The following is a 144179-nucleotide window of genomic DNA, read 5'->3' as shown; positions in this document are numbered from 1 at the left end:
AAAGCTTTCCACACTCTTCTCACTCCCATCACAAGTGGCCATGAGGCTATGTTGAGGGATTTTGGAGGTAAAATTCTCAAAGCAAAATTTATTTTCCTACCTGTACTTTCTACCCTGAGACTCACTCAGTTCACCAGTGAACCTGGGCGGGGCCCATCCTGGGACTTGTACATTTCTCAGCCTCCTGCCTCCCTTCACAGGGCTGCCCAGCAATGGTTAATCCACCAGCTCCCACCCACTTTCCCAGAGGGTAAGCTGGAAGCCCCACCAAAGTAATTCCAGCCATGTTTGCAGAACTGCTCTGACGTGAGCCATCTGCTTTGCAGACCCTGGTTGGGCTCAGCACTGAGTCAGTGAAGAAAAATCTGCCCATCTGCAGGAAGGGCTGGAGACCCAGGCTGAACCTCGGCCAGGCTGGCCCTACAGCTAAATATGGCTCTGGAGTTGCTGCTTTCAGCCTCTTCTTACAGGTGATGGCCATGGAGTGGCCCCAGGAGCCCAGGAGGTCCCAGAGCTGAGCTCCTCCTACCTTTGGTTTTCACTGGGCCACTGCTGGGCTTTAACCACTGCCCCCTCAGAGCCCCCCATGGGCCCCAGAGCCTTCAAAGCTCTCAGAGGAAGGTAGCTGCCCTGGCCAGGTGCCCCCATAGGCCCTCGGCTTCCTGGGGGAAGGCGCGAGGCTGCCAGCGCTGTCAGAGCTGTTGAAACCACACAGCCCCGTGTCTTTGTAACCTGGCCCCTCAGAGGTGGATCACCCTGCCTCTACCCCTAAAAGTCACGTGGGCCCCCAAACACTAGGAGATGCTTGGCTACGGGGTGCCCCTCCCCACAGCCCGGCTCAGCAGAGAGTGGGGAAGGGCAGGGCCAGTGGGAAAAGCGTGCAGGAAGGAGGTTTCCAGTTCCTGCTTCCTCCCCTGCTTGCTAGCCTGGGTGACTTTGGGCAGGTTACCCAAGCTCTCTGAGCTTCAGTTTCCTCTTCTATAAAATGGGAATAATGATAATACTCCTTTCCCAGGGCTGTGATGAAAAATGCGATTAATATAGGCAAACACATTGGCAAATTGTAGAGTCCTGAACAAATTCAACCTCTCCCTATTTTCCCATTTTTAAATACTGTAAATAACTTTTTAAATTATATATTTTTCTCAGTGTCTACAATCCATTTTATTTTAATATAATCTAAACACATACCATTTAGAAAATACCAAGAAAAATTTATGTACAAGAGTTGATGCGGTTGCATTGGGATAAAGCTGGCACGTTCTTGCTACTAGCATAGCCCAGTAAACACCACCGAGGAAACCTAATATATTGGAATAGACGTTGCGGTGTTTGGCCCACAGTGTGATAGCTCTCAGGGTTAACCTGAAGTTGTCAGTGTTTGGTACTAGATGTACAATTTCATCGGTTACCCTGCAACCATTAAGACTTCTTACGCATCTTATATTTAAATTTTTAAGCAGGCTGTCATCTCTTAAGCCCAAGTCTCCTGGAATAGTCTGCAGTGCTAATCGTGCAAACAAAATATCAATCTCTATCCCATCAGAACACAGTCTGATAACTGGTACAAATGCTTCTTCAACAGCTCTTCAATCTTTTACTTCTTCCTGTAATTTCAACTTATCATAGAATGAGGTGAAAAAATCACTTCGATCAACGTGTCTTCGTGCAACACACACAACACACAACGCATTAATATCGGCACCTTTTGTATGTACTCCTGATCTCTAAGATCCAAATGTAAAACTTTTTCCACCACCATTTTCAATTACAGATTGTGGAAGATTGTTGCTTTCACTGATTTCTCATATCCACTCTTTTATCAGGTTATTTAATTTTCCCCAAATTAAAAAATCCTGCGCTGCAGTTCCCCTTCCTCTTCAAAAACGCCAAAGGGCTTCAGAGTCTCAATTAGTTTCTGTGTAAGCAGGCAGTCAGTCTCCTTGGGGGCTGCTAAGCTGATGGGAGAGGTAATGCCATAGTGCTTCTGCGGCAGCTGTGTTTGCTGTGATCCCTGCGTTGTAACTGGAAACCACATGGTCTCCTGCGCGGACACTGCCCAGTCATCTGCCTCCCCCGCTGCCGCCCTGGGCATGACCCACTGAGACGGGGGTGAGGGGTGCCTGCCTCAGCCCTGGATCCAACCCCCTTAAATTATAATTTTTAAAAGCCATTTTAATAGGTGCCTTTTAAACATTTTAATAGACTTTGTTAGAACAGTTTTAGGTTTACAGAAAAATTGAGATGATAGTACAGAGAATTCCAAACACACCAGCCCAGTTTCCCCTACTGTAACTTCTTACATTATTAAGTGTGGGACATTTGCTACAGTTAATGAACCAGTATTGATACATTATCGTTAACTAAAGTCCATACTTTAGCTTTCTTTAGTTTTTACTTAAGGTCCTTTTTCTGTCCCAGGATCCCATCCAGGACCCCACATTACATTTAGTTGTCATGTCTCCTAAGGCTCTTCTTGGCTGTGACAGTTTCTCAGCCTGTTTTGGTTGACCTTGTCACTTTTCAGGAGTACTGGTCCGGGATTTTGTAGGCTGCCCCTCTATTGGAATTTGTAGGTGCCTTTTTAAAAAAAGAGTGCTTGTAGTTAAAAAAAAAAAAAAAAAAGAACTAGAAAATAAGTGTTGGCTGGTTTGGTGGGGAAAATAAATATATTTTTTCCTGTTTCTTAAAACAATGGCTTCACCGCCAGCCCCAGCACTGCCCTCAGCGTCCCCGACCCCAGTGGCTTCCCCCAGCTCCTGGGGCAGATGTGTGCGGTCCGTGAGTCCTCCTGTCCTCTCCCCGGCAGCTCTTCTGGTTACAAATGCTTTTTCACAGCTTTTCTCCCCTGTGGCTGCTGCCTGGGCTCCCAGCTTCCTTTCCTGCTGCACCTGAGACAGGCCCATAAACGCGCCAGGGATGAATCTCCCGGCGGCCCCGTCCAGCCCTGGCTGCCCCAGCCTTGGCAGTCACACAGCGGGGTTCCTGCCTCATCCGAGGCCTAAAGTTGGGCACATCTCTCCTTGGCTGTCCCTGACCTCCTCTCCCCAGGGAGGAGAGGCAGTGGGAATCCTCCCCAAAGAATCCCCCCTCCCATTGTCATGTACATGTTCCTCCGAAGCCAGAGGAAACTTGCAAAGAGTTAACACGGTTCCTTGGCTCCCCGTGGACCTGTGGGTCAGAGTGTGACTTTGCGCTTGTTCAGGTGCTGCCTGAGCCAGGAGCCAGGCCGCATCCCCGTGTGGACTCTGCTCCATTTCTGAGTTGAGGGGATTGGATCCTAGTTCCGTAAGGTCTCACTACTTCTGACGTTCTGTGACTTCCACTGGCAGTCCCCACTCTCCACCACACCCCGCCGGCACCAGGCTGCAGATCGTGTTTGTTGAGCAGTAACATCTCCACCCCAGGGCCTGAGACCCTTGCTCAGATCATCCCCCACGGCATCAGCCACAGAGAGGCCCCCATCCAGGGGATTTCAGAAACGAAGGGCCATGTGTTCTGTGAGGCCTAGTGGGGTCCTGGGCAGCAACTGTGGGGCGAGGAAGCCCCAGGAGGAGGGCAGTCTGCTCTGGCTGGGCCAGCGTTGGGTGACCTGTGTGCAGGGGGGCAGACTCTAGACCAGCACTGTCCACCAGCACTTTGAGCCGTGCTGCGAACGTTCTACACTATCAATATGGTAGCTGCAAGCCACATGTGGAGCATTTGAAGTGTGACTAATGCAACCAAGGGACTGAATTTTTAATTTTCTTCAGTTTGGACATGAAAAGCCACGTGTGCGTTATGGCCACTGCAGCGTTGGGATCCGGCCTCCCATCCTTGACCTTCCGGGGTGGGATGGTCTCCACACAGAGACCAGCAAGCCACGTACATCAGTAAGCATCTGTAAATGGCAAGGTCCAGAGTGAGGACTTGGGTGTCCGTCAGTTAGAGGCTGGCCTCTTGGTTCTGCCGCTTCCTGGCTCTATCACATGGGGTAAATCACCGTCCTCGTTAAGCCTCGGTTTCGTCATCCATAACATGGGGATGATAGTAGTATCTACCTCAGAGGGCTCTGAGGATGAAATTAAATAATGCATGGAAAGCTCAGAGTGCCAGAGGCTGACACTTAGAAGGGTTTAATCACTGCAAATTGCAAGTTACCTTTGGGGAGAGTGTGGCTTGAGGGGAGTACGGAAATGAGGCTGGGGAGGGGAGATGGAGCATGCCCTGCTGTGTCTTGAACAACCAATGGGGTCCGTCTCTAGCACTTGGCATTAGGAGGTGACCAAGGCGCTGATGTTTGGAGAAAAGTTCAAGAGACTCGGTGAAGTCTCCTGCTCCAACTTTCAGGGCTCGTGCAATGGCCATTGCTCCCTGATGTTTCCCAAAAGGCCAGGAGGCTCCTCACTGCCACCACACTTGGGCTCTCTCCTCTCCCAGCACTCGCTTTGCCTGTAGCGCGCCTGCTATTTTCAGTCTCAAGCCTCTACTTACCCACCTGTGAAATGGGAACAAGGTGACATGTCTGTCCTTTCCTTTTCCCATGAGGCGGAGAACCTTAAGGCTGTATGACTGATGGTTTCTCTCTCTCTGGGGATCAGGACCAGAGTGAGAAAACCTCTAACGTTCACTCTTACCGCAATCCCCGACGTGATCTCTCCCCTGTGTTTTGCTGCCCCAGCTGCACTGAGACTTTACCTTTCGTTCAACACTGTGAAGGCCCCCAGGAAACCAGGAAAGTGGATCCTCACCCTCTGGTTCCTCCGGGAGGTGAGGAAGGAATTCTGAGGAGTAGGAATCTCAGATGGGGTTGGCTCCACCTCCTTGCCTGCTGGGGCCTCTGCGCAGGGAGGGGTTGGGGAGGAAGGCGAGGTTGTGGATGTGGATGGCAGGAAGACACAGGGCTACGGTGAGCTGGCTGGTAACTCCGCCATCTGGTAGTGACCGCAGCGTCCACGGTCGCGGGGAGCTGGGGGGCAGAGTCGACACCTACAACCGGGAGGCTGTGTCCTCCCGGTCCAGGGCAGCCGAGGGCGGCACGGGGCAGGGCCTCCCTTCCGAGAGTCTGGTTCGTCCGTGCAAGTTCGGTGTGCGACAGTGTGACCCTGAGGCCTCGGCGTCCTCATCCGCCTGCATCCTCCCTTCTCCGTCTCCCTTTCAGGGCCCCGCTCCTCAGGAGCGGCAGGGGGAAGGGAGGGAGAGGGCACACATGTGGTTCGGATCATTTGTTCTGGCTGCAGTCACGCTTGCAGCTCACGGAAGGCGGCTGAAGCCCCGTGTTTACCAGGGCTGGGATGTGAGCAGAACGGAGCACCTCCACCTCCCCCCGACAGTGCCGATATAATGAGACGTGATTGTGTGTAGGGGGTCATTCCGCTTTGGGGGTGCCCTTCTCTGGGCTGCTCCAGACAGTGAAGCAGTCACGGAAGGGATGGCCCCGTGGGACTCATCGGCCGCCATGGCGCAGGGCCGGGCACTGGCAGGGTGTGCACTTCCTCTGGGGAGCACTAGCAGCCCCGGGGCTGGGGGAGCGCCTGTTGGCTCCCAAGGACTTCCTTCCAAAGCTGAGACGCCCCAGGCTGCCTGGGCCAGGAGACAGTTATTCTGCCAGCAGGGTCTCGGTCTGCTGGAGACTGCTAAATACCAGTGTCTCGAGAAGTAGCCTCAATATCTTGGTCCCTTTATCATTTATCTAGCTGTCACCATGGAAAAGCAAAGGCACAGAGCCCTGCAGGGATGAAACACAGGACAAGCAGGACTTGAGAGGGAGAAGGGTTTCCCCGACCTCGGCCCTGCTGGTGGTTGCGGCCGGCTCATTCTCCATCATGGGGGTGTCCCGAGGGCTGCGGCACGCGGGGCAGCGTTCCCAGCCTCTGCCCATTAGATGCACTGGCAGCCCTCCCCAAGCATGACAACCCAAGATGTCTCCACACAGAGCCAAAAATCCCTTGGGGGTAAGGGGAGCAAAAACGGTCCTGGGGGGCAACCCGTGGTAGATCCGGGGAGAGAAGGAGGCTATGGACACAGTAAGTACCACGGGGCAGGCGGAGGGCAGTCATTGGGCACCCAGGGTGTGATGCCTGTTCTGGCAGCTGGTGAAGACCAGCCCCACACACGTCCAGAATCACCCCCCCCTAAGCCAGCCACAGTTGGGAGTAAGCGTCGTCCTGGGGAAGGAGGAAACATGGAGCTGCAGTCAGGGCGGCATGGCTGGGATGTTTGACCCCATGGAGAGGAGCTGCTGCAGCAGAGGAGGAGATCGGCCCACTCCACGTCTCGGGACGCTCCCCTTGGCGGGCCGTCTGTCTCATCAGCTTCCCGGAGCAGGCATGTGCGGTGCATCTCAGGTCCTGGGGTGCCCCGGGGACCGCAGAGTGATTGGGTGTCTGGGCAGGCACGTCCCCCCCCCCAGGGGCAGACTCTGTCAGCTGGCAGGGGCCTCTTACTGCCCCTGGCCAGGCACAGATTTCAGGAAGGTCCTGGTCTCCTTGCACCTGTATCTACTGCGTGGCAATCTGCCCCACCATCAAAGGCTTGAAACAACAGCAATCATTTTCTCATTCTCTCCTGTGGTTCTGAAGTATAGATAGCTGGGCTTAGCAGGGGGGACTCTCTCAGGGTCCCTCGTGGGGTTGCAGTCAGATGGGGACGGGCTCAGGTCACCCGAAGGCCCCCCACTCATGTGTTTGGTGCCTGGGCTGGAGGCTCGTCAGCTGAATCTCTGGGGTCTTCCTGCATCCTGTGTGGTCTCTTCCATGGAGGCTTTAAGGGAGCTCCACTTCTTACACAGAAGTTACAGAGAGAGAGCCTCAGAAGTCACAGAGCATCACTTCTGCCATATCTATTCACTGAGACAGACAGAGGCCCCACCAGGTTCAAGGGGAGGGATGCAGATTCCACCCCCTGGTGGGGAAGGGCAAGGTCCTAGAAGAACAGGTGAAACCGGAAATATCGTGGCTGCCGTTTTGGGAAGATGCCACAGTTCCTCCCCTTTGAATAATGGTCACCAGTGGTGACCCAAGGCTGCTCGGACACTAGCCCATCGTGGTTGGGGCAGGTGAGTCCTCTGTTCTCTGGGACTTCCCAGTACGCAGGGCGGAGGGGCACTCAGCGGGCTGGGCTGGTGGTGCCGAGCTTTCCTGAGACACCCTGCGGGCCCCGAGGCCCTTTCTGCTTCCACTCGGCCATTGGGTGCCTGTGACCGAAAGGGCAGTGGGCTGCGACTTTAGGCAGAAGACAGAAAACACCACGGCCCTTTCTCTGCACCAGACTCGTCTTGTCTCCAGCTCCTTCTCCCACATCCATCTGGTCCTCCCTGTTCTGGGTCCTTAATCCCTCGTCACGCCTCTCCCAGCCTCTCTACCTACCAAGCCCCCATTACTCCAGGTGGGCCCTAGTTCTCACCTGGATTCCTGCTCTGGGTACCTGCCTGTCACCGGTCCATTCTGACGTTACTGCCAGAGGCCCTGTCATCAGGGAAGTGACGGCCAGTGGGGGAAACTGTTAAACGGACAAATTAAATATAAATTCTGATCATGCTATAGTAGGGGTCAGCTGGGATGCAGTGTGAGGACACAGGAGGGGAACGGCAAGGGATGGGACAGTCCCCAAGGACGACTAAGGAGAGAGGTGGAGGGAAGGTGTGGGACAGAGGAAGCAGAGCAAAGTGTGTGCTTCCCCAGCAGGAAGAAGCCCATTCTGGAAAGTGCAAGTGGTATTTTCTTGTGCCTGGAAGGTCTGTGCACAAGAAGAAAGGGTGAAAGGGAACCTTCGTTTAAATTCCCTCGGGGTCAGTTCAGACTCTGCAGAAGTGTAACCCATCTCCAGACTCTGCCCTCCCTAGACCCCCAGGGTCCTCGCACCCCCTCTGCCCTGCTCCCCACCCTCCTGGACGGTGCCACGCCACCCCCCATACCTTCGGGTGCCTGCACTTGACCTTCTCTCTCCCTGCAAGCGCTTCCCACCCCACCTCCACCTCGCTCTCAGGACCAGTCCAAGCTGCCCTCTTCGAACCCCATGGCCCTACAGTCTGTGTGACCCGTTTGGACTTGAGTCCTGGGGCTCACCCCCCGTCTTCTCTGATGGTGTTTCCACATTGTTCCCCATGCCAGCTGGTGAGCCCAAGCGTGAGAAGCATCCTTCTCTAGACCTGGCTCAGGAGGGACGTCTGAGACCAGGTGGGAGGCAGAAGAAGCACGTAGGCCAGTCAGGTGCTCAGAGGCTCTCGGGGCGGCTGGTGTGCCCCAGGAGCCACGGGAAGCAGCAGCGAGGGGTGCAGAGCCCTGCAAGGCTGGCCCTGGGCTTCATGTTCTGTCCACTCTTTCTCCTCCGAGATGAAGAGCTTCCTCGGCCTGTGTTGCTTCATGGAGCACGTGCTCCGCGTTGGCAGCGTCCCTGCCCTCACAGAGCTTGCCTCCTCCTGGGACTGTCAGCAGGCACCATGCCCTAGAGTGATGGAGCTGCAGCGGGACAGGTGGGCCGGCAGCCAGCATCTCCCGGGTCCTCTGCTCCGCTTCCCGGTGGGTGGAGGAAAGACAGTGATGGTGGGAGGGAAAGGAGCAGAACACACACAACGAATATCACGCTCCCCTCTTGGGAAAACTTCCAGCAGCCACCAGTGTAATCCTCATCACCATTCCAGCCCCATTCCACCCCTCCCCAGTACAATGGGCCCCAGGCGTCCTCGGCCTGTGCTCAGCGCTGACCCTCGGGACTGGACACAGAGGCCCGGGGAGCACAGCTCTGGAAATGTATCGACGTGACTCTGCATGAATTTATCTTTTTAGAGGAGGGCTCCGGAGCTTAAAGGAGCTATTCATGAGGTCTGCCCGTGGGTGCTGTGTGCTCAGAGGGTGGGGATCTGGGCGTGCCGAGTGTGTGCAGTGGAGGGAAGCCTGTGTGTACATGGTCACGGTCACAGCGAGGCTGCAGAGGAGCCGGACAAGGGCAGCCCAGCTGGGGACAGTTAAACTTTTATCCAGGTAGCCTGGGTGCCCGAGTCCAGGAGGGTGAGGCAGCTGTGCTTAACGAACAAACCAAGATCCTACTCAAGCCTCCTTTTCCCAAGCAGATTAGAAGGGGAGGGGGAGGTCTGAACTACGAGGGGGTTCCCTGAGGTCCCTTGAGAAAAGTGGCTTAAGTGATCTCAGCAGGTGCCCAAGCGTGGGCCAGAGAGAACGACACTACATAGGCATTGAACAAGTGAATAAATTCAGAATTAATGCATGAACACTCTCTGCCGTAGGCACAAAATACAGTAAAGTTGTGTGTGAAAACCCACAGGAAAGGCATGCGGGGAGAGAAAGTGAGTATCAGACTGCAGAGACGGGGGAGGCAGTTTGCTTGTTAAAGGAGCCTCTTGCCTTGTCTTCTGTGAGGGGACAGAGCAGAGTCCGCGAAGCCAGCCTCAGCCCAGGGGGCGGGTATCGGGGCCCCTGGTCCTGCGCTGGAGTGGGGGTGGGCGTAGGGGGCAAAGGCCACAGTCCCGGGTGAGGCACGGGCAGGGGTGAAGGTGAGGGGCTCCGTCACTGCAGGGGCCCTTCTTGGGTTTTGGGTAAATGCGTTTGCGTCTACATCCTCATCACTGCGCATCCTTTACCTTTATTTACCGTCCCCCCACCCCCCTGCTTGCTTCTGAAGATTCGGCAGGGGCTCAAGATGACGAGACGGGCCCCCAAAGCACTCAGCAGGTCAGAGTCCTCCCCGGTCTCACTCCCTCCTCCTTCCCACCTACGTGCACCCCCATCCTGAGCTGTCTCCCTTTCCGAAACAGGGCGTAACTCATCCTCAGTCGAGACGTCACCTCTTCTGGGCCTCAGTTTTCTCCCTTATAAACTTAGAAGATAAAAAGAGCAGACCCTCAGAGACAGTGTTCTAAATGCTTGACTTTTTTCCTCCCATTTAATTCTCAACTCCGTGAGGCCACTTCCTATCATGAAACCCATTGTACGTATGAGGAAATGAGCACAAAGAGAGTAGTTTGCCCTGAGTCAGAGCCGGAATTTGAACTCCATGTTCTGGCTCTGTTGTTTCTTAATTTTGGGGGTGTGAGGGGGAAGGAAACCTGACTCCTCCCTAGAAAATGCATATGTTTGCATACATACAAAAGGTGCACACAGTGTTTTCGGGTTCCAGATCTCTGAAGCCCATCCAGGACCCCCAGTTTCCCTTTTTCATCTGATCCTAACAGCCCTTTGAGGATATGTGTGTATTATCCCCCTTCCACAGCTGAGAGAACATGGGCTCAGAGAAATTAAGAAATGTGTCCAAGATTACACAATCTTAAGCGGCGGGGTCAGGATTCAAATCCGGGTCAGTCCTCCTAGCTCTATCCAGGGGATCTTTCCTTTCTGGTTGGGGGGTCACCTGGAGGCCCCGCGGGGCTGTGGGTGCCTGTGCAGCCCCTGCCCTGTGCCTGGGATCCGGGAAGGCCAGCCAAGGCGCACCTCCCCCTCTCACCTCCGTGGCGGGTCAGCACATCAGCCCAGCCGCAGCCTTCCTTGGGACCCGTTGGCACCCAGGCTGACGGCACCCAGGTTCTCATCCAGCGGGCCAGCGCTCCCGGTGGGCAGGCACCCTGCAGCGGGCTTGTGGACCTCCCTCTAGCTCAGTGCTGGCAGCGAGAGCCCCAGGACAACGTGGACTGGACTCGTAGAGGGTGTTGTGCAGGAAGGGTGATCCCTAGGGCCTGGGCTGGAAGGACAAACTCGGCCAAAGGGGACTGACAGGGCGGCCGAGAGCCAGCCTCTGAGGAACCCAGAGAGCGTGGAGTTGGTGCAGGGGCCTCCTGGTGCCAGGAGGCAGCAAGGTGCATGGAAAGGTGAGAGAATGGGTGCGAAGCAAGATGAGAAGGGCAGTTCTTTAAGGGAACGGGCAGGAACACAGCCTCCAGCGGGATACGCCTTTTATAGGGATCCAGAAGTCCCCACTGGGGAGGGCAGGGAACCTCTGCGCCCACCCAAGTCCAAGTTCAAGGGGCAGGTCTGGCATGAGGTCCTGGACCGCCCCCGCCCCGGCCTCGGCTGGTTTCCTTTCTCTCGTGCTTTTTATTTGCTCCACCCCTACCCCGGCTCCAGACTCCCAGAACCCTACCTCTCCCTTTTCCCCACTAAGCTGCTCTCGGTCATTTTCATGTTAGGGCATGCAAATGCACGGGTCCCTTTCCCTCGGTACTTGCGTTTGAGGTCCCACCTCAGTGCAGGGTGAGGACTGTTCTGTCTGGGGAGTTTCGTCTGCACGTGGTGCAGATGTGCAGAGGAAGGGGGCTGTGGGCTCCTGTAGGGAGGGGCACCCAGGTGGGCTTCTAGGATAGGCAGCAGGGCAGAAGGTCCCCAGCCTCACAGGCCTGTACTGGCCGAGTGTCTCCCAGGACAGAAAGGAGGGGCAGAAGCTTAGCTGGGTGTCGGGGGAGCCCAGATGTGGGAGCGGTCAGCCTGTCGAGCCTGCTGGCAGGCCTTCAGGGTGGTTCAGGAACCTCTGGGCAGGGCCCTGTGTGCTGCCTCAGTGATGGACGGGGCCAGCAGCCACCTGCTGAAGGGAAATGTCGCAGGGAGCCAGGGTGGTCAAGGACCTCTAGTGACCCAGCTCTGACATTTGTCCCTGCTTGTGTGCAGGGCTCTGGAGGTATCAGGCTCCCAGAATGAGAAAGGCAGATGACAGGTGGTGAGTCAGAAGGTGTTAAGTGTTTAGATATGCCTCGCCTCATTCCTCAGAAATTGTTTTGGCCTAAACGCCCCCCCAAGAAAAGGCATACAATGAAACCATATATTACAAAGAAAAATAATCAGTTCTATAGACAGGACTTCCCTGGTGGCACAGTGGTTAAGAATCCGCCTGCCAATGCAGGGGACATGGGTTCAAGCCCTGGTCCGGGAGGATCCCACATGCCGCAGAGCAGCTAAGCCTGTGTGCCACAATTACTGAGCCTGAGCTCTAGAGCCCATGCGCCACAAATACTGAGCCTGTACTCTAGAGCCTGTGAGCCACAACTACTGAAGCCTGCATGCCACAACTACTGAGCCTGAGCTCTAGAGCCCATGCGCCACAAATACTGAGCCTGTACTCTAGAGCCCGCGAGCCACAACTACTGAAGCCTGCGTGCCACAACTACTGAGCCTGCGCTCTAGAGCCCGCGAGCCACAACTACTGAGCCTGCATGCCACAACTACTGAGCCTGCGCTCTAGAGCCCGCGAGCCACAACTACTGAAGCCCGCGTGCCTAGAGCCCATGCTCCGCAACAAGAGAAGCCACCGCAATGAGAAGCCCGCGCACTGCAACGAAGAGTAGCCCCCGCTCACCGCAACTAGAGAAAGCCCACGCGCAGCAAGGAAGACCCAAAGCCTTTAGCCAAAAATAAATTAAATTAATTTAAATTAATAAAGTATAGACAATCCAGAAAGAAGAGGATGTCAAAACCTGCAGAGAGGAAAAAGCACATGGGTGCTGTCAGAAGGACCTCAGCCACTAGAGGTGGGCCCTGCAGCTAGTGTTGATGCCTGACAGCCGCTCACTGGGCCCCCAGGGAAGATCTGGTTCTGAGCAGCCCAGCTCCTGGAGCACCTCCCAGGGTGAGCCAGCGGCTCCTGTGCCCTCACAAGGTAAGCCAGCATCTCCAGTGAGCTCCATGGTCCCTGCCTGTGTGAGATGTCAACAGCAAGGGTTCCAGGGTCAAATAAATTTGGGTAACATTCATATTATACCCCACTCCCCTTACCCCTGGGAAGGTCACAGTGTGTAATTATTGAAAGGCTCTGAGATGTCTCCACACTTGACCTGGTTAGCTTTGCATTTCCCAAACTTACTTGACCACAGAACCCATTTCTCAGGGAGCATCTGTTAACCCCAAGGAACTAGTTTCTACACAACACACTTTAGGGGACACAGGAATAAGTGACTTGATTGGTTGTTTGTTCTTACTGACTAGAGACCAATTATTATGGAAGACTTTACCAAAAGATAATCATTTTCATTTAGAAGACCTGATATTAAGCTTTTTTTTTTTTGCTGCAAATACTGACATAACCAGTTATCTATTGAAGGCAATAAACTAGAGTTTCTGGTAATAAAACTACGATTTAAGCACATAGGACACATGTTCTATATAATAAATCATCCAAAAATAACTTCAGTTTGTGAAGATATGAATTACAGAAGGGGAGCCAATACTATGTTCGCCCAGTTTTTCTTTTTCCCCCTTTTTGTTGTTGCTGTTCTGTACCTTGCTTTGTTTCACTTAACACATCTTGGAGATTATTCCGTATCAACAGAAACCATCTTCGTTTCTTTTCAGGGCTGCACAGAATATTGTCGTAGAGGGAGCAGAGTTTGTTTCACCTGTTCTCTGTGGATGAACATTTACCTTTAGTCTTTTATGTTGCAACCAATGCTGCAATAAATAACCTTACACATACATTATTTTCACACATGAGTATGTCTGTAGAAAGATTACTACATGTGGAATTGCTGGAGTATATTGACGATATCCTCAAATTGCCTTTGTCGGGATTGAGCATGTACATTCCCCCACAGCCTCTCCAAATGATCATGCTTTGACCTTTGCAATCCGAAAGGTGAAAAATGGTATCTTAGTATAGTTTTACTTTATGTTTCTTTTATGATGAGTGAGGATAAATGCCTTTTACTATGTGTAAGAGACATTAATTTTTCCTTTTTCCATTAACCCTGTTTATATCTTTGCCCATTTTTCTATTGAACTTTCATTTTTTTCCTTTTAAATACTAGGAAGATTTATATATCACTTGTGGTCTGGGAGCTGAATAACAGATATTTTTCCCTATTAATTTTTAGTTTGACCTTGCTTATTGTGATTTTTTTTTACCATGCAAATTTTCTTTACTTTAATGTAAAGTTTATCATTTAAAATTTTTATGGCTTCTAGGTTACAATTTGATAGCCTATCACCACTCTAAGATTATAATAGAATTCTCCCATTGTCTCTTCTAGGATATATAGATTTATAAATATATTTATAATGTGAACATATTAAAATATAATATATAAATACATAAGCAATAAATATGTAAATAATACAAATGGCTAGATTTATATATAACATATAAATAATATAAAGTACATTGTTAAGATATATAATGTTATATTTATGTAAATCTTATTCCAATTAGAATTTATCCCCATGACAAGATGAGCTATAACTTGATTTTTTTCTAGATGGCTACTCAGTTGTTCCAGTTCCAGTTGTGAATAATTTATCTTTACTAAATTCCTATGTTTGGAACTATTTCTGGACTTTCTATTTTGTGCCATTTATGTATCTCTGTATACTCTTGCACAAATTCTGTCCTATTTTAAATATGTTAGCTCTATATGTGTTTTAATAGCTAATAGAGCTAGACTCCGCTCCCTTTAGATTTTTTTCTGGCTAGCCTTTATGTTTACTTTTTCCTTGTAAATTTTAGGATCTGCTAAGTTCCAATTTTTAAAAAATCCTCTTGCTATTTTTATTGGGATTGCATTCAACTTATAGACTGACTTAAGAGGAAGCGCCAATTTTATGATGAATCTTTCTAGCCAAGAATGCGGGCCGCCCTTTAAATGGAGTAAATGACTGTCTACGCCTCTCCAGGCAGGATGGTGTCCTGGATGGATGACTAACTAACTCCAGGATGGAGTTAGCTATAAGGGTGAACAGCCGGTGGAGGACAGACCACAGTAGCCAGAGAAGTCTTGAACACTGTTGGATATAAACGGCGTGGCTGGAAGCCTCTGTAATCAAATGAGGAAGCATAACCATCCCTCCCAGAAGAGAGCCCTGATGTGAGTCGGAGGCAGTTGTCAGGATTCTAGAACTGGGTCGTGTACAGATGCCACCTTGAAGGAACAGTGCCTGCAGCCAAGGGACATAGCTCGAGCTGAGCTCACAAAGAAGGAGCCAGGGAAGAAATACACTAATCTCACTTTCCTCCCTCCCTCTGGTCTTTAGGGCTCCCTGCTGGCCAAACCCTCCCAGCAGCCAGAGGTCCCGGGAGCCCAGTTTCATCCACTGAGGTCAGCTCTGGGGCAGAGGGCAGGATGGAAAAGGGTGTAGGCTGGATGTGGGGAGGCAACCGGAAGGTACCCATCCTCACCTCCAGCTCACACAGTCCGGCACTCAGGCCCCCAAGACAGTTGTTTCTGCTCTGAGATAAATGGAGTAAATAAAGATCAGAAGGGGCTTCCCTGGTGGCACAGTGGTTGAGAGTCCGCCTGCCGATGTAGGGGACAGGGGTTCGTGCCCCGGCCCGGGAAGATCCCACATGCCGCGGAGCGGCTGGGCCCGTGAGCCATGGCCGCTGAGCCTGCGCGTCCGGAGCCTGTGCTCCACAACGGGAGGGGTCGCAACAGTGAGAGACCTGTGTACCGCAAAAAAAAAAGAAAGATCAGAAGGTTATCACCTCCTTCTGCTCCTTCTAAAAGGACTTTGTACCTGGGCAGGAAGGCTCAGATCATGTAACAACTGGAAAACCCACCAGGAAGGGAAGGCAGGAGTTTCGTGGTGCACTGTTCAGTGACACATCCCCTGAGCGGTCTGGGCGGCCACCCTCACCCCTGCCAAAATATCTTCTTGTGTGACTGGAGAGCAGAGCCCAACAGACAAACAAGTGAGCACGAGGAAGAAATATTTGCTGAAGTCCAGAGTCTCTTATAGATATATAATTTAAACACCCGTAGAAAACTACACACCGGATCTTTCTTTTTCAAGCCCCAACCACGTGGCAACATTCCAGGAGAGGCCTTGGTCACTGGCAGGCACCCTCTCAAACCAGTTTGCGCCACAAGTGGTCTGGAGCCTCGGAGGTCAACGGGTTGCCTTGACCGGCCCGTACCAGCTGGCCTGGTTTTTATCCAGACCAGGATGTGACTGACCCAAACAGGCTGTGCCAGGAGGAGACTCCAGTGACTTCTCCAACCAGGTCACCTCTACAGAAGCAGATCACCATGGGATTACCCGGAGGAGACGGCTTTTCATAAATCATTCTCAGCCCGGAGGAGTGGCACTGTGTGAGGCTACAGCTAATGAGGGTGTAGAACAGGTTTCCACGTGGGGAGAAAACCCTCAGGCGGACGTGGCCATCCAGGCGGAGCGAGCAGGAAGCTAGAGAGAGAACACTGCAGCCAAACACTGAAACATAGTGGAGTCACCTCTCAAGGACAAAAGCCCCCAAGACCGTGTTTTGTGAACTGGGTGAATTAGAAACTGACACCTACTTGTAAAGGAGACTGTTCAGATTATACATTAAAAGCATGTGCTTTGCTCAGGCACATCTGACAGCCACTCATTAGCTGGGATCTTGGGGTGAGCCACCCAATCTCCTTACAGAGGGTGGTAATAGTACCCATCTACCCCAGATTGTTTTGTGGCGAGGAAATGAGATAACTTCATGATACTTCCGACTGAAAAAAACGCACAACCTAAAAGTTGCGAGTTACGTTTTATTCGGGGACCTATCTGGGGACTGTAGCCTGGGAGACAGCCTCCCTGGTAGCTCTGAGGGACTGTTACAAAGAGGTAAGGGAGGAGCAAGGTATATAGGAGTTTTTACTGAAAAAAATCACATAGTGGACATCAAAAGATTACTGCTAATCACAAAAAAACAGACATCTCAAGTTAATGACTTTAGTGTTCTTCTATGTATGGGAGGATCCAGGAGTCTGGACTCATTGAAATTATTCCCTAGATATCATATGTGTCTTAACTATCTAGGACCAGTTTTTCTCCGTCCTGAATCCCCTCAGGGTGCACTGTTTGGGTGGCTGCCATGGCTGATGGCTTGATGGCAGCAACATTGTTGTTTCCTGGAATGAGAGGCAATATTTTGTTGTTGTTTGCAACGCATGTAAAGCATTTTAGCACAGGGCCTGGCACACAGTAAGTCAAGTCTCCGTGAGTGTAAACTGCGATAACCGTTGTCTTCAGATCTTGTAACTGAGAAAGCTTATATGAGCAGATATTAAATAAACTTTAAAAATGGGCTCTACATAAGGGAGCTTCCCAACTTAGTTAAAAATATTTTGCTGCGTGGGGTGAGGGAGAAAGTTAAGAAATCAGAATAATACAATAGGATTTCAAATGCTTTCACCTTATTAGAAATCAAGATGTTCTTCTGAGTGGCTCTAAGTCTCCCTCAACTCCAGAATTTGGAGACCTGATAAAAAAACTTTGAACCTTTGACTGTAAAATGCATCTAACTCTTGTTTCTTCTTGCTTGTGCTGTGATCTTAGTGCCAGGGTCTTGGCTGTGCAGTGACAGGCCATCCTCCTGTTGCTGTAAGGAATTGCATTGCATTGAATGGGTGATACGTTTGTTTGTTTGTTTTTTGTTTTTGTTTTGTTTTTTCCTTTTTTGCGGTACGCAGGCCTCTCACTGCCGCGGCCCCTCCCGCTGCGGAGCACAGGCTCCGGACGCACAGGCCCAGCGGCCATGGCTCACGGGACCAGCCGCTTCGCGGCATGTGGGATCCTCCCGGACTGGGGCACGAAGCCGCGTCCCCTGTATCGGCAGGCGGACTCCCAACCACTGCGCCACCAGGGAAGCCCGGGTGATATGTTTTAATATTTCTGAGCCAAGGATATTGGGGTATTAAGATACAATATAGGATTTCAGGAAGCTGCCAACTTGTTACCCCTTAGTTTTAAATTTGAATTGCAGTTGGATTTTCCTAGTTAGAAGTGGGGTCTTTCCCTAGTTAGAAGAATCAGATACTCTTAACCATAGGAAATCTTCAGCAAGGTATGGTTTTTAAACAAAACCCAGGATTTGTATTCAGAGGATTTACATGTTAAGACCTGCTAACTGTGTAGAACACAGACTCCTGAGCTTCGTCCAAAAAAGGTGATAATAATTAGGATAATCATAAGATTTCTGTAAGGATCAAATAAGATGTGGACCATGTTCTTTGTAAATTGCAGAGTATTATACACAATGTTAACTACTTGTTATTTCTTTCATTCCTTCTGGCGGAAGGAGCACAGACCAGAAGTTAAGAGTCTAGATTCCTGTCCCTGCACAGGTCCCCCTTTCCAGGACCTGTGACCTCAAGAAAGTAACTTAATCTCTCTCTCTTTTTTTTTCGTTTGGCCACACTGTACAGCTCGAGGGATCTTAATTCTCTGACCAGGGACTGAACCTGGGCCCCAGCAGTGAAAGCGCAGAGTCCTAACCACTGGACCACCAGGGAATTCCCTTTTTTTTTTTATAACTTAATCTCTAAAAGGTACAGTTTTGTGGTCTAGGAGACATTCTAGGATTATGAATCCTTTCAGAGGAAACATGTTAGATTGGAATAGGAAGGGATGAAGAAAGCAATCCTCTCTGAAGGGCAGGGGGAGATGAGGCCTTGCTCCTCTCAGGATGACCAGGAAAAATACTTCTGGGACACGAAGGAAAAAAACAGGGAGCCGTGAAACTCTCCCGTGAAACAGGGAGCCGTGGCCACTGATTTCTGGGATGTCGCAAGAACGCCCAGGTCTGGTGGTGAGCGGTAATCTGAGACACATGTACGGTCAGCACTGACCTAGATGTATGACCCACAAGAAGAAAAAAAAAAAGGAAAAGGCATCACTACCTGAATTCAGTCACTGTCCCACAAATAGCACAGTCAGCCGTGACCTCCAACGCTAAAAAGCAACCGACAGGTCCTGCAGACACACACTCGTGTGTTGCCTACACACATGCACAAGGTAAAGGCATCGACTCTTGGTACCAAGGGAAAGAGAACCAGGAGGGCGTTAGAATGGCCCTCCCAGAGTCAGACAGAGTGGGCAGCTCTTCCGAGGATTTGACAGAAGAGCTACAGGAACCATGGGAATAACTGGTTTCAGGACAAATGTCGTTGAAGTTCCTACACTTGGGCCCACTTTATCCACACGCCTGTCTGCCTCCATGTATTGACAGACCCAAGTCATTTTCCAAGATTCCTAGAAAATCTCAAATAACCTCAAGGAAAATAAGAATCACAGTCGTCTCCAGGTTCTCAAAGAAGGACTAAAGTCAGGAGAAGATCTGAAGTTGGAGGAAGGGGAATAGATTGAAAAGGAGGATCTCATGACTCGAAGAGCAGCTGTCACTTGGTGTAGTCATCCTCCAGGGAAGACAGCATGATAAGGTCTAAGTGAGAGGGAGGTGGGTGCTCAGAAAAGGCCTGAATGTCATCTGTTTCAATGACAGTCTGGTTCCTACAAGGCAGCGTACGGAATCAAGCCGGGAAGAGCTCCTCTACATAGATTTCCATCCTCACCAACCGGGGGCTCCTTCCACAGGGCCAGTGCTTAAAACCCTCACTGTCAAGTTTCTCTGCAAGCTCCTATTCTCACTGTGTCAAAGAGTGTGTCTCTAGTTTGGTTTATATAAAGATCTAGTTGACCCAGAAGGTTGTCTCTGAGATCTGACAAACACCACACCTTTTAAACTCTTCCTTGCAGTGTTTTACTGTTGGCAGTGCACTTAACCTCCTAAGCCTTGTCATTCTCAGCTTTTAACATGGAGATGGTCATAGCACCATCCTCATAGAGCTGTTGTGAGAAATAAATGAGATGATGAACCTGCAGCTCCTAGAACACTGGCTGGCACATAGGAAGGCCTCATCAGTCATGGCTATTGCCCAAGCTCCCCTAGCCGTCAGGAGGCAGGAACTGGTAGCCCTGGCTAATGGGTCAGGAAATAGGGACTTGACCAGTTCTTGGAACTGAGAAGTCCAAGCAGGTGAGGCTTCAGGTACAGCTTGATACAGGGACTCAAGTGATGACACCAGGACATGGTTTCTCTCTCTCCAGCTCTCAGCCCCTCTCCCTCTGAGTTGGCTGCAAGACGGCTTCAGCAGTAGGCCGCCCCTCATTGTAGAGCCAGTGCAGTAGAAGAAGGCACCTGTCCACTCTCTCTGAAGCCCCAGGAGTGGTCTCCTCACACCTCCCTGGCTCTGGCTGGATGGCAGAACCTTCCCCAAGTGAACCACTGAAGCCAGAGAACATGCAGCCCAGCTTGCTGAAGATCCATCTCTGGAACTGGGGGCAGGGCCAGCGCTACCCAAACCTCTCAGGCAGGGAGACTTGCTTCCCAGAGGGTCACTGGTGGTGCCAGGAGGGAAGAGATGGCCGCTGAGTGGAAAACTGCGGTGAACCCACAGCAGCCGCCCAACCTAAGGAGCAAAGGGATTTAACTTCCTTTGGCTACTGACTGGCTGGTTAGGGAGAGGTGTGCTTCCACTTCCCACAGGGCCAGCTTGAGCACCTAGAGGCCTCAGAGCTGTTCCCCCGTCATTGCTAAGTGTTAGCAGGTCAGTCGGTTCAGCAACTCTCAGGACACCAACTAGTCCACAGAATTCAAAGATTGCGGTGAATTTCAGTAACACTCTTTAAAAAGAGTTGACATTTAAAAAAATATTTTTTAACTTATTTTCATTTATTTATTTTCGGCTGCGTTGGGTCTCCGTTGCTGCGCACGGGCTTTCTCTAGTTGCGGCGAGCGGGGGCTACTCTTCGTTGCGTTGCGTGGGCTTCTCATTGCAGTGGCTTCTCTTGTTGCGGAGCATGGGCTCCAGTAGTTGTGGCTTATAGGCTCAGTAGTTGTGGCTCGCAGGCTTCAGAGCACAGGCTCGGTAGTTGTGGCGCATGGGTTTAGTTGCTCCGCGGCATGTGGGATCTTCCCAGACCGGGGCTCAAACCTGTGTCCCCTGCATTGGCAGGCGGATTCTTAACCACTGTGCCACCAGGGAAGTCCTTCAGTAACACTTTTAATAGACCCGCCAATTAATAAAAATAAACCCAGCCATGGAGATCAAACTCATCTGAGGCTATTTCCTATTCTTGTCATGGGAAATTGTAGGAAAGTGCACATTCCTTAAGAATGGAGTAAACTGGGCTTCCCTGGTGGCGCAGTGGTTGAGAGTCTGCCTGCTGATGCAGGGGACACGGGTTCGTGCCCCAGTCCGGGAAGATCCCACGTGCCGCGGAGCGGCTGGGCCCGTGAGCCATGGCCACTGAGCCTGCGTGTCTGGAGCCTGTGCTCCGCAACAGGAGAGGCCACAGCAGTGAGAGGCCACATACCAAAAAAAAAAAAAAAAAAAAAAAGAATGGAGTAAACTTCCTCATCCTCGTCCCAGAACGCCCCCATCAGTCGGGCCTTTTATCTCGTGGCAAACATGACCCCTCCCCACCACCAGCTTGCTTCTGACCCCCTGAAATGGGTGTGTGCTTTACACACATGCTCTCGTCACACCTCCCAGTTACTCAACGTGTCGCAGAGGAGGGCACCGAGGCTAAGGGGAGGCCAGGCTGCCAGACAGCTGACCATCTGACTGTCCCCATCTTTGACTCCCACGTGTGGTACCCACACACCCGCCCAGAGGTGTTCCTCGCCCGTCCTCAGGGAGATAGCCCAGGGTGCCTCCTCAGATTCTGGCTCTTGCATTTGCGTCCATGGGGCTGCCTGCCGGTGTCTTCTTCCTCTCCCTCAAACTCGCCCACTTTTAAACCCTGTGTTGTCAGAAGCCTCTGCTGCTGAGTTGGAGTCCTCACTCCACACATGATGGCTGCCATGCACCTTCGGTGGCCCAGGCCCAGAGCCGGCTGTGAGGACACAGTCCAGCCATCACCGGGTTCTGGGTTCTTCAGGGAATGAATTCTCCCATCTGAACTATCACAGCAAAAACATTTCTCCCTCAGCATTCCCTCAAAGCATCACCCCAGCCCTCCTCCATAGCCCTCATGTGAGGACCGGGGGGGAACATCTGTGCCAGGCTCACCTTAGGCCTCAAGTGCCAGAGGTGGGCACAAGAGGTTTAGCATCCTCCCGGCACTGAACCTGTCTGATGAGAGCTCCTTACACCGTGTTCACAGGTGACTGCTGGCTACTGGCAGCCATTGCCTCCCTCACCTTGAATGAAGAAGTCCTGGCCCGAGTCGTCCCCTTGGACCAGAGCTTCCAGGAGAACTACGCGGGGATCTTCCACTTCCAGGTAACTTAAGAGTTGGCTCGAGCTTCTCCTGAGCAGGTCCTGAGGGCTAGGAGCAGGTGCTGGGGGCCAGGCAAGGACACTGAGAGACAGCAGGAAGCTGCCTGGCCTGTCGTCGCCCTGGGACCCTGTAAGGACAGCAATGCGGAGGAGGGCGGTAGGGCAGGGCACTCAGGAAGTAATTCCCACATTTCTTTAAGAAAGTTGACCATTTGGGGTCTGAGACAAAATGTTAAGGTACCGCTCGCTGTTCTCCTTTTATGCCGGTAAAGGAGAAATAGCATTTTGAAAAGCATAAGCCTGGAGGGGCAGGTGTGGCCTGGGAGGGAAGGGCAGGTGCCTCTGCGCTCATTTCTCAGCGAGGCTGTACCTGCAGGAGGAGGGCTAGAGGGGAGCATCTCCTCGGGGATGCGATGGGCTTGGGGAACCGGTGCCCAGGGGCCGGGCAGGGAGGAGCCAGCTGCGGCTGAGGCTCTCAACCCCCCGCACACTGCCGCCACCTCCCCCTCCTGCAGTTCTGGCAGTACGGCGAATGGGTGGAGGTGGTGGTGGACGACAGGCTGCCCACCAAGGACGGGGAGCTGCTCTTCGTGCACTCGGTAGAGGGCAGTGAGTTCTGGAGCGCGCTGCTGGAGAAGGCCTACGCCAAGTAAGTGCCTGCCGTGCCCGTCCCCCCGCAGCCTGCCCCCAGCTGCCCTGCATTCTGGGAAGCAACACGGGACTTAGGCGAGGGCTGTCCCGAAGAGAAGTCCTCTGGTACAGAAGGACTACTTTGGACAAGATTGGGCTCTCAATTCTAGGAGATAACGCACCCAGCTCTTGCCGTTTTTAACCAAATGCACAGGAACGAGTCATGGTACTGATCGTGCCTTGAGAAGGGCCTCTGCTTCCTTGGCAGGTCATGTTACATTTTTGTCAGCTAAATACAGCAAAGAGTTGCTGCCCGTGGGCAAAACTATCCACTGCAGAGGTATGAAAATGATGCAGACTTGCCCACAGTACATAATACGCTGAGTAAAACTGGTTTCCCCAGCCGGGCCCCCGCCCCCCCCCCCAGGCTGCCCGGAGTCGAGCCTGTCCAGCGCTCAGCACTGCCCGTTCTCAGCGGGACGCCCACGTCGGCCCCCCTCCAGAGTGGCCGGGTCCTGGCCCTGCTGTCTGGGCTCCCTCTGGGAAAATGACCGGCTCTCAGGCATCAGGAGGATTTCTGTTCCTTCCAGCCCCTGCCAGGGAGGAGGGCCAGGAGTCACACACCCAGCTGTGAGAATCTGGGGCCTGAGATGCTACTAAGTCTTATGCTTTAACAGTAGAGTTAGGGAAGCCACAGGGCGCCAACATCGCCATGGGGAGAGACCAGCCCCTCCTAACACAGCACACGGAAGCTGCTTTCATTACTGAACTGTTTTCTTTTAAGCTATAAATGCCAAACAGCCAAGTTAGCAGACCTCCCCTTTCCTGCCAGGATGTAGAAAGAATCAATACAGGAGGTTGGGCCAGATAAACACCGAGGTCCTTCCTAACTCTTAAGGTTCTGTGAGATTTTTCCAAAACCTTCACCAAGTACCAGGCAGTGGTAGCTTTGGCGACAGTCACTGGCCCTCGTGGGCACCCGGAGGTGGAGACAAACCAAGGAAAGACCGAGCAGGGGGTCCCTGCAGCATCCTACAAAAGAGGCGTGGGGGGAGGGGCACTCTGAGAAGCAGAAGTGTCCGCACCAGGTGGCAGCGGCATCTGTCCCCTCCCTGCAGGATCAATGGGTGTTACGAAGCACTCTCCGGGGGTGCCACCACTGAGGGCTTCGAGGACTTCACTGGAGGCATCGCCGAGTGGTATGAGTTAAGGAAGGCCCCTCCCAACCTGTTCAGGATCATCCAGAAAGCTCTGCAGAAAGGCTCTCTCCTTGGCTGCTCTATCGATGTAAGTCCAGGCCTCCCTCCCTGGCCGCACCCCCATCTGCTCTAGCTGAAGGGAGCCTCCGCCAACAGTGACCAAAGAGACCCACTGCCCTCATTCCCCACACGGTTGGCGCATCCTGTGTCCACCATAGTGCACCTCACCCGGAGCCCAGGGGCGGCTAGGCAACCACCCGGCTGGCTGGGGTACAGCCGCTGGGGCGATGGTGACCCCAGCCTTTCCTTCTCCCACCTGCTTACAACCCTCAGCCTCCTCGGACTCACCACCCCGGACCACAGCTTCCCTGAGAGTCCCCTGCCCTCTGCTGGGCCCAAGGCAGGACCATTCTAGACACCTTCTGCCCCACCTGCGGGGCCTATGACCGCAGGGAGCCCAGCAGCCTTCCCTCCACTGCTGCAGGGTTAAGGGGCCCGTGGCAAGACTTCAGAAGGCACAGGAAGGAACCATTCCCACGTGCCACCCTTGCTGGTGAACGTCACCAGAGGAAGGGAGGTGGGCACAACCCCTGTCCCCAAGGAGCCTCCAGGCTTTGCCTGTGCCCGGCACCGGAGCCCTGTCCTAGCTCTGGTCCCTGTGGGGACAGGGGTAAGAAGTGTGGCTCTGGGGGCCCAAGTCTCTGTCTGACTCTAGGCAGGGATTCTCAGACTTTCTCTGCAAACCATGTTTGCATGGCAGAGACCCTTTCTACTCCGACACAGCCCTTCTCATTGACCCAGACAAAAATAACAACCTCCATCAGAACAGATGGGGAAGGAATGACTGGGGAAGTTCTAGTAGAACAGAAGCCAATTCTGAAGTCAGGCAGAAACGAACGGCTGTCCTAGTGTAAACCCTGCAGTGGGTGGGGCAGCCCTCGCAGTTTCAGGGGACTCAGTGCACCTGGGCCGCCGATGCCGTCCAGGTGTGTGTCCTGAGTCCCCTCCACGGTGTGCCCTTTCCTGCGGGAATTTGTGACCGCGCCGGGCACACACGAGTGCAAGCGCTGCTCTCCCAGAGGGCTGCCCTCGGCCTCTTCTCTGGTTGTGAATAGCCGGGCAGCGCCTCAAAGAAGTAGTAGGTGGGCCTCCAGGCGGGAGCGAGAGCCCTCCACCCGGGCCAAGGCCCTGCTGAGCCCTGAGCGACAGAGGGAGGGAGGGAGGGAGGGAGGCGGCCGGCCTGGGACTGATTCTCCCACATTTCCAGATCACCAGTGCTGCAGACTCGGAGGCCATCACCTTCCAGAAGCTGGTGAAAGGGCACGCGTACTCGGTCACTGGCGCCGAGGAGGTAACGCCTGGCAGGCATTTTCGGGGGTCTTTCTCTTGTTCGCCCAATGGCGAAAGCCATTTTTGCTGCTTGCTGAGGGTGGGGCCCGTGTTCCCCAATTCTCGCTGCAATTCAGGGCCAAGGGGATGGGCCGGCCCTCTCCAGCCCCTGCCGGCCACATGCTGCCCTCTGCTGGCCACAGGTCGGTCCAGGCCCTCTGTGCCACTGAGTTCCAGAATTGTCTCGCTCTTCTGGACCAGGTAAGATAATATAACAACACTGCATCTGTGTAGTGTTCCGTCCTCTTCAAAGTGCTTTCATGAGACTTCCGGGAAGATGGCGGAAGAGTAAGACGCGGAGATCACCTTCCTCCCCACAGATACACCAGAAATACATCTACACGTGGAACAACTCCTACAGAACACCTAATGAACGCTGGCAGAAGACCTCAGACCTCCCCAAAGGCAAGAAACCCCCCACGTACCTGGGTAGGGCAAAAGAAAAAAGAATAAACAGAGACAAAAGGATAGGGACAGGTCCTGCACAAGCGGGAGGGAGCTGTGAAGGAGGAAAAGTGTCCACACACTAGGAAGCCCCTTCGTGGGCAGAGACTGCGGGTGGCGGAGGGGGAAGCTTCGGAGCCGCGGAGGAGAGCACAGCAGCAGGGGTGTGGAGGGCAAAGCAGGGAGATTCCTGCACAGAGGATTGGTGCCGACCGGCACTCACCAGCCGAGAGGCTTGTCTGCTCACCCGCCGGGGCGGGCGGGGCTGGGAGCTGAGGCTCGGGCTTCAGTCGGAGCGTAGGGAGAGGACTGGGGTTGGCGGTGTGAACACAGCCTGCAGGGCGTTAGTGTGCCACGGCTAGCCGGGAGGTAGTCCGGGGAAAAGTCTGGAGCTGCCGAAGAGGCAAGAGACTTTTTCTTCCCTCTTTGTTTCCTGGTGCGCGAGGAGATGGGATTAAGAGCACTGCTTAAAGGAGCTCCAGAGACGGGCGCGAGCCGCGGCTAACAGCACGGACCCCAGAGGCGGGCATGAGACGCTAAGGCCGCTGCTGCCGCCACCAAGAAGCCTGTGTGCGAACACAGGTCACTATCCACAACCCCTTCTGGGAGCCTGAGCAGCCCGCCACTGTCAGGGTCCCGGGATCCAGGGACAACTTCCCCGGGAGAACGCACGGCGCGCCTCAGGCTGGTGCAACGTCACGCTGGCCTCTGCCGCTGCAGGCTCGCCCCGCACTCCGTGCCCCTCCCTTCCCCCCGGCCTGAGTGGGCCAGAGCCTCCGAATCAGCGGCTCCTTTAACCCCGTCCTGTCTGAGCAAAGAACAGACGCTCTCCGGCAACCTACACGCACAGGCGGGTCCAAATCCAAAGCTGAGCCCCTGGGAGCTGTGCGAACAAAGAAGAGAAAGGGAAATCTCTCCCAGCAGCCTCAGAAGCAGCGGATTAAAGCTCCACAATCAACTTGATGTACCCTGCATCTGTGGAATACCTGAATAGACAATGAATCATCCCAAATTAAGGAGGTGGTCTTTGAGAGCAAGATTTATTATTCTTTCCCCTTTTCCTTTTTTTTTGTGTATGTGTATGCTTCTGTGTGAGATTTTGTCTGTATAGCTTTGCTTCCACCATTTGTCTGAGGCTTCTATCCGTCCTGTTTTTTTTTCTTAATAATTACTTTTTATTTTAATAACCTTATTTTATTTTACTTTATCTTCGTTTTCTTTCCTTCCTTCCCTCCTTTAGACAACGAATCATCCCAAATTAAGGAGGTCGACTTTGAGAGCAAGATTTATGACTTTTTCCTCTTTTCCTCTTTTTCTGAGTGTGTATGTGTATGCTTCTGTGTGAGATTTTGTCTGTATAGCTTTGCTTCCACCATTTGTTCCGGGTTCTATCCATCCGTTTTTTTCCTCTTAATAATTATTTCTTTATTTTAATAACTTCATTATATTTTATCTTTATTTTATTTTACTTCGTCTTCTTTCTTTTTTTCCTTCCTTCCCTCCTTCCTTTCTTGCTCCCTCCTTCCCTCCTTTCTTTCTTTCTACTTCTACTAATTCTTTCTTTCTACTTTTTCTCCCTTTTCTTCTGAGCCGTGTGGATGAAAGGCTCTTGGCGCTGCAGCCAGGAGTTAGTGCTGTGCCTCTGAGGTGGGAGAGCCAACTTCAGGACACTGGTCCACAAGAGGCCTCCCAGCTGCACATAATATCAAACGGCGAAAATCTCCCAGAGATCTCCATCTCAACGCTAGCACCCAGCTTCACTCAACGACCAGCAAGCTACAGTGCTGGACATCCTATGCCAAACAACTAGCAAGACAGGAACACAACCCCACCCATTAGCAGAGAGGCTGCCCAAAATCATAATAAGTCTACAGACACCCCAAAACACACCACCAGACGTGGACCTGCCCACCAGAAAGACAAGATCCAGCCTCATCCACCAGAACACAGGCACTAGTCCCCTCCACCAGGAAGCCTACACAACCCACTGAACCAACCTTAGCCACTGGGGACAGACACCAAAAACAACAGTAACTACGAACCTTCAGCCTGGAAAAAGGAGACCCCAAACACAGTAAGATAAGCAAAATGAAAAGACAGAAAAACACACAGCAGATGAAGGAGCAAGATAAAAACCCACCAGACCTAACAAATGAAGAGGAAATAGGCAGTCTACCTGAAAAAGAATTCAGAATAATGATAGTAAAGATGATCAAAAATCTTGGAAATAGAATAGACAAAATGCAAGAAACAGTTAACAAGGACCTAGAAGAACTAAAGATGAAACAAACAATGATGAACAACACAATAAATGAAATGAAAAATACTCTAGATGGGATCAATAGCAGAAGGCAGAAGAACGGATAAGTGACCTGGAAGATAAAATAGTGGAAATAACTACTGCAGAGCAGAATAAAGAAAAAAGAATGAAAAGAACTGAGGACAGTCTCAGAGACCTCTGGGACAACATTAAACGCACCAACATTCGAATTATAGGGGTTCCAGAAGAAGAAGAGAAAAAGAAAGGGACTGAGAAAATATTTGAAGAGATTATAGTTGAAAACTTCCCTAATATGGGAAAGGAAATAGTTAATCAAGTCCAGGAAGCACAGAGAGTCCCATACAGGATAAATCCAAGGAGAAATACGCCAAGACACATATTAATCAAACTGTCAAAAATTAAATACAAAGAAAACATATTAAAAGCAGCAAGGGAAAAACAACAAATAACACACAAGGGAATCCCCATATGGTTAACAGCTGATCTTTCAGCAGAAACTCCGCAAGCCAGAAGGGAGTGGCAGGACATATTGAAAGTGATGAAGGAGAAAAACCTGCAACCAAGATTACTCTACCCAGCAAGGATCTCATTCAGATTTGATGGAGAAATTAAAAGCTTTACAGACAAGCAAAAGCTGAGAGAGTTCAGCACCACCAAACCAGCTCTACAACAACTGCTAAAGGAACTTCTCTAGGCAAGAAACACAAGAGAAGGAAAAGACCTACAATAACGAACCCAAAACAATTAAGAAAATGGGAATAGGAACATACATATCGATAATTACCTTAAATGTAAATGGACTGAATGCTCCCACCAAAAGACACAGATTGGCTGAATGGATACAAAAACAAGACGCATATATTTGCTGTCTAGAAGAGACCCACTTCAGACCTAGAGATACATACAGACTGAAAGGGGATGGAAAAAGGTATTTCATGCAAATGGAAACCAAAAGAAAGCTGGAGTAGCAATTCTCGTATCAGACAAAATAGACTTTAAAATACAGGCTATTAGAAGAGACAAAGAAGGACACTACATAATGATCAAGGGATCGATCCAAGAAGAAGATATAACAATTGTAAATATTTATGCACCCAACATAGGAGCACCTCAATACATAAGGCAAATACTAACAGCCATAAAAGGGGAAATCGACAGTCACACATTCATAGTAGGGGACTTTAACACCCCACTTTCACCAATGGACAGATCATCCAAAATGAAAATAAATAAGGAAACACAAGCTTTAAATGATACATTAAACAAGATGGACTTAATTGATATTTATAGGACATTCCATCCAAAAACAACAGAATACACATTTTTCTCAAGTGCTCATGGAACATTCTCCAGGATAGATCATATCTTGGGTCACAAATCAAGCCTTGGTAAATTTAAGAAAACTGAAATTGTATCAAGTATCTTTTCTGACCACAATGCTATGAGACTAGATATCAATTACAGGAAAAGATCTGTAAAAAATACAAACACATGGAGGCTAAACAATACACTACTTAATAACGAAGTGATCACAGAAGAAATCAAAGAGGAAATCAAAAAATACCAGAAACAAATGACAATGGAGACACGACGACTCAAAATCTATGGGATGCAGCAAACCAGTTCTAAGAGGGAAGTTTATAGCAATACAATCCTACTTAAGAAACAGGAAACATCTCGAATAAACAACCTAACCTTGCACCTAAAGCAATTAGAGAAAGAAGAACAAAAAAAACCCCAAAGTTAGCAGAAGGAAAGAAATCATAAAGATCACATCAGAAATAAATGAAAAAGAAATGAAAGAAACGATAGCAAAGATCAATAAAACTGAAAGCTGGTTCTTTGAAAGGATAAACAAAATTGATAAACCATTAGCCAGACTCATCAAGAAAAAAAGGGAGAAGACTCAAATCAATAGAATTAGAAATGAAAAAGGAGAAGTAACAACTGACACTGCAGAAATACAAAAGATCATGAGAGATTACTACAAGCAACTCTATGCCAATAAAATGGACAACCTGGAAGAAATGGACAAGTTCTTAGAAAGGCACAACCTGCCAAGACTGAATCAGGAAGAAATAGAAAATATGAACAGACCAATCACAAGCACTGAAATTGAAACTGTGATTAAAAATGTTCCAGCAAACAAAAGCCCAGGACCAGATGGCTTCACAGGCGAATTCTATCAAACATTTATAGAAGAGCTATCACCTATCCTTCTCAAACTCATCCAAAATATAGCAGAGGGAGGAACACTCCCCAACTCATTCTACGAGGCCACCATCACCCTGATACCAAAACCAGACAAGGATGTCACAAAGAAAGAAAACTACAGGCCAATATCACTGATGAACACAGATGCAAAAATCCTCAACAAAATACTACCAAACAGAATCCAACAGCACATTAAACGGATCATACACCATGATCAAGTGGGGTTTATTCCAGGAATGCAAGGGTTCTTCAATATACGCAAATCAATCAACGTGATACACCATATTAACAAATTGAAGGAGAAAAACCATATGATCATCTCAATAGATGCAGAGAAAGCTTTTGACAAAATTCAGCACCCATTTATGATAAAAACCCTGCAGAAAGTAGGCATAGAGGGAACTTTCCTCAACATAATAAAGGCCATATATGACAAACCCACAGCCAACATCGTCCTCAATGGTGAAAAACTGAAAGCATTTCCACTAAGATCAGGAACAAGACAAGGTTGCCCACTCTCACCACTCTTATTCAACATAGTTTTGGAAGTTTTAGCCACAGCAATCAGAGAAGAAAAGGAAATAAAAGGAATCCAAATTGGAAAAGAAGAAGTAAAGCTGTCACTATTTGCAGATGACATGATACTATACATAGAGAATCCTAAAGATGCTACCAGAAAACTACTAGAGCTAATCAATGAATTTGGTAAAGTAGCAGAATTCAAAATTAATGCACAGAAATCTCTGGCATTCCTATACACTAATGATGAAAAATCTGAAAGAGAAATTAAAGAAACACTCCTGTTTACCACTGCAACAAAAAGAATAAAATAGCTAGGAATAAACCTACCTAAGGAGACAAAAGACCTGTATGCAGAAAACTATAAGACACTGATGAATGAAATTAAAGATGATACAAACAGATGGACAGATATACCATGTTCTTGGATTGGAAGAATCCATATTGTGAAAATGACTCTACTACCCAAAGCAATCTACAGATTCAATGCAATCCCTATCAAACTACCACTAGCATTTTTCACAGAACTAGAACAAAAAATTTCACAATTTGTATGGAAACACAAAAGACCCCGAATAGCAAAAGCAATCTTGAGAACGAAAAACGGAGCTGGAAGAATCAGGCTTCCTGACTTCAGACTATACTACAAAGCTACAGTAATCAAGACAGTATTGTACTGGCACAAAAACAGAAATATAGATCACTGGAACAGGATAGAAAGCCCAGAGATAAACCCACGCACATATGGTCACCATATCTATGATAAAGGAGGCAGGAATGTACAGTGGAGAAAGGACAGCCTCTTCAATAAGTGGTGCTGGGAAAACTGGACAGCTACATGTAAAAGTATGAGATTGTATCACTCCCTAACACCCTGCACAAAGATAAGCTCAAGGTGGATTAAAGACCTAAATGTAAGGCCAGAAACTATCAAACTCTTAGAGGAAAACATAGGCAGGACACTCTATGACATAAATCACAGCAAGGTCCTTTTTGACCCACCTCCTAGAGAAATGGAAATAAAAACAAAAATAAACAAATGGGACCTAATGAAACTTAAAAGCTTTTGCGCAGCAAAGGAAACCATAAACAAGACCAAAAGACAACCCTCAGAATGGGAGAAAATATTTGCAAATGAAGCAACTGACAAAGGATTAATCTCCAAAATTTATAAGCAGCTCATGCAGCTCAATAAGAAAAAAACAAACAACCCAATCCAAAAATGGGCAGAAGACCTAAATAGACATTTCTCCAAAGAAGATATACAGACTGCCAACAAACACATGAAAGAATGCTCAACATCACTAATCATTAGAGAAATGCAAATCAAAACTACAATGAGGTATCATCTCACACCAGTCAGAATGGCCATCATCAAAAAATCTAGAAACAATAAATGCTGGAGAGGGTGTGGAGAAAAGGGAACCCTCTTACACTGTTGGTGGGAATGTAAATTGATACAGCCACTGTGGAGAACAGTGTGGAGGTTCCTTTAAAAACTACAAATAGAACTACCATATGACCCAGCAATCCCACTACTGGGCATATACCCTGAGAAAACCATAATTCAAAAAGAGTCATGTACAAAAATGTTCATTGCAGCTCTATTTACAATAGCCCGGAGATGGAAACAACCTAAATGTCCATCATCGGATGAATGGATAAAGAAGACGTGGCACATATATACAATGGAATATTACTCAGCCATAAAAAGAGACGAAATTGAGCTATTTGTAATGAGGTGGATGGACCTAGAGTCTGTCATACAGAGTGAAGTACATCAGAAGGAGAGAGACAAATACCGTATGCTAACACATATATATATGGAATTTAAGGGAAAAAAATGTCATGAAGAACCTAGGGGTGAAACAGGAATAAAGACACAGACTTACTAGAGAATGGACTTGAGGATATGGGGAGGGGGAAGGGTAAACTGACTAAGCGAGAGAGAGGCATGGACACATATACACTACCAAACGTAAGGTAGATAGCTAGTGGGAAGCAGTCGCATAGCACAGGGAGATCAGCTCGGTGCTTTGTGACCGCCTGGAGGGGTGGGATAGGGAGGGTGGGAGGGAGGGAGACGCAAGTGGGAAGAGATATGGGAACATATGTGTATATATATAACTGATTCATTTTGTTGTGAAGCTGAAACTAACATTAAAAAAAAAAAAAAAGTGCTTTCACATTTGATCTCACAGAAGCATTGGTGCCCCAATTACTGTAGTGGTCAAATCTGACTCTGCTTGCCAGCTGTGTGGCCTTGGGCAGTTATTTAAGCTCTCTTCTGCCCCCTAGTTTCCTCAGATTTAAATTAGAAACAGTAATAATAATATCCATTGTAGGGACTTCCCTGGTGGTGCAGTGGTTAAGAATCCGCCTGCCAGTGCAGGGAACACAGGTTCGAGATCTGGTCCGGGAAGATGCCATATGCTGTGGAGCAACTAAGCCCGTGCGCCACAACTACTGAGCCTGCGCTCTAGAGCCCGTGAGACACAACTACTGAGCCCACGTGCCACAACTACTGAAGCCTGTACGCCTAGAGCCCATGCTCCACAACAAGAGAAGCCACTGCAATGAGAAGCCCACGCACTGCAACAAAGAGTAGCCCCCGCTCGCCGCAACTAGAGAGCGCCCACGCACAGCAACGAAGACCCAACGCAGCCAAAAATTGATTAATTAATTAATTAAAAAAAATAACATCCATTGCAGGTTGTTGAGGTGATTCAAACAAGTTAATATATGTAAAGCACTCAGACTGCACCTGACACATTGTGTGCAAGCAGGTCGCTGTCCTGGATTTTGCTGGCGGTTTTTGTTTGTTTGTTTTTATACTATAAATACTGTTAGGTAGCCACCATCCACTGTTAATTACAAAACCCGGACTAGATCCCAGGTCTTCTGACATGTGCAGTGCCCTCTCTCTCTCTCTCTTTTTTTTAACACCACCGCATATATCTTTTTATTTTGAAAAATTTCAAGTCTACAGAAAAGTTGACAGAATAGTATAATAAACATCCAAATGCTATTTTTCCAGATTCAACAGTGGTTGAAATTTTCCACATCTGTTTTGTCTCTATGTATGTGTACTTCCTTTCTGAACCATTTGGAAGTAAATTGCAGATGTCACAACAGACGCTTCACTCCTGAATACTTCAGCATTTATCTCCTACCCATAAGGACACTCTCTTACATAATCCCAGTACTGTTTTCATGCTGAAGAAATAAACATTAATTCAATAGCATGATCTAATATATAGTCCATGTAAACATTTTCCCAGTTGCCCCAAAATGTCCTTTAGAGTACCCTCGATGCCCCCAGTCCAGGGTTTAATCAAGATTCATGCACTGCATTTGCTTGTCATCACCAGTGTTCATTTGATGGAGCTCCCGTGACAAAAGTACATGCTCTTATAGTTAGTTAAACTAAGGTTCAGAGGTGACGTGCCAATTCAGCATCTAGAACAAGCACATTTGTGCCTCAGACTCAGGATAGAGGTTAAAGAGCCCTGGTCCTTGCGGCTTCCCTGGTGGCGCGGTGGTTGGGAGTCCACCTGCCGATGCAGAGGACACGGGTTCGTGCCCCGGGCCGGGAAGATCCCACATGCCGCGGAGTGGCTGGGCCCGTGAGCCATGGCTGCTGAGCCTGCGTGTCCGGAGCCTGTGCTCCGCAACGGGAGAGGCCACAGCAGCGAGAGGCCCGCGTGCCGCAAAAAAAAAAAGAGCCCTGGTCCTCCAAGGGCCAGTCCCTGCAGCAAGGGTCTGGGAGTCAAGGCCCTCTCCCTTTTGCGATCCCCCTTATTACATGGACTTGACGCCTCCTGCCCCTGGCTCATGGAGAAAAAGGGGCTTTGGGCCGGAGAACCTCCAGGCCTGGCTTGAACTCAACATCTCTCTCCTCTCCTTCCCCCACCCCTCCTGCAGGTGGAAAGCAGAGGAAGCCTGCAGAAGCTGATCCGCATCCGGAATCCCTGGGGAGAGGTGGAGTGGACCGGGCAGTGGAACGACAAGTGAGTAGGGCAGGTTCGGGAGCCGGCGTGGGGGCACTCTTTCCAGGGGTCTCTGGGGAGCTGAGGGGGGGGGGCATGGTAGCCGTGCTGAGAATAAATCCCCGAGAGCACAGGCCACCCCGAGTGGGACCCCGGGGGCTGGTGGCCCTCTAGGCTCTTAAGCAGTGCACTCCAGCCGTCTGGGTGCCTTTACAAGGGCTCCTGGGATGCTCATCCTTTCATCACCTCATGGTTCCTCCCTTCCCTAGCTCGGCGTCACCTTGCTATTGGATCTTCAGGGAAAAAATACACCCTTCCTCCCCTAAGCACTCGTTCTATCCCAAGGATGTAAACGTTGTGCCTGTGACCAGAGAGAAGTCCTTCTGTTGATGTCCAGGGTTCCTGGTAGGCCTGTTAGACCTTCGACTCTCTGGGGTGAACTCTGTGAGCCCCTCTCATGGTCTTCCTCAGCTCCCGTCTCCCCGTGCCCCTCCACAGCCCAGCACCCACGGTTCTTCACCTTTTCCCTGGCAGCCTCTGCCATGGCATAGAGACGCCTGCCCGGGACTGTAGGCCAGGCACAGAGGCCAAGATGAGTGCCCCTCCCCTACATCGAATTTCCAATCGCCCCTTAAAAGAGCTGACAGGCCCATCTCAGTTTGGGCCACTGATGCTACTTCATGTCTCTCTGATGGGCTGTGTTCATCTTCTGGAATCTTCCTTGCCACCATCTTCCAGGATAATGTATCCTCTCACCTTGCTGCCCTGTACCTCTCAGCCACCTGTGTGTTACTTCCCTCCCTTACTGGGGTCTGAGCCCTCAGGTGGGAGAGCATGTCCCCGGTCCTCAACTTTGGGGCATGTTGGGGAGAAGTCATCGTCCCACACTAGTTTCTAATGCCTCTCCATTGCTTGGTTTTCCAGCTGCCCAAACTGGACCACTATTGACCCAGAGGAGAGGGAAAGGCTGACCAGACGGCAGGAAGATGGGGAATTCTGGTAAGATTCTTAGGCGTTAGGGAAAGAGGTGTCTGATCTTTACTAGAAAATGAGTGAGATTATCGTGTTGAGGGAGCAGGGGCGTGGGATCCTGGTTTTGTTGTTGTTTTAAATTCACTATAAGACCTTGAACAAAACAATTCTTGAACCTCTTCAGTTTGTCCATCTCAGCAGTAGGGTTTCAAAGCTGAGCAGCTCAGCAGAGAAGGCTAAGAATCCCTGCAGGCATGTTCAGGTCCCAAGAGAAAAGAGGGGGAAGATGGGCCTTTCTCCCAACCAGTTCCTAGAGATTCATCCCGAGGCCTCAAGAAATGGGTCCCTTGGAGAGTAGCAGTGGGGCCCACGCGGCTGTGTCTGTGCTACTCTGGGACCACCTACGTCTGCACAGTACTGGCGTTTTACCAAATGAGCAGCCGTATTTTGTCTCATTTGATGCACGTGGCCCCCATTTTTACAGATGAGAGTTCTGAGTTTCACAGAGGCTTAAGTAACTTGCTGAAGGTCACCTGGCTAGAAGGGGGTAGCACCAGGACTAGAATTGGCGCCTTCCAGTGGCGGACCTGGTGGCCATGTGGCCCCGAGGTGCTGTCTCCTAGCAGCTCTGCCTGGCCCTGACTGGGTCCTAGTCTGGCCTTGGGCGGAAAGGTCCAGGCTTATCAGTGTGTCCTCCGGCAACCTGGGTGCTGCGTCCCTGCTTTTGCAGGATGTCTTTCAACGACTTCCTGAGGCACTATTCCCGCCTGGAGATCTGCAACCTGACCCCTGACACGCTGACCAGTGACACCTACAAGAAGTGGAAACTCACCAAGATGGATGGGAACTGGAGGCGGGGCTCCACCGCGGGCGGCTGCAGGAACTACCCGAGTGAGCACCCTGCCACCGCCCCACCCTGGTGTGCTGCACCCCATCCTGGCCGCTCCTACCCTCCAGGACCCTCTGCCTCTTCTCCCTGAGTCTCCACCTCAACACCCTTCTTGTCCCCTCAGCCCCTTGCCTTCTGCACTCACTTGTCTCCCTGCCCACGCAGAACCCAAGACGTGCTGTTTCTGTGATTCCTCTCTGGGCCCTAGATTCCCTGATGCCACGGCCTCGCCCACTAGGCAGCGTTAGTCCCACTTCATACCCATGGGCTACTTTTTTTGTTTGTTTTTTTTTGCGGTACGCGGGCCTCTCACTGTTGTGGCCACTCCCGTTGCGGAGCACAGGCTCCGGACGCGCAGGCTCAGCGGCCATGGCTCACGGGCCCAGCCGCTCCGCGGCATGTGGGATCTTCCCGGACCGGGGCACGAACCCGTGTCCCCTGCATCGGCAGGCGGACTCTCAACCAGTGCGCCACCAGGGAAACCCCCATGGGCTGCTTTATCCACACGAAGCCCACGCGGCCTAGCCCAGCAGGGGGACCTCACCCACTGGACCTCTGCACATCCAGACCCTGGTTGTTGCCTGGCAATCCTCTTGTGCCCAATTCACTCAGCAGGTGTTGATGGGGTCCTGCTCAGATGGGGGCAAGGACTCCTCCTCTGGTTTATCGTTTGTTTATTCCCCTGACCCTTCTGCCTCGATGGCCCAGTCCTCCCCTGGCCTCTCCCACTCAGAAATTGTCCCATCATGATGACATTTGCCAATTATGAAACATACATTGGGTGCTAGGAACTGTGCTAAGTGATTTATTAATATATTACTCCATTGAATCCTCACAACAGCCTTCTGAGGCAGGCACTTTATTATCATCTCCATCTTTAAGATGAGGGGACTGAGGCTTGGAGAGGTTAAGTGACTTGCCCAAGGCCTCACAGCCTTCACTGTGCCCGGGATTTGAACCCGGGCAGTCTGACTGTGGAGTCAGTCTTTAAGTACTGCAATGGCAATTCATGGTCATATATTGATTCTCTTGTTACAGATGAGGAAACCAAGGCTCTCAGTGGCATACCTGGGCCACAGAGCAAGTAGTCAGACTGGGACTAGCAGATTGGTGCCTCTAGCTCTGGTGCTTTTTTTTTTTTTTTTTTTTTTTTGGCGGCATTGGGTCTTTGTTGCTGTGTGCAGGCTTTCTCTAGTCGTGGCGAGCGGGGGCTACTCTTCATTGCGGTGCGCAGGCTTCTCATTGCGGTGGCTTCTCTTGTTGCGGAGCATGGGCTCTAGGCACGCGGGCTTCAGTAGTTGTGGCACGCGGGCTTCAGTAATTGTGGCTCTAGAGCACAGGCTCAGTAGTTGTGGCGCACGGGCTTAGTTGCTCTGTGGCATGTGGGATCTTCCTGGACCAGGGATCGAACCTGGGTCCCCTGCATTGGCAGGCAGATTCTTATCCATTGCGCCACCAGGGAAGCCCAGCTCTGGTGCTTTTAATCCTTCATCTCATGTATGCAGCCACCAAGCAAGTTCCAGAGGTGCTGGGATGGTCCTCTGCCTCAGATAAGACTATGTCTCCTACCCACTAGATCAGGGGTTGGCAGACTCTCTCTTAAGGGCCAGATAGTTGACCCTTTTGGCTCTGTGGGCCATCTAGTCTCTATGGCAACTATTCAACTGTTGCTGTAGCCCGAAGGCAGCCATACTTAAATGAACAGATATGATGACTGTGTTCTAATAAAACTTTACTTGTAAAAACAGGCAGCCAGCAGCCCATAGAGCCATAGTTGGCCAAACCCTACACTAGATACCTTTATCTCCACAAGTAGAATGTTAGTAGGTAAAGGAAGGAGATCACATTAATTATCCTTAAAATGAATGAATCTCAGCTCCTTCCTGCAAGTTGGTTTTGAAAGTTGGGAGGGCAGAGACACCATGGGAGTGGGCAAGGGGACAGGCCCAGGAGGACGGGGACACAGAACAAGAGGCCGAGATGGGGCACAGGATGTTCCTGGCCCCTGGGTTCATTGAGGGGGGTGCAGACCTAGTCCCCAATTCCCCCCAGCCAGGCCAGCTGGGCCATCTCTGACCCCCGAGTTAGAGCCTGGTGAGAAGATACCACGGGGAGATATCACAGCTGAGCCAAAGGAGATCTGGGCCTCAGCTCTGACCACCCTGTGCCAGGATGCCTCCCAAGCCCGGCCAGCCTGAGGGCGAGCGAGAGAGAACTGCAAAGGGGAGTTTCTAATTTAGGTTCCCGTGAGGTTCAGACAAACCCCCAGCCCTCCACTGCTCATGGCCTGTTGCCACCGGACGGGCTGCCAGCCAGCCCTGATCTCTGGTTCCTCTGCCCTGCCATACCCCCACCCACCCATCCTCACCCCTCTCCCAGCAGCCTCCAACCCCTGCGACCAGTGCGGCCTCGTCCCCTCGTCCCCCCATGCACACCTGTTCACGCTGGGCTCCTGCGGTCTGAGTGACTGACCCCCGCCCCTTCTGGCTACAGATACCTTCTGGATGAACCCTCAGTACCTGATCAAGTTGGAGGAGGAGGACGAAGACCAGGAGGACGGGGAGAACGGCTGCACCTTCCTGGTGGGTCTCATCCAGAAGCACCGGCGGCGGCAGAGGAAGATGGGCGAGGACATGCACACCATTGGCTTCGGCATCTATGAGGTATGGGAGGGGCGTCCACAGGGCTGGGGCTCCTCCTTCCCTTCCACCTTGGCTCGTGTCAGCCCCTGCGACGAAGGCCAACCCCAGAGGCAGACCTGGAGATGGGACCCCAGGCCGGGAGCTTGGCCAAGGAAAAGCAAAGCCATGGGCCGGGCCAGTCCTGAGAGACTCATGCAGGGAGGTCCCTGCAATTGGTCTGGGTCACCAGGAGCCCCCGCCCCCCTTCCCCTGCAGCCAGCTTCCGGGGAGTCCCGCTCTTTCAAGTGGCCTCCGTGGCCCTTCTCACTTCCCCCAGGCCTGGCACTCTGGCTGGCCACCAATCTCCAAAGGACAGAACAGATGTAAGGCGAGGACAGAGTGTGCTGGACCATGTCCGGAGCCACTGTGAGGGCAGGAACTGAGCCAGCAGGTCCCGTCCCGCTGGGCAGAGCCCATGCTCGGGGCAGGGGAACGGTTGGTCCTCTGCTCCCACCAGGGCTCAGCCGGCTAGAGCCCCGCGCCTACCACAGGCGCTCTCACTGCCCCCATGTCCTTTCATTCCGAACCAACTGACCCAACACGCTGGGTCCGGTTCCTTCCCCTCTCCCTTCTCCCACACAGAGAAGAGCTGCTCCTGGCCTGGGGTGAGCAGTGGGAGAAGCGGGGTGCAAGGAAGACTTCAGAGCCGCTCAAGTGGGGTGCACTTTGGTGTGATGGGCGGGCCACAGTGATGTGCTGGAACCGGCCCACTCTTCCCAGCCCGACATTCAGTGAGGTCACGTGGGCAGCCTGAAGACAGCCACGGCAGGGAGGGGGCAGTATGTACAGCATGGAAATTAGCAAATACTACACATCAGGTCTCCCACCGAACCCTGAGAGCCGGGCTCCCAGCACGGCGCGTAGGAGTCAGACACAGTGTCAGGGAGAAGGCTGTCTGCTCACTTCACCCAGCAGGGAAACGCGGCTGCCACCCGTGGGGCGACGATCTGCCTGCTCACCCACCAACAGGTGGAGCTGGGCAAGCACCATCATTTCTAAAAATGCACATAAGGGCTTCCCTGGTGGCGCAGTGGTTGAGAGTCCGTCTGCCGATGCAGGGGACACGGGTTCTTGCCCTGGTCCGGGAAGATCCCACATGCCACGGAGCGGCTGGGCCTGTGAGCCATTCTGCTGAGCCTGCGCGTCCGGAGCCTGTGCTCCGCAACGGGAGAGGCCAAAACTGAGAGGCCTGTGTACCGCAAAAAAAAAAAAAAAAATGCACATAATTCCAAGCTTCTCAGTCTCTGAAGTAGGAGCTGAGGACTTCAGCTCTAGGACAGAATAGCTGCAAGAAAAATGCAGACTGAATTGTGACACACAGCCCAGACTTGGAAATCCAGCCATGGGCTTTCAGAGCCAAGAAGCACCTGTCCCATTTTAGAGATAAGGAAACTGAGGCCAGAGAAGGGAAGCGACTTGCTTGAGGAAATACAGATGGATGTGGCCGGCAGCAGCTTCGAACCAGCACCTGCTGGCCCCCAGCCCCGGGGGACAGCTGTGTCCCTGTGCTGCTTCCTCCAGCCCTGCTTTCCCTGGCGGCGAGGGTGGGGTGTGGGCTTTGCTACAGGCAGCTGGGTGACCTCAGCCAGGTCAGCCAGGTCACTTCACAGCTCCAGGCCTCGGTTTCTTGCTCTATAAGTTAAGAACGGTGCTAAGGGCTCATGTACATTATCGCCGGCTCATAAGATTTTTTTTTAAATGTGGGAATACGTTGTGTTCCTTGGGAAATAATTACTGGGTTGACTTAGTTCCTATTGGTAAAGCTACAGAGAAAGCGGGGTAGCAAAGGAGACCATCTCAGTGGTGACATTTCTTTCTGGAGCTTTTCCAGAGTCTGAATTCAGCGTGTTCTCCTTTATTTGCAGATTCCAGAGGAGGTACGTCTGGCTCACGTCAGCCGCTGTCCCTGCGGGCTCAGGTTCACCAACAAGGAAGAGGCTTAGACTGCTGGCTCGGGGGTCTTGTGAAGCCTGGGCAAGGGCTGGTGGCGATGAAGGATGAGTCCCCAGCCCCTCTGGGCTGCAGTGAGGTTGCTCAGGTCCTAGATCCCAGGGTCTAAGCACAGGGTAAGGCAGCTGGGGCAGTTGCCACGGGGCGTGCTGTCTCCCCAGACCTGGCAAAGCCGCTGCACACATTTAGTCCCGGGTGGAGGGTCTGTGGTCCAGGGGCTGCAGGAGACTCTTCCTGGAGTCCTGTAGTGCTCTTAAAACAGGCCTAAAGGGAAATGATGAGCCCTGCGGTGGTATTATAAGATGGAGGAGCACAGAAAGAGGCCTGGACCCCATTCCCAGCTCTGCCATTTGCAAGCTGAGTGACCTTGAGCAATTAACCTGTCCTCTCTGGACTTCAGTTTCTTCGTCAGTAAAACTGGTCAACCATCCACCTTGCCAGACTATTGGGATGTGCGGTGATACATGAGAGCATTTAGTAGGCCCACAGTTAGGCTTAACCGAGCTGGTGAGACACACAGTCGCAGTGTGTGTTTTTAAAGGCCACAGTTATTCAAGTCGACACACAGGACAGGGCAGTTGGTGGCATGCTGGGCCTTTGTGGATGCCGTGGTCAGACTGACACACCACATTTGAGAGCTGGGCCCCCTCCTCGCCGCGGTCCTGGCTGCTTGCGTCAGTGTGTCTATACCACACAGAACTGAGTGGATCCCGGCCGAGGGCACTTTAATGCCCCTGAGTCGTAAGGGGAAGGCTGAGGACCTCTGTCCTCCGAGTGGAGAGATGGGGCATCTGAAGACGGGGTGAATGTGGGTCTCCTGCTGTGTGTGCCTCTGAGCTCGTGTTTGGGGTAGAAAGTTAGCTTTTCTTCTAAGATGATGCAGAGTTGTCGCCGTGAGCTTCTTGTCTCGATGAGTGGAGAGGACGGTGCTTGGAGCCCTTTCCACCCTCCACTCCGTCTTGCTCCTGTTTCTTCACCAGTTGACAGGACAGAACAACGTCCACCTCAGCAAGAGCTTCTTCCTGACTCACCGAGCGAGGGAGCGGTCGGACACCTTCATCAACCTGCGGGAGGTGCTCAACCGCTTCAAGCTGCCCCCGGGGGAGTACATCCTGGTGCCGTCCACCTTCGAGCCCAACAAGGACGGGGACTTCTGCATCCGGGTCTTTTCCGAGAAGAAAGCTGACTACCAGTAGGTCGTTCAGCCCTCCTCGTCCCCACGCCTTGTTCCTGCCCCGCCTGGACCCCCGCGTCAGCTTCTTTTTCTGTAGTACCCGCCCGCTTCGAAGGCTTAGCGTGAGGACTTGAGGTATCGAAGAACGTTAGTGCTGTCCTCGGGTCAGCAAAGAAAATAGACACTCGGGATCTTTCTGATGAGAAAGGGATGGTTGTAGAGCAAATTGCAAATGCCTGTCATTTGGGGCAGTGCTGGTAGAATCCCTGCGTCCCCAGCCCACCAGCCTGGCAGAGCCGAGGGTCTAAGTGCCAATCCCAGCGGTCCCTCAGATGTCTCCAGGCGCTCCCCCGTCCTCACTGGAGCCCCGCCGTTCAGGGACCATTTTTGGCTCAATTCACAATGGCTGCTGGCTTAACCGTGTCTGTTCAGCTGGGCCCTTGACTGCGTGAGATGTAATCAGCCTTGGGCAACTTAAGCACAAGATTTACTGGAAGGCCCTGGAGACCCTCTAGAACTGATAGGAGGCTGGACGCCAGAGGACCAGGGTGTGGGAAGAGGGGGTGTGGCAGCTGCCATGTCCCCCTCTGACCTTGGGCCACATGCTCAGATCCATGTGGGATGGAGGGGGGCGGGCAGTGGGCGGGAGGGGCAGGGATCGCCGGGCTCCAAGACCATGCACAGCAGAGAAGGAATTTCCCTCTCTGTGGAGCAGAAGGACCCAGCCCTGCACACAGGACCGTGTGTGGGATAAACTAGCCAGGGCCTGAGCTTCAGCTGAAATCTCACCCAGGCCTCCCTGCCTTCTCCCACCCTCTGCAGAGCAAGTAGGCAGCAGGGTACACTGCAGGATTCTCAGTGTGAAGATTTATGACGGCAAAGGGCGTTTCAGAGGGAGCCTAAAAGCTGTCCCTCCAGGCCAGAGCGCCAGCACCGTAGAGCCTGGGAAGCCTGTGCTCTTCGATGAAGACTGAAAACTAGCAAACAAAACAGTTCTGACTCTCAAGTTGTTTTAGCCAGGACACTTCCTTGGATCATCTCTAACTGTAATTTCTGCTGTAGGGGATGTGTTGTCACAGAAACTTGGGATGCAGAAAAAACCCCTGTGCCCACCCCATGCTGGGTTTAACGGCGCAGTTTCATTTTAGCCGGGATTTCTGCAACGCTCCCTTTTCAGTGACACGTAGTTTCCTTCTGTTTCCAGAGTTGTCGACGACGAAATCGAGGCCAACCTTGAAGAGGTACCGTACTGTTTGAGCTTCACCCGCTCTGTCCTGAACAACCCAGGAGCGGTGGAGCAGAAAATAACCCCAAGGGTTCAGGAGGCCCCTAGGATTTCACGAGCAGAGCTTGAAACTAGGGTGCAGCCCTGGCCTGGGAGTCCGAGAACGCCTCCTGCAGCAGCTGTGGCCGCTGCGTGGGGCTGGACGGTCCCCTGGATGTAGCCCACACGCACGGGGTGCCTGGAGGATGGGACACCAGGCTGCTCTGAGCAGTGGGCGGTCTTGTCACTCCCCTTTCTGGCCCTCAGTTTTCTCATCAACAAAATGGAAACGTTGCATGACAAGATTTCTCAGGTTCCCTAGAGTTCTGGGAGTTGTGATTCAGTGGTAAATCCTGAGGGCTTTGAGGACTGCAACTCAGGAATTCCAGACCCAACCTAAGCGTCCAGAGTTGAGGAAGGATAGCACACAGATGGGAAGGAGCGCTCTTCCCCCTGTCCTGGTGCCCGCAGCGGCCTGATGATGGTTATTCCTCAGCTGCTGAAGCTCCGTGTACTCAGTGAGACATGGAGCCATTTCCAAGGGCCTCACGGCTGTGCTCTCGCCACGTTCAGAGTCGTTCGAGACCCCGCCAGCTCGTCTTTACACTTCTGAGTCCCCATTACTTAGATCATAAAAGGCCGTTTTGGTGGAATGTTGGAGAAGACGCCTATGTGAGAAATTAGAGTGTAACTCCTTCCCACATAGTTTATAGTCCCTCTTATGTGTTTTAACTGGAAAAAAAACTCCTTCCTCACACTGTCCTTTGTCTCAATCCCGGTAACCTTAGAATTCAGGCCTGAGCGAGGGAGAGAGGGTAACTGAGGTGGCGGGGGAGGCCACCTCGGAAGGGAGAGCAGGCGCCCGCTGGTCACTGCGTCTCACTTCTGTGCCTCACCTTCCAGATTGATGTCAGCGAGGACGACATCGATGATGGATTCAGGAGGCTGTTTGCCCAGTTGGCAGGAGAGGTAAGTGCTCCCCAAACCTCTGTGCTGTGCGCCCTGCTTGACGCAAAGGAAGAGACCATCTTTGCCCTCAAGGAGACTTCAGTCTAAGGGGGGGAAAGGAAACAAACTGAACAAAAAGCAAAGAGGAATTACAAACATAACTGGGATTTCCGCTCAGATTCCTTACCCAAGGCCTCCCCAGGGCCTCTGCACGTCAGTCGCCAGGGGCTTCTGCTGTCGGGGGTCGGCTCTGGCTGTGATCCTCCTGCCTGAGGACTCTGGGCCTCTCCTTGTGGCTGTTTTGTTTGCTCTGTGCCACTGCAGCTGAGACGTGGAACTCAACCCCTTCTCTTTGATTGCCACGAAAATATTTGGGGACTTGGAGGGTTTTCAGTCTCAAGGATGCAAGCAACAGAGAGAGTGTCAGCCTTCCCTGTCCTTAAAAAAGAAATCCCTCAGGCATCTAGGCTTCCGTCCGCTACAAAGTTAGCAGGCCTCTTCCTCCAACGACTCCAAACAAAGTCATTCTCCTCCATATATGGAGCACACTAGCTCTCTCGAGTGTCCACCATCGGCTTACCTGGGCCTCCTCATCAGAGTTGAAGCAGGTGCCACCTGCCCCATGCCTCCGCCCGCCTGTCTGCCTCCCTCCCTCCCTCCTGGTTTCTAAGGGAAGGGGCATCGTAGAGACATACTTCCCCACTGATTGAAACACACACGCACACCCCCCCCCCCAAGAACGCACAATGTCAGTCTTGGTCTTAAATAATGGGGCTTGTCCCCCAGTTACACAATATGTGTAAGTGAACAGAGGTACCCGCACCACTTCTGAGGAGCTGTGACATCAAGGGCCACAGAAAAAGTGCTGGGCCAATTCTTGGAGACAGCCGGTCCCAGCCAGCTTTGCAGGAAGCCAGATCTGGGTTTTAAAGGGAGAGGAAGGCATGCTGGGTGCGAGGAAGGGTATAGAGAACTGAGTCAAAAGACCACAAACATGGGTAGAATGGAGAATTTATTCTTCATATTCTCTACAGCAGAGCAATGGCGAACGAACTCTGCCTGGAGCACGCTGTGCATTAAAACACTATCAGAAACTTGGGCTGTGGCTGTGCTCCTTGTGCGGCCTGGGGGGTGGTGGCAGCAGCGTATCCCGGGGACTTGTTAGAAATGCACGCCCACAGACCCCTCCCCGCCCCAGCTCTAATGCACCTCACGGGCTCAGCCAGAGTGGACACCCGTTACACGTCCGCTGCTCCGCGCTTCACGCAGCCGCAAGGGAGCCAATAATGACGCTCTGGTTGCATCTCCGCAGGATGCAGAGATCTCTGCCTTTGAGTTGCAGACAATCCTGAGAAGAGTTCTGGCAAGGCGTAAGTACCCACCCCTTGCACATCCCTCATCCTGCTTCTGCAACGTGAGGGGACACGGTGACCCTTCCCCTTCCCCGGCTCAGCAGCTGTGGCTGAACCGTCACCCCCACTCCTGCTTAAACGCCACCGTCACCACCAAGGAGCCGGATGAAGGAGGTTCTCCCCGATGTGATAAAAAAGGGCGGAGGTTTCTGGAGTCTAGAGGTCAATGATCACATCCGGGTTTCCACCACTTACTAGCTCTGTTAGATAATCTCCCTGACTCTTGCTTCCTTATCTGCAAAATAGGCATATTATTACTTAACCTCTTCAGAGTGGTTGAATGTCTTAAGTGAGATGATGTGTAGGAACAAAGCCTGGGCTCCGTATATACGGTGACTCTTATGATGATTAATTGCTAAGAAAAAGCGTGATGGGAGCCAGAAAGCATCCCCTCCCTGGATTCCTGGCCGTATTTAGTGGGGAACCACTGACAGAGTGACGACAGCTCACTGATGAGCCAGAATGGAAAAATAAGGGGTCCGTCTTCCACTCCAGCTAAGGGGGTGGCATTAAAAAGGCTCATCTCCCAAATGTGTGTTTAAGGGAGCCTGGTCGAGCCAGTTCTTGATGGGAGAAATGTCACTTCCGTTGAGCCAGTGGGCCAGGCAAGTGGCTTCAAGGCTCCAGAAGTGACGGCCCTCAGCCCAGGCCAATGGGCGTCTATACGGAACGGACAGAACTGGGTGGAGACTTGAGAAGGAGCTGGAGAGCCATGGTCCTCACGCACCTTTTCAGGTGAAACTGTTTCTTAAGCAAAAAATATCAAAGGATGGACCGTCCACCTCCCCAGTGTTGATCACCGCTGCAGGGGGTGGGGAGAAAGCACCCCCACACACTGCTCTTCTCCCCCTCGAGTTAGCACCAGAACTGTGCTGCTGTGATAAGACAGCAGTCCACTGAGCAGGGGTCTGTACGGTATCAGGAGTTCTCAGCCTGGATCCGAAACCAGAGCGTATGTTGTCAGGGCTGAGCGTCAGCCTGGGATCGTCTCCAGAAGTCCCGTGGACTTCACTCTGGCCCAACCCCAAGAGATAAAAATCCTCCTCTTGAAGCCAAAGAAGGATCCAGGCCAGTGGGGTCTTCCATCACAGTGCACGTGAACAACACGCATGTGGTCCCTCACAGGAACCACGTGTGACCGATCCATGCCCGGGGGCCTCCAAACAAAAGGCTGCCTTTGAGCTTCTTCGCAGAGCTGCAGCCAGGGGGTCCAGCGGCCAGGGTGGGGCTTTCCCAAGGCGGACCCTGGTCCTCGGCGCCCCTCCTCCAATCTGGGGGTGATGAGAAGATGGTGTTTACCCTCGAGGCCACCAGGCACGAGTGAGGTCACAGCCTGTTAAGCTGTGTGGTTGTCATGAACCCAGGGACACTGAGCCCCATTGTTTCTGCACAGATGCGGGGAGGGGGAGGGGAGGGATCGGGCCACGCTGGGATTCTGCTGCTGCTTGTTGGGGGCGCGGCAGTAGCCTCACCCAAGCCCCGGAGCTCGGTGCCCTTCCCCGCTCCACACCCAGTGACGACTCCTGCCCGAGGGCCCCAGGCACAGCCCACACCCACACCCCAGACGGGGTCAGAGCCCAGAACAGCAGCTCTGAGACAGGTTACGTCCTAACCTTCCACAAGGACATGATGAAAAGGGTGGGCTCCCCTGAAGGCTGTGGGAACAGACTCACATCTGTGACAAGGCTCTCACGCCACCTGTCGACCACCAACTAGACGGGACTCAACCAGTGAGTGACTCGCCTAGGAGAGCACAGGCTGCGGACAGGCTCTGGCCCTCTGGCTAACCCAGCTGGGGACACAGAGGTCCCCTGAATGCCTGCAGACAGGCAGTTAAGTAAACCTCTTCCTCTCTCAGGGCCCTGCCTAGAATAAACAGGCGGGGCCCCCGCTCTCTCCACAGGTGACTCTGCATCTTATGAACACTTCAAGGCCCAGACTCTTAGCATTCTCTTACTTATTTAAAAAGCACTTATTATAACTCCGTATGCCCATGGCCAATATACAGAGAAGTCAGGCAGATGTCACACAGCCTCTGCACTGTCCCAGTATGGTGGCCACCTGCCTCGTGCAGCTATTTAAAACAATTTAAGTGGCTCCCACATGGGAGGGTGCAGATACGGAATATTCTGCGATCGTAGAAGGTTGTATTGGACAGTACTGCTCTAGAAGATGTTCCTGTCACACTTATTTTTGTCTCCTAGGCCAAGATATCAAGTCAGACGGCTTCAGCATAGAGACCTGCAAAATCATGGTTGACATGCTCGATGTATCCTTTAATGGGCCCCGCAGGACAGAGGCTGGGAGAGTTTGAAACTTCACTCCGGGAAGATACAAACACAGGCCTCCTCCCCTGCACAGCGGCCAGCTGTCCCTACTGGCTGAGGCGTAGGACCGTTGTCAGCGCTGACCTCTCTTAGTAGGGAATTCGAGGGACTTCAGCTGAGGGAATGTGAGATGCCACAGGCGGAGGGGTTCCTGCAGGGAATTCCTGACAGCATGCCCGCTGTTCTCTGCCCAGCGCAGCTTGGATGTGTTACCTCTAGGGAAATAGTCCCTAAACCATGATACTTTTTTTTTTTTTTTTTTTTTGGCTGTGTTGGGTCTTCGTTGCTGCACGCGGGCTTTCTCTAGTTGCGGCGAGCAGGGGCTACTCTTCGTTGCGGTGCACGGGCTTCTCATTGCAATGGTTCTTCTGGGCTATAGGCGCGCGGGCTTCAGCAGTTGTGGCACGTGGGCTCAGTAGTTGTGGCTCGCGGGCTCTAGGCACACGGGCTCGGTAGTTGTGGCGCACAGGCTTAGTTGCTCTGCGGCATGTGGGATCTTCCCGGACCGGGGTTCGAACCCGTGTCCCCTGCATTGGCAGATGGATTCTTAACCACTGTGCCACCAGAGAAGTCCCTACCATGATACTTCCAATGTGAATGCTTTCCCCAGTCATGATTTTCTTCCTGATTCATAAGATAGGGGCCCACCCTCCAAGAGCACTCTCCTTCCTCTTGCTCTGGCTCCTTCCCAGGCCACCACCCGGCCCTGAGGCCGACTCATCATCCCTCTGCTGTCCCTGCTGCTTACTGAGAGGTGCTGGGCAAGGATGGCCTGGATGGCTTAAGCTTCTATGAAGTTTCGTCTGGTGGGCTCATGGCACCTGCTGTGTAGCTCCCCTCACAGAAGGCCTCTTAGAAATAATGATACTCCCTAAATGGGCAAGGGCGCAGCCATTAGAAGCCATCTGAAGCCTCTGCATATCCTCCAACAGCTCCTTCTTAGCAGGAACTGGGGCCAGCTGCATAGCACCCCCAGACCCATCAGCACACAGTGTCGGGGAACCAGCAGGTCTCTATTGGGCCCTTCCACCAGCCCTCAGATGGAGGTCTAGCCAGTGTGAAGAGCAGGAAAAGGGTCCTTCTGCGAGAGCTTCTCGTGATTGAACTGTGGTTACCAGATGCTCCAGGGGAGAGGACAAACCAGGTGCCACGGCCCACGTGAACCCAGACTCTGGGAGCTTTCCTTAACTGCAGGCAGTCGGATGGGAGTGGCAAGCTGGGTCTGAAGGAGTTCTACATTCTTTGGACCAAGATTCAGAAATACCAAGTGAGAGCCCAGGAGGGCCGGGCGGCAGGGGCGGTGGGTCTGTGTGGGCAACGCGCCATGCACATACTTTTGGACGCGGCAGCTCTTTAGGACGGTGGAGGAGCATCTCCAAGCAGAGGGGATTGTACTCATAACGGAGCTCAGAATGGGTGAAGACAGGGCTGGGCAAATGCAAACAGGAAAAACAAAGACTTCGCAAGTGACGTGGTTTACTCCCTGCCTTACTGACCGGAAACGGGGTCATCTAAAAGCCACCATCAAGTGTCCTGAAAAGGCCATGTAGCCGCTTGTAGTTGGGGTTTTTGACAGCTAAAGTACAAAAATTACAGAAGATAGTAACAGGTGATTTGATGGGCGTATTTATAAACTAGCTCATGGAGAGGCAAAGTACTCTTTAAGGCAGAAACATGGGTGATGCTTCCAAGGCCAAACTAGAGGCATGGAGCTGGAAGAACTTCAGCCCCGCTTAGCACACAGCACAGAGAGGTAACTTGCCACCTTCTGGGTCATGGTTTTCTAACTATTTTGCGTGTTTCAGAAAATTTACCGGGAGATCGACGTGGACAGGTCCGGAACCATGAACTCCTATGAGATGCGGAAAGCATTAGAAGAAGCAGGTAACACTTCCTAACTGTATTTTCTTTCTTTTATCTGTAGAATATGTGAAAACTTATTCTATACGATACAAAGTTTGGTAAGCTATGAAATAGAGTAGGTGCTGGTTCAGTACAAACACATCCTTTTCATTCGCCTTTTAAAGACTAATTGGTAAAATGAAATGGAGTCCAGGACGCTCTGCCCTCTAAGCCGTCTGGAATCTCAGTTTCCCTCCAAGGGCCCCAGTGGGTCGCAGGCAAAGCCAGTTTTCAGCAGACCCACACACCCTGCCCTCGTCCGTTCGGGTGCAGGGCTGGTCAGGCAGAAGTGTGATGTCCAGTTCCACCCTTGGGTGAGTCCTTAGCAGCACGTGATGTCAGTAAAAGGGACACCAGCTGTGGGAGACCAGCAGAGTGGGAGACTGGTGTGCTTAGGGGACAAATATGACAGTATGAGGTTGTCCATTCGTTGGGATGTAATGCTGCAGCAGAGACCCCAAATAAGTGGTTTAAACAAGATACACCTTCCTCTCACATAACGATTCAAGCTCAAGCCATCCAAGGCCAGACGGTGTCTCCTGCTGTCAGGGACCCAGGCTCCTTCTCTCATACTGTGTCACCAGCCCTTAGATCGTCACCCGTATCTGCAGGACGGGGACAGCTTGTCACCACAACCACGTTCTAGCAATGGGCTGACAGAAGGAGGGAAAGAGGGGCTCCTTGCCTTTAAGGGCACATGTCACTCTGTACACAAATCCCAGTGCCAGGACTTAGTCACAAGGCTTCAGAGGGCTGCCAGGGAAGCTGGGAAAGGCAGCCTTGATTCTAGGCAGCCATGGCCTGTTAAAAATTCTACAACTATGGAAAAAGGGAGAATTCATATTAGTTTAGCATGAACAGTTTCTGCCACATACATCCAGGAAGAATCTAGTCTCCAAGGCGATTCAGCGTAAGACAGACAGAAAAGGAGATAGGATCGATAGCATGAAATAGCCTGACCATGAAAGTAGGAACAGGCAAGGAAAGTCTTACATGTTAGTAAGGAGACGGGACTTCCTGATGGTCCAGTAGGTAAGACTCCACGCTCCCAATGCAGGGGGTCTGGGTTCAATCCCTGGTCGGGGAACCAGATCTCACACGCATGCTGCAACTAAGACCCGGAGCAGCCTAAATAAATAATATATAAATATTAAAATGCAAAAAAAAAAAAACCAAAAGAAAAGGAGAGAGGCAGGGTGGAGGTGAACAGTGTGGAAACAGAAGCAATGGCAGAAGGCACTGGCTTTGCAAAATAAAAAGTCTCACAGCAGAGCAGCCAGGGGACCAAAGCCATCATAACTCTCATCTTCCGGGTCCAGAGCCCATGAACAGAGCCCCAGGGTGCAGTCGAACACTTGGCAATTGGTCTGCATGTCCATTTAACTGCAGGTTTCAAGATGCCCTGTCAGCTCCACCAAGTCATCGTTGCTCGGTTCGCAGATGACCAGCTCGTCATCGATTTTGACAATTTTGTTAGGTGTTTGGTTCGACTGGAAACACTATTCAGTAAGTGCCCACTTGGGTAAAGGCCCATTTCAGTTGTCTCGGTACGAAAGCAGCCTGCCTTTCCCCACGGGTGAAACCATCCTCACGGGTGAGCCAGAGACGTGTCTGTCCAGTTGAGAATGAAAATCCTTCTTTAATTTGGGGACAGAGGGAAGGAATCGTAACCTGTGTCATTCAGTGAACTCAGCTGCCAGGCTGGGGAAAAGGATAATGTGACCTCTGTTGCAGCTCACTTATATGACATCCCGTTTCTGCCTCCACAGGGATATTTAAGCGGCTGGACCCCGAGGATACTGGTATGATCCAGCTTGACCTTATCTCTGTAAGTCAGCAGCTTCCCAGCCCCTACTCCTAGGGGACGGAGGGGAGAAGGGCTGCTACTTGGGCGACAGAGATCTGTGGCTTTTGGTCTGTCAGGGTCAGGCTGTAAATTGTTGTAAGATCCCACAGTGCACCTCTACTGGCAGTCATTTCCCAACTACCCATTGGTTCTCGAGTCCAAGAAAACACACCTGGTCCCTCCTCCCAGAAGCTTTGCCTTGAGAATAGCACAAGGTTAAAAGAAGAAGAGGGTGGCTGCAGAATCCCTCTTAGAAAAATGACCTGCTGATTAGCATGCACGGCAGAAGACGCTTATTATGCAAAGAAACGCTGTGGATGAAATGTAAGTGGGTCTTGGGAAGAGCTGTCATTCTTAGATCTACTTAAAATACTTTCTGCACAAATTACTCTTCTCTACTTCCTCCACCTTTAAAATAAAATAACAATAGTAGATAAGCTTACCATATATAATGATTGTGCTCATGTGTCTGGAACCCCAGCAATGGGCACCTCTGAAACGATCACTCGAAATTCAGTTGGCATGCCAATTCCACAGAAAGCAAAGCGCAAAAATGTTCTCTTGTCATCCGAAGACAGAAAGTTCTCTCACTTCAAAGAAGGAAGCCAGCTGGGCTTACTTTTCATCCTTGCCCGGCTCCAGCTTGCATTTCCTCTGTCCAAGGGGGAACTGAGCTTAGAGCAACACAGGCTACAGAGACTGGGGTTGGGTGGCCAGTGCTGGGTAGGAATGACCAAGTCCCAGGGACCAGAGAGGAGCAGAGTGGTAAGAAGGACGAGGGTGAGGGACTGGCGCCGCCTTCCATTGAATTTCGAACTCTGGAGGAAGCCAGCAACTAAATAGCTCTTTCACTCTGGTATCAATGCATTTTAAAGTAACGCGAGCCAACTGCAAAATACGTTTTAGCTGCTTCCAAAGAACACTAACTTGCTTTAAACTCTGTGTAGCTCAGGAAATAACCCTCCCCTGAGACTGCAGTCTAAGGTAGAGGCAATACAATTGGGACCTAAACATGCCACGTGTGAAGTTTGGGAAACTGCAGCCCCCTTTATCCTTCTGGCTGGAAATCTCATTCCTCCCACTATTTTATGCGGCCAGCCTACTCAGACCATCCTCCCATTTCCTCTGAGAAACATCTCACCCACCGGCTTTCCCTCCTTTCCTAAGCCTCGCCTTTCACAGGTCCCTGGAGTTCCCCACACTCAACTCTCTTTTCGCTGAGGCTGCGACAGAAGAAGACCTCTCCTTCAGTTTGCAGCGATTGTTAGCCTTGCCTGCAGCTTGCAGTCCTGGGGAGCTTCGCAGAAGTCCTGATGTCCAGGCCCATCCCAGACTAATTTCATTAGAGTCTGATTTAAAGTTCGCAGATTACTCCAGTAGAGAACCGAGGTTGAAAACCACTAGTTTAAGGGCTATCCAAACTAACCTCTGATGTGACACTGAGGCAGGGATACAGAAATGCTAATTCGTGTTTTCCACGTTTCACGTGTTTCAGTCAACCCTGTAATACGATTCATGACCACCTAATTCAGATTTACGACCCTGTAAAAAGCTAGACTCTAGAAATCAGGTAGAAAAAATGTGAGTTAATACTCTGATATCTTAACCCTTGATCAGCTTTTCTCGTACAACAGTCAATCTTCCAGAATAATCTGTAGGTACTCAGATAGCCTTTTAATTCTAAGAATGCTCACTGAACTGATTTGGTTTTTTTCCTTCCCCACAGTGGCTGTGTTTTTCAGTACTTTGAGGTTATAACTGATCTGCCTGAAGACTTCTCATGAAAGAATCAGCCACGGACTAAGCATCCACAGAGAAACTTTTTATCTGGATCTTGAACTTATGGGAACATTTACTTAAACTGATGATTAGAGCTGAAAATGATGATACTATCTGCTTGAGAAAGCAGAACTTTCAGATATCGAAGTAAAAGATTTGCATATAATCGTACTAAATGCAAGCGAGTCACTTAACCCTTGAAAAACTTAGAGAAAACCTTCAATCTGTACATAGGATACACTTTCCTTTTACACACTTTCCTGTTTATAACAATATTAAATCAGGAAAAAATGCAGGGAGGTATTTAACAGCTGAGCTTAATTTAACATTCAGTCAAACCTTAAAGGACATAAGGTCCTTGCCAGCAATATTTAAAGCAACTTTGAGTTTAAAAATACAGTTGTGACATGTACCAAAGAGCTGTCCAGGGGTTACCATTTCCCTTGAGTAAAATGGAAAAATATGCTGCATCACGAAGGCACCTGAAGAGGCCAGGTGAGAAGCACATCTCTCATTTGGGCTAAAAAAGAGACAGATTTTATATAAAACTGATTGGTTAACAGTGTGTCTGTCTCAAGTCCTCGCACACGTCTGGTCTTATAAACTGAGCGTTACGATACTGAAGGGACGCTCCTGTTGCTCAGCTGAAGTGATGACCCAAATGGGGGGTCCCGTCTGCAAGCCCACGGTGACGGAAGACAGCACAGCTGTTCGCCGCCTGCCTCGAACCTTCCCAGACTTCACCGCTAGCGTTCGTGCATGGATTGGGGGGGACGCCCGTGGAAACCACATGAACGTGTTTCCTGGCTTCACCTTGGGTAAATGCTAGCGACACTGTACAGATACTGCCTTGTTGCCTTATCTTCTTGCAAATGTACTGTTCAATAAAGAGTCGCTCAGGCAATCGCACGTGGGTGCCGCTCTTCCTGAGGGCCCAGCGGTGAGCACACCCAGTTACATCCCGTCCCACTCTAGCCAGGCGCGCTCCCTCCCTCCCTAAATGCCGGTATTGAGAGGAAAGGGCAGCTGGCCTCCATTTCAGTGTGGAACTATAGAGCTTTTAAAAAAATCCAATTCAGAAGCTTTGATAATGGACCAGAAAGTCAGCTCCAATTTCTACTGCTTCTTGGTCTCTGAAAGAGGTACCGGCAAGTCTGTGCTCCACCTGCCACCTGCCTGTCACTTTGGTGGAGGGGACAAGAGAGAGCCAGGAAGACATGCAGCTAAACCACAGGTCGGCTGCTGGGGAATCCTTGAGGAATCGCAGGAGGGAAAGATGTCAGACGACTAGAGAGAGGCAAATGGCAGCCTGCTATCTCATGAAACGATAGGAAGATGGATTTCCCAAATTCAACTCGCAGGAGTTTAAGTTTTCCTGCTTGCGGAGCATCTCAGGGCCCAGAGGAAGCGGGAACCAAGAACAGGCAGCACTTCCCCTGGTGCGGGGGTGGTGATTTTCTCCATTCAGTAGAACTGGGTTTGGGAGGGCTGGATGCTCCCAGTGACACGGGATTGCTATGGGAGGGGTGGGGTGGGGGGAGGGTAGGCTGACCACTGGAAGGGGAGAGGAGGGTGCTAAGACGGTTGAAATACAGGAGTGGTAGAAATTGGGAGGGGAAGGGCAGGCAGGCTCCCCCCAGTCCACCCAGGCTGCTCCAAACCTTTCCCACTGTTCCGGGTGCTCTGCCCCTCCCGGTGCACTTTGACCTGCCGTGCTGCCTGAAGCTGGAGTTCACAACTTCACTTTTAGTCACAGGATAAGAAATAATGCTTAAAAAAAAAAAAAAAGATACGTTATATGCTTATCGTAGCAAATTTAGAAAAGATTTAAAAGAGAAGGGGAGAGAAAGAACCAGATGATAAAGTAAATCCCCCCCAGACTTCTGCCCCGAGGAAGTCACCCTAATCTAATCCCCCATTGCTCCCTTCCCTCCAGTCCAAAAGAAAAGCCCTCCCCGTCTCTGCTCTGAACTGCAGTCTCAGCCTATCAGCTGGCCCCTCTCTTCACACTCTCTTTCAGGTGCCTTAGGCCTGCCACCTGGTAACACACAGACCACCCGCCTCCTCCCGGCCTCCCCTCCTTCCCCCAGAGCCAGGCCTCCCCAGCAGCTACGCCCCTGCATCTTTCTGCGCCTCCTTTACCTTCTGCGATCTGGCTAATGGCCCGACCACTCTCCTGAAACTGCTTTTGATGATCACCACTTACCTCCCAAAGCCAAAAGCTATGAACACGTATCTGTCATCACCCTCCCCGACTTTGTGCTGCCGTCCCTGCCGTTCCCTCTCCCTCTCAGACACCCCCGCTCGCCTGCCTCCCTGGCTGACTCCCGTACTCCCCTGGTTAAAACCCCTCGGTGGCTCCACTGCCTTTAGACTCCAAGCACAGCTAGAGTTTACACCCTACCCTCCTTAGCAAGGCCCGTTCTCCAGTTGCTTTATCCCCACTTATTTTTTCAACAATCTAAAAATTCTGCTCCCATAAAGATGTGAGCGCAGCATCGATGATAACACAAGCGAAAGGCAGCCACGCGTTCAACACAAACGACTGGATGAATGACGTGGTGGAATACTACACCGCCATTAAAAACCATGCATGTGATGCAACGTGAAACATAAAACAGGACAATACAGAACTGCTTTAACAGTATGCTCTCAACTACGTGAAGAGAAAATCACAAGCAAGAACAGAAAGAAACAGGCCCGAATGTTAGTTATGGTTGCCTCCATAGTGGTCTTTTCCCCCCTGGCTTCGTAACATTTTTCTATACTTTTAAGGAGCTTTTTTTTTTTTTTTTCCGGCTATGCCGCGTGGAGTCTTAATCACTGGACTGCCAGGGAATCCACTATAGGGAGCTTTAATATACGGATATTCTGATAATAAAACAAGCAAGTAAAAATACCCCCAAAGGGAGAATAAAAACAAATGATGCTCTAAGTTTCGGACTAAGGAAATAAAAGTGAGATGATCACGTTTTCCCAAATTTTCCCATCTTCCCTTTTCATACATTGGTGCAATTTGTTGCGGGTTTCCAGGTACCTTCACGTATAGTACTTAGTATGGTTTCCCTCGACCCCATCTCAGATTATACACACAAGGCTGAGTGTCCCGGGCAAGGTCACAGGATGGATGAGTTAAGTGCACCAGCCCAGGATGAGAATCCATTGGTTTTTTTGGCTCCTGTGCTGCTGTAACATGTTTGCCCAAACTTGGTGGCTTGAAGAACACCCACCATCTCCCAGTTCTGTAGGTTAAAGTCCAACACCTCTCTTATTGGGTGACGCATTCTTGCTGGAGACTGGAGGAGGATCTGTTTCCAGGCCCACTCAGGTTGGCAGAATTCAGGTCCATGTCGTTGTAAAACTGCGGTCCCCGTTTCCTTGCTGGCTGTCAGCCAGGGGTTTCCTCAGTTTCCACATTCCCTGGCTCATGACCCCTTCACCTTCAAAGCCAGCAATGGCAGGTCGAATCCCTTCACTTCAAATCTCGCTGACCTCCCCTTCGGCCTCATCTCTCCTGCTTGGAAGGGCTCAAGTTGGGCCCACCTGGGATGGGCCCAGGATAATCCCCCTATGGTCAGGTCAGTTGATGAGTAAATTTAATTTAAATCTGAAAAATCCTTCACGGCAGTACCTGGATTAGTGCTGGATTAAATAACCAGGTGTCTCAGTCCGCTCAAGCTGCTGTAACAAAATACCACAGGCTGTGTGGCTTAAATAACATTCTCGTGATTCTGGAAGCTGGGAAGTCCAGGATCAAGGTGCCAGCAGGTTCAGTGTCTGGTGAGAGTGGCAGCCTTCCTGGGGTGTCCTCACACAGTGCACCAGACTTCCTCTTATGAGAACACTAACCTCATTATGCAGACCCACCCTCAGGACCTCACCTAAACCTAATCACCTCCCAAGGGCCCCACCTCCAAATACTATCACACTGGGGGTTAGGGCATCAACATGAATTTTAGGGGGACACAGACAGTCAGTCCACAGCACCACAGGACAGGAATATGAGGGGCTGGAGGGGCATCTTTAGAATTCTGTCTACCACACAGGTCTTCTGATGTTTCAACCATGTTGTCACTACTTCTGCATGACTCTGAAAGGCATCATATGTTCTGTCATTCATCTATCTTCCTTTTTTGCTAGAAGTTAGCTACTCATAAAAATGTATAAGGAAAAGGGACCACTGGTTTTTCTCACCTGTATCTTCTATTAAATGAAACAGTTTCACTAAGCAAAATGAGTTCCCCCAAAATTCACAAACTTGGTAACATATTAATAAAACGACGTGCAGACTGTGTCCACCTAAGTTTTCATCCCGTAAATGTATATAACTCTAAGAAGAATCTGAAATAAAACGAGGACACTGAAACAGCCTATCAGAAGCTCTAGGTAAAGGTACAAGTTTCTAGCACCATGGGCTCTAGGATCTTTAAAAAGCGTCTTAATTCTATAACAAAGACCACCACGAAACTCACAAATTGCAAAACTGAGCAAAGAAATACTTACGTTTAATCACATGGCTGGTAAAAAAAAAAATTCTTATTATTTTTCAGCAGGGTACGATATTCCAATGGCTTAGGAACGTTAAACAAGGCTGTTAACGTGACATAAAAAACTAAAGCCGGTAAAAAGCTTAGAGTCAAAAAGTTTAACTTTATTACAATTGTTTTTAAAGTCAGCTATGATCTTGACAAATATCACGGGTAAGTCTATATAGCAAGTCTCTAATTTCCGAGATACGAAAGACAATAAATATAGATTCAAACTTCGGCCTAAAAACAAAAGTCTAAATCTAATTACCTGTAGTGTAGTGTGGTTTCAATATTTTGAATACATGACGCTACAAGAACTCATACCATAAAGTTATTGCTCACTGACAACCAACAAACAGTTCTTCACAGATGACACGCAAGTGTGCGGCACCTTCGAGCCTCCGTGTGAGTCCCCCATGGGCCTGCTGGTGCTGGGGGACAATCTGAGATGGCATCATGATGGCACTGCTCCTTCCGGTGGGAGGGCAGGGACAGGGGCAGGCAATGAAAAACGCCCATTTAAGCAGGCCCCGCAGCTGATCTCCCAGGAGCCCAATAAGTGGTCCCGTTTCTTGCAGAGAACAGGACGGTCACCGTGTATCTTTCGGAGTGTGACACGGAGTACCTGTATCCAGCGCAGAGTGGTCAGCTTCCTGCCAAGCTCCGTTCATTCCGTCGTGCTGAGTATCCTCCACCAACAGTGGCTCTGCTCCAAGCCTTCATTTGCTTCCAGAGCCCGATCTTCATTGCTTTCAAGTTAGTTTGTCATTAAAATAAGTCTTACAAAATTTTTGCCACAAACAATCATATTATTTCTTCTTATTGGTAACAGATTAATTCTTCATTAACTAAAAGTGTGCAAAGTTTCAAGCCAAGCTCCTTTGTCTTGGTTTAATTCTTGGGTATAGCTGTAAAAAAGAATTTTAAAAATATTTACATACCGCACAGACGTGGGAGTATAACACATTTTCAAGAAATATGGGGGGTAGGGACGGGTGCTGATGTCACAGGAAAGAAATTAAACCAAAGAAAGAACTCCCTGCCATGTGAAACACCCAGAGCTGCCCAAAGATTCATATTTACCAACTCTTGTACAAAGGACATTCAAAGGTCACAGGGGTTTCCTCAACAGGGACAACGCCATGGTGCAGTGATATAAAATCCAGGATGCGGGCTTCCCTGGCGGCGCAGTGGTTGACAGTCCGCCTGCCGATGCAGGGGGCACGGGTTCGTGCCCCGGTCCAGGAAGATCCCATATGCCGCGGAGCGGCTGGGCCCGTGAGCCGTGGCTGCTGAGCCTGCGCATCCGGAGCCTGTGCTCCGCGACGGGAGAGGCCACAACAGTGAGAGGCCCGCGTACCGCAAAAAAACAAAAACAAAAAAATCCAAGATGCTCTGAGCATTAACTCCATCTACACAGCCTACTGAACCGTAAATCAAGTCCAACAAGGACCACAAAGGACTAGAGGTGATTTGCAATACGCTATAAGCTCCAATGCTGGGAGCTTCCATTCCACGGGAAAAGATAAGAGGTTAAAAAGTCTCTATTTTAACTTTATTTCACAATGGACGTCACACAGACTTGAGGCTATCAGGAACCAAATGCCACAGACTAAAAGTCTACAGATTTGAGGAAGGATAAGTGGAGTTTTTTGTTTTAGGATTTGGTGGTTTTGTGTTTTCCATAACAAGAGCTGGCAAGGAGGGTGTTCAGGAAGCCAAGAGCAACTCAAACTAGTCATTCAACTGGCAAACAGAACAAAACCCTCCTCCCCCTCCCCTAGACAAAGGGAAAAAAGGGTTTACTGAAACAAAGTCAAGCCAGACTTCCAGCCCAAACTGCAAAATTAACTGAGGGATCAATGTTGTATCAAGGGTTGTTTTTCTGTGTGAGGAAAGATATTTTAGCCAATATAATTTTCTACACTTGTATGTGAGCCTCTGACTAAAACATTTATGCAATTTCCTTTTTAAAAAAAAAACCTCAAAAGGAACCCAAAGAAGTTGTGTAGGGGCCACTTCTACCCAGGAAAGATCTCCAAAGAACCGAGAATATTTAAATGTCCAATTAAAATGAAAATCTGCAGTCCAGTCCGCTGATTACAGAACCTCTGAAAGCCACCCAGGAGGCAGAGCTTGGTCTCTGACCAGCTGCTTCCACACTTGGGAACAAATCATTCTCCCCATGTTTCACTCACCACTGGACCTCTTTGTCAGAAAATTAAAGTTAAGACTCAAATAAGCAACTACTTCTAAGAGGTAGAGCTTTTCCCAGATAAGAAACTACAAAAAGCAGAAGTGCGTGCCTGTTTGCTCTCGGTGTTCATTAAAGAAGGAAAGAGGCTGCACGCAAGAGATTATGCTTCTCTGGCGCTAAAGACTTTGTAGAAGCAAACAGGAGGGCTCAAAAGAGAACTACCTTTACATTTCTGCTTTCGTCTGGTAATTGGAAAGATTTTTTTAACGGGCTCCATGGCTTAATTGTTTTTTTCAGTTTCACTACTCTTTATCGTTTATAGTATGATCACACGAATGAATATTGTCCAAACCCCAAATGCTTATCTAATAGCAAATTTTGCTACCAGGAAGACAGCAGTCAGGATATATGATGTCATTTACACTGCACATCAAACCACAAAGGAGAAGAGTCAGGAGGAGGAGATACAGGCCAGAATCCAAGCTCCAGGTCCCAACACCGGGGTCATTTTAACGAGCTCCACAGAGAGTAATGTCCGGACAGCGGGATGATTCCAGACAGAGCCCTGGTTCAGGGCCTCGAGTGGGACAGAAGCTCTCTGCGGACACAGACCATGTCTGTCTGACAGCTGATGAAAATACAGTGAAAATATCTCCCATTCTGTATATTAGACTCTGTCCAACTATACTAGCCTTTCCCTGAAAATACTCCCCCCACCAAGAATGTCTGCCCACTGACAGCAGTCCCTTCAGACTAATACAGACATGTTATTGGATTACATGTGCTGATATGATTTGATTATTTTCTTGGTTTTTATGAAACTTAAAATCCAAAGGTAGAGAAAGAACAAAGAATCTTGTCTCTGGTGCCCTGTTCAAGTTCCCTAGCAGATTCGGAAATCCTGACTTAAACAAATCCAGGGACTTCCCTGGTGACGCAGTGGTTAAGAATCCACCTGCCAATGCAGCGCCCTGGTTCGAGCCCTGGTCCGGGAAGATCCCACATGCCACAGAGCAACTAGGCCCATGCGCCACAACTACTGAGCCTGCGCTCTAGAGCCCGCGCGCCACAGCTACTGAGCCCGTGCGCCACAACTACTGAGCCTGCGCTCTAGAGCCCGCGAGCCATAGCTACTGAGCCCACGCGCCACAACTACTGAAGTTCACGCGCCTAGAGCCCGTGCTCCACAACAAGAGAAGCCACTGCAATGAGAAGCCCATGTACCGCAACAAAAAGTAGCCCCCGCTCGCCCCAACTAGAGAAAAGCCCGTGCATAGCAACGAAGACCCAATGCAGCCAAAAATAAACAAATAAATAACATAAAATAGATACAACATTAAAGAAATAAAAATTGTTTAAAAAAAAACATCCTTCACTTACTCCCAGCAAATTGCGTGGAACGTATCCCTCCTTGTCATTCAGGCGGGCCCACCACCATTCAATCTCATCTTCGTCTTCCCTGCGGATGATTGTCATGCAGTCTCCTTCTTTCATGGGTAGCTCGTCGTCATTCTGAGGTTCATAGTCCCAAAGGGCATAAATGACCCCTTTATTCATTATGCCCATCTTCTCCTGAACTCCTGAAATCATGTAAGATACAGAACAGAATATATGTAACTCAGAGGATACCACGCTCAGAACCTGTCACTCTATAAAACCAAATGAGAAGAAATGGGGACCTGCTGGAATGGTAGAACTACTACATTAAACATTCAATAAATAAACTTCCCGGGGCCAGGGGGAGCAGAGGAAGGCCAGCCGTGTAGAGGGAACATATAAAAGACAAGTTAACATATGCTATCATCTCTAAACCAGCTCTAAAAACTAACCAACACCTTATAAGCAGCTCTCAAAACTTCTCTTACTCAGAATACAAAACGATTACAAATCCAGGATAAAAAAAGAACTGTTCCAGTCTAGGATATTAAAAAAGTTAATGAAACATCTGTCCAATTTTAGCCTATTCACTAAGTGTAATGACCAAGGAACTCTGGAATCATTTTTGTTCTTTACCTAAAACTTAAAGCAGACAGAGAAAAATGACCAGAGTGTTGTGCCTATTAAAGTGGTCTCTATCAATTTCCAAATGTGGAAAGATAAAAGAAAAAAAATTATAAAATGTTAGAATACAGAAATATGGCCAGGTATATTAGACAGGATATAAAAGTCCACATATAGTCAACTCTAAAATGATGAGAATCAGAATTCTAAAAGATACTGAAATCCACAAACTGGGGAAGGAAAAAAAATCCCCAAATGTCCACTTCTTACCAGAGTTAATAACAGATTTGCAAATGAAATACGACCTTAGGTTGTACCTTTCTCCATTTATACCTTCCTATCCTATAAGGCGATGCTAATTAGCGGTCACAGTCATCAACGGGCAGGCAACACGGGGAAAGGGGAGGAAGAATTAGACAACAACGTCCTGGGCAAGTCAGAGGTCATTATCATTGTCACCTTTTTAGAAAAGCCAGGAAAATACCTGCTTGCCTGTGAACAGTTGGGTTTCTCAACTTATGCGAACCTAAATTATTATGAACTTATTTTTCCTGTGTCAGTTAATATGACATAGCACACACTACCTCTCACTCTGGGCAAAACAAGAAATTAAATCGTTCTTTTCCAAAAGAAGGCTCTATCTATCTAAATGGTCAGGTTTCTTCTACTCATGGGGACAAGTAAATTTCCAACTTTCAAGTTATGCTTGATAGAACTGTAACGCCACCAAGTTTTAAAGCACGCCAGACTCGTCATCTGGTTGGGATCAGAATGGTGCACTCAACATAACAACTTGAGTCTCATTTCCAGGAAACCATTAGTCATGGAAGACAATTTCTCATTACTTTGCTATTTACCAAACTAAGAGTTATGAGTCAACAATTTTCAAACGTTTCTGAGGGTCCTAAAAACATGCTCCATCTCACTGGCAGTTTGGGAAATGCAAACTAAAGGTACAGTTGAGACAGGCTTCCAAATCCACCAAAGGTCAAAGAGAACACAGAGCAAAAGGTACTCTCTGCTTGACGTATATTCCTGTGACCTGGCTATTCTACTTCTAGAGAAACACCAGAAGATGAGGACAAAAATGGTGGCCGAAGCCATGTTTATAACTGAATGCATGAATGGATAAATAAATAAAGGAAATAACATCTGCCAGAAGTAGAATGGAAAGATAAATTGTAGTAGAGTCCCAAAATGGAACAGTAGCGCAGTGAAAAGAAACAACAGCTACATGCAACAACACAGATGCATCTCAAACACTATGGGGAATGAAAAAAGCAAGCCACAGAATCACCAGTATGGTTTATTTAATATGAAGGTCAAAAACGGGCAGAACTAAACAGTACCAGTTGTAGGATTCATACAGAGGTGATATACCTATTTTTATAAATTCAAGGGGGCAGACACCACAGATGTGAGAGAAGCTACATCAGGGCAGGGCCCCTGCTGACGGCAGACAGAGCTCATGGTCTGTTTCCCAAGCTGGATACCTGGATGTTTCACTGTGTTCATCTAGGATCATCATTACTTAAACTGCACATCTATGTCAGAAATGCTCTCGGTATCCACGATATATTTCATAAATTTAAAAAATCTGATCAAAGGTCCCTAAATGTTTTTTAAAAAATCATATCCCATACTTACATATAGCTTGATCGCCAATACGTTTAATGTAACAAAATACATATTAATATAACATACTGATTTCAAAATGTGTCCATAGGTCAAAATTATTCTTTGATGTAAAGTTGAGAACATAGACAGAGAGTGATCATAAATATCAACGATAAAAACTAAGAGCTGAGAGATGAAGAAGAGAACCTGCAGGCTGTGGTTCTCCCTCTGACCCCCCTCCCTTCTCTCCGAGAGCCTGAAAACAGGCCTAGTGAGACTCAGAAAACAGTCAAACAGAGAAGACGTTTCACCTCAGGCATCTTTCCATGCCTGATGCTTGAGTGGTCTGGGGTCCTGGGACGTACCTCCTCATTTGTCTCTGTCTTTTCCCCTTCTCCACTTCTCTCAAGCCAGACTAAAAAGAAACATTAACCTCAACTTCTAAGACTTGTAAATAAAAAAAATTTTCCTTGTAAATAACTGTGCCAATCAACATATATCCATCTAAAACTTCAAGTCCTTTTTTCTCTAGGGACAGAGCTGATGGGATGCATCAGAATCATAAACTCAAAAACAAGAGAACAAAAGAGTCAAAAAAATCAGTTCTAAAATATGGTGTTGCCTTTCTTTTCCTCTGCGACAAGTTCGATTTAGCAGGAAACCTTGTATCTGTGGATTCTTATTCCAACCCTGCATTTCTCTTGATCATCTTGCGGGGGGGGGGGTTCTGTTTACTTATTTGCACAGATACAGCATCACTCGCTAAGTACTGAAGTCTTACTAGAGGATCTTTCGATGGTCAAAAGCTATTAACCCTGCTAGGTTCAAGGCTGCATCACTGTCTTTTGTCTTTGAAGATGTCCCTGATAACAGCCGCTTCTAGGCACACACAAAAGCTGCATTCATGTTTGTGATCGAGGCTGCCCTATCTTCAATGCCCAGGACTATGTACAACACAAAATGCATTCCCAAATAATAAAAACCCTTTGGAACGATCCCCTAGAGATAAAGGATAAATGAATGCAGTAATCAGTGCACGTAAATCGAACAGTTCCGTACCGTAAAGAAACTGCGAGCACTGGGTGTAGCCTTCCTCCGTTTCCTCACATTTATCCGCAGCCGTCTGCATGTCACTGTAGGTCATGGCAAACACAGCGGCTCCGGACTCCACCAAAAACTTACACACCTGGACGCTGTTACAGGACGCAGCGCAATGCAGCGGGGTCCTGCGGACAAGGGCACAGCAAGGACTGGGGGTGCCTTCCTACACGGGACGACACCTGCCGCAACACGGCATCCGCAGGGAGAACTCTCCAGCCTGTCACCCACCAGGCCCTTTCTCCTGAAAACCGCTCTCACAGATTTTTAAAAATGAGTTAAACATAGATGCTTGTGCCCATCCGAGAATTCCAGCCACAAAGAAAAATGTCGGGACGGCACTGGGGCCAGGGCAGCACCGCGGGTGAGAGGCGTCAAGGACAGGAGTGAAAGGACATGCAGTTCGTATACTGATCTAAAGCAGGGTAGAATATATTTAGCTCCATGTTCTGGAGCATCCAGCCTGATTATTTCCGCCAGGACGGAGGACCTAACGTCTTTAAATAATAGGCCTCCCCTCAAAACACGTGCCTGGGCTTCCCTGGTGGTGCAGTGGCTGGGACTCCGCCTGCCGATGCAGGGGACGCGGGTTCGTGCCCCGGTCCGGGAGGATCCCACATGCCGCGGAGCGGCTGGGCCCGTGGGCCATGGCTCTGGGCCTGCGCGTCCGGAGCCTGTGCTCCGCGGTGGGGGGGGGCCACGGCGGTGAGAAGCCCACGTACCGCAAAAAAAACAACAAAAAAAACACGTGCCTGTAAATGTCCCTTTATCACTACCAATTTTGAAGGAATTAAGTTGCACATAAAGAACTACCTTTACCCAACATTTTTTTAATCCTAATTCAATTTTAATTGGAAAAAAAATTGCCAATTCAATTCAGACCAGAAAAATGACTGGAAAATACACATTTCAATCTATATTAGCAACCGGTTAGCAGGAACTTAGGAATACCATGACAAAGAATCTTCTCCACCATCTCAAATGTTTCATAATGTATTATAAATGACTCCAGATTCATGGTAAAGGTGGAAGAGCCGGGACCACTGCCCAAACTCAGAAGATGGGCTGGAGGATGTTAATCAAGCCCTGAAGTACATGAGATTTCTTTACCCTTTTCTTCCCTCCCCTTTTCATGTTATTCCACTTGGGTTTTTCACAAAAGAAATTTATTTCCTTCACAAAAGAAATTTATTTCCCACCCCCCATATCCCAAACACTATCACTAATAATTTGGTGAATATTACTACAGACTTTTTAACTGCATGGCTTTTTAATTTTTTTAATAGTAAAAAATTATAATCTAAACTCCCAATACTAGGAAACAAAGACATTGTGACACATTAAGAGTTTGTTCTGCTTATGCTGCGAAGGTAAACTAAAAAAGTAGGCATAAAAAAGGCAAATACTGTTTGTTATCACTTATATGTAGAATCTGAAAAATAAAACAAATGAATGAAGAGAACAAAACATGCAGACTCACAGGTGCAGAGAACAAATCAGAGGTTACCAGTGGGGAAAGCTAAGCGAGGAAGAGATCAAGACGGGGATCGGGGACTAAGAGGTACAAACTATTATGTATAAAATAAATAAGCTACAAGGATATTTTGCACAGCACAGGGAATGTAGCCGATATTTTAATAACTTTAAATGGAGTATAACCTATAAAAATTTTGACCCTGTGTTATACACCCGAAACTAGTATGATATTGTAACTCACCTATACCTCAACTTAAAAAAAAAACCTATTGAGAGCTAAACTAAAAAAAATATATAGGCATAAAAAATTATACATATAGGGCTTCCCTGGTGGCACAGTGGTTGAGAGTCCGCCTGCCGATGCGGGGGACACGGGTTCGTGCCCCGGTCCGGGAAGATCCCACATGCCGCGGAGCGGCTGGGCCCGTGAGCCATGGCTGCTGAGCCTGCGCGTCCGGAGCCTGTGCTCAGCAACGGGAGAGGCCAAAACAGTGAGAGGCCCGCATGCCACAAAAAATAAATAAATAAATAAAAATTATACATATATACACATACATAAATGAGCCTGAAGGAAACATATTAAAATATTGATGGTGTTTACTTCTAGATTGTAGGATACAAATGGCTTGTTTTCCTCTTATTTCTCTATTTTGTACGTTTTCCACAATGGGCTCACATTACTTTTATAAATACAATTTTTTTAAAGTGCAACCAAAAATGCTTCTCCAAGAAATATTTATAACAAAGAATTGGAAAGCAATCTAAACGTCTAGCAAGAAGGAGACAGCCACAATGAATGAGTCACAGCCATGTGGTAAGAGATGAGGCTTTTTCAAACCTATGCATATGGGTGTCTGCAACTTATATGTGTATACATGTAAATTTGATATTACAATTATTTCCATATTGAGAGAAATACAGGCTATAAAATTTAAATACTTGCATAAATACAGTGTGATTATAACTTAATTTTTTTTTCATATAGAAAGAAGTAAATCTTTCCTAGGAATCATTATTAATCATTAAATCATAATTTAATTAATAATCATAATCATTAAATCATCATCCTAGGAATAATAATATTCGTCATTTACAATAATATCTCCTGGGTTTTAGCCACACACCAGTTCCACAAGATGCTCCATGAAAAATGGATTCCACGGTCAAAACTACTGGGAGAAGTTTACAAATTATAATCCCCTCTTAGACACACAGTAGTTTCAGGGAGGTGGGGGGACCCTGCTTAAATCAGCATTTCTCATATTCACTGAAGCATGCCAATGAACTGTGTACCACTTCGGGACATTTCTTATTTTTATTATTTAACTACTAAACTTCTGAAACTCCATCTGGGAAATTCCCTGGCGGTCCAGTGGTTATTAGGACTCTAAACTCTCACTGCCAAGGGCCTGAGTTCAATCTCTGGTCGGGGAACTATGATCCCATAAGCCATGCAGTGTGGCTAAAAAAAATTTTTTTATATAAAAAAACAGAACTCCATCTGCTTCCAGAACGGGAGTGAGATGACTATTACATGAAGACATATTAATTCCTTAAAAATGTCTCCCACGTCTCTCCTTCTAGATTACAAGCAGCATTGAGGACACGCACTGACATACTTCTTCCCTTCTAACAGCGTCTACAACACTGCTCCTCCGTTGCCTACGCAGCAGATACAATTGAAGTCTGAGTGGAGTTTAAAAGAAAACCTTACCATCCATCACTGTCAGCAGCATTGACATTTACACCAAACTGTACCAGGAATTTAACAATTTCTGTGTGTCCTGCACACACGGCGTTGTGAAGAGCTGTGATACCTTCATCATTAGGTAGGCTTGGGTCATCAACCTGTAACATCAATAAGAACAAGGGTGATCATCACTCAAATGTTTTGTCACCTTAACTGTCAACTATTAACTGGCTCTAGGATCAAGAGAATTGAAAGAGACTCTTGTAGTTTTTTTTTTTAAAACATAATTAAAACCTTCAGGAGCCAAGAAAACTATACCAAGTACAGTTCTAGAAATACGACATTAAGTAGGCACTCCCTATAAAAAGGGTTTTACAAGCTGAAGAAGTCCCAGAAACTATATATCCTTATAGTCACTTTTGCTTATTTATCCTCCAACTTCCCACCACAGATAAGCATCTACGGAGAAGTCACGTTTGCCATGGAAGGGAAGAAAGGTCAACTAAAAATATTTTAAATAGCAGGTTTCTGAAAAGTAGGGACCACATCTGTAATTTAACACTGCAGGGTACAAATCCATACTTGAGCAACTTTTAAAGGAGGGTCATGATGTCCCTAAGGAAAGTACCCCCAGTGAATAACTGAACTTCCGCACTATTTATTGAAAGTGTTACAGCCACACCTTTAAAACAGAGACGCTGGTTTGGGAGCATGCTCAAGAGTTCCTCTCAACAACCCCACCTCCCAAAAGAGAAAACAATGCAAAAGTACAGTTTCCCTACAGTAGCCTTCTGATTAGAGCTTTAAAACAAAATACAAGGCGGTATATAAGAAACGTACTAATTCAATCGTACCTCATATATAATTCTCTGTACAAGGTCAAATTCTCCCTCCAAAGAGGAATCGAGAAGTAAAGCAAGGGGGTTGAATTTCACCCTCATTCCATGAGCAATCCGGTCTGAACCAGTTTTACGCAAGTTTGTCCTTTTGCCCTGCAAAAGAAATGCACGGAAGGTTAAGGATCCCGGTCTAAGCAAGAGACCAAAAAACAACAAGAAGGGAGGAATAATATCTCAGCTGAGATAGTAAAAGGAGCTTTGAAAATACATATATGTATGTGTGTATATATATATATATATATATATATATATATATATATTTTTTTTTTTTAGCGCTTAATGAATAAACCCACGTAACTAAGTGGGAAGAACCTAATTCTTTAAAGCCTAGTGAAAACTACATTTGGGTAACATGCGCTAAGAGTATAATCTGCAGTAGGAAGCAGGCTGGTTCTCTGTCAAGGATCAAAATTAGCCAAGATTGGTCTTTAATTACCTAATACAGTAGCGCTAACCCCACATTAATAAACTGGGCAAGAGCACAAACTGAGAATTGCGAGAGCTGACATTTATTGAATGACTATTCATTTATTCCTCTTGAAAACCCTATTATCCCATTTTACAGATAAGGAAGTTGAGGCACACAGCCAGTAAACATCAGAGCTGGAATTCAAATCCAAGGAATCTGGCTTCTTCAAAGCCCCTCCTTTTAACCATATCCAACATAATGCCTCCTGGGGGAAGGGGAGTGGAGCATATTATGAAAGTAAAAAATAAAGATTATTAGTCTGTCTTAGACATACCAGGGAGGAATCCTACAAGTCTTAAAATGCTATCACTATTTTATATTTAAAAATTTAACTGTACTCCAAGACACATGGGTAAATTAACCATCTTTTCTACATTTTAATATGTCAGGCTTAAAAAACTGAGGCAAATGTTAAAACTAGATCTAACATCCTATAAGACAGGTTTCTTAAACACAGCCAACAGAGTGGAAACATTTCCTAGGGTATGGTATGCTGCACATACTTCTCTTTATTTTATTTCAGGTGTGGAAAACTACTGAGTTTTGAAAAACGTTAAGTAGCGATGAATATATTTCATAAATGTACAATGGCTAAAATGTTTCTGTCTCTTGAAAAAAAGAAAACAAGAGTAAATATTACATGGCTGAGATAACACAACTCACAAACAGTACAATCATACCCACTTTCAAACAACAGCACGAGAGAGTGGCTTCTATTTCACTTGAACCAAGAAGGGAAAAGTTTATAGATCACCTTCCCAGGAAGAGAATAACAGAATCTCGCATGTTTAACTCAAAGAGAATCACGCCTCAGGATGGAGCAGCACAGAACTGTTAAAAAAGTGTTAACCTCTATTTTAAAACTTTTTTTCACTAGAATTCAATGTTTACCATATAGAATTTTTTTTTTTTTTTTTGGCGGTACGCGGGCCTCTCACTGCTGTGGCCTCTCCCGCTGCGGAGCACAGGCTCCGGACGCGCAGGCTCAGCGGCCATGGCTCACGGGCCCAGCCACTCCACGGCATGTGGGATCTTCCCGGACTGCGGCACGAACCCGTGTCCCCTGCATCGGCAGGCGGACTCTCAACCACTGTGCCACCAGGGAAGCCCTACCATATAGAAGTTTTAAACAAATGTCGACTGTAAACTAGTAGTTGAGGCAACTTTGGATAATCATTATCTTTGACTTCTACCACATCTAAAAGATGTAATAAGGGATCAAACATATAAAGCACTTAAAAAAAAACCCTTACAATATGCTATGGTGCTTCTGCCCAGGTTTTAAAAATTCATAGCTTGGCATCCTACTGAAACAAAATGACTTCAAACTAAACTCTGAAGAAAACAACTTTGAAGACATTTTGGGATTCTGATCTTCTTTCACCTATCTCAAAGTGACAAAATAAACTTCCAAAGAAAAGCTTAACATTTGGAAGGAGTGCAGAAGACACGCCCAAGTCAAAACATACAAAGCTTTAGAATAACTTAGCGTCATCCAAAACCTACGGGATGCGGCAAAAGCAGTTCTAAGAGAAAAGTTTACAGTGATACAAACTTACCTCAGGAAACAAGAAAAACCTCCACCTAACCTTCTATCTAAAGCAACTAGAGAAGGAAAAACAAACAAAACCCAAAGTTAGCAGAAGAAAAGAAATCATAAAGATCAGAGCAGAAATAAATGAACTAGAGACGAAGATAACAACAGAAAAGATCAATGAAACTAAAAGCTGGCTCTTTGAAAAGATAAACAAAATTGATACACCTTTAGCCAGACTCGTCAAGAAAAAAAGGGAGAGGGCCTAAATCAACAAAATTAGACATGAAAAAGGAGAAGTTACAACCGACACCGCAGATATACAAAGGACCAATAAGAGACTACTACAGGCGACTACATGCCAATAAAATGACTGTCCACACTAGAAGAAATGGACCAATTCTTAGAAAGGTACAACCTTCCAAGACTGAACCAGGAAGAAATAGAAAATATGAACAGACCAATTACAAGTACTGAAATAGAATAACAATGTCAGAGCACAAGGACACCTGAGGGATCGCCATGATACCCAGAGACTTCAAACCAGGCTGAAGGAGAGGAAGAGGCTGAAGAGGGTCCACCCCCCTCTCTGCTCAGTTACCTCCCCCAGCCCCCATTTCATCTAGAACCCTTCCAATTTTATCAGCATTGGAAGTTTGAGGTTCTACCTAAATATGAAATTGAAAATAAATTTCACTGCTAGAAAAAGAAAAGTCTGAAAGAGTGATATCACCAATGAGAGAAGTTAAACCATCTGCCCGATTTCACAGAGCGAAACTAGTGATCGAAAGTTCCAAATCCAGGTCTTTTCATTCCCAGTGTTGCCTTCCATAATATGCGACACCAGCTAGAGAAGAAACAGCAAACATGGTGTTTATAGGTATGAGAGCAAAACTTTGTTTCCTTCATAAAGAAAGGGGCTCTTCCCCCCAAATTAAAATGTTTGTGATGCTGAACATATTGCGTTTTGATAACATTTATAAGATCCACTCTGTGCCAAGGGAACTGTAAAATGAAGGGCAAGCTGTAGAACACATTGGCTACAACAGGCGGTTTAAACACGGACCATCTTTGGTGAATGGCCGGCTGTAAGTACTCACTGGTGTTTCACTGAGTAGTGACGACTAGCCACCTAGAAAGCTGTGACAAGACAAAAGGTTTCTGCAGTGACCACAAGACACCACAGTACTTACAGGAGGCAGAGAAACCTGCCCAGTGATCTCAGGCGGACGCAGGCTCACAGGGTCTTCTCCTGGGCCTTCTGGCTCCCCAGACGGGTACGGCGGGGGTGGGTAGGGGGGGTACTCTTCGAGGTACACTTCAAGCAGAGGGGGAGCCTCTGGGTTTGGCTCTTCCACGTTGTTCTGGAAACTTGGACTGCTGTCTGGGACTCCTTCAGGCTCATACTCAAGGCCCGGAGAAGGAGCGGGCAGGTCACTGCTCTCTGTACTGGCGCTCCCTGCTTCCCCCGGGGATACCGGCTCAGGGGCCAGAGGGAGCGCCTCCTTCTCTGGCTCCACGTGCAAATATGGACTCTGGGTCTCCAGCGGGCTTTCCGGGCTGGCAGTCCCGGAAGTGGACTTGGATGCGTGTGCCGGGACAGAGATGGTCTCCATAGCGGCGATGGTGGTCCTCTGATACAGAAGTTTCTGAATATTCGGCCCATTAGGACCCTCTGGTTCTGTAATGGAGCTGCGTTTCTTTAGTGGCCGTGGTGCGTTCGACAGTTTCTTTCGCAGGGCTTCTAGGTCAGCGTCGCTCTGGTTTCGGTAAGGATTCGATAAGAAAGGCAGTAATTTGGTTGGGCTCAGTGGCCTAGGAATTCTTTCGTTTTCATGGGTCTCCTGAACTGAAGAAATGGGCTCTGTTTCAGGTTCCGGGCTGCCAGGTTTGCCCTGGGTATTGGAATAAATGTTCTCTGGGAGCTGCTGTGGGTTCTGGGCAGCAGCAATCACAGGCTTGCCATAAACTAATTGGAAATGGAAAAAAAAAGCCCTGATTAGTATTAATTAAACAAAACTAGCAAATAACAGACATAGCTAACAATAATTAAAGCCTCTTTTAATTTCAGTTATTACATAATACCCTTCAATACAACTAATTTTTAAAAATAACAAATGACAAAGCAAGGTTTCCATCGTTGCATAATAAACTTATTACAGAATCAAAACCCTCATTGATTGTAAAGAGGTACCATTATTTTATGTACCAATGTGAAAGAAAATGTTGTCAATTATAATTGTAAGAAATCACAGACCATAGTATCCAAATTTAAAATGTAAAAATGTAAAAAAAAAAAATTAAAATTAAAATAAATAAGATGTCAAAATGTGAAAAGAATTTAGAATCAGTGAAAACTGGTGATCCTTTCACGTGTCCAGATTAAAACTAAACATGCACTATCCCATCTTTCACAATTTTCAAAAGGAAATCAATGTGACAAATCATTTGGCTTACAAAATTATTAATAACCACTTCTATTTACCAAAACTATTCTCCTTAAACATTCTGATTACATCATCATTATCTAATTCCCGAATTATTATATTAGCAGTTTTCACCAGACTCATGAAAAAGAGTAAGATGTAGCATATATACTAATTCTCTGCTGTGTAATTACTTTCATGACATTCTGGGCCACAATTACGTGCTTATTTCATAACTAGAAAGCCATTTTCATTCCATTAAAACACAGTGAATTTTATTCCAGTCCCGTAAACTAATGACTCTTAGAAAGAACCCAACAAGTTACCAAATTATGTATGTTGAACACAAAGTAATCTTTTTGTGTTTTATATTTAACTAGTAACTGTGTCCTCATTAGAACAACTTAAAATATAGTAGAGAACATTAAAAAAAAATACATATACAGAGGCAGTTGTCTAAACCTCTAGGCACCAAGAACACCTGGTCAGACCTAGAGTGAAGACACATCCCTCTGCACAGCGATCCCCTGCAGGCACTTTTCCCCACTCACCGAGGAGCTCGTCCATGAGCGGGAAACAAACGCACACAGGAAATTCAACACAGAAGGCTATGTCATCGCTATAGGTTTTATGCATCAATTTTCATATTTATTTCATTTTATTCACCTACCATCTTCAGCTACTACAGTAGCTGGCATTTAGCACAAACTCTTTTAAACTCCCCATGAAGAACAGAAGCCATAACGAAACAAATCTCTTAGGACAAAAGCATCAGTCAAAAGAGGTACACGTCACTGTGCTGTTTACTGATCGACGGCAGCTCTGGCGTAGGATGGAAACACATCCACGCAGGTGAAGATGAGACCAAGAATCTTACCACTCGGAAAGTGGGGCCCTCGGGAATGGGACTTGGTCAAGGCGCTCTGCACGGCCTGCTGGAAGTTTTTGCCGGGAGCCTGGTGCTGGGTATACATGGAGTATATGGAGCTGGCAGCCACGGTCTGGGGTTTCCTGAAGGGCGGAAGGAGGGTGTCCTTGGAAGGCTGAGGCGTGAAGGGCCGGACGGCAGCAGCAGGGGGACTTTCTTGCTTAGAACCTGGAGGAAGGGTCTGGTCCGCTTGGCCAACTGAAGGCATGCTGACAGCCAGCAGGACCCTCTGCTGCTGCCCTGCTGGTTTGGGTTTGTTTCCCATGGATGCGACAGCCGCTGACAACTGCTGAGGGTTTCCATCTGGCTTAACGTCAGAGGGCGACTGATTAGTTTGTCCAAAATAAGGCAAATTAATCTGTTTTGGTTTTGATGGAACAGGAGGTGGTACCTTCGCTACATTCTTATTTGCAGCCTGTGAACACACGACAGCCGATTAAAATACTGTGTAACTGGGTGTACAGGATGTTCCAGACACCCTAAACTGCACAAATGTTAAGTACAGACTGAAAAGACTAGCTCTGCATTTAAAAATCATTGAAAACTCTTAAATCTCTGAACTAAATCACACGTAAAAGGCACTTCAGTAATGCAATACAAATCCTGCCCCGTACGATTTCCTCCGCATTGCCCCTTCCTATTTGGGCAACTGTAAGTGGCCACTTGAAAACTTTTAAGTGCCATTTTTCATATTCACGGGTGACACCAATAACTGAAAACCATTCTCGTTCATCGGAACTTCACGCAATCTGGGCCACGTGGTTAAAAAAAAAACTCCTAACTTGGAGCATGCAGCCATAGACTGCTTATCAAAGGGTGGGATCCTAACAGTTACGGAAGATTCATCATCAGATTGCTTGACATAAGCTAAGCTCCAAATTTTGAAGAAACAAGGTAACTGAGCAGCACAAATACAATGTTCTTCAATGCACTAGTATTTTTTTTAGAGAATCATACAAAATATGACCCAGAAGCAAGCATGTTAGTCATGTGCCAGTACGATGTGAGACCACAAATACACTCAAGCAACAGAATTTAAAATAACAGAATGCTGTTGTATTTTCTAATCTTCCAGATAGATTTTTTTCTCTCCCCTACATAATACTTTCTCTCTTCTAAAAAAAAAAAAATGTATATAGAATTACCATTAAATCTTAAAACTGGGATACTCTCAAGTACCTGAGCATCCCGCAAGATATCTTCACTGCTCTGGTTCTTCCTGAGGGTACCAAAGGCGGGTGGGGCAGCAGACTGGTCCACGGTGTCAAACATTGAAAAGGGACGCACTTTCTTCTCCTTCTCCCTCAGCGGAACCTCCCCATCATCAGCTGAAGAAGACAGGGAAAAAAAAGAATCACGCTGATAACCAAACTGCTTGTAATAAAATTTCTTATTCACACATGTTTCTCTCTCCTCAAACGTATACCCACTAAATGCTCTTCTATTCTTAAATTAAGTTGATTAAAGGATAACCCAACACTACAATGCTAGTACCTTAATTCCCTGGCTAAATGAAGCTGTTCTGGAAATAAACACAGTCCCTGGTCTTAACACACTGGAAAATAAGCTATCTAAAAAAGGATACACAGAACCTTTAGATGCCCAAAACAGAATATCCAGGAACAGCACAAGTAAACCTCACCTTGGTCTGGAGCATTTCCAGAGCTTTTGGACACAGAAGCAGAGGCTTGTTGGCTCGAGAAAAGATCTGCATTCGGAGGAGTCCAATCAGGGCCAAGCAGATGGATTTTAGAGCCTAGAACACAGAAAAGCAACTGCAATAACCTGGCATTCTAAGGAGATGTTTAATGGTTCACTTTGCTGCTAAGAAGTTAAATCTCTAAAAATGAGTTTAAATCTCAGACTCACAAAAACCCCAGTTAAACTTACTTAGAAAACATCAGATTTTATACTTGTAATTGAAGAGTGCTCCTGCTGACTCAAATAAATTAATCACCATCAACAGAAAGTCCGTTTGAAGCAGCAAGGACGCATTACTCCTCACCGGGTAAGAAAACGTCACCATCCCACCCAGAAAACGACTTCCAATCTAGCAGACCAAGGGCTCTCTGGTGTGTCTTACATAACCACCACAAGTGATGCACACACAACAAAAGCAAAAGCACGGACTTTCAGCCCATGACTCTGACCACAGTCTTGGGTAAATCAGAGTATTCAGGTTTTTTCTACACTGGTATTTAAGTTTCAAAGCCATAGCTTTTATTTTTCCTTAAAAAACAAAACTAACTCTTTCTACAATAAAACCCAGACTATGCAGCACTACTGCTTCACAGTGGCAATTAATCCAAAATAATAAATAATTTTAAAGTTAGCTATCATTTACACATGATAGTGGTTACGGAAAAGAGACGATTCTATTTTTTTTTCTCCAGGGGTGAGTTTAATAAGCTCATTAAAGGATACTTTTTGCCCTGCTTTTCCTGCAACTCTCCCTTCATTTTTTCCTCCTATTATAAAAGTCTGGCTTGCACCTGCCCCCCGCCCCCGGCCAAGTATCTGAGGACTACACACAGAATGCAAAGACCACTAACACAACGAGCCTCTGTTACTTTCACTTTTATCTCCCAATATGTTTACCTTTATTCTAAAAATTATCATCAGGCAAATTCTCACACAGAAACATATACGAATAGCAAACACCAATCATCAACAGAATGGACCGACTGTCTTGCATTCTGTGGAGACAACACCACTAACATATCTGGAGTTTTTATACCACAAGGAAAGTTCTCAAGTTATTAACATCAGATCAAAACTTCCTTATTAACGAGAAGGAATTCAAAACAATTTCCAGGTTTTTAAAAACCTGATGTTTTATTTCATTTCCTGAACAGAACCCTAGAGTACTTAGGGTTAAGAAAATGATCATTTCTTAACCCCAAAGAACACAAGGAGATTCTTAGAATTGCCACATGAACAAGGGATAGGAAGACATCTTTTTAAACTCAAACCTGGAGGAAAAAAAAAAAAATCTAAATTAAAAAAAAAAAAAAAGACTTGCTGTGAAGCACAAATAAAAGAAAGGTATACAAAAACAAACGAACAAATAAATAAATAAGTCAAATTTGGGGGAAAATCATAGTGAGCACGGGAGCAGCTCGGCCCTGGAAGGACTTGGAAATGCCTGGTTTTACCTTTCACTTGTGAAGCGGCCCCAGATCTCATGCTGGGCAGTGTCTGGACTTTCATGGACCCCTCGGAAGCCTGCGTGGCCCCAGGCCCATCGGGCAGGGCTGGCTTCACCAGAAGCTCAGGCCTCGAGGCAATCCGGGGCATAGTTGACGACTGGATATAGGGACCGACCGCAGCCACTCGACTCGGCCCCGACGCCCCCGGCTGGGGCAGGTGTCCATCAGACGAAACCTTAGGAGAAAGCACAGAGCCTTTAGTATTGCAAGTCAGGCTGGATCTGACTCAGAAAAGCCCGTGACGTGTTCATAATTTTGTTAAAAATCGGCACTTTCAGGATCTAGCCATCAAATCTACAAGAGATATCCCCAAACAAAAACACCCCATGGTGAACTCTCACCCACACTTTATTACAAGAATTAGAAAAAAGAGCAGAGCTACGTAGGTGATCATATTAAAAGTATAAGAACAGTGGATTCTCTTTCAAGAAGTCACAGGTCCCGTCCCTTTCCAGAGGACGCACCGAGCAATGATTCTGAAGATGCTGCTGCAAGTACTGACCTCACTAGGATGGTCATCGTCCCCTCCCCCCGCCCCCTGCCAACAGCACACTTACTGGAAGGTTCTCTTTCTGCTGCAGGGCCGCCTTCTTCTTCCACAGCCGGTCCCTGAGCTCATTAACACGCTTGTCCATGACCGCCACTTCTGAATTGCGCTTATTCAAGCACTCCCTCTGTTGTTGCAGCTTGGCATTCTGCTCCTGGTTCAGTTTGTTTCTTAACTGAACAAAATTAAGGGAATAAAAGGTAGCCAAGGAGTAGGAAGAAAAATTTCTCAAACAGATAATCACATGGTTCGCTATCATACAATTTCTAAAAATGTAAGGTCCCCCCCCACTTCTCATCTCACGGTTTAAAATTTTAAAGTGTTGGACCACCAGCTGTGGTCATAAGGAACACCTCAGATTTCCTGTCTGAGGTACTATAAAGTTTATTCTGGATTCTGCGGTGTTTAGGTCTTCCTCCCCTTCCCCGCTTTAAGGAAAAGAGGCCGAAATCCAGGACTTCCTGCCGCTTATGTGGACAATGCTGTCGTCCTAGAGAGGATGTGCCACTGAATGTCACAGGCGGCCACAGTTTACCTGCAGCTCCTTGTACAGCCGATCAAGCTCAGCCACCGCGGACTGGTTGTCATGGTGACCATCAATCCTGCCGTTCTTGAGCATCTCTAGCTGTCTTGTAAGTTCCTCTACTTTTGACACAGCCAGAACGAGCTCCCTCTGCTTTTGCTGGAACAAACTATTCATCTGTTCAATTTCCTCCACTAAAGTAAGAACAAGAAAAGCAACAGTAGTTGAAAAGAAAAATGAGAATGGACTGCTTTCTGGGCAACCAGGATGTACCATAAACTTTCTCATAAAAAGTAGAGAAATTTTTCAGGAATGTCCTAGAATCAACCTATTCCTTTATAAGCACCTCTAAATCAAACAGACATCTCTAAATCAAATCACTAAAATTTTAATTAAAATGGTATTGTAATAGATGGAGCCATTATATGCATAAAAATCCTTACCTTCATCAAATTTTCAGTCAAAAATTAGAGAGAAGAAAGAGGACTTCAATGCAGGGGGCCTGGGTTCCATCCTTGGTCAGGGAACTAGATCCCACATGCATGCCGCAACTAAGAGTTCACATGCCACAACTAAGGAGCCCTGGAGTCGCAACTAAGGAGCCCGCCTGCTGCAACTAAGACCTGGTGCCACCAAATAAATAAATAACTAAATGGGGGGGGGTGGAAACTACTACTACTACTACTACTACTACGTTTTCCAAAGGGAACCTGGAAACCTTGTCTAAAACATTCAACAGCTGAATTCAATTCAGGGGGAAGCAGCAGCATCAAAACTGCAGTGAATTATACTTTTCCAAAAAAATCCTTTGAAGTTGATCTACATACAGAGTCTCATCTTATTCTTCTTACTTACTGCAAATTCACATAAACTTCCTACACCAACGTGTTTTCTTATACCAATGCGTTTCCTTACACCCAAACAGTTTAACACTGTAGCATTTAGCACTGAGGTAAACCAAATGGGAGCAACTCACCAAGTTTCCCGTTGCTTAGCCTCTTCTGTTCCACGTGGCCTTTAAGTGCTCTCACTTTTTTCAGCTTAGCCTCCTGATTCTCAGCTATTTCTTTGAGCCTCTTAAGCTTTTCCTGTTCAGCAGCTTGTTGCTGCTGACGCTGATCTTGCTGTTTCAAAAACTTTAAGCGCTGCTCCTGAAGATATAAGCCATCATCAGACATGGCATTTTAAACAGCAGACCACTAACCCACAATTAATCTAACCACACCCTGAGGTGCCCAGGCTGAGGTACACCGGTGGCGTTGCTCTGGTCTCACCATCTGTCCTACACACTGCTATGAGAACCACCTGGGGAGTCTGTGAAAAACAGCCTCTCCCGGGCCCAAGCCTAGAATCTACCTCTTAGGGGGTAAGATCCAGGAACTAGTATTTTTATCCAAGTGGTCCTTGTGCGGCAAGCAAGCAGTGATGCTTGAACTAGTTTTCATGAGCTGCGGCTATAATTTTAAGAAGGAGCTCATGTAGAGGGGGAGGCAGTAAAAGAAAGCTATTAAATGATACACTTCGAAGTCCAATTTGGATTCAAACCCAAGCTCTGCCATTTATTAGCTATGAGACTTTGGGCAAATTACATAATTTCACCAAATCCACAAGTCTGTCTCTTCACCTATAAAATGAGATGATCACTAGTCCTCCTAGGGCTACAGTGAGGATTAAACGCAATGTGAAATGTAGATCTCTGTCAACAGTATTGTACATAGTTAGTACACACTCAATACACTTAGAAAAGAGCTAAAGAACTACTTAGTGCCTTTAGAAAACTGCAATAATGCAACTTACAATTTTATTTCTATTATATTACAATTTTTAACTGAGTAATACAGCCACACAATTTATAATCAAGGGTAAACTTCACAGATTAATACGGCTAAAACATACAAATAACACAGAAATAGTTTCAAAATAAGACCCGGAGGGTAGAGAGTTATTCTGTTAACAATCAACCTTTTTCTTTGAATTCATGTCCTTGCAACTCAAGGAATGCTGCGTCAGCATCACATGGGACCTTGTTAGAAATGCAAAATGTCAGACTCCAACCCACACCTACTGAATCAAAATATGCATTTTTAACAAGATCCCTAGGTGATCTGTATTCGTATTAAAGTCTGAGAAGCAATGATACACATGATTTTGAAAAAGCTGGTGTCTGGCATCAGAAGTAGAAAGGATGCATCGGAACCCTAGGAAGTATTCCAGGGAAGGCCATCGTGCATGTTGAGAACCACCTTAAAGAATCCCTGGGGAGGGTGGGAGGGAGGGAGACGCAGGAGGGAAGAGATATGGGAACATATGTATATGTATAACTGATTCACTTTGTTACAAAGCAGAAACTGGCACACCATTGTAAAGCAATTATACCCCAATAAAGATGTTAAAAAAAAAAAAAAAAAGAATCCCTGGCCATCACTTCAAAGCCCTGCTGGGGACCTTGCTACTCAAACCTTCAAGTTGTTCACCCCAAGTGAACTTACAGTCCCTCAAAGACTGGTCGGCGGCAGAGACTGGGTATTTAGACCAGGGGCTGGCAGACCTGCAGGCGAAATCCAGCTTGCTATCCGTGTTGTGAGTAAAGTCTTCTCAGCACACTGCCATACCCGTTCGTCTATGGCTGCTTTCCTGCTACAACTGCAGAGCTGAGACAGCACAGCTTGCAAAGCCTAAAATATCTCAGCCCTTTACAGACAAAGTCCGACAACATCTGGCTCAGACTAGAAGCCCATGGCTGGCAGAAGCAGCAGCAGGGAGACTGGTTTAGATAGCAGTGGAGAGGCTTCCCATGTTTTCTTTGTCCAAGGACAGGATGAGAATTAGGTGGTGGGTGAAGAATGTCCCCAGATAAAGGTAGGCAGCCTGTTACCAGTGCCAAGCAGCAGCTGGGGACAGGTTTGCATGAGCAACAAGCGCCTCTTGCTGTAGTAATGATTCAGGAGGAGGTCAGCCCAGAGCTGTGCCTACAAGCAAAGCCGAAAGGTTCTTTCCGCTGGCCCTGTTTTACTGATACTCAACATAGCGTGGTTAACTCTGATCAGAATGGTGGTCGGGAAGATCAGGAACAACTGGGTGATTTAAGGTTTCTACAAAATGCTGCAGTGAAGAGAAGAAAGCAGGTACCTTTCGGGTTGATGGTATCAACACGTATCTAGGAGGTAACTGGTTTACTAGTGAGGATGGAACGTAAACGGCTTTACACACACATGAACAGGAGTGGCCCGTTAGGTCTTTGAAAACAAGGTATTACCTTAGTGGCCAGCATTTGTTGCTGGGCCTCAATCTGTTGCTGCTGGCGAGATGCCATTTCCTGAAGTTCAGCAAGTGTCAGGTCCATCCTAGGACTATTAACCTACCAAAAAAAAAAAAATGCAAACAATCCAACTTAGTACAAAATGATCACAGAGACTCCTCACTCAAAGGCCCATTATAAGCATCACCTGAACCAATCAGGACAAAATTATTTAGCCATTTTTCTTACATAATATTAAAGAAACCATTAACTTTTATATTAATACCCCACATTGACTTATTAACATATAAAACATACTAACATACAGACCAACACTCTTCTAAGCTGTAAATTTAAATTAACTGGTTTCAATAGTCAGTAACACAGATGGAACAACTTGGAATTACCTCGTTCCATAGTTAATTTAAATTAGGAAGGCAGTGTTTGACCATATTAAACGTGATACTGGGACACTGGCAGCAAACCTAGAATACAGTCATCAAAACACCCTTTAAAACTATGACACTAGAATTTTACAAATTCAAGATACATTGGGTCATCAGGAACAAAGCAAGATGTCCACTCTCTAAACATCCGTTGGACATGGTCCTAAGAGGTTTAACCCGTGCCACAGAACAAAAAAGTAGAAATAAACTGTGTCCAGATTGAAAACGAAAACGTTTCTTGGATGGGGCTAATGGCGGACTGTGGGAGGGCTCACGCCAAGGAGTACTCCCCCGAACTTTTGTTGCCAGTGTCCTTGTCCCTGTGGTGAGCCACAGCCGCCCTCAGACTCTGCAGGAGACCCTCCAACGCTAGCAGAAAAAGAAGAAAAGTAGAAAAAGGAGATAATGAAGGAACAGCCATTATTCAGTCATTTTTCTGCAGCTTTACCTGAAAGGAGAATTGCGTCTATGTGATTCATTACAAGATACCAACAGCATCAGATACATCAGAAATACATCTACATGTGCAACAACTCCTACAGAACACCTACTGAATGCTGGCAGAAGACCTCAGAACTCCCCAAAGGCAAGAAAGTCCCCACGTACCTGGGTAGGGAAAAAGAAAATATAATAAACAGAGACAAAAGGATAGGGACGGGACCTGCACCAGTGGGAAGGAGCTGTGAAGGAGGAAAGGTTTCCACACACTAGAAGCCCCTTCGCGGGCGGAGACTGCGGGTGGCGAAGGGGGAAGCTTTGGAGCCGCAGAGGAGAGCAGAGCAACTGGGGTGCGGAGGGCAAAGCGGGGAGATCCCCACACAGAGGATCAGGGCCCACAGGCACTCAGCAGCCCGAGAGGCTTTTCTGCTCACCCGTCGGAGCGGGTGGGGCTGGGAGCTGAGGCTCAGGCTTCCGGCCTGAAGGGGTTAGTGCACCACTGCTAGCTGGGAGGGAGTCTGGACCTGCCGAAGAGGCAAGAGACTTGTTCTTCCCTCTTTGTTTCCTGGTGCACGAGAAGAGGGGATTAAGAGCGCTACTTAAAGGAGCTCCTGAGACGGGCATGAGCCGCGGCTAACAGCGCGGACCCCAGAGACGGGCATGAGACGCTAAGGCTGCTGCTGCCGCCACCAAGAAGCCTGTGTGCGAGCACAGGTCACTGTCCACACCCCCCTTCCGGGGTGACTGTGCAGCCCGCCACTGCCAGGATCCCGGGATCCAGGGACAACTTTCCCGGGAGAACGCACGGCGCGCCTCAGGCTGGTGCAACGTCACGCTGGCCTCTGCCGCCGCAGGCTCAAGCCCGCACTCCGTGCCCCTCCCTCCCCTTGGCCTGAGTGAGCCGGAGCCCCGGAATCAGCAGCTCCTTTAACCTCGTCCTGTCTGAGCGAAGAACACACGCCCTCCGGCGACCTACACGCAGAGGAGGGGCCAAATCCAAAGCTGAGCCCCGGGAGCTGTGCGAACAAAGAAGAGAAAGGGAAATCTCTCCCAGCAGCCACAGAAGCAACGGATTAAAGTTCCACAATCAACTTGATGTACCCTGCATCTGTGGAATACATGAATAGACAACGAATCATCCCAAATTAAGGAGGTGGACTTTGAGAGCAAGATTTATTATTTTTCCCCTTTTCCTCTTTTTGTGAGTGTGTATGTGTATGCTTCTGTGTGAGGTTTTGTCTATATAGCTCTGCTTTCACCATTTGTCCTAGGATTCTATCCGTCCGTTTTTTGTTTTAATTTTTCTTAATAATTATTATTTTATTTTAATAACTTTATTTTATTTTACCTTACTTTATTTTCTTTTAGCTTCTTTCTTTCTTTCTTTCTACTTTTTCTCCCTTTTATTCTGGGCCGTGTGGATGAAAGGCTCTAGGTGCTGCAGCCAGGAGTCAGTGCTGTGCCTCTGAGGTGGGAGAGCCAACTTCAGGACACTGTTCCACAAGAGACCTCCCAGCTCCACATAATATCAAACGGCAAAAATCTCCCTGAGATCTCCATCTCAACGCCAGCACCCAGCTTCACTCAACGACCGGCAAGCTACAGTGCTGGACATCCTATGCCAGACAACTAGCAAGACAGGAACACAACCTCACCCATTAGCAGAGAGGCTACCTAAAATCATAATAAGTCTACAGACACCCCAAAACACACCACCAGGCGTGGACCTGCCCACCAGAAAGACAAGATCCAACCTCATCCACCAGAACACAGGCACTAGTCCCCTCCACCAGGAAGCCTACACAACCCACTGAACCAACCTTAGCCACTGGGGACAGACACCAAAAACAATGGGAACTACGAAACCTGCAGCCTGCAAAAAGGAGACCCCAAACACAGTAAACTAAGCAAAATGAGAAGACAGAAAACCCACAGCAGATGACGGAGCAAGATAAAAACCCACCAGACCTAACAAATGAAGAGGAAATAGGCAGTCTACCTGAAAAAGAATTCAGAATAATGATAGTAAAGATGATCCAAAATCTTGGAAATAGAATAGAGAAAATGCAAGAAACATTTCACAAGGACCTAGAAGAACTAAAGATGAAACAAGCAATGATGAACAACACATAAAAATACTCTAGATGGGATCAGTAGCAGAATAGTTGAGGCAGAAGAATGGATAAGTGACCTGGAAGATAAAATAGTGGAAATAACTACTGCAGAGCAGAATAAAGAAACAAGAATGAAAAGAACTGAGGACGGTCTCAGAGACCTCTGGGACAACATTAAACGCATCAACATTCAAATTATAGGGGTTCCAGAAGAAGAAGAGAAAAAGAAAGGGACTGAGAAAATATTTGAAGAGATTACAGTTGAAAACTTCCCTAATATGGGAAAGGAAATAGTTAATCAAGTCCAGGAAGCACAGAGAGTCCCATACAGGATAAATCCAAGGAGAAACACGCCAAGACATATATTAATCAAACTGTCAAAAATTAAATACAAAGAAAACATATTAAAAGCAGCAAGGGAAAAACAACAAAAAACACACAAGGGAATCCCCATAAGGTTAACAGCTGATCTTTCAGCAGAAACTCCACAAGCCAGAAGGGACTGGCAGGACATATTTAAAGTGATGAAGGAGGAAAATCTGCAACCAAGATTACTCTACCCAGCAAGGATCTCATTCAGATTTGATGGAGAAATTAAAACCTTACAGAGAAGCAAAAGCTGAGAGAGTTCAGCACCACCAAACCAGCTTTACAACAAATGCTAAAGGATCTTCTCTAGGCAAGAAACACAAGAGAAGGAAAAGACCTATAATAACAAACCCAAAACAATTAAGAAAATGGGAATAGGAACATACATATCGATAATTACCTTAAATGTAAATGGATTAAATGCTCCCACCAAAAACACAGACTGGCTGAATGGATACAAAAACAAGACCCATATATATGCTGTCTACAAGAGACCCACTTCAGACCTAGAGACACATACACACTGAAAGTGAGGGGATGGAAAAAGATATTCCATGCAAATGGAAACCAAAAGAAAGCTGGAGTAGCAATCCTCATATCAGACAAAACAGACTTTAAAATAAAGACTGTTAGAAGAGACAAAGGAGGACACTACATAATGATCAAGGGATCGATCCAAGAAGAAGATATAACAATTGTAAATATTTATGCACCCAACATAGGAGCACCTCAATACATAAGGCAAATACTAACAGCCATAAAAGGGGAAATCGACAGTAACACAATCATAGTAGGGGACTTTCACACCACACCTTCACCAATGGACAGATCATCCAAAATGAAAATAAATAAGGAAACACAAGCTTTAAATGATACATTAAACAAGATGGGCTTAATTGATATTTATAGGACATTCCATCCAAAAACAACAGAATACCCATTTTTCTCAAGTGCTCATGGAACATTCTCCAGGATAGATCATATCTTGGGTCACAAATCAAGCCTTGGTAAATTTAAGAAAATTGAAATCGTATCAAGTATCTTTTCCGACCACAACGCTATGAGACTAGATATCAATTACAGGAAAAGATCTGTAAAAAATACAAACACATGGAGGCTAAACAATACACTACTTAATAACGAAGTGAACACTGAAGAAATCAAAGAGGAAATCAAAAAATACCTAGAAACAAATGACAATGGAGACACGACGACCCAAAACCTATGGGATGCAGCAAAAGCAGTTCTAAGAGGGAAGTTTACAGCAATACAATCCTACCTTAAGAAACAGGAAACATCTCGAATAAACAACCTAACCTTGAACCTAAAGCAATTAGAGGAAGAAGAACAAAAAAACCCCAAAGTTAGCAGAAGGAAAGAAATCATAAAGATCACATCAGAAATAAATGAAAAAGAAATGAAGGAAATGATAGCAAAGATCAATAAAACTAAAAGCTGGATCTTTGAGAAGATAAACAAAACTGATAAATCATTAGCCAGACTCATCAAGAAAAAAAGGGAGAAGACTCAAATCAATAGAATTAGAAATGAAAAAGGAGAAGTAACAACTGACAATGCAGAAATACAAAGGATAATGAGAGATGACTACAAACAACTCTATGCCAATAAAATGGACAACCTGGAAGAAATGGACAAATTCTTGGAAATGCACAACCTGCCAAGACTGAATCAGGAAGAAATTGAAAATATGAACCGACCAATCACAAGCACTGAAATTGAAACTGTGATTAAAAATCTTCCAACAAACAAAAGCCCAGGACCAGATGGCTTCACAGGCGAATTCTATCACACATTTACAGAAGAGATAACACCTATCCTTCTCAAACTCATCCAAAATATAGCAGAGGGAGGAACACTCCCAAAGTCATTCCACGAGGCCACCATCACCTTGATACCAAAACCAGACAAGGATGTCACAAAGAAAACTACAGGCCAATATCACTGATGAACAAAGATGCAAAAATCCTCAAAAAAATACTAGCAAACAGGATCCAACAACACATTAAACGGATCATACACCAAGATCAAGCAGGGTTTATTCCAGGAATGCAAGGATTCTTCAATACACGCAAATCAGTCAATGTGATACACCATATTAACAAATTGAAGGAGAAAAAGCATATGATCATCTCAATAGATGCAGAGAAAGCTTCTGACAAAATTCAACACCCATTTATGATAAAAACCCTGCAGAAAGTAGGCATAGAGGGAACTTTCCTCAACATAATAAAGGGCATACATGACAAACCCAGAGCCAACATCATCCTCAACGGTGAAAAACTGAAACCATTTCCACTAAGATCAGGAACAAGACAAGGTTGACCACTCTCACCACTCTTATTCAACATAGTTTTGGAAGTTTTAGCCACAGCAATCAGAGAAGAAAAGGAAATAAAATAATACAAATAGGAAAAGAAGAAGTAAAGCTGTCACTGTTTGCAGATGACATGATACTATACATAGAGAATCCTAAAGATGCTACCAGAAAACTACTAGAGCTAATCAATGAATTTGGTAAAGTTGCAGGATACAAAATTAATGCACAAAAATCTCTGGCATTCCTATACACTAATGAAAAATCTGAAAGTGAAATCAAGAAAACACTCCCATTTACCAGTGCAACAAAAAGAATAAAATACCTAGGAATAAACCTACCTAAGGAGACAAAAGACCTGTATGCAGAAAATTTTAAGACACTGATGAAAGAAATTAAAGATGATACAAATAGATGGACAGATATACCATGTTTTTGGATTGGAAGAATCAACATTGTTAAAATGACTCTACTACCCAAAGCAATCTACAGATTCAATGCAATCCCTATCAAACTACCACTAGCATTTTTCACAGAACTAGAACAAAAAATTCCACAATTTGTATGGAAACACAAAAGACCCCGAATAGACAAAGCAATCTTGAGAATGAAAAACGGAGCTGGAAGAATCAGGCTCCCTGACTTCACACTATACTACAAAGCTACAGTAATCAAGACAGTATGGTACTGGCACAAAAACAGAAAGATAGATCAATGGAACAGGATAGAAAGCCCAGAGATAAACCCACGCACATATGGTCACCTTATCTTTGATAAAGGAGGCAGGAATGTACAGTGGAGAAAGGACAGCCTCTTCAATAAGTGGTGCTGGGAAAACTGGACAGGTACATGTGAAAGTATGAGATTAGATCACTCCCTAACACCATACACAAAAATTAGCTCAAAATGGATTAAAGACCTAAATGTAAGGCCAGAAACTATCAAACTCTTAGAGGAAAACATAGGCAGGACACTCTATGACATAAATCACAGCAAGATCCTTTTTGACCCACCTCCTAGAGAAATGGAAATAAAAACAAAAATAAACAAATGGGACCTAATGAAACTTAAAAGCTTTTGCACAGCAAGGTCATAAACAAGACAAAAAGACAACCCTCAGAATGGGAGAAAATATTTGCAAATGAAGCAACTGACAATGGATTAATCTCCAAAATTTACAAGCAGCTCATGCAGCTCAATAACAGAAAAACAAACAACACAATCCAAAAATGGGCAGAAGACCTAAATAGACATTTCTCCAAAGAAGATATACAGACTGCCAACAAACACATGAAAGAATGCTCAACGTCATTAATCATTAGAGAAATGCAAATCAAAAGTACAATGAGATATCATCTCACGCCGGTCAGAATGGCCATCATCAAAAAATCTAGAAACAATAAATGCTGGAGAGGGTGTGGAGAAAAGGGAACACTCTTGCACTGCTGGTGGGAATGTGAATTGGTACAGCCACTATGGAGAACAGTATGGAGGTTCCTTAAAAAACTACAAATAGAACTACCATATGACCCAGCAATCCCAATACTGGGCATATACCCTGAGAAAACCATAATTCAAAAAGAGTCATGTACCAAAATTGCAGCTCTATTTACAATAGCCAGGAGATGGAAACAACCTAAGTGTTCATCATCAGATGAATGGATAAAGAAGATGTGGCACATATATTCAATGGAATATTACTCAGCCATAAAAATAAACGACATTGAGGTATTTGTTATGAGGTGGATGGACCTAGAGTCTGTCATACAGAGTGAAGTAAGTCAGAAAGAGAAAGACAAATACCGTATGCTAACACATATATATGGAATTTAAGAAAAAAAAAGTCATGAAGATCCTAGGGGTAAGACAAGAAAAAAGATACAGACCTACTAGACAATGGACTTGAGGATATGGGGAGGGGGAAGGGTAAGCTGGGACAAAGTGAGAGAGTGGCATGGACATATATACACTACCAAACGTCAGGTAGATAGCTAGTGGGAAGCAGCCGCATAGCACAGGGAGATCAGCTCGGCGCTTTGTGACCACCTAGAGGGGTGGGCTAGGGAGGGTGGGAGGGAGGGAGACACAAGAGGGAGGAGATATGGGAACATATGTATAACTGATTCACTTTGTTATAAAGCAGAAACTAACACACCATTGTAAAGCAATTATACTCCAATAAAGATGTAAAAAAAAAAAAAAGTTTCTTTTGTCTTTACACAAAGACAACACAATCATCTATGAAGAAAATCCTATGGAATCTACAAAAAAGCTACCAGAATAATTTATTTAGCAAGAATGCAGGATAAAACATCAATATGCCAACATCAATTATATTTCTATATATTAGCAACAACCAGAAACTGAAGAAAGTATTTTTAATACCATTAACAATAGCATAAAAAACATGAAGCACTTAGGAATAAAGTTAACAGAAGATGTGCCAGATCTGCCCACTGAAAACTTCAAAACCTGGCTGAGAGAGAGAAGACTTAAATAAAGGGCGAAGTGGAGCTCATGAACCGAAAAGCTCAATACTGTCAAGACGGCAGTTCTTCCCAAACTGACTTACAGAGTCAACGGAATCCCAACCAAAATCCCAGCAGGCTTTTTTTGTATAAACTGACAACCAAATTCTAAAATTCCATATGGAAGTGCAAAGGACATACAATAGCCAAAGCTTTGTAAAGTATGCAGTTGAAAACATACACTACCTGACTTCAAGACTTACCATGTTTCAGTAACCAACACAGTGTGTTACTGACATCATGATAGATAAACAGATCAATTGTGCAGGACAGAGAGTACCAAAATAGACCCGCACATATATGGGGTAATTGATTTTAGAAAAAAAGGCAATTGAGTGGAGAAAGTTTAGTGTTTTCAACAAATGCTGCTTGTACAACTGCTATCCATATACGAAAAACAAAATGAACTTTAACTCTCACACCATATGCAAATGTTACTGCAAAATGGATCATAAACTTAGATGTAAAATCTAAAACTACAAAACTTCTAAACCGATCAATTATACTGTATTAAAATTAAGAACAAGTCATAGACTGGGAAAAATATTTGCAAATCATCTATGTAATAAAAAACTTGGATCCAGAATATATAAAGAAGCCTTAAACTCAGTAATAAGAAAGTAAACAACCCAATAAAGAAAAAATTAAGCAAAAGAGGTGAACAAATACTTCACCAAAGACAATACACAAATGGCAAATAAGCACATGATAGATGCCCAACATCATTAGCCATTAGAGAAATACAAATTAAAACCACAATGTAATACCACTACACACCTATTAGACAGCCAAAATGAAAAGGAATGACCATACCAAACGTTGGCAAGGATGTGGAAAAACTAGAACTCTCTGGTGGGGAATGTAAAATAAAACAATCACTTTGGAAAACACTCTGGCAGCTTTTTAAAAGTTAACATACAACACAGCACTGTAAAGCAATTATACTCCAATAAAGATGTTAAAAAAAAAAAAAAGTTAACATACATCTACCAAATGACCCAACCATTCCACTCCTAAGTATTCACCCAAGAGAAATAAAAGTATATGTCCATACAAAGATGTGTACCCAAATATTCATTGTAGCTTGATATGGAGTAACTGGAAACAACCCAAATGTCCATCAACAGATGAATGGATAAGGAGTGGTGTAACCAGACAATGAAGTATCTCTCAGCAATAAAAAGGAATCAACTATTGATACACACAGCAAAATGGATTAATCTCAAAATAATTATCCTGAGTAAATTCAGACAAAAAGAGTACATACTGGATGGCTCCATTTATCCTAGATTCTAGAAAATATAACTAATTTGTAGTAACAGAAAGGAGACTTGCTAGCAGTTCCCTGAGGATGGGGAGGGAGGCAAGAAGGAAAGGATTACAGAAGGACGTAAGGAAACTTTTTTTTGGGGGGGAGGGGGTGATGGATATGTTCATTAACTTGATTATGGTAATGGCTTCACAGGTGTACACATGTCAAAACTTATCAAATTGTATACCTGAAATATGTGCAGTTTATTATATGACAATTATACTTCTATCAAGATGTTTTTTAACAACCCAGTGATGGGACTTCCCTGGTAGTCCAGCGGTTAAGACTCTGCATTTCCAGTGCAGGGGGCATGGGTTCGATCCTTGGTCGGGAAACTACGATCCCGCATGCTGCGTGGCCGAAAAAACAAATAAAAAATAAAAAACCCAGTGATAGGGAAAGATACATTGTGTCAAGACGCACTGAAATCCTGTTAATGGTTGAGACCATTTCTGTTATCGTCATATCAACCTTTCTTCACTGTAAGATAAATATGAGATCAGAGAAGAGAAACAGGAAGAATTTTGGGGGGAAAAACAAAGAATATGGGGAAAGGCAGAGTAGAAGCAAATGTAGGTTGGAGAGAGGTAATTTAGCTAATCCTTAACAGTATTAAAAAGTCTAAGCTCTGAAAAGAAAATGCCTACAAGGAATCCCAAGGATACCTGCTAAAATTCATATGCAGTAGCAAGAGTAGTAATATATCACTAATCGCTAAAAACGACGGCAACAAATAAAATCACCAAAAAAAGACACTTCCTCCAACCTGCTCAACATCTGTTTTGTTCTGAATTTAGGGTACATTCAGCATTTGAATTATTTCGAGAGCCACGTGGAGATCATTAAAATTAACCGTTTTGAAGAAATAAATTTAAAATAGGCCTTTTAAAAAGGGCCATCCTTAAAAACCCACTGAAAAAAAAAGGAACAGTGAATGAGATTTAAAGGTTAAAAAAGCAGTATCACTGTGGTCCATACATGGCATGGGTAACAATGATCACTTACGCCATTCTCCTTTCTTCGATGTTCACCTGGAACTTTTACACCATTTCTTTTTAAACTTGGATCCTGAGACCTTGGTCCGCTCACTAGGCACAAAATTCAGAAAGCAGGCATTAACACTAGAGTTGACAGATATTTTAAGTCCCAGTTCATTTCTCAGTTCCCTGGTGGCGCAGTGGTTGGGAGTCCGCCTACCGATGCAGGGGACACGGGTTCGTGCCCCGGTCCGGGAAGATCCCACATGCCGCGGAGCGGCTGGGCCCGTGAGCCATGGCCGCTGAGCTTGCGCGTCCGGAGCCTGTGCTCCGCAACAGGAGAGGCCACAACAGTGAGAGGCCCGCGTACCGCAAAAAAAAAAAAAAAAAAAAAAGCTCTCTGATATTTTAAGTTGAAAATATACTTAAAATGCTTTCTAGTAGCAATGAAGGTAAGGTCTCGTAATTCAGCCTGTTCTGGAAAACCTTACTTGGAACGGTGAATAAATAGCATTACAGGGCTTCCCTGGTGGCGCAGTGGTTAAGAGTCCGCCTGCCGATGCGGGGGACATAGGTTCGTGCCCCGGTCCGGGAAGATCCCACATGCCGCGGAGCGGCTGGACCGTGAGCCATGGCCGCTGAGCCTGCGCGTCTGGAGCCTGTGCTCCGCAACGGGAGAGGCCACAGCAGTGAGAGGCCCGCGTACCGCAAAAAAAAAAAAAAAAAAAGAAAAAGAAATAGCACTAGAAAATGTCACATGCTAACCATTCCCATGCGTCAGATACCACAGGAGGCGAAGTTAAGAAAATACATGTACTTCTGATTACGGGTCATTCACACCGTTTGCTTAAGTGGCTCCTCCCAGTTCTCTATTTAGCTACTCAGCAGTGAAATTGGGAATAGTTTCATTGAAAGAAATAAAAGTGAAAATTACATCAACCCATCCTTGTACTCGTTAAAGAGTTTGTACCTTACACAGGAAGGAAGCAAATGAAAACAGAACAAGTGGCATTTCGAACATTTGGTCATTTTGCGATAATTCCGAAGTATTATCAAGTATTTCCCCATTTATTTAAGTAAAAAAATTTCCATTTTCTTAGCTTGGGAAAGTACTAATTGGAAAACACTGTGCATTCTGCTTTTTTGGCTAAAAAGAATTTTTCAAGCCCGAATATATGGGTCTTTCAGTACCACTTAAAGCATCACGAGGGGAAAATAGTCTTAAACTGATAAATTATAAGAAACAATATCAAAGAGAATTTCTTAAATATGTGAAATTAAGCTTAGACCTGTACTTCCCAGAAGTTAGAAAATTTATTAAGTTATCTCCCAAGAGGTTTTAGATTAAAATTTCTTTTGAATCAAATCTCTATTGTACCTGCCTGGAAGCTTAGCACAAATTTCCAGTAAATAAGTATGTCTATCCTCAGGGCCACGTACCACACTTACATCTAACTCCAATGCGTTAGCTTTACTTTTTTTTTTTTTTTTTTTTTTTTGCGGTACGCGGGCCTCTCACTGTTGTGGCCTCTCCCATCGCGGAGCACAGGCTCCGGACGCGCAGGCTCAGCGGCCATGGCTCAGGTGCCCAGCCACTCCGTGGCACGTGGGATCTTCCTGGATCGGGGCACAAACCGGTGTCCCCTGCATCGGCAGGCGGACTCTCAACCACTGCGCCACCAGGGAAGCCCTACTTTTAAATACTGTTCAATTCTCTGACAAAACAGCTCAGGTAACCTGTGACAATATTTCCGTAGAAGAAAAAAAGAAATCTATCACTTAGGAATAACTGCTTTCTTTGCTGCCTCAAAGAAAGAGCACTCCGCCAGTTTCTCCTTGGCATGTTCAGTTACATAATCAGAGTAAAAAGCAAGAGTTTTAAAATTAATGTCATATACATTCTGGGTCACAGGTCCTAGTTAAACTGGAAAAAGAATACAGTAACAGTCTCCTAATCTGTAATCTAGAAGTCTACACCACAAAGGCTGACACTGAACAGCAATCCTGTTTTATCCCAGTTTAGACACTATGTGGCACTGGTGTTCTGCAACAATGTGAAAACAGCGTCTTTATCTTCAGATTATATTTCTCACATTACAGACACACTGAAACTGCGTACTGCACTATTGAGAGGCTGTTTAATAATTTACCCGGTACGACAGAGAAAGATATTTGAACTAGTAGATCAACGGGGAAAATTCATCTAATTTACTAAAAGAAGATGTATGCAGTAATGTAAACAAAGAACAAAATAAAAATAAGATGCAGATGCCAACTTAAAACCACAAAAAAGAAGGCTGCTTTAGGGAAAAAAAAAAAAAAGCATGCTTATTTAAAATAAAATTACAGACACCAGAGACACTGAAAGGCCTGCGAGCCAGCCTGGCTGAAGTGACTCAGGTTCCACTCCTGCCTCTGCCTCTAGGGACGTGGCCTCTGACAAGTCATTTAACCCCTGAGTATCAGCCTTTCTCATCTGTAGAGTAAGAGGCCAGACTAAGTCAATTCTGGGGTCCCCCACAGTCTGAATGTCTAATTGCTGGGTACCATGTGGACATTTGTACTAAAGGAATAAAACTGAGATTCTGTGACATCTAATAATTAACCTCTGTTACCGACATTCTTACTCCCAAGAATTACACATATACTGAAGTCACAAACCTTCCATTTTAAAAGTTCCAACATTTTTAGAAACACCTAGTAATCATGCTCCGGCCAGTGGTTTCCCACTGAGAACAAAGTTTTCCCACAGATCTCAGACCTGAAACTGCCTTTTCTCCCATGTCCTATGAGATCTCCAGGGTCACAGGGATAGCTGTGTCCCGATGTCTAGGGCTGCTTTCAGCCCACTATTTCTCCACCTTCACGTATTACCTTCTACCCTCTCCTCACTGTCATCTATAAACTCTGGTCACAACCCTCAGTCACCGCAGATGTGACCACCTGACCCCCCTGTTCTCCCCACTCCAAGTCCTGCCTTCATGCTGGATGACCTTACCACCCAAAAGCTCACCTCTAGGATCCGTGGCCTCCTACCTCCTCTCTAATTCAGGATCATTTCATGGTCCGGTGCAGGACCACGTCACCTAGAGGTGCTCTACCCCTGAAATCTTAAATTCAGACTCTCTACTTTTTGACCATAATTTCCTCTCACTGCACCTGTGCATGAATCTGAGACATGCAGTTCCTTAGCACTGGTCTGCTCTTGCCCTGCAGCCCCCCTGCCTTCACTTCGCCCCCACCCAGCTTAGACGTCATCTCACCAACATCCTCGTCTTCCCTGTCCCACTGACTCCACTGAACTGGTCTGGTCAAACCCCAACCTTGGGTCAATCCAACCATCTCCTCTTACAACCCTCTGGGCTGCAGAGCATCACTGGGGAAAAAATCACCCATGGTCTCCTGGTCTCTAGTCTCAACTGGCCTCCAGGGGGACCCTGGTCCCCCAGCAGCACTCTCTCCTGTTCTCCACCATGGCTCCAACCATCACTTTCACACGGCTGTGCCTCCTATCTCAGAGAAAACAAATGTTCTCAGATGAAAAGACCCTCCCACTGCTCCCACAGGGAGCACACATTTACCTGCATCTGCAAAGTTTCCCTTCCACCCAGTTAAAATGGAAGAGAGAATAAAGACGCAGACTTAGAGAACGGACTTGAAGACACAGCAGGGGCGGGGGGCAGGGAAGGGGAAGCTGGGATGAAGTGAGAGACTAGCATGGACATATATACACTACCAAATGTAAAATAGAGGGCTAGTGGGAAGCAGCTGCATAGCACAGGGAGATCAGTTCGGTGCTCTGTGACCACCTAGAGGGGTGGGATAGGGAGAGTGGGAGGGAGACGCAAGAGGGAGGAGATATGGGGATATATGTATATGTATAGCTGATTCGCTTTGTTATAAAGCAGAAACTAACACACCATTGCAGAGCAATTATACTCCAATAAAGATGTTAAAAATAAATTTTAAAAATAATAAATAAATAATGGAAGAGAGATCCTTCCCCCGCCACCTCCCACTGGCTGACTTGCCCATTGAGCATTCCTCCTCCTTGTATTTCAACCCGCTGCTCTACTGACTCTTTCCTTCCCACCCACATTAAAAACTGTCGCCAAATTTTTCCCATCTTCCAAGAAAACAGAACAAACTGAACCACACCCCTTTCTCCCCACCCCCCAGTCAGGGCTTAGAGGAGCTGTCTATCCTCGCTGTTCCCACTTCCTTACCTCTCACTTACCCCCCAAATCACCTGGCTCCTGATCACGTGCTACACCCGAGCATGAAATAAAACTTCAGATCTTTGTTATGACTGATAGGATGCTACCTACCAATGTCCCTGCCAGGGGGGCGTTCATGGCGAAGGAAGAACCGAACTTCACTCCTCTGACTTCCAAACCGTTGCAGGACATCAAACATTCGCTCATTATCGGCAACTGGACGTTCTAAAAGAAACAAATAAATGAGGTACAAATCATGTTATCTGCAGGTAAAAAGAAAGACGAACATATCATTTACTGTCTATCCTTCATGCAAATTATGCATTATGAATGCAGAAGTTACTTAGCATCTTACATCTTTTTTTTTTTTTTTTTTAGAAAATGAAGCATCACCAGCTTTCCACCCATATGATCAGGGTCAAGCGTGGGTGGAGGACTGGGGGGAGGACTGGATCCAGGCCGCGAGCAGGAGCTCAGGAGTCTAATTCAGCGGCCCCTCACTAGCCACAGGCAGGCTGGGAAGCTCTGCGGGTTCCAAAGCTCCTGTCATCTATTCCATAGGACAGTCTCTGAGGTCCCTTCTAACTCTAATGGCTCTATGATTCTCTAAGTATACACATGAAACATTAAAAAACAGCTTTCTAAATAGTGTAGTCTTACTGTCTATTGTTTTTTTAATTACAATTTTATAAACTGCGTTAAAAAAAAAATCAGACACTTGCATTTCCAAACAAAAGCCTCTTTACTGCCCTGAAAATATGCTTCTTTGGCCCTTCTTCCGATGAGACTGCCAGTTGTCAGAACTCTTCTAGAGACAAAAAGAAGGGCATAGATAAATACCCTAATAAATGGGAACTTTAGCAGAAACCAGATATCTTAAGCTCCCCTCAAAAAATCTTCCAATCTTGAGGGCTTCCCTGGTGGCGCAGTGGTTAGGAACCCGCCTGCCAATGCAGGGGACACGGGTTCAACCCCTGGTCCAGGAAGATCCCACATGTCACGGAGCAACTAAGCCCGTGCACCACAATTGCTGAGCCTGCGCCCTGGAGCCCGCGAGCCACAACTACTGAGCCCACGTGTCACAACTACTGAAGCCCGTGCACCTACAGCCTGTGCTCCACAACAAGAGAAGCCACCGCAATGAGAAGCCCGTGCACCGCAACGAACAGTAGCCCCGTCTTGCCGCAAGTAGAGAAAGCCTGCGTGCAGCAATGAAGACCCAACACAGCCAAAAAAAAAAAAAAAAAACTTCCAATCTTAAGGGATCTGGATATAAAAACCAAATATACTGTCTGAGGATGTAACTGTTTAAAATGAAAGAACTCCGGTAACATCGATATAATTTTTAATATAAGAAAGTTGAAACAGCCTAAGAAAACTCAATGCACTTGTCAGTAATCAAAGACACTATCTGAGTACCTTAAATAAACAACACGGGCAGAGAATGGGGCAGCCAAGGGTTCAGCAGCCAATTCTGTGAACTAAGCCCTGAACTTAATCTGCTCGGTTGCAACGAAGTACAGCTCTGGTTCTTGACATACTGAGTTGACACAGATACCCCTCTCTCCTCTAAACTGGGGAAATTCTAACTAAGACCACCCCGCAAAAGGAAACACCCATAGCTGAGTAGACACCCTCCCAAAAGAAACTCTCAGCAGACCCTCCACCTCCTCACAAAAAAACCAAACACACACACACACACACACACACACACACACACACACACACACACAGACACTTTATTTCAAAAGAAGTGAAATCCCCAGGTTCCATAAGCAAAGAGGGAATTCAAAGTAAGGGAAGTAACTTCCAGTCCACGCTGGGTTGGACCGTCTTACAAGGTCTAGGAGCTAAGGTCCTGATGGCCTATGACGACAAAAAATCAGGCTTAGGCCAGCAAACGCTGAAATACACTTCAAAGGGTCTCAAAGCCGCCTATTCACCCCATGCTCTGACCACACCAATCCCCTTGTCCTGGCATCCGTGCCTATGTGACTTGGAACAAGCCATTCCTAGCATTGAGAACTGTCCCCATCACTCTTTTCTCCTTCTGCAGATGGAGCACATCCATCTATTCCTGCAGTCATCGCACTGTATGATAAATGTCTGCTGATTCCTGCTTTTACTTGAAGGCAGGACACTTTCATCTCTCTATTCCTCACATCAAGCACAGTTCCTAGTACATTATAGGAATCCAAGAAATGCTCTCTTAGCAAACAAATGAGCGGGGAGGAAGGAAATGGAGATGGCAAATAAAAGCTACATATTTTGAAAGACTGTCAGTTAAAGGAAATGGGAAACTTGAGAAGCTAACAAAGTGGAAGCAACAAATTTATTATTTTTATTTTTTAAATTTTACTTATTCATTTATTTATTTTTGGCTGCACGCGGGCTTTCTCTAGTTGTGGCGAGCGGGGGCTACTCTTCATTGCGGTGTGCGGGCTTCTCATTGTGGTGGCTTCTCTTGTTGCGGAGCACAGGCTGTAGGCGCGCAGGCTTCAGTAGTTGTGGCACACGGGCTCAGTAGTTGTGGCTGTAGAGCGCCAGCTCAGTAATTGTGGCGCACGGGCTTAGCTGCTCCATGGCATGTGGGATCTTCCCGGACCAGGGCTCAAACCCGTGTTCCCTGGACTGGCAGGCGGATTCTTAACCACTGTGCCACCAGGGAAGTCCAAATGTACTATTTTTAAAATGGGGCACCTTGAACAATTTACAGCAAAAAAGGAGGAGTTGAAAACATAACAGCTATTACTTGCTGAGAGCTAACATTAAGTGCTATGCTAACAGGGGCTATGCTAAACCCCCTTCAAATGTCAGCTCCTGGGATCCTCACACAATCCTATGCAATAGATTCAATTATTATCCCAATTATGCAGGGAAAACACTTGAGGACTACTGGAATTAAGTACCTTGTCTGAAGTTATAAAGCTAGTAAATGAAAGAGACAAGATTTTGATACCTAAGACCTTGATCTTAATCACACCATACAAACAACCCTCAAATGAATTATGAATTCACTGTAAGCAATCAGAAGCCCCAAAGAATTTTTCATGGAACATTTCAAGGTAATTCTAAAACATATCTGAAAAAGAAAATACACAAGAATACTACAGGATAACAATGAAATAAGCACTTGCCTTACAATGCCAAACCTTTTATAAAACTATAGTAATTAAAACTATTTGGTCCTATCATAAAACTAGAAGAAAACAATAAAAGTAACTGACTATAAAGCTTATAGAAACATAACTTCATATACGATATACCAAGAATTCAAAGTGACATTTCACATCAGCAAGGAAAAAGACAGCTGTTCAATAAGACACTTAAAAAAAAATTCGCGGGGGACTTCCCTGGTGGTGCAGTGGATAAGACTCTGCACTCCCAATGCAGGGGGTCTGGGTTCAATCCCTGGTCAGAGAACTAGATCCCACATGCATGCCGCAATTAAGAATTCACATGAAAAAAAGAAAAAGAAAAAAAAAAAAAAGAATTCACATGGCACAACTAAGGAGCTGGCAAGCCACAACTAAGGAGCCCACGTGCTGCAACCAAGGAGTCTGCCTGCCGCAACTAAGACAGGCACAACCAAATAAATAAATAAATAATTTTTAAAAAAATTCACGGGATTTCCCTGGTGGCGCAGTGGTTAAGAATCCGCCTGCCAATGCAGGGGACACGGGTTCGAGCCCTGGTCCGGGAAGATCTCACATGTCATGGAGCAACTGTGCACCACAACTAAGCCTGCGCTCTAGAGCCTGCGAGCCACAACTACTGAGCCTGTGTGCCACAACTACTGAAGCCCACGTGCCTAGAGCCCATGCTCCACAAGAGAAACCACCGCAATGAGAAGTCTGCGCACCGCAATGAAGAGTAGCCCCTGCTCACCGCAACTAGAGAAAGCCTGAGCGCAGCAACGAAGACCCAATGCAGCCATAAATAAATAAATAAATGAATTCATTAAAATAAATAAAAGAATTCCATCAATAATCAAAAACAAGGAGACCATGCCAGGCTCCCAGAAAAAAAAAAAGTTTCAACTCAGAGAGTGAGCCTTGGCAAAGTGAAAGAACACTTCTTGCTCTAAGAAAATCAGCCAGAAGGGTAGGCACACATGCAGAGAAACCTGAGGTAAGTACAGAGGAAGGAAACCGAGGAAGCTCACAATGCGTGGTTTCAATCATCTTGGGAAAGTAATTTGCAGAATGCAAGGAGGCCACCAGAGCAACGAGAAGCTCATTTATTCATTCAGTAAATATTTATCGAGCACTCCCTCTGAGCTGGGGTGCAGCAAGGAACAAGACAAGCAGGTCTCTGCTCTTAGGGAGTTTACATTCTTGTGCATGTGTGTGAGGCTACGGGGATTAAAGAGGCAATAAACTAATAAACACACACAAAACACCGGACACACCTCACGCAGAGGATCAAATCAGGATGGAGCTGTAAAACAGAGAACCTCATGCCTGCTTTAGTAGGAAGCTCGGGAGAAGCACCTCCGAGGAGGCAATGTTTTAGCTGCAATCCAAATGACCAGAGGGAACCGGCAATGACAAAATCCGGAGGGAGAGCAATAGAGGCAGAGTGAACAGCTGCCGCCACTGGCTCTAAGGCGGGAAAGAGCATTGTTTATCCAGGAATATAAAATAGCTGCAGGAGGCAGGCAAGGAGGAAAATGGTTCCAGATGACATCAAAGACCTCACAATCTCAGATCAAGACTTTGGATTTTATTCTAAGTAGAAAAGAAAGCCATCAAAGGGTTTAAACAGGAAAGTCGAACTATCAGATTTTTTTTTTTTTTTTTTTTTTTTTTGCGGTACGCAGGCCTCTCACTGTTGTGGCCTCTCCCGTTGCGGAGCACAGGCTCTGGACGCACAGGCTCAGCGGCCATGGCTCATGGGCCCAGCCACTCCGCGGCATGTGGGATCTTCCTGGACCGGGACACGAACCCGTGTCCCCTGCATCGGCCGGCGGACTCTCAACCACCGCGCCACCAGGGAAGCCCGAACTATCAGATTTTTATTTAAAAAGGATCACTTGGGTTTCTTTATGGGACTGGTCTAATCTAGCTCCTATGTGAAGTAAGCAATTCGGGGAGAGTGCAGACCTTCCTGAACACACAGCTGTAGGGAAGTCAACGGAAGATGAGTAAGAGGACTGGCCTGGGAAGCAGCGGACGCTCAGCTGGAGTCACATACCATGAACGGTGTGAATGCAATGAACACAGTGGGAAACTCGTGCTGGGACACTGCACCCCCAGGGGAGAAAAAGGAAACAGTGGGAGCTCACCCAGGCTGTACAGAAACAAAGCAGAAATCATGAAAACTTATTCCCGCATCTACAAACTCCTAAGGGGCCAAAAAGAAACCAGGCTGTCCCATTTCAGGGCTCCAAAGAACTAAGTAAGGGGGTTGATGTCAAGGCTTAAAATAATGCCTATGTCTCCAGCCACCACAGTAACTCAACACCGAAGAGCTTTCCCGAAAAACCTACAGAACCTCAGAGAGGGCAAAACAGTCAGGACACCTCAAATTCCTAATTAAGTGCAGCTTAAGCGTACAAGAAACACTTGTGAGCGCTATACATTTTACCATAACACCCCAGAAGCTTCCACCCTGTGTATCAGCTGCCTATCTTTTGACCTTTTATACTGGAGTGTCTACGGTGTCCTGCAGAAAAAGAAAACAGCAAAGAGACTTTGTAGGTCGCCACAGAACTGGACTGAGAATACTAGCTCTGATGGACACCCTATCCCGCAGTTTCTCCACGGATAAACGCGTGCGGCACACAGCGCCTCGTCTAAAACCGATGACAATGAAAGACGGCACGACCGAAGCACGCATACCGGAGCCGCACCACACTTCAGCCAGGTGGCAATCGCTCTCGCCAGGTTCTTTGCAAAGATCCACCACGTCCCTGCAGATGGTTTCCGGAGTAACTGGGACTTCCGTGAAGTGCTGCTCGTTGTTGCTGAGGTACACGGTAAGAAACATCTGGAAACAAAAGGAGAAACACAACAGTTATCAGTACTGTCTACACTGGTGCTGGTCACTTTTTACTCACCTCGGATTCCTTTCCCCAGATGGTCTCAGTTGAAGTGCAAATGCACAACAGGACCGTCTGGCTGTTCCCTGGCCTGAGGAAGGGAGGGACCTGGAGCTCGGCCGATGGACACCGGCCCCCCTCTCCTGGCAGCGCCTGCAGAGCCCTTGGGGATCCCCGGAGCACAGGCAAATCAGTGCATACAAAAGGTCGTATTAAATTTTCTTCTGGGACTTCCCTGGCAGTCCAGTGGTTAAGACTACCTGCTTCCAATGCAGGGGGCCCGGGTTCAATCCCTGGTCAGGGATCCCACACGCCCTGTGGTACGGCCAAAAAAAAGTCTGCCTCTGACATTTTATTCATGTTATTTGTTTCCCAAATACTTATGTAGTTCTTAGTATGATGTGCCAGACCCATACTACAAATAGATCTTCTTATCAATCCTGTGAAGATGATCAGGGGATGATGATCTCACACACACACACACACACACACACACACACACACACACACACACACACACACACTTATGCAAAGCCTCTTTTGAGAAGGATACACAAGAACAAAACATGTGTTGCTTCTGAGGGTGGGGATGTCTTTTTTTATAAAAAGAAAAGATGCAGGGCTTCCCTGGTGGTGCAGTGGTTGAGAGTCCGCCTGCCGATGCAGGGATCACGGGCTCGTGCTCTGGTCCAGGAAGATCCCACATGCCACAGAGCAGCTGGGCCTGTGAGCCACGGCCGCTGAGCCTGCGCGTCCGGAGTCTGTGCTTTGCAACGGTAGAGGCCACAACAGTGAGAGGCCCACGTACCGCAAAAAAAAATAAATAAATAAAAAAGAAAAGATGCAGTATCTACTTTTACTGGGAGAAAGACTGCTATTGAGTTTTATTTATTTATTGTGGGGTCTTCGTTGCTGCACGCAGGCTTTCACTAGTTGCAGTGAGCAGGGGCTACTCTTTGTTGCGGTGCACGGGCTTCTCATTGTCGTGGCTTCTCTTGTTGTGGAGCACAGGCTCTAGGTGCGCGGGCCTCAGTTGTTGTGGCACGTGGGCTCAGTAGTTGTGCCTTGCAGGCTCTGGAGCTCAGGCTCAGTAGTTGTGGCGCACGGGCTTAGTTGCTCCACGGCATGTGCGATCTTCCCGGGTCAGGGCTCAAACCCGTGTCCCCTGCATTGGCAGGCGGATTGTTAACCAGTGTGCCACCAGGGAAGCCCAATACTGCATCTTAAAGACACTGCAACTAAAGAATTCAAGTTTTAAAAAAATAAATAAAAATGCATGACAATTAAAAAAAGGAATACAAGTTTTCATACCTATTAAATAACCAAAAATAACCCAAACAAAAAAACCGTTGTTAACTCCCAGTACTGAAGAAACTGAGTGAATCAACAAACAAATTGATGGCGGCAATGCAAGTCAGCACACTCCCATGCTCACTCACTCAGTGAGGACCTATGCCGGGAAGATTCGTGTGTATCAGGATAAAACAAAACAATAAACAAACAAAAACACCAGCCAACTTGAAAGCGTAATCCCACTGTGAGAATTTATCCTGTGAAAATAACTCTAATCAAAGAGAATACAAATCCTGTGAAACATGAACTTGATGGGCCATTCTACATTCTGTAAAAATAATTAATGAGACTATGCCAAACACTGGGGGAAATTGGGGTTTTAAGGCTCTACCAAAGCAGAATGAGTAGGATCTGCACTGTGATCACACTGACACAAGGACATCATACAACAGCTGTAGCACCTGCCAACAGTCAGCCACACAGCTTCCCATCCAGCTTAAACCTCGCTGCCCATTACCTCCGAGGTGAGACAGATGCATTAGGCTCTTCTTTTTTTTTTTTTGCGGGGGGGGGGGTAAGGGGGGAAGGAGGGGGAAGGCAGTGCCTCATGGAAACTATGACGGAAACTGGCTAAAACAGCAGACTGGCTGCCTCAAGGATCCGGTCCAAGTAAGGGGAGAAGACGACATGCGTAAGAGAAGACGGCCCACTGGGTCAGCAGGCTCAGCCCCCGGGGGCTTCCCACCTCCTCCCTGCACTAAAACCATGAGTTCTTAAAGTAAGCCAAGTCTCCACTTCCTGCAACCAAAACTCTTTAACTCACATAAACATGTGTAGCAAAGAAAGTAACCCCCAAAACTAGAAAACATGAGAAGCGTACCCATTACAGCTAGAGGGTAACCCAGAAAAAAAAAGAGTTTAAGTGGATAATGTTGAAACAGTAAAATATATAAAATCAAAACTAGAATTTGCCAGGATGAGCTCAGAAGCTTTCACGCTGTTATCAGGTTCTCCACATTCTGATCAACTGTGCTACATAAAGATAGATACATAGTTCTAGGCCTCAACTTAGTCAACACTTTCAAACTGTTCCACAAAATGAACACAGGTTTCCACCCTGCTGCTGCTCTAGATACATATACAGTGCATTTAACGAGAGATAAATAATTTACACTTTAGCACTAAACTGTAGTCCTCCTCAATATTCCCTACCCACACCAATACTTTCTTTGAAGTTCAACACTTCAAACACAGTAACTGTTTTCTTCGTAAATATGAGACCTAGAGGCATTTATTAAATTACAGAAATATTTAATATACAGTATATATACGAAACATACTGTATCAACAAATAAAAGGCTATTACATAAGACAACAGCACCTTATTCAAACGATCCTCCCACTAAGGACCAAAAAAAAAAAAATCTGGATGAATATGTTTAAATTTAAGAGCATTAAAAGCTAATGAGGGGGGACTTCCCTGGTGGCGCAGTGATTAAGAATCCGCCTGCCAATGCAGGGGACACGGGTGCGAGCCCTGGTCTGGGAAGATCCCACATGCCACGGAGCAACTAAGCCCGTGCGCCACAACTACTGAGCCTCCGCTCTAGAGCCCGCAAGCCACAACTACTGAGCCCACGTGCCACAACTACTGAAGCCCGTGTGCCTAGAGCCCGTGCTCCGCAATGAGAAGCCCGCTCACCGCAATGAAGAGTAGGCCCCGCTCGCAGCAACCAGAGAAAAGTCCGTGCACAGCAACGAAGACCCAATGCAACCAAAAATAAATAAATTAATTAAAATTTTTTTTTAAAAAAAAGCTTATGGAGAGGCTTTACCTGGGTTCAGTCTCCAGGCTGCGTCCTTGGGCAGCTTCGAGCTCGGGGGAAGGCAGGTGGAGCGCACATTCCAAAGACAGGAAAGTGAGTGCACGGCCTCCAAGCTGGGGTCCAGCTTGCAGGTCAAACCTGTGGTCACACCTTCTTAATGACCTTCCCCAACAAATGTTCTTCCCTGTGTGCCAGCACGGCCTGCCCTCTCATCTCCCCAGGTCTTTATACTCCAACACTGCCTTCCCAGAGAGGCCTTCCCTGGCCATCCTGCCTAAAATCCCACCACCGTGCTCACACGTGCGCACACACGTGCGCCTCCACTGTCTCTCCTTGGCACAGTGACCATCATACCAAATATTATATTTATTTCACTTGCTTTTAATATCTGTCTTCCCTGCTAGAACATAAGCTCCACGAAGTCCAGGGCTTTTTCTGTTCCATACAATATCCTCGGCCCCTTGATCTGTGCCTGGTCTGTGACAAGCACACAATAAGTATGTGTTTACGAATGAATACGTCCAGTAGCTGTTACTGCACTTGACAGATTCACCTCTGATTTATTTTCAGAGTAAGTGTTCCCTCGGGTATTGACAGATGGTAGAGCAGATAGTATACAGCACAGCTACACGCACTGACAGAAATTAGCTTCCTCTCCTCATTTCTTCAAGCTTACATCATGCTACGTCCTCCTACTTCTGTTTCAACATTCTTTTCATTCATGAAAGATATATAGGCCATCTATTTTTGTTTTTTTTCTTTTTGCCACACCGCCCAGCTTGTGGGATTTTAGTTCCCCAACCAGGGATCAAACATGGGGCCTCGGCAGTGAGAGCACTGAGCCCTAACCACTGGACCACCAGGGAATTCCCTATAGGCCATCTATTTTATGGTTTAAGTTCTAATGTAGAAATCATCCTCACTAAATAGTTATTATAGCACACAGCACAAAATTCAAGAGAGAGAGAGAGCACGCTGCGTGGAGAGGACTCAGCCAGCCCAGAGGAATAAATACCCAACTGGCTCCCTTCTTCTTATATCATCCATCCTACCACTCCCCACTGGATAAACCCAGCTAGAAGTCGGACGGCAAGGGAGGCCATTCATGTGGCTTATAGAAGTCAACCTCCCGGGGCATAAAGCAGGGTAGAGACAGGCCATGCTCAAACTCAATTACTTCAACCTCTATGTGGTTAGAGAGGGTCCTTGAGCCACAATCGAAACAGAATGAGAACACACGATATAGGAAAAGAATATCCCAAGCAGAGGGAATAGCAAATGTAAAGGCCCTGAGGAGGAATCAAGTTTGTCACATCTGTGGAAGAGGAGAGAGAGCAAGAGGAAAGGATTATAGGAGATCAAGTCAAAGAGGCCAGATGATGCAAGACCTTAGAGGCCACTGGTCCTCAAGATGTGGTGCGGAGAGAGGGTCTTTAACTATGGATGGCTAGGTCCCATCTTCAGAGCTTCTGATTCAGTAGATCTAGGATGGGGACTGAGATGCTGCATTTCTAACGAGCTGCCACGTGATGCTGGTACCTGCTGCCCTGGAAACCACAAGCTGAGAACCACTGTTCAAAGGCCAGAGCAAGGAATTTGGATTTTAATCTAAGAGACCATTGGAGGCAAATCATTAGAGACAAAAAGTAGGTTAGTGGTTGCCAGGGCTGGGGGAGTGACTGCTCAGAGGTACAGGGCTTCTTTTTGGGGTGATGAGAATGTTCTGGAATTAGTGGTGATGGTTGCACCGTCTTATAAACACACTAAAAAACACTGCATTGGATACTTCAAAATGGTGGCACGTAAATCATATCTCAACTTTTTTAAAAAAAAAGAAGTCACTGGAGGATTCTGAACAGGGTATTGAAGTCATTTTTATGTCATTTTTAAAAAAATCACTCTGGCTACTATATGAATAGACTACAGTGGGACAGGCACGGAAGACCAATTAAGAGGAAATGTAGCACATAAAATGAGATATAATGGTAGCACAGACTGCAGGTAACAGCAAAGGTAGTGAAAAATGGCTGGACTGGGGTTATATTTTGAAGCAGAGCCAGCAAGACTGGCTTAATGGACAGAATATGGGATGTGAGTGCAGAGAGAAATTAAGAGTGAACGTGGATTTGGTGTCTAAGCAACGGAGTTAAGAGTAGTGTGACTTACTGAGATGAGGAAGGTGGAACGAGCTGGGGAAGGGCCCACAAGTCAGGGGTCTCGTCCAGAAGTCCTACAGAGAACAAGGATCCAGCAAAGGACTGGGAAAGATCCATCCATAAAAAAAACAGAAAGAAACCCAAAGGAGTGTGGAGTACCAGAGACCAAGTAAAGACAGTGTTTCAGATGAAGCTTAGAGATCTCAGAAATGAGGGCTGAGGACCGGTCCCCAGGCTCGGCAAGGTGGAGGCTGCTGGGCGCCTTGACCAGCGCTGGCTGAGGAATGAGATTGAAGGCCCGGTTGAGACAGGCTGAGAACCTGAGGGAAGGATGCAGAGACTCAGAACAGAAAGACGGAAAAAACGGAGCCACAGATGGAAGGAGACAGAGTGAAAGGGGTGCTTTGTTTCTTCTTTATTTCAACATGGAGTTTTTACAGGACGCTTTAATGGATGGAATGATCCAGTCAAGAGGAAATGATGTGGGTGATGCTGAATCTGTATCTCTAGCCACTGCCTGCTCCCTAGACTGCCCAGCGGTGATCCGCGTCCGGAGAACCCACAACCACTTCATGCTAGGCTTGGCCAAAGCAGTCCCGTTCTCACTTATTTTCTTTGTTGTAGTGATTTTACTTTTTAAGTTACAAAGATAGTTTACCTTTATTTTGAAGATTTCTTAATTGGACACCACAGCATGGTGACAGCGATATAGCTGGAAGAGGTGTCTTTGAGCCATGACAGTATGACAGCTCATGTGCAGCTGAGAGCAAGTGTCTTCCCATCCACACCAGAGAAGGGGTGGGGGAGAGGGACCACCCACCGGGCCCAGCTGCTCCTGATGGCCATAATACCTATAACTGCTACACTTCCCCCTAGAAAATTCTGATTAGAACACAAAGCATTTGAAATCAACCTTTAAAACTCACTTCACCCATCTTTAAATTTATAGACTTTAAGTATGTCCCCAAGTTATAAAGGTTAAATATCACTTGCATTTATATATCACTTATAATTTTAAATCTTTGCATTATAATCTGCCCACAATTATGGGCTTTACTGATAATTTATAACTATTTCAAATTTTATAGAGAAAGTGAAACGGGCATTTTCTCAATAAGTATCAATTCTCTTCTTAACTTTACTTGGAAAAGGAACAAAAAAGAAAAAAGATGTGGTTGTCAAGTGGCGGGGTGGGGGGAGGGATGGACTGGAAGTTTGGGGTTAGTAGATGCAAACTATTACACTTAGAATGGATAAACAACAAGGTCCTACTGTATAGCACAGGGGACTATATCCAATCTCCTGGGATAAACCATAATAGAAAAGAATATTAAAAAAAATAAAAGAAGAATGTAAAGAAAAAAGAGAAGAGGGTCAAAACAGAGGGCTGGTTAAACTACTCTATCATGTTAACCTGAGAAAAAGTAGGCACACATGCTCTTTATATTGCTACTTTCTTTTCGTCTTTGTTTCGTAAGTGTACTGTGCTACAAAAGATAAAAGAATTCTTCAAAATGTAATTTAATTACCTAAAAAATAAAACAAAATCAAGATGAAGCTGTTTTTATTTCATTTTGATGAAGCAGTTTTATCAGCATGTCGAAAACTTACTAAAGAAAGAAATTTTAGCCTATTCTATCAACTAAGTCCTTCTGAAAACAACTGTGGCCAAGAATTCATGATCTTTAATGATAAAAAATAAAACTGCTAAATCTTAGAAGGAATTTAGAAGGAAAAAGCACAAAGAGCAAAACTTTCAAAAATGTGTCAGTTATGTATTGTTTTATTACAAAACAGTATTCACCATATCTTACTATACAACTGGAAAAATCTATGTGCATACATACATGTAATACATGCAAAGAAAAAAAAAAGGGGCCTGGAATTAAATTCACCAAATTAACAGTAGTTATGCCTTGGTGATAAGATTAAGAAATAAATTTGGGGGAGCTTATCTATGCTTAAGTTTTCTAGAATGATTAAACATCACTTGGATAATAAAATTGATTTTTTTTTTTTTTTTTTTTGTGCGGTACAGGGCCCTCTCACTGTTGTGGCCTCCCCTATTGCGGAGCACAGGCTCCGGACGCGCAGGCTCAGTGGCCATGGCTCACGGGCCCAGCCGTTCCGCGGCACATGGGATCCTCCCGGACCGGGGCACGAACCCGTGTCCCCTGCATCGGCAGGCGGACTCTCAACCACTGCACCACCAGGGAAGCCCTAAAATTGATTTTTTAAGGAATCAATAATGAAATTAGTAAGATAAACATAAAGTACCATTTTTATTCCCTGGGCCCTTGCTGTGAGATATGTAAGGCAAATCAATATCTGTCTGACAATGCTTTTCTAGGGTTACCATACTGCCTTAACTTTAGCCGGGGACTAAAAATAAAAAATCAAGAAATATATCTTAAATGTCCATTAGAATGGAATATTATTCAGCCATAAAAGGAATGAAGTACTGATGCGTACTACACATAGATGAACCTTGGGAACATTATGCTAAGTGACAGAAGCCAGACACAGAAAGAAACATCCAGAAAATTCAAATCCATAGGGACAAAAACTAGATAAATGTTTAGCAGCGGCTGGGGGGCAGGCAGAATAGGGAGTGACTCTGGAGGATGGAGTTTCTCTCTGGGGTGATAAAAATGTTCTGGAATTAGTGGTGATAACCTTGTGAATATACTAAAAAAAAAAAACCCTACTGAATTATATACTCTGTAGGGTGAATTTTATGGTATGTGAATTATATCACAATTAAAAATGCCTACTACATACTTACTATGTGAGAAATATAAAAATCTCTTAAAAGAAATAAAATTTACTCATGAAAAGATTAGAGAACAATTTAGCACCAAATTACATGAGTGAGGCTGTAGGTAAAATGGAAATTCAGAAAAGAGAAAGATGAATGTGATCTGAGGTACACTGAGGTTTCAACAAAGAGGCATAAATTAATGGAAAGCATTAAGAAATAATAGAAAAATAATAATCTATAATAACCTTACTTCCAAAATGCCATCTTTTCCTGATGCTTCAGATTTTTTTTTTTTTTTTTTTTTTTTTTTTGCGGTACGCGGGCCTCTCACTGTTGTGGCCTCTCCCGTTGCGGAGCACAGGCTCTGGACGCGCAGGCTCAGCGGCTATGGCTCAGGGGCCCAGCCGCTCCGCGGCACGTGGGATCCTCCCGGACCGGGGCACGAACCCATGTCCCCTGCATCAGCAGGCGGACTCTCAACCACTGTGCCACTAGGGAAGCCCCAGATTTTTTTAAAACACCATATTCTCAAGAAAATAGAGGTGACTTCCTTAGCTTCTTTCCCATATGGAAGCAAGGAAAATGGAGTTCCCTAGAGTTAAATCCCCTGGGAGGCTGCCGTGAGAATCCTGGTTATTCTCACTGACTCACAAATGTGTTCCTGGGAACTTGTGACATAAATTAACTTCATCATAAACAGTGCAGCAATAATCAGATCAAAACAACACATGAGCCTTTACAGCTGCACCTGCGGCTACGAGGACAATAAATTGCTGGGGCATCTGAAAATGCTCATGGCGTCTAGCTTGGATGGAACAGAGGAGATGGCTTTTCTTCCCTTAAAAGCTGGTCAGCCCTTCTCAGTGACATACAGACATCAACTGTTAACTTCTTTCCAACTTGTAAATCAAGAACTTCATTTTTTTATAGTATGAGCCACAAAGAGAATAGATTACCCAATAAACAACAAGAGTCAAATCTAGAATATACTTAAGAGCAGAGGCTATAACAGACAGATCACATAGGGCAATACAAATGGTAAAACTTGGGGGTGGGAGGATAAATTAAATTAAAACAACAAGGCATCACTTACAACTATTAAATTAGTCTTCTATTAAAAGATGATATAACAGAGATGAGGTTGTGGGAAAGTGATTCATTCAAAGACATAATGATGGTACTAAAAATTGTTAAAAATCCCGTTTAGAAAGTAAAATGAATCATGTAGCAAAAACCATAAATTTATGTATACCTCATGAATTACCCCTAGAGAAATAAATAAAATGAAGAAAAACTCTAAATGCCTGAAGATTTTCACTACGGTGCTAGATCAATAAACAGCAAGATAGAAAACTAAATATCCAGTAAGTTAAGCAAGGAAAAGTAAGTTAAAATACAACTGCTGGAAGGACTATGACCCAGCTACCAACTACTGTAAGTATAGTGTTAGAAAAATGGTAAGAAAAAGTTATAAAACAGTAATATTAAGTTGTAGATTGTAACCATTTAAAACATCTGGGGACTTCCCTGGTGGTGCAGTGGTTAAGAATCCACCTGCCAATGCAGGGGACACGGGTTCGAGCCCCTGGTCTGGGAAGATCCCACATGCCGCGGAGCAACTATGCCCGTGCACCACAACTACTGAGCCTGCGCTCTAGAGCCCCCGAGCCACAACTACTGAACCCACGTGCCTAGAGCCCGTGCTCCGCAACAAGAGAAGCCACCGCAATGAGAAGCTCGCGCACCGCAACGAAGAGTAGCCCCCGCTCGCCGCAACTAGAGAAAGCCCGTGCGCAGCAACAAAGACCAAACGCAGCCAAAAATAAATTAAAAAAAAAAAGTCTAAAACATATGGACACAGGAACTGACTTGTATGGAATATGTAAGTGAAATCCATGGTATTAGGAGATCGGATATAGATGTCACTTTAAATTTGTTTAAATCTCAACGTTAATATATTTTTACAGTAATTTACAATTTAAAAGTACACATAACACAATACAAATTGTGATAAAACAATGTGAAAATATTTCAGTAAAAATAGTAAATGTGGTTCGATTCTTAAAGTGATCAATCTGAAGAGAAAGAAGATTCAGGGAAAGATCAAACACTATGTTAAGTTGGGCCAGGCCACACCTCCCCACACGCTGTGCACGGTAATTCACACCTGTCATGTCTGAAGGAAGGTTTGCCTTTCCAAACATCCAAAGTCACAGACAATTTTCACTTAAAAAGAACAGATCAAAGATTTATTTTTAAGAGTTCCATTTTTACAGGACATGTATTCACTGTAACTATAATGTTATGCTATTAACACAAGAATGACTCATTTCAAAGAGGAATTATTTCAGATTAAAATTTGGAAGACTTTTCCAAGAGGAAATTAAAAAAAAAAAACTGGCCGGTGCATTTACAAGAAATGTACTTGTGTCAGAGGCCAAAGTTTATTCCTTTGACTGAAAAAACCATGTGAAGTTCCACAGAAAGAAAAAAAGAATTAAGAGTTTAAGACGTTCCCTGTCAGAGAAAGGAAATTAAGCTTTGCAATAACACCTTCAGAGCTTTGATTTACAAAAACTCAAATTGCTTAGGTTTACCTAAGAGGGGAAAAAAAAAACAAACAATGTAAGAGGAGAAAAAAATTGTCCTTTAGAGACAAATGAACAATCTGTAAAAAGAGTGACATAAATCCTCTGCAATCTTACAACTCACAGGAAACTCACCATAGGGACAGCCAGGTAATAATGCTCGTAGTGAGATTAAAGTCAAGATGGGTTTTGTATTTAATAATTCCTCTGTGGAGAAAGAATGTCATGAATGAAGGAAGCCCCCAGACTTCCTGCTAGAAGAGGATGCTGCCACTAGGCTTCCTATAACTGGTCAAGAAAAACACCTCTCTTAACACTCATACATCCAGAAAGGGGATTTGATTAAGACATAGCAACAGCAACCAAAGCTTCTTTCAATCTCTCAAATGCACAGAGCCATTCAGCCCAACTATGGCTTACAACCCTGGAAGGGGGTTAGAAATGAGATGCAGAGAGTTCCGATCTTCCGGGTTTTCAGCGTCCTGCCCCTTGGAGTCCCGGCTGTCTGCTCCCGTGGTCGCTCTGCTGGCAGGGACCGTGCACCGAAACACCCGGTGGCTCACTTGGCTCCCTATCTTGGACACACTCCGCCCTAGAGGTGGGCTGGGCTGCCGGCCTTCTGTAGGAAGTGTGCTGTCCCGTTACCCCAGTTATCCCAGCCTGGTCGGCCCTTCCGCCTCGCCCCCCATCTCAGTGGGCAACCCAACAGAGGTCTCTGTGGAGCCTCCCTCAGGAGCAGCGGGGATACAGCTTTGAGTCCTTTCCCTCAAACAGATACTCTCCAGCCTCCCTGATGATCAGTCCAACCTTATTACAGTTATCTGATGATCACTGCTTAGAGAGGCCTATTATGACTTCTGAGCCGTCTCTCCTGCCTAGAGTTTACTCTCGAGGCCATTAAACTGCTTTATTAAATTTTCATCAATTACCATGAGTTACATCTACTAATGTTGTATTAAAGATCAATGATATTTAAACCTACTTCTACACTAAGTATACCACTCATACACCACATGTACTGCCTTTTTAGCATGGAATATTTTAAACATCAGTCCATCAGTTTCTATGAGATATCTGAGTTACATAAAAAAAAATTATAAAATCATATTCAATGGATTTTTTTTTTTTTTACATCATAAGCTATTTCTTTGGTCACAATAGCAAGTGAGTAGAATCTAGAAATCAATGACACATTCGTCTCAATACCAATTTGAACAGTACTGTTAGAAAAGTTCATCACAGGGCTTCCCTGGTGGCGCAGTGGTTTAGAGTCCACCTGCCGATGCAGGGGACACGGGTTCGTGCCCCGGTCCGGGAAGATCCCACATGCCACGGAGCAGCTGGGCCCATGAGCCACGGCTGCTGAGCCTGCGCGTCTGGAGCCTGTGCTCCGCAACGGGAGAGGCTGCAACAGTGAGAGGCCCGCGTACCGCAAAAAAAAAAAAAAAGTTCATCACATATGGGATATCCTAGCCATTCATTCAGTGTTACCTAGAGTCCACAATCATTTTCTGAGATAATTACCATTCTGGGGAAAATGACACAGCACATATGAAGTGGTTACTTTAATTGTGGGAAAAATTCATTACATACTAAAAACTAGCTGGTCTTAGGTATCTGATTACATAAGCACTTCATCTACGTCAACAGAACAGTCACCTCCCCTGAGACTGAGTCTTATCCCATCAACGTCAGTCACTCTGAAGAAGTTCCTCCTTCAGTTTCCTCTCAATCCCAAAAAAAAAAAAAAGCACTCCTTTCGGGCTTCCCTGGTGGCGCAGTGGTTGAGAGTCCGCCTGCCAATGCAGGGGACACGGGTTCGTGCCCCGGTCCGGGAAGATCCCACATGCCGCGGAGCGGCTGGGCCCGTGAGCCATGGCCGTTGAGCCTGCGCGTCCGGAGCCTGTGATCCGCAATGGGAGAGGCCACAGCAGTGAGAGGCCCGCGCACCACAAAAAAAAAAAAAAGCACTCCTTTCAAGGAGTACTACTGAACTGAAAACTGCAGGATGAGTAAGACAAGCAGGAAGAGGGCCATCCAGGCAGAAAAACATCACACGTAAAGGCGTGAGGAAACCTAGCACGCTATCCTCACTGCAATCCTGGAACTGCTGAAACAGGAAGGTGGGAGGACAAACAGAAGAGACAGGTCACTTTTTAACCAGTGAGCCGCAGCTGCTCCGTAGAAACCTACAACGTACAAAACTTGTTTTACACACACAGGGGATTATGGCAAAGTCAGATGGCGCAGAGCAGGTGGTGGACGGCAATATACAAGAAGGTGCAACTTACCGTGAGCGAAAGGAAAACGGATCAGGCCCCACAAACAGTCCTAACGCAGTGTCCCTGGGAGCATGTGCGAGGTGGCGAGCAGATCTTCCAGAACTGCCCCTCGATCCCGAAGGAAGGTTGGCTGAGCAGTGAGGAGGTGGCGGCTCTTCCATTCAGCACAAAGCAAACACACTATTTACTCCCCCTCCACGGTGGGTGCTGGGTTGGAAGTGCTGACTTGTTCTGTGCTTTGAGTCTTTCAATCACTTCCACTGCCCACTGAGAGGCAAAATATTCTGGAAGTCTATCTTGACACAAAAAGGCCGAAATCGAAATCTACTGGGCTAGACAATAAAGAAACTTTGTATCTAGCTAAGGAGGTTATATCATAGTCTGTAAGTAATACAAGTCAGTCTGGAAGAATTCTGGAGGGGGAAGAGACAGACTGCTGTTTCAGAAAGACCACCACAGGGTCTTCCCTGGTGGCGCAGTGGTCAGGAATCCGCCTGCCAAGGCAGGGGACACGGGTTCGAGCCCTAGTCCGGGAAGATCCCACATGCTGTGGAGCAACTAAGCCCGTGCGCCACAACTACCGAGCCTGCGCTCTAGAGCCCACGAGCCACAACTACTGAAGCCCACGAGCCACAATTACTGAGCCCGCATGCCACGACTACTGCAGCCCATGCGCCTAGAGCCCGTGCTACACAAAAAGAGAAGCCACCACAATGAGAAGCCCGCGCACCGCAAGGAAGGGTAGCCCCCGCTCGCCACAACTAGAGAAAGCCCGCGTGCAGCAACAAAGACCCAACGCAGCCAAAAATAGATAAATTGATTAATTAAAAAAAAAAGAAAGACCACCACGAAGTAGTGTAAGAAAGATCACCACGAAGAAGTGTACAGATGGATTGAAGGCATGAAGAACAGTAAGGGTAAGAAGATAAATAAGGAGAGGATCACCCCAGTCCAGGCAGGCGAGGGGTGATGCAGAAGAGGAGCACCAGGGGCTAGAGAGGAGGGGTCCGTGACAGTGATGAAACCATTATGGGAGAAAACAGAAGAACGGAAGGAAAGCAGGATAACGCCCAGGTCTCCCGACCACTGAAAGCAGCAAGCAAAACCTACCAGAGAAAGGATCCTATCTACCTTTAAAATAAAAGTGTTATCCAAAATAGCCCCCCCCCCCGGCAGTGGTTGAGAGTCCGCCTGCCAATGCAGGGGACACGGGTTCATGCCCCAGTCCGGGAAGATCCCACATGCCGCAGAGCGGCTGGGCCCGTGAGCCATGGCCGCTGAGCCTGCGCGTCCGGAGCCTGTGCTCCGCAACGGGAGAGGCCACAGCAGTGAGAGGCCCGCGTACCGCAAAAAAAAAAATAAAAAAAAAAATAGCCCCCCCTTTCCAGGAGATCAATAAATTACCAAAAAACGACCTACACATCACAAACCAGGTATCAGTTAGCAACTAGATATTGTTGGGGTGCAGAAAAACACTGGCACGAGGAGACCCTTTCTAGAATTCAAGTCGCCTCTGACTTGAATTTCCTAGATTGCTAGCTGCTTTGCATTTGTCAATAAAATGAAGATTATCACAGCATTTAAAAAAAAAAAAAAAAAGGAGGTCAAGGAACTTGTAGGTGAAAGTATCAGAAGCTTCCAAGGTGGCGTGGTCACATGGTCAAAGGCACAGTTGTTGTAAAACACTTGCAGGGTTATGGCTTCTGTAAGAAACCTGATGTGCCCCTCTCCGTTTAAAGAACCACGGGGACAGAAGGCGGCTTTCTCTCAAGCGCTGCAGAGCTCTCTAATGATATAAAAAGTCTGGTTTCTCTTTAGTCCCATAGGAGGAGCTTGTGGACATGTTACCCTCCCCATCCCTGTCCTGGTCTTAATCCCAACCCCGGGCAGGTGTTACTCTTTCTTCTCTCACCCTTGAAGCTTCTGAACGCCTAGAGCAAGTCACACACTGTGTGGACTGAGCTCACATCCAGTTCACACTAACAGCTGGGCCCTCGGTGTGATAACGCTTTTATCCATCTTAGGTGGTTTTCTGTAGTCTTCCTATGACGTGGGTTATCAGTCTCTCGCACCTTTCCCAGTTCTTTCGCTCTGGCACCGCCATCATCCATTCTCACACAGCAACGGAGGGATCTTTTCTAACCTCTCAGATTATGTCACTTTTACTGCTTAAAACTCTTCCAGTGGCTGCCACATCCCCTCCCCTGCCACCTAAAATCTTCGCCCCAGCCCAGGAAAGCCTACACGCTGCACCTCTCCACCTCCGCTCCTGCCACCCGCCCCCCAGCCTGCTAATCCCCAGCCTCACCATCCCCATTGCTTCCTCCGGGCCTTTACACCGGCCCCTGGGAATTCTGCCTACTTGATATGCCCCTCCCACAAATCTTCACAAGACCAGCCCCTTCCTGTCATTCAGGTCTCAGCCGAAATGTCACTTCCCTGACCATCCAATCTAAAGCAGCCATCCCAGTCACATGATGCTATTTAAATCCTACACACCTTTCATGTTTTGTTTTTTTACTTTCCATATCCTCCCCCCTCCAAGCCCCACACTAAACTTCTTGAAAGGTAAGCTCCCCGAAAACTCTCTTCTTCTTTCCTGTGTCCATGGCACTTAGAACAGTGGCTGGAATACAGTGGATGTTCGCTAAAAATACCTGTTGAACAGATGTTGTCTCCAAAAGGCCATCCAAAAACAATCAGCAGGTTAATGAGGAAGAATGAAGAGCGATGATTTAATGTGATGTCGTTTGACATCAGTCCCTAGTTTACTTCCGATAAATTCATCTGACTAAACTGAATCACTATTCCTCACTATACAGACAACCCTGGGGCAGCAAGGGGAGATGCTGTCACTCTGCCCCCGCCCGGAGATCCCACCAGCAGCGGGCATTCCTTCAAGTCACTGCTGTCCCTCTCAAGCCGCTGGAAATGACTGCACAATGACGATGGCAATCTCTCAGCAGACGCCACGCTTTCCTTGCCCTGCACGGCTCCCAACACGCCTACGCTACTCTGCCCTTTCTTTCCTACCTCATCACCTTCACACCCTGTTTAAAGATACCATCAAAGAAAGATTATCCAACACCCCTCATACAAAAGGTAAACATTAAAAAGAAAGAAGAGAAAAAAAAAGGTAATCATTACACCCCTTCTCTTTCCCTGCTGATGTGGAAGAACTAAGATCTCTATGGAAGTATTAGACATAGGAAAAACTAATAGTCACTGAGATGTTTACTCTGCACAGGGTGAGGTCAGCTCCACATCAGTCGAAACTTGGTAAGAAACATTTACCAATCTTCTCATCCAGTTTGGATTTAAATATGGGAAGATACCTCTGTTTTCCTTTTTCTACGTCAAAAATAATTATAGTTATGCTCTGAAAAGCAATATTTGAAGTTATCATTAGCCAAAAGAACATCATGACTACTGTCCTGCCCAGTATATAAAAATATTCTAGAGGGACTTCCCTGGTGGTCCAGTGGTTAGGACTCCGCGCTTCCACTGCAGGGGGCATGGGTTCAATCCCTGGTCGGGGAAACTAAGATCCCACACGCCATGCGGCTCAGCCAAAACAGAACAAAACAAACAAACAAAAAACCATTCTAGAACATTTCTTCACAGGTAGACCTCGTTTTCATTTCATTTCTGCCAAGTGACCTGCAGTAAATTACCGAAACCCTTTGAACTTGAAATTCCTTATCTGTTGTATGAGAAGGGGGTAGCCTCGCTTCACAGGGTCATAAGGAGATTATCTGGGATGAGCAGCCTAACCTCGGGGCAGGTGTTGGGCACACAGGGGTTCCAGGAGAAGCTCCCTCTCCATCCTGGGTGGGAAATGAGAGCACAGGGCTTTCACCCATGCTGGTTTACAGAGAAATTGTTCATTCCACCGTGGAAGACCGATACACTGCCTTGACCATTTTTTATTTTTACCACTAGCAGTTTCAACTGGTATTCTACAATAGTTTACTTTCCTAAACTTGCGCCTTAGGGATTTCTGGTAGAAATGTTTCAAATTTAAATAAATAGTACTAAGTTATAAATCTGTTTCTAGAAAAACCACTGAAATATGCATTTCAAAAGGGAAAGTTCAGTATTTACTGGCCCCATGAACATTTTCAATGAAAATCTGGTTCCACTAACCAAATAAATCATTTGTTTTTTGGATAAATTTTATGTAGAAAAGAGCTAAAAATGGCCACAGTGGCTGAGTCTGCGAAGCTACGTTTCTTGCACATGATCTAACTATGTTGAGAATTTGCATTTCTTCGATAAGATAGTTTTCTTTTGATAAGACAGTATGCAGAACGTTTTAAGAATCCTCCTTAATGCTCAGTGCTCCTAAAGGATCTCCTTAATGACTAAGACTTCTTGGCTCTCCCCAACAAGATGAAAACTTTTACTGTCTCACCTACCACTCCAGCATAAGTATACCTCTCACACGGTCTGTCATCTCTGTGTGCTTTTCTCAATGACATCTGATTAAGGGAAATGGTCTGTTCAGTACCTAGCACACCGTCAAAAAAAATGTATTTAAATAATGTTTGACTTGACGACATGGCATGGGCTGAAAAGAACACCCTGGATTCCTGAATTCTTATATCCCATTCTTCATATTCTTTGTGATATTTGTTAGTAGAGAAGGGTGGTGAGAGGTTTACAATACATGACGGCAAATCCTACCAACACGTATTGGTACGCAGTTACCCTATTTGAGCTAGAGAGAGGCTGGACCTCACATGAGCTGCAAGAATGGCTCAGTGTTAAGTTAGCTTTAGAAAGACTTTTTAAGGAGTCTCACACACTATGGTAGATTACCAAGAGATAAAGGTCTACAGTATTCCTTAAAAGCTCCAGAAAAGAGAGGTTTTGTTTTCTTGTTTTTACTGTCTGCTGCTGGGGGGCAGGGGACGTGACGAGGGAGAGAAAACAGTTCTTCCTAGAAGCAGTGTATTAATAAATGACCCTCCGTGTCCCTCCCAGATAAAGAAGGTCTAAGTTAATTTTTTAAATATAAGCAGGTACACGTTTGTGCTACGTTTCTTTATAAAGTCTAAATCTGGTTTCTCTGAAACAGGTAAAAATACAGAAATTATTAAATGCTTTTCAGCTTTTAATTAGTGTAGCAGAAGTCACAAGGCAACAAATTTCACTACAGCACATGAAATGTGAGATACTTTGCACATTTTTTAAAATAGGTGATTTGTTTAACAGCCTTTGAGAATTACAATTCTATAGAGAACCTACCTTAAACTTTCTTCTGGAATAAAACCTAAACTCACTCACTACATCACTACTCAACAACAAAAAGAAATTCTTTCAGGACGTGGTATAATCATAATAATACAATGTTCCAATGCTATAACTTGAAAGGTTTGTAATTTCAAAACACAATCTCAGTTTGGGAAAATATGTGCAAATAAAACCAGCGCTTCGCTTCCCTGGTGGCGCAGTGGTTGAGAGTCCGCCTGCCAATGCAGGGGACGCGGGTTCGTGCCCCGGTCTGGGAAGATCCCACATGCCGCGGAGCGGCTGGCCCCGTGAGCCATAGCCGCTGAGCCTGTGCGTCCGGAGCCTGTGCTCCGCAACGGGAGAGGCCACAACACTGAAAGGCCCACGTACCGCAAAAAAAAAAAAAAAAACAGTAGGGGCAAAACCAGCACTTCTATATGAAACTAATACAAGTATTTCAGCAGAAGTTAAGCTCTTGGGCTGTACATCTAACGAAGCTGCACCTAGTTGCCTTTAGAAATATATAAATCCGACTGACCAGGTATCAAACTTCTAAAGGAGCTACTACAATACCTCATTTTTTTTGGTCCCAGACTCCCCAGACTAGAAGCTCAAATAATCAGATATTATTTCACAGCATCATGGGATAACTAGAAATAATTACGATACCTCTGAAGCACCAAAAGATAAGAAGCCATAAACCTAAAAATAAATCATGATTAGTTCAATTGAGCTCTTTAAAATAAGCTATTATTTTCTCGAAAATATTATCCGTATTAGGGCTACATGATAAAATTTGTTTAGGCAGGACACTAAATTAAATAATCAGAAAAACCATTCTCCAAGTCATTAGGGATAAACAGGCCATCACTATTTCATTTAAACTATTAATGTAAATGTGAAGCTGCAATATGGGATTCAAATGTAAAATTATCCTTTGTGCCACTTCGTCAAACTGACTGCACTGTAAATACAGTCAGTGGCCACCAGGCACATGTGACTATTTCGATGTAATTAAAATTAAATATATTTTTTTAAAAATTTCAATTCCTTGGTCCCACTAGTCCCATTTCAAGTGCAGTGGCTGCAGGTGGCTGGTGGCTACCACACTGGACAGCACAGATACAGTTCATTTCCATCACAGCTGGATATAAATGCCAAATATATGACATCAACCACTGAGACAGGCAAATTCAAGTCCTCTGGCCTTCCATGTGGCACTGCAGAATACTGTGTGTGGTTTTGTGTGTACATTCTGTTAATTTACCTTTCAGCAGCAAGTACAAACAAAAATTTTGATAAAACTATATCTAAAAGAACAGTGAATGCTTTTAGAGTTAGCTAAGCTCCTTCATAAAAATATTCTTCTTTGAATACAACACTTCACAAAATGAAAGTAATGAAAAAAAGATATCTGATATAATTTTAAATGGCTGAGAAATTTTGCTTTTAATGATGATTTCCCTTTATTTGATAAGTAAATACACTATGAGAGTGGCTCACTAAAAAGTCATATTGCAAATGACCCTTTCTTTAATGAAGAAAAAATAAGGTGTCAAGTATGAAAGCATAATCAGTTTCTCCTCACCAAGTTGTGGAAATATCACAGAACCAGACATACTAACTATGGCAGGTATCTGAAAATGAGTGTAATTATTACCCCCTTTTCTGCAATAACCTATCATTACCTCTATTGTGATTCTCAGCGCTTGTCTACCTATTTTTAGTTAGCCTGCTAAAATGCATCATCCCCTTCTGGTTTGGGGTCCAAGTATCACTTCATGTCCCACATGGAAGAAAATCACTTGATTCTCTAACATTTGGTGAGAAAACACATGAACACAATTTATTTGCACATTTTTAATATAATGCAGCCTAAATATCAACAGCAAATTATTTTTAGCATGCCTTTAAAAGCAGATCAAAAAATTGTACTCTTAATGCCACAGAACTATACACTTAAAAACGGTTAAAATGGTCATTTTTATGTTACGTACATTTTACCCCAACAAGAAAGTATATCAAGGCAACTATCTACTTTCTGAGACTATCCATTTTTCCATATTAAGCATAATGCTCTTCCTGATAAATTAGAATTTTTCAAAGTAATAAATTCAAAACCTCACTTGGTGGAATAAAAATCCATATTAAAAGCTAAAGAGGAGAATATATTTAAGAAAACAGTCTTATTTTCAAGTACCCCAAACATTACAGGATAAAGACACGTATAACATGAGGTTACTAAGTGAAAATTTGTTTCATATTTTTGTGTGTGGCAAGTATAAGAATCTCCAGTTTAACCAATATTGCAAATTCAGGAGAAGTTCTTATCTAGCAACTATTCTAAGCGAGGCAATGAGGCACCAACTGCTTCATAAACAGTAACTCTAATCCTCCCAACCACCCTAAGAGCTACTATCATCCCCATTTTGCAGATGGTGAAATTGAGGAACAAATCAGTAAAAAAGAAAAAAGGGTACAGTCACAAAGGTAGGAGCTGAGCAAATACTGCGCATGCCATCACACCACACAGTCTCATTAAGAGTCTACTGACATTAGGAAAGGCAATCAGAAGAACCATGCTGCTAAATTAAATATAGTCTAAAGAGCTACATAAATCTTTATAGATTGTGATGATCTGGTATGTAGTTGGGAGAAAGAAAACTTTCATAAGCATTAAGAAAGCCCAAAGAACACCTTCCTTCTTCAAGGAAGAAATCATATTGCAACAACGCACATTTGCTGTCTTGCTCCTATTTTTAAGAAGAATTCACAGACAACTTGCAAAAGTTATTTTAAGGCAAAGAAATGTAAATCCAAGGAATAAAAAATTTTAACAGCAAAATCCCTCACCCTTATCCAATGTCCGTATTTTAATATTGGGCATTCACATCACAAACCTAACTTCATAACCAGGTATTAAACTAAAATAGGATGCATAATGCTATTAACACTTTCAAATTCCCCGAATCCTGGCAGGACAAACTATCCCAAACCATCTAAACTCAATTATCAAATCCAATAAATTAAGTGTGTCCAGTACGTGAAAGTTTAGGGACGCCCTCCTTAAACACAAGCTAGGCGGCCTGGGGACAGAATATTATATTCTGCATCTGTGACTGCATATAAACAAAATTTGTCGCCACTCATTCCACAGATTGTATAAAAGTAAAAGAAAAGTTGTTTCGTTGTTTTAACAAATGAAGCCATAAGAAAACATCGGATGACTGCAAGATGATCCCGCTTCAGTGGGAGAGGTTTAAGTACAACTTCCTCGAGGAAACACTACTGAAGTCTGCATAAGCCATTGCAAGCCTCCAGGTTCTGCGACCGTTGAAGGAAAGGGGCATTTCAAATGTCTCAAACCTGCTGTTCACCTGTGTCCTGGTGGCCACGTCAAAAGCCTACAGAGCCTATAAACAACTCACTAATCTTCTCAGAGGTCTAGCTAAACAAGTTGTGGGAAACAGCAGGAACCAGGCAAATGCGTTTACTGCGATCAAAAAGTTTGAGGTTGCATTTATTAAAACCAGTTTCCAGAAAGAGATAGAGTGGCTTGTCTGCCATCACAGCTATCAAGATCGAAATTCAACTAAAAATAAAGCAAGAGTTCTCTTTTCAGTAGGTATATTTCACTCCAACTTAAAGTTGTTTGTTTAAAGACAAAGCAAATAACAAGATTCCCGGTTCCCTTGTTCTTGACCTTCAAGAACTGCAAAAAGTCAGGACCCAACCAGAGAGAAAAAGAAAAGTTCGAGTGGCTGCCTCACCGACTCTGGAGCAGTTGCTGGAACCCCTCCCCGCGGTGAGGGTCTCCCCGCTCCCGCACGCAGGAGCTTGGGGTGGAGAGCCCCGAGGATGGAGCCGCAGCAGCTCTCCCGAGGTTTGCAACGCAAAGACCACCCGCGACGCGGACTCAGGCCCCCGGGCTCCTCTCGGGACCTGCACGAAGGCGCGCACCAGACCCCCGCCCGCGACCCCGCACACTTCCGACCCCGGCCCCGGCCCCCACCCGCCAGCCCGCTTACCGGCATCATTTTGGACCCGAACCGCATCGAAGCGGATGGCCAGACCGCGGCTCGGAGCCGAGTGGAGGCGCCCAGGGGGTCGCGCGGTGCGGGGGTGGGGAGCGCAGAGGGAGGCCGCCCGGGAGGCGGCGGACCTGTTGCAAAGCGACGGCGGGTGGTGGGGCGGCGTGCGGGTCCGCAGAGTTCTCCCCGCGGTCTGGGGCGCCACCGAGCCCCGGGCCCACCTCCGACCGGGCCCCCGGACGCGGCTTTGTCTACTCAGCGCTCGCGACGGCCCGGACTCCCCCCGCTTTGCTCCGAAACCAACTAATCCCGGGGCCTGGCCCCCGCCGAGCCCGCGCCGGCTCCGCCCCCCGCGCGGAGCCCCGCCCGCGGCGCGCGAGGCTGGCTGGGGGAGGGGAGGACGCGGGGGCTGAGCCGCGCGCGCCTGCGCGGGCCCGCGGCAGGAGGGAGGCGAGGCGGCTGGCTCGCGCCCGGGTTGGCGCGCGCCGGGTCACCTTTTCTTTATTTGCCTTCGGACGACGCGTCGCCGGGGGCGCGCGGCGGAGCGACCGGAGCGCGCGCCTGCAGGCGGGGCCGGAGACTGTAAGGCCGCCTCTGAAAGACGGAATAATGAAAGACGCCGGAGGAGCCCGGGGGCTGCGGCCGTCACTTCCCCGCAGTTTCGAACTGGGCCAGGAGGCTGAACCTTGGGCCGAGAGTCGGCACCTGGACGGGTCCTCCCCGCGGCGGTGCCGCGGGGCTCGGCCGAAGCCAGGCGACCGGACCTCATGGGAGGACCCGGCCGCACGGCTGGAACGGCCGATGTCCCTGGAGGCCCGGCCACTGCCCCGTCCCAGCAAGATGGAGATCGGCAGGGCCGTCTCAGCCCGCAGCGCATTCCGAGAGTTCCTGGTGAAGGAGTCCTCGGGCTGTCGCCTTTCGTCTCATTTGCCATCGTCCAAATTCTGATTTAGAACTCACGTGTGACTTTCTATAACTAAAAACAAACAAAAAAACCAAACATTTAAAAATGACGAAAATGGTCAATTTTACCTGTTTTACCACAATAAAAATAAGTAAATAAAACCAAAGAAGTTTGAAATGCGTAAAGCAGCTTTCTGAGGCGCTGCTTTTCTGTTGCTCAAGAATGTCCTGGATTTCCTCTCTGAAGGTTGCTTGTTACACCCTCAGGACAGTCTCGGATGTGACCACACACTGCTCCCTTTGCAGGGAGCTAAGCGAAGGCCTAGGAGAATTGCAGAGGCTCATTTCGAAAGAGTAGCAGAGCTGGTTCCGGTACCCTCTTCCACCTTCCAGGGAGACAGATTCCGGGAACCCTAACTCCAGGAAGCCTTAGTTCTGGCCGAATTGTCCCTGTGAGCGAGCTTAAGTGGAGTGAAGCACCTGGATTTACCTAGCCTCAAGGATGGACAGTTCTTTCGTTGTCCAGTATATCCCTTACCAGAATCTCCATCAAAGTCCTATCCTACTCTTCCAGGTACATATCTGGAAATATTAAATATTAAACTATAACTAATTTGATTAGTATTAAAATGTCTCCAAAAATCTAGTTTAAAGTCTAGCTTTTCTAAGAGGATTGTCCTAAGTCAAGTAAAGAGAATTCATCCCTTTATTCAGTAAATATTTATCCAATACCTACTACATGCTGGGTATTCTTCTAAGTGCTGGGGTACATTAATGAAGAAAACAAAAATTGGGTGGACAACAAAATCCGTAGCTGAGTATATTAATAATTAAGACTTACATTACCAAATATAGTTATAAGGAAAAAATTAAAGGGGCTGAGGGGATGAGGCACGCAGGTGCAATTTTAAATCAAGTGGTCAAGGGACTTCCCTGGTGGTCCAGTGGTTGAGACTTCCCCTTCCAGTGCAGGGGGTGCGGGTTCGATCCCTGGTCTGGGAGCTAAGATCCCACATGCCTCATGGCCAAAAAACCAAAACATAAAACAGAAGCAATATTGTAACAAATTCAATAAAGTTTTAAGAAATGGTCCACATCAAAAAAAAAACTTTAAAAATAAATGAATAAATAAATCAAGTGGTCAAGGTAGACCTCACTGAAAAGATGATCTGTGAGCACAGACTTGAAGGAGTGGACTACAGCAGTGGTCCCCAACCTTTCTGGCACCAGGGACCAGTTTCCCGGAAGACAACTTTTCGGAGGGGGAGGGGTGGGGGGATAGTTCAGGCGAGTGATGAATGCGAGTTATGGGGAGCGGCAGATGAAGCTTTGCTAGCTTACCCGCAGCTCACCTCCTGCTGTGCAGCCCGGGTTCCTAACAGGCCGTGGACTGGTACCAGTCCGCGGCCAGGCAGTTGGGGATCTCTGAACTACAGCCTCCATGAAGGCTTCCAGGCAGAGGGAATAGCCAGTGCTAAGGCCTTATGGTGGGAGCCTACTTGTCACATTCCAGGATCATCAAGGAGGCCAGGATGGCTGGAGAAGACTAGATAAGGTGGAGAGAAGCAGCAGATGAGGTAGAGTGATATAAGGAGCCGGATAATGTACAGCCTTGGGGGCCATTGTAAGGACTTTGGCTTTTACTCTGAGTGAAATGGGGAGTCATGGAAAGATTCTGAAGGGAAAGATGGAAAGATGAGTACCATGATCTGACATATTTTAATGGAATCATTCTAGCTGCTGTGGAAAACAGACAAAGTTAGCAGAGAACCTGTAGGAAGACCTTGCAATAATCCAACCAAAAGATGAAAGTGGCTTGGGCAGTAGCAGTGGATGTGGTGAAAAGTGGTCAGATGTGGGATGTATTCTGAAGGCCGAACCCATAGAATTTCCTGATAGGATAGATATGGAATAGGAGAGTAAAAAGTCAAGGGTGAGTTCAAGGTTTTTGTCCTGAAGAATGGAAGCAGCTACCAACTGAGACGGAGAAAGACCCTGGGTGGCAAGTTGCAGGGAAGAGGCGATCATGTTAAATTTGAGAATCTTAATAAAAATAAGAGAAACCCTAATCCTGGAATTTAGCACATTTGTGGAAAACAAGACTCCCTTTTGGCAACAGGCAGGGACTATGTAACCCAAAAACCTACTTCATATTCCGCTGGCTTTCATTATTTTCTGGCATATGAAGAAATCTCAGAAACAACTATAAGATACCATGATCCAGGTCATCCAGGAAAGGGATTCTGAATATCGGTCACTAAACGTCCCATCCTCAACAAGGAGAAAACATCTCTCTTTGCCATCCAAAAACTGGTCACACACAATTGTAAATTATATTTAGAGGGAGCATGGGCAGCCCTGGCTTATTAATAAAATAATAACAGCAGTAGAAGAAAGGAGACGATTATTGGAATAAGATGGCCCAGGTCTATTTCTTTCCCGCCTGTTCTCACGGTTTGTCTTACTGCCTGTTTCTCCTGAGGAGAGGAAGAAAAGGGGACAGTGGCTGGCGATCGGTCCCAAAACTCACTTCCAGCCAATTGAGAATTCCCTGCTGCCAAATAGCAGGCATGTTTCTGTTGAGGGTTTGGTTTTGTTTTCTTTTCTTTCTTTCGTTTATTTTCTTTTTTAGCGTTGAGCATGAAACCCTGTCTATGCTTCGGTTTCACTCCTTCAGATTCTGTGCCATCACATATAGCTCTCAGATGGGTTGTTTTCTCCCTTCCAAAGTTCCACCTGTTTCTTCATGCCCACTCTCACCTGCTTATTCTGCTGAGAGCCTGTCCTCGTTTCTCCCAACTCCATAATTCTATATTCAACTCCGAGAAAGATAAATCAAATCACCACCAAGCTGGGTGCGGAGGAGCTGTCTTCTCTTTGGATCTCACCTCACCCCCAGGCACAGTACAATCAATCACTTGTTTGGCTGGAGTTCAAATGTTTGAGTTCCCAACTTCCTCCCCATGTTACTTTCTTTCCCATTTCCCTCAGGTGTTCCAAACCTTGCATCCCTCCCCGGCTCAGAAGATGAACTCCCAGTTTCCTTACCCAATGAAATAGAGGCTATTGGAGCTTACGTTACACACCTGCAATATCCTTTCCTCCACTTCCAACCCATCATGCAGCCTTTTCCACTTCCTTCCTCTTCTTCATTTCACTCTGTGTGCCTGAATTTTGCCAGGCACCGTTCTAGACTCTAGAGATACAACAGCCTGCAAAACAAAGACTCTGCCTTCATGAAGCTTGGATTCTAGTCAGGGAGTTAGACAATAAATGAATGAGATTATAATAGATGCTTTGTGGGGCGGGGGAAGCAACTAGGTAAACCAAAGAGTAGTGTCTGTTTTGGATAGGGTGGTCAGAGAAGTCCTCTGAGGGATGGAGTGAGGGAGGGAATGGGGCTCTAGGCAGTGGGAACAGCAAGGGCAAAGAGCCTGAGGCAGGAGTGTGCCAGGCATCTTAAAGAAACAGCAGGGAATTCCCTGGCGGTCCAGTGGTTAGGACTCTGCGCTTTCACTGTGAGGGCCTGGGTTCAATCCCTGGTAGGGGAACTTAGATCCTGTGAGCCACAGGGTGCAGCCAAAAAAAAAAAAAAAAGAAAAACCAGCAAAAAGGACCAGTGTGCCTGGCGCTGAGTGAACAAGAAGGGTGGTCAGGGAGGTGGAAGATCGATTGCGTGGGACCATGTGTTCCACCAATTATTCCCCCTCTTGAAATCGCAGATACTCCATTTTTCAGGTTTCTTCGCCTACAAGTTTATTTGGTTCTCTCCTATACTCCCTGCAAATTGGCAGTAACCAAAAGACAGAGATGGGGCAGAATTTTGAGTTTCAAGCCCCCTTGCCTCCATCCACACTTTTCTCTTTGCCTTGAATATCTTCCCCCTCACCCTACTTCTGCTCATCTTTTAAGTGCCTACCTAAATGTCATTCTTGGAAGTCACGTTTCATGTTTCTCAAACAGAATTAATCAATATCTCATCTATATTCCATAGCCATTTATATATATATATAAACAATTTATTTATTATGGTACTTACCATATGATATAGAAAAAACCACATTTGTCTTCCCAACTAGACTCAGTGACAAAAGCTATTTGTTTGTTCATTTATTTGTGTATCTTCAGCCCTAACATTGTGCCTGGGCATGGTAGGTACTCAATAAATGTAGAATTGATGGTACTTAATCAGTGTTCACCATGCTCTCTTTTCTCTTTGCTAGGAACAAAACCTAGGGAGGTTTTGTTCCTGATTCCTGCAATAGCCTCAGGCAGGTCTTCCTGCCCTGTTTCCTCCAATCCATTCTCCTCCCTAGGAGTTGGCAACCAACAGGCCAGATCTGCCCTCCACCAGTTTTTGTATTGCCTATGAGCAAATACGGTTTTTAAATTTTTTAATGCTCGAGGGAGAGGGGAGGAATCAAAAAAAGAATATGTTGTGACACAAGAAGATTATATGAAATTCAAATTTCTGTGTCCTTAAGGAAAGTTTTATTGGAATACAGCCACACATATTTGTTTACATGTTGTCTGTGGCTGCTTTGACACTACAACAGGGGAGTTGAGCAATTGTGGTAGAGACTGTATGTCCGGCAAAGCCTGAAATATTTACTACCTGGCCCTTTAAAAGGGAGGTTTGCCGCTCCTGCTCTAAGAGCAACAAGAATGATCATTTTAGCAAAAGCGTAATCATGTCACTCCCATGTTTGAAGGTCTTTAATCAAAGTGGATGAGCATATGGATGGGGTAGAACTGAGGTGTGAAGGCCATTGGGGCCACAGGTGATAAATGTACATAGAAGTTAATCATACTTTTCTGTCTTCTTGTGTTTACTCTAAATTCTGGATAATAAAAAAATTTTTTTCAAGAAAAAGGAAAACCCTTCTATTGCCTTCTATTGCTGTTAGGGTAAAGAATACTCTATACATGGCCTCCAAGCCTTTGCTTGGTCTAGCTCATACCTACTGTCCGAGACAGTTAGGGCAGGAAGGAAGAACAGTAATTACCTCCCCAAATTCATGAAAAAATGATTCGAAATTGGTAACTTTGCAGAATAAACTCAGTGCTTTGAAGACATCTTTCCGGCTACTGACTGTATGTTGATTTGGTTTAAATAAGTCCCTGCTTATTGCAAGTCGTGGAACCAGGGGCTCCTGGTTCCTCAGCTTCTGTTGTCAATTCTCTCTCCATACCTCACCTTCCCCTCCCTCATCCAGTCTGCCTTCCAGCCCCATCCCCCCTCTGAAATAGCTCTTGATGAAATCACTGGTGACCTCTACTTCATTGATGCAATAAACATTTTCATCTTTCTTGACCTTTCACCAGCACTTAGCTGTGACTCATTCTCTCCCTCTCAAAACACCCATTTCCCTTGACTTTTAGGACAATGCTCTCATGGTTTTCCTCCTACCTCTCTCACTGCTTCTTCTCTGTGTCTTTTGAAGCTCATTCCTCCTCACCAGCCTTGACATGTTGAAGGTCCTCAAGGCTCAATCCTAACTATTTCCTTTTTTCACTGACTACCTTCTTCCTCGACAGTCTCATCCCCAGTCATAAACCTCATCTACACGTGGTATGAAGTTTTATATTTCCAAACCAGACTGCTTCTCTGGGCTCTAGAACTGAGCTGTCCAATGAGAAAGTCACGTACCATATATAGCTATTGAGCATTTGAAATGTGGCTAGCGCAACTGAGAAACTACAATTTTCATTTTAATTCATTTAAATGTAAGTGGACAGTAGTGGTAGACAGTGTAGTTACGGAATACTTACATCATCACAGAAAGTTCTACTGAGCAGTGCTGCATATCCAGCTGCCTGTTAGTCATTTCCTCTTGGCTGTCTCAAGGTATTGCAAACTCAACTTGTCTAAAACCAAACATGTAATCTTTCTCCCCAGCATGTCCTGTCTCTGTGAATGGTGCAAGTGTTCATCCATTTTCTCAAGCCAAGAACCCAGGAATCATGCTTGACTTTATTTCTTCCTCATCTCCAACATCTATTCAATCATCAAGCTGTGTTCATTCTGTTTCTTAAACATTTCTTCAAAATCCCCATTTTCCATCACCGCCGCTACTCTGCTGAAGCCACTATCATCTCTCATTCGTCTGATTATAGACAACCCTACTTAAAGTCTCTCCTTAACATTGCCTCCCAGCCCTGAATGTCTGTCCCTGCCCATTCTCTATCTTTACCAGGTATAGTCCCCTCCCTCCCTGAGACTCAGCCGCACCATCCTTTTTCAGTCCCTTTCACCCTCCGTGCTTCTTCCAGGACATACGGCAGTATGGCTCCGAGGACCTCACCTTTATGCCACGTGCCACCACTAAATATTTAGATGAATTGTGTTGCTAGTGTTATTCAATTCATGCCTGTCTCTCCCACAAGACTTTAAACTGTAGGGTATCGACTTCAGCTCATCCTTGTTTACCCCTGATCCTTCAGTACCTAAAATGGGGCCCGGTACATAGTAGTAGAATGAATAACTGAATGAACAAAAGAGTGAATAATGAGTTGTTCATTTGCCTGTGACGCATGTGATTAAAGCCAGTGCATTAATCAGCTCAGGCTGCCATAACAAAATATCATAGACTAGGTGGCTTAAACTACAGGAATTTATGTTTTTCATGGTTCTGGAGGCTGGGAAGTCCAAGACCAAGGTACCAGCCAGTTTGGTTCCACAGCGAGGGCTCTCTTCCTGGCTTACAGGCTACTGTCTTAGCATGTATCCCCACACGGCAGAGAGAGAACGAGGAAGAAAGCTCTCTGGTGTCTCTTCCTATAAGGGCGAGAATCCCATCATGAGGGCCTTCAAGACCTCATCTAAACTTTATTATCTTTCAAAAGCCCCACCCTCAAATACCATCACACTTGGGGGGGGGGTAGTGCCTCAACATAAGTTCGGGGGTGGACACAATTCAGTCCACAACAGCTAGCATTTTGCACATTTTCCCAATCCTATGGCCATACATTATACTCATCACCCCAAAAAGCCATCTCATAAATGCCTGTAAGAGGCTCTGATTGAATGAGGGTGAAAGGATGTATGGAACAAAAACCCGTTGCTGGAAAACAGACCTAATGTGCTTGCCCTTCTGCTGATTGGTCTATGATGTCACCATCCATAAAGGACTATATTGATAATTACTACACAGCATTTGAAAAGTAAGACAGTCTACCTGATGTTACTTCAGAAAGTTAAACTGAGGCTTCACTGTTAGCAAGCAAGAGAAGTCTAGCCTGAAATACTGAAAATGGACACTTTCAAGTGCCGAGGTGTCACAAGGGCCATTGGCCATCAACAGAGCCTGCTGTGGCTTTGTTCTCCCCAATGCAAAGGGGTTTTTATTTCACTGTGAGGAATATACATGTATTTCCTCCTGGTCTCTGTTAAAATACACCATGTTAGATCAGAATGCACTGAGTTCTAGTCAGTTCAAAACCATTTAAAACCATTTTTAAACCAGGGCTTTATTCAAATATTTTTCAAGAGTGCCTGTGAAGGGACTTCCCTGGTGGCGCAGTGGTTAGGAATCCTCCTGCCAGTGCAGGGGACATGGGTTCGATCCCTGGTCCGGGAAGATCCCACATGCCGCAGAGCAACTAGGCCCGTGTGCCATGGCTGCTGAGCCTGCGCTCCAGAGCCTGCGAGCCACAACTACTGAGCCTGCGTGCCACAACTACTGAAACCCGTGCACCTAGAGCCCGTGCTCCACAACGAGAAGCCACCACAATGAGAAGCCCACACACTGCAACGAAGAGTAGCCCCTGCTTGACGCAACTAAAGAAAGCCTGTGTGCAGCAACGAAGACCCAAGGCAGCCATAAATAAATAAATAAATAAATAAATAAATAAAAGACTGCACTCCTAATGCAGGGGACACGGGTTTGATCCCTGGTCAGGGAACTGAGATCCCACATGCTGCACACCGTGGCCAATAAATAAATAAAGTTTTATTGAGTGTCTACTATGTGCATAGCAATATGAAATATACAAGTAAGACTTGATCTGGGCCCTTGACAAGCTTAGAAACTGGGGAAGGAGGAAATGCAGGCAGAAATAATAATAACTAGGCCCACCATTTATAGCACCATGCCCACACCATGCTAAACCCTTTACAAACCTTTTCTTGTATGATCTGCACTAACTGTATAAGGAGATACTGAAATCTCCATTTTACAGATGGAGAAACTAAGGCTTAGAGATGCTAACTCATCAACTCATTCAATAAGTATTTACTAAGAGTGTATTATGTATGTGCAGGTACTATTCTAAGTTCTAGGGATATAGCAGTGAAGAAGACGGATAAGGTCCTGCTCTGCTGTCTAGAAGTTTTTTTTCTAATAGAGGATGCAAATGATAAACAAGTAAATAGGACAAGTGCCATGAAGAAGTTAAAATAAGACGATGTAACAGTGACTGGAGTGGAGTAGGTACTTTAGAAATGGTGGTCAGGAAAGTTCTGTCTGAAGAGATGATATTTGAACTGAGATCTGGATGACAAGAAGAAACTATCCTCAGAAGATCTGGATGAAGATGGTCCCAGGCAGAGGAAAAAGCACATGCAAAAACCCTGAGGGAGACGTGAGCCTGGCATGTCCAATAAGCAAAAGGAAAGCCAGAGTGACTAGAGCAGGGGGTCTCACCCCAAGTCAGACAGCCAATAAATAACACAGACGACAGTCAAATCTAGCTCTGCCTACAGCCAAAGCCCGCACTCTACAACTAAACATCACCTAAAGGGACAGATCGAATGTTCTACATATTGTCATCACTGACTCTGTTTTTAAGTTAACTTGAAAAAAATCCAAAGAAAATCCAAAATCCAAAGTAAAAGGAACATATGGAATCAAAAGTCAAAATAGAAGTCTTGCAAACAGAAAGGCTTCCCTAAGAGAGGAGCTAAGAAGACAAAGCATTGTATTGCACAAGCTGTATCAAACCCAGTTTCATCTAACCCTGAGCTCAACTTCAGCCCATTATGCATCTGCAGTTCTTATCTTGGACTGAAATCCCTTGGGGGTGATGGGAGGTAGCTCTAATACTTCAGATTAGGAGCTCAGATAAGCTTAATGTCCAAAATTCTTCCACCTTCTCACGGGTGCCAGCAGAGAACTACTCAGTCTGGAGGGCCCCTACTTCTGGAGGCTCCAGCAGAAGAACCCTGGGCAGGCAGGAGCCATCATGGCGAGAGGTTCTGCAGGAAACCATGCTGGCTTGGCTGGTCAGGTGTGATTAAACCAGTGCGCGTATGGGAGGGGGTGGTAGGTTCAGACAGGTGTTGTTATTGAGATAGTCATCATAAGGTAAGTGGCAGAGGGCCAAATTGTGGGCAGGGCAGGCTTCAAGTTGCCAGGCAAACTGTCATAGAAAAAGAGGGCAGAAAACCTTATCGAAATGAAACACCACGTGTGAATCCAAGAGCAACGAGTTTTTCTAATACCTCGCCGGGTCAAATGAGCCCATTTTAAGGCAAGTTAGCCTGGATTTAACTGCACAGCCATGTCCCAAAGAAATCTCAGTCTTAAAGGGCTGGGCCTCTCCTCTGTATCCAGGTACACAGAATGTCCTACTCCAGCAATCCCTTCACCTGTTGATGAATATTTGGGCTGTTTCCTGATCTGGCTATTATGAATAAACCTGCTGTGAACATTCGGAAGTCTTTTTCTGATCATGTATTTTCATTTACCTTTGGCAAATAAATATCTAGCAATAGAATTGCTGGGTCATTTGGTTACTGTATGTTTACCTTTATAAAAAATTGCCAAACTCTTTTCCAAAGTGGTTAGACCATTTTACACTCCTGCCAACACCATATGGGAGTTCCAGTCGAGCCACGTATCTGAGAACACTTGGTATTGTCTGATGACTTATGGTAAGCATCTTCTCATGCTATTGGCCATTTGTATATTTTCTTTTGTGAAGTATCTGTCCAAGTCTTTAGCCCACCTTTAACTGGGTTGTTCATCTTATGATTATTGAGTTGTAAGAATTTCTTGTATATTCTGGGGAAATGTCCTTTGACAGACATGTGCATTGAGACTATTTTCTCCCATTATGTGGCTTGTCATTTCATTTTCTTAATGGTGTCTTTCAAAGAGGAGAAATTCTAATTTTGATGAAGTTCAGTTTATCATGTTGTTCTTTTATGTTTTGTGCTTTCTGTGTCCTAAGAAATCTTGCTTAACACAAGGTTTCGAAGATTTTTCTCCCATGTTTTCTTCTAGAAAATTTATAATTTTATCTTTTACACTTAGGTCCATGACTTATTTTGAGTTACTTTTTGTGTATGTTATGAAATAAGGTCAAAGTCCTTTTTTCAATATGGATATATAGTCTATTCCAATGAAATAGACCATCCTTTCCTCATTCGATTATTTTGGCCTTTTTGTCAAAAATCAACTGATCATATATGTGTGGGTATATTTCTGGGCTCTCCACTCCATCCCATTGATTTACACGTCCCATAGTATCAAGATCCCCACACTGCTCCCTCTTCTCCAGTATCTTGTCCCCCAGCCCATGGATTCAAGCTATGTCAGCCGCCCCTAACTCTGATCTCTGCTTCCTCAGCTCAGAGGGACTTCCATGTTCTGTCTGGGTTCTATATCATGATGCCAAAGAAACTGTCCCCAGGTACAATGTGCCCAAAGTCAAAGGGCAAATGGCACTCACCCCTTGAGCTTCCTTGTCCTCAAGGATCACGATCTCATACTGTCTGCTGTTAAATGCCTGAAGACAGTTGCCGCATATATTTTGTCTCGTTTTATTCTTGTTTACGGCAGGAAGGTTAGTCTAGTACCAATTACTACATCTTGGCCAGAAGTAGAAGTGAAAGCATATACTTCTAACTCTATGGTTAGAAGAAACCTTGGAGGTACATCTGAGCAGCAACTATGGCAGCAGTTAACAGCAGCAGCTACAACTCTGTGGGCTCCCCAGTAGGGTCTGAAGTCTGTCACTTTTGTTAGTAGCTCAAAGCTGCAAAAATTGAAGTGTTCCGTTAGGATGAGGTTGATGCATTCAACCCTCAAGAAGGGTTTCATCGTCTTTTACAACTATATGAGGACGGAAAAAGGGTTCCTTTGGTCAGCTTATCTAGTTCTTTATATGGACATAAATGTATAGGTGTCCACTAACTAGCAGATTCCCTCGCAAATTCAAGGTCACCGAAATTTCTAGCTGACCATGAAGAGGTTTATAAACCCCAATGTCCTGAGGCAGGGCCCAGATACATCTTGTGAAGAGTCCTGATGAGGACACACATGCGTCCAACAGGGAGTATCTTCCTGGACTTGGGTTTAACTGATAGAACTTGCTGAGCCAGATGACAGCCAGGCGGCTCCCAGGAGGCAAAGTTGGGATAAAGCTGGGGCCTCACAGTTACATTGAGAAGCAGCAGGTGAGTTGACACCATCATCCCTGGGGATGTCTCTGTGTGTGTGTGTGTGTGTGTGTGTGTGTGTGTGTAGCCGGGAGGGGCGGGGGGGGGCAGGGGGATGGTTGGAGAAGACAGCCTGAAAACAGGATGCTGGGGAGATGTGTCAAATCTAAACACTAAGCTGAGTGGTAAGCTGGGCCTATGAACCCCAGATAGTTGAACAAAGAGAAAGCCTGTGCACAGCAACGAAGACCCAACACAGCCAAAAATACATAAACTAAAATAATAATAATAATTTTTAAAATAAATAAATAAATTTTAACATTATTGTTTTGCAAGTCTAGATAAAGTTTTTACCATACGCCAAAGTGAACAAGGTTCCTCAGCTTTCTAAGTGAGCCGTCTTCTTTTTTTTTTATTTATTTTTGGCTGCATTGGGTCTTCGTTGCTGTGTGCGGGCTTTCTCTAGCTGTGGCGAGCGGGGGCTATTCTTCATTGCGATGCATGGGCTTCTCCTTGTGGTGTTTTCTCTTGTGGAGCACGGGCTCTAGGCGCTCAGTCTTCAGTACTTGTGGCGCATGGGCTTTAGTAGTTGTGGCACACAGGCTTAGTTGCTTCGCGGCATGTGGGATCTTCCCGGACCAGGGCTCGAGCCCGTGTCCCCAGCATTGGCAGGGGGATTCTTAACCACTGCACCACCAGGGAAGTCCCAAGCCATTTTCCTAATTATCACGTGCACAAAATTTGTCACACATGCAACTTAGAGGTGAAACTATATACTCCTCTTCCAAGTGTGTGATGTTTTAAAAATAAAAAACCAGGGGCTTCCCTGGTGGCGCAGTGGTTGAGAGTCCGCCTGCCAATGCAGGGGACACGGGTTCATGCCCTGGTTCGGGAAGATCCCACATGCCGCGGAGCGGCTGGGCCCGTGAGCCATGGCCGCTGAGCCTGTGCGTCCGGAGCCTGTGATCTGCAACGGGAAAGGCCACAACAGTGAGAGGCCTGCGTACCGCAAAAATAATAATAATAATTTAAAAAAATAAAAATTAAAAACCAGAAAGGTCTTTTTATGTGTATTGTTTTCAGAAAAAAAAAAAGGTTATATGCTCAACCAAACTATCATTTAAGAATAAGTTATTGGATAATTGATGATATCATGAGATTATTACAGATTTAAGAGTGATAATGATACTATTGTGGCTATTTTTATTTTATTTTTTTAAGTCCTTGTCTTCTAGTTATACATATTGAAATAGCTATGGATAGAATGATATGATATCTGGCTTTTGCTTAAAATAATAAAGGATGGCAGGAGTAGATGAGGGTATAATTGAAATGAGATTTGCCTGAAGTAGATAACTGTTAAAGGTAAGTGATGGGTACATGGGAATTCACTATATTGTTCTCTATATATGTTAGTTGTTTTTCTTTTTTTAAATTTTATTTATTTATTTATTTATTTTTGGCTTCATTGGGTCTTTGTTGCTGCACGTGGGCTTTCTCTAGTTGCAGCGAGCAGGGCTACTCTTCATTGCAATGCACGGGCTTCTCATTGCAGTGGCTTCTCTTGTTGCGGAGCATGGACTCTAGGTACGCAGGCTTCAGTAGTTGTGACACACGGACTCAATAGTTGTGGCTTGTGGGCTCTAAAGTGCAGACTCAGTAGTTGTGGCGCATGGGTTTAGTTGCTCTGCAGTATGTGGGATCTTCCCGGACCAGGGTTTGACGTTATTTGTATTTTATTACAAATTATTTGTATAACTTGTTATTTGTATAAGTTTAAATTTTTTCATAATAAAATGCTAAGAAAAGTCTTCAAATATTTAAAGGGTTGTCACTTTTAAGGACCCTTGTGATTTCATTGGGCCCACCCATATAATCCAGGATAATTTCCCTATTCTAAGGTCAGCTGATTAGCAACTTTAATTCTATCTGCAGCCTGAATTCCTTTTTGCCATGTAATATAGTCACTGGTTCTGGGGGGCCATTATTATGCCAACTATATTGCGATATGATTGACATGCTAAAAACTGCAATATTTACAGTGTACCATTGATAAGTTCTAACATATATGCAAATCTCTGAAATTGTCACCACAATCAAGATAATAAACATATCCATCACCCTCAAAAGCTTCTTTGTGCCCCTTTATAATCTCTACCTCCTTCCTCTCCCTTTCCCCCTTCTTCCCCATGTGGCTACCAACCTGATTTCTGTCAGTATAGAATTAGCTTGCATTTTCTAGAATTTTATATAGATGGAATCATACAGTATGTACTTTTGGGGGGTTGTCTGGCTTCTTCCACTCTGAATAATTATGAGATTCATCTATGTTTTTATGTGTATCAATATCTTACCCCAATTTTTTTGTTGTGGTTCTAGTTAAGTAGTATTCCATTGTCTGGTTACACCACAATTTGTTTACCCATTAATCTGTTAATGGAAATCTGGGTTGTTCCCAGTTTCGGGCTATTACAAATAAAGCTGTTATAAACATTAGTATACAAGTCTTTGTATAGACACGTGTTTTCATTTCTCTTGGGTAAATAACTGGAAGTGGAATGGCTTGGTCATATAGTAGGTGTATGTTTAACTTTTTTTAAAAAGGGCCAAACTGTTTTCCAAAGTGCATGAGAGTCCCACCAGCAGTGTATGAGAGTTCTAATTCCTCCACATTCTCACCAACACTTGGTATGGTCACTCTTTTTCATTTTAGCCATCCTCATTGGACCGCTAATTAGATAGGGGTATCTTGCTGTGGTATTTGTTTGTATTTAAAATGCAAATAACTAGTGACTATTGATGTTGAGGATCTTTTCATGCCAACTATATATCTTCTTGAGTGAAGTGTCTATTTAAATCTTTTATCCATTTTTAAAATTCAGTTGTTTGTATTATTGAGTTTTGAGAATTATTTATATATTCTGCATATAAGTCATTGCTAAAATCAATTGAACCTAGAAGGTCAAGCCTCTGAGCTAACTACTGGCTTACAGGAAATACAGGGGATGGAAGAACAGGTTAGATGACACCCAGGAAAAACAATCAGTGAAATCCACGCTGTGGGAAACTCTATAGGTCAAAGGGTCCCATGTCCTTAAAACTACATGGAACATATGTATATGTATAACTGATTCACTTTGTTATAAAGCAGAAACTAACACACCATTGTAAAGCAATTATACCCCAATAAAGATGTTAAAAAAAAAAAAAACTACATTGCAAAGAAAAAAGTGTGGGAGAGAAAGAGAAAGAGAGAACCTATGATAAATGAGACAAGAGACATATTACTATCACAATATATGAATACAGATTTGAATATCAAACTACAGAGAGAGAGTTAAAAAAGGGAGAATTGGGAAATTTAAACACTGACTGGATATTTGATGGCTCTAAGGAATTATTGTTTGTCTTCAGTTTGATAATAAGGTGGAATTTGCTTCAAAATAATCAGTAGACTGTGGAAGTGAGTGGAAGTAGGTGAAGATATACAGAGGAAATGATGTTGGCGATGCATTGAGAGTTGTTAAAGTTGTGATGGACACATGAAAGATCATAACACAAAAAAACTCTCTGCCTTTGTTTGAAATTTTGTGTTATAAAAATTTAAAAACAAAACAAAAAAGTAAATTATTTTAAATGTACAATAACTTAGAAAGTTTACTGCCGAACTGTTCTCACTGAAAAATTTCCAAAGGATGCAAAAGAATAAAGGAAGAGGGGCTTCCCTGGTGGCACAGTGGTTAAGAATCCGTCTGCCAATTCAGGGGACACGGGTTCGATCTCTGGTCTGGGAAGAACCTACATGCCGCGGAGCAACTAAGCCCATGTGCCACAACTACTGAAGCCTGTGTGCCTAGAGCCTGTGCTCCACAACAAGAGAAGCCACTGCAATGAGAAGCCCGCGCACCGCAACAGAGTAGCCCCCGCTCCCCACAACTAGAGAAAGCCTGCGTGCAGCAACGATAACCCAATGCAGCCATAAATAAATAAATAAAATTTTAAAAAATAAATAAAGGAAGATGTAGAATATGAAAAATAAGAGTGAACAGAGAAACTGGTAATATATGGTAATACATCTAAATCTAAATCATTAATAGTAAAATAGCTTTTGCATGTTTAAAAACAAACTAAAACAAATACCAATATCAGGCTACGTATGGGAATAGAGTTTGCAAGAAAGGCACTAAATTCTTGCCTCATGCAGGAAGAGGATATAAATACTGATTAACTTCAAACTTTATTAGAAAAATACTAGGGATGCACGTTAAAAATTAAGGTAGTCACAAAAATATTACACCCAGAATTTTAATAAGTAGCATGAAGAAAATTTTATCAACTCAATAGAAGGCAGGAAAGAAGAAAGAAAGTAGTAAATACAAGCATGGAAAGAAGAAAACAAAATTGTATGACAGTGGGCTTCCCTGGTGGCGCAGTGGTTGAGAGTCCGCCTGCTGATGCAGGGGACACGGGTTCGTGCCCCGGTCCGGGAGGATCCCACGTGCCGCGGAGCGGCTGGGCCCGTGAGCCATGGCCGCTGAGCCTGCGCGTCCGGAGCCTGTGCTCCGCAACGGGAGAGGCCGCAACAGTGACAGTCCCACGTACCGGGAAAAAAAAAAAAATTGGATGGCAGTTTCAAGTCTACTTATATTGGTAATCATGATAAATGTAAATGGTAAAACACACCAAATAAAAGACAGACTCTTAGATTGGATTTTAAAATTCCAACTAAATGTTCTTTATAGGACATACAGCTTACTACCTATAAAAAGAAAATTAATACCTTAATGAAAACATTATAGAATTTAAGGAAATAGCAGTAAAAGGAACAAAGAGGGATATTTCATACTTAACCCACCAAGAAGACATAACTAAAAATGTCATGGAAAGCTCTTGTAAAAATTATATTCAAGAACTTCCTTTTCTATAGAACTTCATTTATTTCATGGCTCTGTACGTTTTTTTTTTTTAACATTTTAAGGTTTTGTCCTTCGTGGGTCTTTCTGTATTTAAATATAGTACAATACCAAAATGTATTCTGGCACAAAAGTAATTCAGGGATTTTGAGGAACCAAGACTATGAAAGACAAATGGGAGGTAAGCAAGACCAATGGGCTGTTATTCCCTGTGGAGAGAGGAGAAGAGATCGCGGTAACTCCAGTGCAGACACAATGAATTCATTTCCACAACGTGCTGTAAGATGCAGAGGAAGGAGGTAGCTCTCATTAAAAGTGATCAGAAGAGGCTTTCTGGAAGAGGTGGTATGGTGGGCAGAATTCTAAGAATGATTCCCAGTGACCCTCACCCTTATATAATATCATCCCCCTTGAGGTTGGGCAGAATCCATGAATATGTTGCGATATTATTCCCATGATTAGGTTACCTTATCTGGCAAAATGGAGCTTATCCAGATGGGCCCGGTCTAATCACATGACTCTTCTAGAAGAAGAAAACTTTAAAAGGTGAGGGGAATTTGACTCAAGGGAGGTTCTCTGTTGCTGAGATGGAGGGGGCCACGTGGAAGGAGCCTAGAGCAATCACTAGGAGCTCAGAGCAACCCCAGCCAACAGCCAGCAAGAAAAAAGACTTTTCTTTCTACAGCTTAAGGAACAGAATTCAGCCAACAGTCTGGATGAGCTGGGAAGCAGATTCTACCCCAGAGCCTCCAGATAAAAGCCCACCCCAGCTGACACCTTGGTTTCCAGCTTGTGAGACCCTGAGCAGAGAACCCCGTTGAGACTGCTCAGACCTACAGAGCTGGGAGGTAATAAATGGCTGTTGGTTTAAACCACTGAGTTAATTTGTTACACAGCAATAGCAAACTAATACAGTGACATTTGAACTTTCCCTTGAGGGTGGACAGGATTTCAAAATCTAGAGAAGAGGAGGAAAAAGCTCTCCAGGCAGAGGGGAGAGCATGGCCCAAGGTAAGAGCTGGAAATGTCGGGAAGCATTCAAGGAGCAGCCGATAACATTGTTGGCGCCAGGTTTCCTGTGAGGTTAAAGAGTTTGCAGTCAGCTTACAGGGATCTGGAATGCCATCCCAAGGAGTTTATCTTTTTTCCAGGATGTCATGGAGAGATATTGAAGATTTTCAAGCAGAGGAGTACATGATAAGAGCTGTTCTTGAGGACGATTAAGCTGAGATTATAGGTAGGGGGGATCAGTGACAAAGATACACAGGTAGGAAGACTAATTAGGAAGTTATCACAATTGCCCAGAGAACCAGACACCATGGTGCCCACATCCCAAACCCTCAGCCCACCTGTGATTTCAGGTGACAGTCCCAGGCTTTCTCTAAGGCTCTGAGAGCCCTCCAGGTCCTGGGCTAGTGCAGCTTAGAAGTGCAGTGTTCCCCTCAACTAATGGGAGACAGAAGCGTTGAGTGTCTGTCTGTCTTCTGTCCTTTAGGTAGACTGTTCTGGGAGGTATTCTCTACACTTCTTAAAAGGTCCCAGTGGAATCACATCTCCATTGCTCAAAGCAATCCAGACCCTCAGCAACGTAACCTGATATTGGCTTTTACTCCTCTCTCTCTCCCTTCCCCCTACTCCCACTCCCTGCGCCCGGGTCCTTCTATCAGGCTCTTATTTGGGGAAAATCCACACCAATAAATTCAGGTAAAGAGGGCTTAACCCAGGCTGGTAGTGTGGATGAGAAAAGGATAGAAACACTGCATGGCTAACTGGGCAATAGACCTCACCATTTGGACGTGAAGGGAACAAAGAGAGAAGAGCCCAAGAAGATACCAATGTTTCAAACCTGAGGGTCATTGGCAGGAAAAGTCAAGCGTGGAGTGGAGACGTATA

General features: G+C 46.2%; 2 protein-coding genes and 1 pseudogene across 5 annotated transcripts in view; 1 reads left to right on the top strand and 2 right to left on the bottom strand.

Annotated features, from left to right (window-relative positions):
• CAPN2 (calpain 2) overlaps positions 1-54664 on the top strand; it is a 62182-nt gene extending 7518 nt beyond the window's left edge. Inside the window, exons 3-21 of the mRNA XM_067729665.1 lie at positions 21831-21949; positions 22462-22595; positions 23695-23863; positions 25043-25126; positions 34547-34632; positions 35536-35610; positions 36314-36474; positions 38966-39135; positions 41019-41030; positions 42084-42295; positions 43482-43518; positions 44445-44510; positions 45802-45859; positions 48106-48170; positions 49427-49495; positions 50034-50112; positions 51520-51636; positions 51900-51958; positions 53703-54664. Of these exons, the coding sequence (XP_067585766.1) occupies positions 21831-21949; positions 22462-22595; positions 23695-23863; positions 25043-25126; positions 34547-34632; positions 35536-35610; positions 36314-36474; positions 38966-39135; positions 41019-41030; positions 42084-42295; positions 43482-43518; positions 44445-44510; positions 45802-45859; positions 48106-48170; positions 49427-49495; positions 50034-50112; positions 51520-51636; positions 51900-51958; positions 53703-53726 (1796 nt within the window). The 3' untranslated portion in view covers positions 53727-54664. The remainder of the gene's footprint in view (positions 1-21830; positions 21950-22461; positions 22596-23694; positions 23864-25042; positions 25127-34546; positions 34633-35535; positions 35611-36313; positions 36475-38965; positions 39136-41018; positions 41031-42083; positions 42296-43481; positions 43519-44444; positions 44511-45801; positions 45860-48105; positions 48171-49426; positions 49496-50033; positions 50113-51519; positions 51637-51899; positions 51959-53702) is intronic.
• LOC137220083 (poly(A) polymerase alpha pseudogene) lies at positions 1169-2071 on the bottom strand (annotated as a pseudogene).
• Positions 54665-58385: 3721 nt separating the features above from the next.
• Positions 58386-125264, bottom strand: TP53BP2 (tumor protein p53 binding protein 2). 4 transcript variants are annotated; one of them, XM_067729656.1, is made up of 18 exons: positions 125085-125264; positions 102716-102863; positions 96984-97097; positions 92684-92766; positions 82155-82256; positions 79875-80049; positions 78911-79092; positions 78386-78550; positions 77775-78003; positions 76262-76375; positions 75799-75947; positions 74569-75034; positions 72459-73234; positions 69218-69355; positions 68388-68521; positions 65159-65325; positions 61862-62061; positions 58386-59192 (listed from the first exon to the last, which is right to left on the bottom strand). In XM_067729656.1, exons 1-18 carry the CDS (start codon positions 125109-125111, stop codon positions 59151-59153), a joined length of 3411 nt encoding a protein of 1136 aa, XP_067585757.1. In that variant the 5' UTR covers positions 125112-125264; the 3' UTR covers positions 58386-59150. The 4 variants fall into 4 exon arrangements, with proteins under 4 accessions (XP_067585757.1, XP_067585758.1, XP_067585760.1 ...); XM_067729657.1 differs by lacking the exon at positions 125085-125264 and adding an exon at positions 97595-97680 and having other exon boundaries at positions 102716-102845; XM_067729659.1 differs by lacking the exons at positions 92684-92766; positions 125085-125264 and adding an exon at positions 97595-97680 and having other exon boundaries at positions 102716-102845.
• Between the last annotated feature and the right edge of the window lie 18915 nt (positions 125265-144179).

The sequence above is a fragment of the Pseudorca crassidens genome, chromosome 2 (genome assembly GCF_039906515.1).
Source record: "Pseudorca crassidens isolate mPseCra1 chromosome 2, mPseCra1.hap1, whole genome shotgun sequence".
Lineage (NCBI taxonomy): Eukaryota > Metazoa > Chordata > Mammalia > Artiodactyla > Delphinidae > Pseudorca > Pseudorca crassidens.
The sequence above is the reverse complement of the archived record's forward strand: the minus strand, read 5'-3'. Positions and strand labels throughout refer to the sequence as shown.

What these genes read in the sequence shown, in the direction of transcription:
- TP53BP2 (XM_067729656.1), bottom strand. Translation starts at nt 125,111, where the DNA reads ATGCGGTTCGGGTCCAAAATGATGCCG. An exon ending in TCGGGTCCAAAATGATGCCG is followed by an intron (nt 102,864 to 125,084) that starts GTAAGCGGGCTG and finishes TTTTGTTTCCAG; the next exon opens with ATGTTTCTTACCGTGTACCT. An exon ending in ATCGAAGAAAGGAGAATGGC is followed by an intron (nt 82,257 to 92,683) that starts GTAAGTGATCAT and finishes TTTTTTTGGTAG; the next exon opens with GTTAATAGTCCTAGGATGGA.